The sequence below is a fragment of the Jaculus jaculus genome, chromosome 9 (assembly GCF_020740685.1).
Source record: "Jaculus jaculus isolate mJacJac1 chromosome 9, mJacJac1.mat.Y.cur, whole genome shotgun sequence".
NCBI lineage: Eukaryota > Metazoa > Chordata > Mammalia > Rodentia > Dipodidae > Jaculus > Jaculus jaculus.
In genome coordinates, this window is record NC_059110.1 from 33,241,546 (window position 1) to 33,385,724 (window position 144,179).

Genomic DNA, 144,179 nt, shown 5'->3' on the forward strand with positions numbered 1-144,179 from the left:
TCATTACAATATTTTTGGGCAATTAGGTGATATTTTTTTAAACTTTTATAATTATCAACCCCCTTGAGCACTAAAATGTTTCCTACTTTAGTAGACAGCCTGCTGATTTCACTTGCCTTTGATTCCTCAGCTGCAACACTCCATCACCCTAACAGCTGAATTAACCTCAAAAACAATGAACATTTTCTGTGTAATTGGTTTGGCTCATTTGCCATGTGGAGATCTGAAACTACTCAGCCAAATGACAGATTCACAGCACACTTTCAACATCCATATGCTCAAGAAACAAGAAATAACTTCCCCTCCATACTTGTGCAGGTAAATATTTTCTAGCAGTGTTTCTAACAGCAATGTTGCTTAAATTAAAGCAATTACTTTTTGTATCCTATTAATACATCAAATGGCCATGCTTTGATCAGTATTCTGCTGGCATGGCAAAACTCTGTAAGGGGAGAGCAAGGAATAAGCCTAATTAAGATTCATTCTTGTTGTTTGAAAACCAGCATTCTTCCCTGCCCACTTTAATATTTGTAACAACAAACAAAACTGTTTCCTATTTTCTTTATTTTTATGAATAGCTAAGCATACATTTGTGGCATTTGAAATGAACTAAAGTAAATAGATCATTTTGGCTAGCTGTTCAAGAAAGAACAAAATTCTGAAAATCATTTATGTTCATTCTACTTTTTGAGGTTTTCCAATGTTACTTTGTAGAGATTCCTGATTGTTAATGTTGTCTGTTATGAACACTGGAATTCATATTGTATATGTTTAAAATTAGGCAAGGTTATAAAAGAAAGGCTGAACCTAGATAAATGATATAGCTATGGAATTTATTTCTCTTTTAGTTTCAGAGATCTGAAAATGATTGGCTCCAACATGGAATGATTATTACATGTAAATAAGATTTCAAAAGCAGAGATGATGTTATTAAACTTGAGTGGGAAACTCAGGTAATGTGTGTAGCCCAAAGTGTCCAGTGATTAAGAGCCCGGTGATTATTTTGACATTCAGAGGAGCAGAAATGAATATGGGAGAGATCATTTATACTCAACTCCATCTTGCATCTGAAGAACTGGGCTTCACAGGATACCATGGGAAGTTTTGGGAATTGAAGCAGTGTCACCAGTGAATGCTAACAAAATATCATGAATGAGACTCATGTTAGAATTTCACCTATTCCCTTACTTTGTGCACATTTATTGGCTAGATACCATATTCTGGACTCTATTATATCATCCAACATAGCTCTGGACTAACAAGACCAAAACCTTTGCCCTTGGAATTAATGTATATGGGCTTGTTGGAATATAAATAATTTAAAAATAAAGTTTTTTTATGTTCAATAGTGATAAGTAGTGTGAGAAGAATCCGGGAAAGAAGGTAAGAGCACAAAAGAAATGAAAAGCTTAGATAGGGTAGCCAAGAAAGCTAGGAGACAAACTAGGATTAGATACCCTCACTAGGCACAGCCCTAAACAGAGATAGCCCTACAACAAGGCTAACTGCCAGAGAACTATTTGCTACCATTAAAACACAAAGGATTGGTAAGTACTTCATATCTACCTAGATGATCCTATTCTGTAATTGATAAACCCTGCTAAACCTTATGACCTCTTGAAACACTGTAACATGATCTAACATTGGAAGTCAGTCTCTCATCTCCACATTATCCAAATGTCTACATGGGTCAACTATTCATTGTGAAGGGAATGACAATGAGGTTTGAATAGCTACAGAAAGAGAATATTGAAAGCTGTTGTGGCGGGTTGAATATAAGCTGTATCCCATATATTCTTGTGTTCCAATACTTTTGGTGGAGCTGTTTAGGAAAGTTGTGGAATTTTGTGGAGGTGGAGAAAGTGTGTGACTGGAGGCGGGTTTTGAGGCATTACAGCCCAGCCTTGCTTGTTTACTTCCTACTTCCTCCTTGATGATTTGACACTGGTTGTCTGCTCCTGCCATACTTTCCCCACTGTGATGAAAAACTTCCCCTTCAAACTTCAAGCTAAAATATATCTGCTCCTTCCATAAGCTGCTTCTGATCAGGTATCTTATTCCAGCAATGAATAAAGTTGAATAATACAGTTGTCTTTGAGGTTACATATTACACTGCTACATAAACACAGTTGTTGAAAAAATAAGGAAAGAATTATAGAAGCTAAAATCCACTGTGCAAAATGATAACCCTGAAGGGGTACTCTGTCTTCCTAAGTCTAACACGTAGACTTCAAATCCCAGAACTTAGCAATAAATTCACTTATTCCTAACCCTGGGAAGATAGGATGTGGAAGAAGAATCAACAGTGTAATGGACCCCTCAACATGCCGCAACCAAAGCCAAATGAGCATAAGAAAGCGGTGAACTATGTCCTGCAAGAAAGAGGAACAACCTGAAGTCTCATCTGTTTTGTATTGGATTGAGTTCCTTGAGAATTTGTGACCATTTCATGACCTATGCAAACACTCACTCCCACATAAATACAAATTAGAAGCTAAGATCCACAAATGACAGAGAATGTGCAGATTTTATCTTTCTGATCCTGGTGACCACAAAAAAGGAAATCAAAGAGGTTTGAAAGAAGTGGGATGGGGATGATAATAGAACACATGTGCCATAAGAGTGGAAAGGGTTGTGCTTGGGGTTGAGAGTGGAAGAGGAGAGAAGGGGCAGGGAGATTGGGGAGGAGTATGATGAAGGATAAACAAAAACAAAGTATATATGAAAATGCCATAGAAATCTTTGGCTTTGTATGTTAATTTTCTAACAAAAACAGCACAAGAATTTGTAGCCATAGTCAAATTTTCATGTGATTGGATTTGGATTTATACTTCCTGAGGAATCCAAGAACATCATACGAGAAAATTCACCAAAAATAATAGGTAACCTTGAGATACTTGGAATCAACTGCATGTCATCTCTGAAGGAGCAAGCCTTGCAGCCATGGCTTCCATGATTCTATGTAGTATCCACTTTGCAAACATGAGAGCACACCACAAAAGTATAAAGCACACCAGAAAGGAAGGCAATATGAATGAGAGTCAAAAGAATAATAATCATGAGAACTGAGCAGTTTAAATTTAGGATAAAAGAATTATTAAAATTAAGACTCTAGAGGGTTAAGGAGATGGCCCAGTGGTTAATAGCCCTTGCATCTTAAGCATGAGGGTTTCTCAGGCAGGAAACTCTGAAGAATGGTACTCCATAGCCACACACATCTATAACCCCAGTGTGAGGGAGGGTCACGGAATTGCTGGGACTCACTGAAGGACAGTAGAGGGAGACACTGTCTCAAGGACATATGTGCATGGATGACAAGAGAAGGACAACTGCCATTCCCCTCTGGCCTCTCACATATGCACAAGGGACACTCATCTGTACACACAGGCATATACCACACATCCCGCACACTACCATCACCAATGACACACAAAAAGAATTGAATATAGCTATGTGTAAAACAGTAAAAGAAATAAATATGAAACAAACACATGCCAACAATGATCAGGCACATTTGAAAAGAAATAAGAACAAAATGAACCCAACACTAGTTGCAAATAATATCAGCAAAACTATCATCTAATAGGATGTCTTACTTACAGCATGTCAATGTGAGGAAAGAAATCCTTTCCCTGGGGAGCCCAACAAAATATCATTGGTTGTTTCAGTGCAAAAAAGCATTGGACAAGACTGGTAGTCACTTATGATAAAAGTATCTCAGACATAGGCAGAAACGCCTTCAATTTAATAAAGGGAAACTTTGAAAAACCAGAAGGAGCAACATAACAAAGAAAGGCTAAATGTTTCTTCCTGAAAATTGGGAACCAGGCAAGGCTGGTATGCATCATGTTATTAGCTATATTCAATATTTTTTGGAGGTTCTAGAAAGAAACAAATGATAATTTGTTTTCTTTTTAAACAGCTTTGCTATTTTTGGTTTTGGTGTCTGAGTTTTCATTGTAGGGCAGTAGAGGATTTCCTCAAATACTCTGATTCTTCACAGTTCTCATACTGAAAGTTAGGGAGGGAAATGGAGATCTCTAGGCACTGATGAGACTGGTACACAGTGGCATGTATTCTAGGCAGTGGGCAAAGGATCTCACTTGGCAGTTTTTCTGAGGAGACCCAAATTCACTATCCTTTGGCTGTGTAGATTCTCTGGTGAATAATCTATTTCCCATTTTGGAGTTCCAGGCAGCTCAATTATTCCTCCTCTTCCCTCACAAAGCTCTGTCTTCAGAACTGTTTGGCCCCCTCTCCTTCCAGTTAGAATTGTTCTGTTACTCTTTCTGTAGAATACCTTCGCATTTGGGGCTGGAATAGACAAGGGTCTATGGGGGCAGCTGAGTGGTATGTGTTAGGTGGGATTTGGTTGTTTAATTCCTTCCTAAGCATTCTTGGCTTTCCTATTTTGAGCATCCTCCCCACCCCATTATCTTCTGTGGAAGTGCCCAGAGTCCTATCATTTAACATCCTGTGATTTATATCATCTTTCTTCTGGTTAGGAAATAATTTTCTTAGATCTGCATGTGTTATTGCCCAACATTTGCCTCTCATTCTTGGTTTCTATTTCTTTTCTTTTCTCTTCTCTTTCCTCCCTCCATCCCTCCCTCCATCTGTTCCTTCCCTCCTTCGTTCCTTCCTTCGTTACTTCCTTCATTCCTTCCTTCGTTCCTTCCTTCCTTTGTGTCTGTCTTTCTGTGTGTTCTGTGTATGTGTATACATAAATTTTAAGCCAATGCCTGGAACTGCTGTAGGAAAAAGGGCATATAGTGTGTTCTTGCTCTATTGTTTTTTTTTTTTTGTTTGTTTGTTTTGTTTTGTTTTGTTTTGTTTTTTTCTTGGTTGACCTGGAGCTCTGCAAAGTTGTATTTGCTGGGGTTTGGGAGAGATTCCAGGTACATCAGGTTCACAGGTGGCTAAATCAGTCAACTCCCTTCAAAAATGTGCAAGCATATCCTTTTGTACCTGTTTGCTTGGCTGAAACATATATAATTTAAATTAATTTATTGGAAAATCTCATGCTTAGAAATAGGAACAGTTGAAGCAAGGCCAGGGGTTGTCTTTTGGTAAAGGAAATTACATACACTAAGAATGACACCTGAATAGCCCTATAGACCATCTTCTGCCTCAGAGAGATTACGTTTCTTCTGATATTAAAATAAATTACTGATAACATTAAATAAACTTGCTCTATATTTTCACATTTTGCTACTCATTTAGTTTATCTATTTTTGAGAGTAAGATGTTGGATAGTGATTTAACAAATTTAGCAATCATGATTAAAAATTCACACTTTTAAATTCCCAGAATTACTGACCAGTTCTAAATTCCCTAGGCCCCTGGTCTCGTGCTTGTTTCCTCTTCCTCATAAATGAATAGCAATTTCAGAATTCTCTCAGAAATTGGATCTTTCCATTTGGTCAGAGGTCACTTTGATACAGCTCCTAGAAGGCGAGTGCTTTGCAAATGATGTCAAAGCCCTCAGGGGAGTCTGCAAGTCTGAGGGGGCCTTATTCAAGTGTCCCACACAGCAGTTACTGTGCCAGAGACAGCTGTCTACTTCTGACTTTCTTGGTCCCCAGAGCTTACTGTTATACAGGATTATGCCTCAAAGCTGGTGAAACATCCACACTTAGTATAAGCTTCTGGGAAGCCCAGCTAGTCCAGGGGGATGAGTCCACTGGCCCATCACACTTTCCCCTTATTTTACCTGGAGCTCTTCACCTCTGTATTTCTGGCTAATGACATGGGAGAGGGGACTGGTTTTCTTGAAACCATGTGATAGGAATCAGCCAAGGTTCAGGACTCTGCAACTTTTAGTCACAGGATTTGTAAATACTTTCTCTTGCTTTCCTACATTTCACTTTTAGTCATTTCTGTTGTGTTCATCTCTCCACTTTCTCCACTGTGGTCTAATTTAAGAAGTCTTGCCTTTCATTAAGGACCTTTGTGATGGAAGCAATAACAACCTTCTGTGGCTTGTATGTACAAAAGTGAATTCAATGGACAGAATGAACATGCTCAACTTCTTGAATAGGATATGCTTGCCTGCAGTGTGGGTGGTAAACAAGAAATCATGGTCTTCATTAGCTTTCCATGGTTCTCTGTTCTAGGCACATTGTTTCTAGAAGTGAAGAAGGCTTTTGCCTTTAGGTTTAGTCATCACATTTACCAATGACAGGCTTTAGACACTTTTCAAATAGGAGTTCACTTATACCTAACAGTCCTATGAGATACTCACTTCAACATCTGCCTCATAAATGGTAAAAAATGAAGCACAGAAAGACTCATTAACTTAACATCGCAGAGCCTATGAGAGGAAGGGCTGAGGCTCACTTCTCTTGTTCTGATCTCCATGTTCTTCCTGCAATATCCATTGGAGCTGAGGCATATTGTGTTCTCTGTAGGTGCTCTCTGCCTATGGAAATGAAACAGGGAAGGAAGACTGGGAGGGAAAGGACATGGAGACAGAATAAGAGAGGGAGGGAGAGGAAACAGGTGGGAGGAAGATGAGTCAAAGGAAAAGTAAGAGGGGCAGAGAGACAGTTCAGTGGTTACATGTGCTTGCTTGCAAAGCCTGAGGGCCTCAGGTTCAATTCTCTAGTATTCGCATAAAGCAAGGTGCATAAAGTGGTGCATGCACCCAGAGTTCATTTGCAGTGGGAAGAGGTTCTGGCATGCCCATTCTCTTTCTCTCATTCTTTCCCTCTCTTCTTACAAACAAATAAAACAATGGGGCTGGAGAGATGGCTTAGACCCAGGTTCAACTCCTGAGCACCCACGTTAAGCCAGATGCACAAGGTGGTGTGTGCATCTGGAGTTTGTTTGCAGTGAACTAGTGTATCTGTCTTCTGTCTTCTCTCTCTCTCTAATAAATAAATAAACATAAACTATTCTTTTAGAAAAGTAAAAGCAAGGGGGTGGGGAATCATAATAGGCAGCAATCAGTCATGTTCATTGCCATGACAATAGCTGGCTCTATTTATTTCAATAGCATACATTTAAAGTATGCATTATTTGGAAAGCTTTCCAATATCATATTTCCTGAAAATAAAGTTGTGCCTATACTTGAAAACAGTGAAATAATTCATAAAATCCAAGTCAGCTTCAAATCAAACATTTTAATTTGTTGAGAAGACTATGGTTGTTAGAGAAAACACAAATATCTCCATAGGTAAGGGAAACATATATTCAAAGAAAAAGTTTGTTTCCACATTGTTCCTAGAAATTAGGTTCTATTTTAAACTGCAGACTTAGTGACTGAATTAAAAAAAAAAATATGTGAGAGAGTGAGAGAGCAAGAGGAAGAAAGAGAGAGAGAGAGAGAGAGAGAGAGAGAGAGAGAGAGAGAGAGAGAGAGAGAGAGAGGAAGAGGCTGATAGAGAATGAGTTTGCCAGGGTCTCCAGTCATTGCGAACGAATTCCAAACACATAGGCCACCTGTACATCTGGCTTATGTGGGTACTGGGGAATCAAACCTGAGTCCTTAGCCTTCTCAGACTAGTGCCTTAACTGCTCAGCCATCTCTCCAGTCCTCAGTGACTGGAATTTATTTATTTAAGAGCGACAGAGAGAATGGGCGCGCCAGGGCTTCCAGTCACTGCAAAAGAACTCCAGACGCGTGCGCTCCCTTGTGCATCTGGCTAGTTTGGGTCCTGGGGAATCAAGCCCCGAACCGAGCCCTGAACCTGGGTCCTTAGGCTTCACAGGCTGAATTTAACCTTGGAAAAACTGAGTTAAATCAATCATAACAAGATGCTGTGGCCCTGTGGATGCCGTGTTTCTCGGGAAATGCGGTTTAACTTTGCGTTTGCGCATTGGCCCACCGTCTTCAGCGGGATGTAGCTGCTCTGGAAATACGACGACGGAGCGTGAAACTGGAGGAGTGAGACTCAAAGAAAGGTGACCAGTCTGGACACACGTTTGAGCAAACCTAAGAGTGAAGCTGAGCCTGTTTCCCCACAGAGGTAATGATTCAGTGTCCCGCATGTGCCCAGACAATAATTTGGTCTGAATTTACTTCCTAAAATAAGGTGATAGAGAAGATAAATACTGAGGCTTTGGGGTAGCGCCTAACAAACACATGCTTGCGTCAGACCTTGGTCAACTTAGGCCTTGCTCACAATGGTACTATTCATTTCTTTCCCTCCTTCATAGGTGCAGGGTTTCTGTAGGCAGGTTTAAACTTTGTGTCTTGATGCAGTTCTTGCTTATGTAAATACTCTTCCACAGACCTTTAATCCCAGCACACAGGAGGCAGAGGTAGGAGGATCACCATGAGTTCAAGGCCACCCTGAGACTACAGAGTGAACTCTAGGTCAGCCTGGACTAGAGCAAGACCCTAACTCAAAAAACAAAACAACAACAACAACAAAAAACCTACCAAAATAAATGGGTAATTGTGTACATACGTATGTATGTATATGCATATCATGTACATGTCTGTCAGAGGTGAGATTTTATGCCTGTCCACAAACTTTCTGTTTAGTTGAGGCTGGCTTTGAACACAGATCCTTCTGTCTCTATCTTCCAAGTGCAGGAATTGCAGGAGTACATCACATGTAGAACAGACGTGGATAATATTTAGAAAATAATTTCATATTAAAGAAAAATTAAACCACATCCAATTCAAAATGGGAGATGCCTTGTCATGTTTGCCACTGTCTATATTTTACTTTTTCCTCAAATGCTTCCGGAATCACTGGAAGCACTGGAATACAAGATCCATGAGGGGATAAAATGAGTTTTGTTAAGTGCTGTATCTCCTATAAATTTACAGGTGTACAACAGATTCTCAAAAGTATTTGTGTATGTGAGTAAAGTAACTTATGAAAAAAAAATCATGATTTTTTAAAAAATTTTTATTTATTTATTTATTTATTTGAGAGTGACAGACACAGAGAGAAGGACAGATAGAGGGAGAGAGAGAGAATGGGCGCGCCAGGGCCTCCAGCCTCTGCAAACGAACTCCAGACTTGTGCGCCCCCTTGTGCATCTGGCTAACGTGGGACCTGGGGAACCGAGCCTCGAACCGGGGTCCTTAGGCTTCATAGGCAAGTGCTTAACCACTAAGCCATCTCTCCAGCCCATGGGTTCAGTTTTTTGGTGAAGGTGTTTTTGCCTGGCTTGCCTCATGTTGTCTTCCTCTGCCTGCTCATAAAGCCAAGAGGAAATGAGCACTAGTGTCTGCTCTTTGTTCCTGGCATTTTTTTCAGGTGGTGTCTTCATATTGAAGGGCTCTGCTCCATTAGCTACTGCATCATGGAGAACAAGTACACTTCAAGAATTATTTCCACAGGATCAACCCGTTTGTGTGACTTTGCCATCTTAAGTCATTTGCAACTGGTCACCTGCCATTTTCTCTTGTCATCAGGAGTTAATGTTTGCATGTTTCCTTGTTTTTCCAGTTTGGTAGTTTGAAGCTAAAATATCCCAGTAGATTCATGTGTTTGAATACTGAATCCTTAGTTGGTGGAGCTGTTTGGGAAGGTTGTGGAACTTGTTGGAGGAAGTGTGTTGCAGGGGGCCGAACTTATGGTGGTATAGCCCAGCTCGGCTTGCTTCCTCTCTCTGACTTTCTCTCTTCCTCTTCCCTCCCTTTTTCTTTCCCTCCTTCCCTTCCTGCTGATATGATGATATGATGCCAGCTTCCTGCTCTTGCCATTCTTGCTCCACCATAATGGAGTCTACTCTTTGAAATGTAAGCTGAAATACACTCTTTCCTTCCTTAACTTGAAATCAGGTATTGTGATGCTATCAGAGGTGTTCCTTTTGCTGAGTACATTTTTGACTATTGAAGGTCTTTTAATATATCCATATGGATTTTGAGCCTGTTTTTTTTTTTTTTCTAACTCTGTAAAGAATGTTTCTGGGGTTTTGATTGAATTGCATTTAATCTATATATTACTTTTAGAAATATGGCCATTTTCTTCTTCTAATCCATGAGTGTGGCAGGTTGGTCTATCTTCTCATGTCTTCCTCCAGTTGTTTCTTCAGTGTTTTTGTGTTTTCATTGTACAGGTCTTTTATTTCCTTGATTAAGGAGATTTCAAGGTATTTTATATTTTGTGTGACTATTATAAAAGTGACAGCTTCCCTTATTTCTTTTTCCATATTATTGTCATTGATATATATGAAGGCTAGTGATTTTTCTGACTTTGTTGAAAGCACTTATCACTTTTAGGAGTTTTTTGGTTCTCTTAGGTATAGAATCATGTCATCTGAGAACGAGGCTAATTTGACTTCTTTCTTTCTACTTTGTATCACTTTTATTTCCTATTGCTTGAGCAGAGACTTCAAGTATTATGTTGAAAAGCAGTGGTGAATGTGGGCACTCCTGCCTAGTTCCTGACCTTAATCAGAATGCATTGAGTTTTTTAAGCTGCTTCTGATTGCATGTTTTATCCTATCAGTGAGAAAATAACTGATAACATCCATTATGATCTTTCCACATTAAAATTTGTATGTCACGGTGTCATAGAACTAGTTTTGGTATACAGCCATTTCTTCAAGAATTTATTAACTACACATAATCTAGGGAAGTGTATGAAGAAAAGCTCCAAAATATCTGTAGCAAATTGACCCCCTGTTATTTGCTCAGTTGTGTCTAAAGAAAATACTACCAATAGAATTATTTGATATTTTAAAACTTTCTTTTTTAAAATAATTATCTTATTAATTAATTAATTAATGTATTAATTAATTAATTAATTAATTAGAGATAGAGCAGAGCAAGGGAGACAGGTAGAGTGAGAATGGGCATGCCAGGGCCTGTAGCCACTGCCAACAAACTCCAGACGCATGCACCACCATGTGCATCTGGCTTACATGGGACCTGGTACATCAAACTGGTGTCCTTAGGCTTCCCAGGCATGCATCTTAACTGCTAAGCAATCTCTCCAGCCCCAAAACTTTCTTCTTTTTATTGTGTTTTTTCAAGGTAGGATCTCACTCTAGCCCAGGTTGACTTGGAATTCACTATGTAGTCTCAGGGTGGCCTCAAATTCACAGTGATCCTCCTATCTCTGCTTCCCAAGTGCTGGGATTCAAGGTGTGTGCCATCATGCCCAGCTAAACTTTCTGGAAAAAAAAAAAGTGATAGTTCACAGTACTAATAAATATAAGAAAATTCTTCCTTCACAACCCAGAGATGATTCTGTTTTCTTTGGTCTTACAGAATTTGGAAACCAGCTTCCTAATTTCCTTCAAATGGGTTGAACAATACTGGCCTCATAAAGTGCCTGTGAAGTTTAAGAGGATCATTCATGTTTCACACCTGCAACATTCTGCACTCTTATTGCTTTCATTGTTCTTTGACTTCTAACACTAACAGTGTCTGGTTCCTTATAACAGTTGTTCTTTATGGTTCTGGTATCCCAGGTTCACACTGGGATTGGCTTTTACAATGTATTAATTCCGTAAAGCATGGAAGAGAAAGAGTAGAGAGGAAGAGGGCATTGTAGGTAGAGTGAAGTTCTTCCAGAGCCTAGACTCCATAGAGTATGCTCTGTCAGTGAGGTTTCTGTGCTGCCACTATTCTTGTGGTTTTGCTAGCCAAGCTGATCTTATGATGGTCTGTGGCATGGATAGACCAGCATATCTATGGCAATACCACCCTGAGCATACCCTCATATCATCTGGATAATCCTGACTAGGCAAACACTGCTTTAAAGGAAGGTAAAGTGATTAACTGGCCCATCACAACAGTGATATCAATCCGATTATTTGGTTTAAGAGGTACAGTCTTTAATTATCTACGTAATAGAAAAGATTGTTTTTGAAAACCCAATTATGTTTATATAAAACCAGTTATCTAATTTTAAATTGGATCTGTAAAAGTGGAAATTTCCAAAAAACAACGAGACTAGATCTTTCTTTTAGTACTATTTATTGAGAACTTTACTACATTAACATATTGGTCATATTCCTAGAGGTTTATAGTCTTATATTCCCTCTCCTCTGGCCCCATCACACTGAAGGGGTTGTCAGCATTTACTGTGGAGTCATGAATGCACCAGTCTCTGTGGGGAGGGCAATGCCTCAGGATACTCCTGTCCACCCTTTGGCTCTTACAATCTTTCTGCCCTCTCTTTTGCAATGTTCTCTGAGCCTTGGAGGGCATTTTGTAAGTTTCCTTTAGTGTTCAGCTCTTATATTCTGTTTTGATGAGTTTTGAATCCCCTCCCTAAGACTGGATATTAAAGGGATAGATGAGAAGAAATAAAATTTTCAAGATGGGAAGTAAACACACACATTTTTCTTCTTATTTTAAAAATAAATTTACTTATTAATGTATTTGAGAGGAAGAGAGAATGGGCACACCAGGACCTCTTGCCACTGCAAACGAACTCCAAGATGTATGTGCCACATTGTGTGTCTGGCTTTACTGGGAATCAAAATGGAGCTGGCAGGCTTTGCAAAGAGGTACCTTTAACCATTGAACTATCTCCCTAGCTCCACATTTTTCTTCTTTATTCCTGTACTGATTTGGAATGCTTCAATGTCAAAACAATAATTCTCAAAATATGCCTGTTTTCATATGTAAATAATTGCTTATTATCCCAGTGTTTCTCTTTAGAGTAAACTTTATTCATTATTCATCACTCCTAGTAATGGCTTCAGTTCTGTTTTGGGAAAACTGAAATTTTATATTTATATTTCTTATCCTTATGTTCTTTTATTATAATATCAATTACAGTATATTATCTTACTATAGTACAGAATTCATTAAATTTTCCAAAACCACATGTGAAATTTTAGAACTGAGGGAATTGCGCTGAGTCATCTCATCAATCCCGTTGTGGTATAAAAGTTTTATTGAATTTTGATTTGATGCTTATTGCTCTTTGTGGTTAAACCTATGATTTTCTTTAAATTGATGGCTACATACAAGGTCAAGTGATTAGGAATTAAGTCAGCTGCATATTAGAAATAGAGGTTTTCTAGGGAGTCTTGGGCTTGGGGAGAAAAAGCTATTTACACCTGTCCTTTTTTTGCCTAGCTCTTCCTCCTAATATGTCTACTGACTTTGTAAAGCCAACACCAGTGTAGAATAGGAGTGATTCAAGGGTTTCAGGGGAGGGTGCAGAGGAGGCAGTTGCTGGTGACAATTGTGTCAGGCAACCAAACTTCCTGCTGGTATTTCAAAAAGTGTAGTCTTCCATAATCCTCTTTAATCTGATACTCATTTCCTTTATCTACAGGCTAAGAGTGTGCAAAAAAGGAGTTTCTAAGGTTATTTGCAAGGCTAACATCACTGGAAGTACCTCAGAAGTGAGATTTGCCTGCACAGGTGCATATACTCTGGTTATGAGAACGCTACAGTTCCAAGGCACACTGCTCTCACCAAGCCCCCAGACAACCTTTGAGGTATGGCCTTGCCTTTTTACAGGTTGAACACTTGGCATAAATCTATTCTTTTCTAACACTTTATTGATATACATCATGCATTCTATATCATTACTGGTAAGAGTTTTGCTGTCTTCCCCCCCCCCCCCCGCCTTTCATGGCCTTTTAACATTCAAGTTCAAAACATTGAACTTCAGAGTGTGAGTTTATAGCTCAAACTAACACGTAAGTTTTAGGTAAGTGGTTTGCTTGCTGAGATTTTCTAAAGAACTCGGGAGTGATTTTCAGTGTTATAATTTCACAGTAAAGCTCAAAACTTAGAAAAAACGCATCTCAGTTTCCTGAGAGTGGAAGCAAATGTGCTACCTCCCCTAACTTCCCTCCACATCACTGTCATCAGCAAAGGCTGCCACGATTAAATGCAGAGGAAGACATTAATGTATGTCACTGTATTGTATGAGCAGTATCAGCCCTGCTGAATCTTTGCTGGTGAGGACCTGGTAGCTTTAAAAATTACTTTTATTGGGGCTGGAGGAATGGCTTATTGGTTAAGGCATTTGCCTGCAAAGCCAAAAGACCCAGGTTTGATTTCCCTAGACCCACATTAGCCGGATGCACAAGAGGGCACATGCATCTGGAGTTCATTTGCAGTGGCTGGAGGCCCTAGCACACCCTTTCTCTGTGTCTGTCTCTCTCTCACTCTCCCTCTTTCTCTGTCAAAATAAATAAATACATAAAACTAAAATATTAAAAATTATTTTTATTGAATATGAGGCAAGAACAAGAGAAGGTAGATTGTTAAAAACAAAAGGAGAAACCAAAGTTCTATTTTTATCTTTTCTGCCACTGACTCATAGTATGAACTTGAACCAGTCACCTATCCACAAAAGTGGTCAAGCTTACAGACAACAGCAAGAAAATACTTGAGATTTCACATGTGAATGTGGGGAGGAGTGCTGAGAACACTTGCATAAATATTTTTCTTTGCACTCCCTGGAAGACAGGAACTATATAAATATTTAGTATTGTTGTACCTTAGGTACAAGCAGACAGGAAAATGATGATCCTCCTTTCAAGGAACCTATTTTAGGCGGTCCTTGTTCATACCAAGACACTTGGCATGGGCTTGCTCCCATCTATCTGTCTGTTGGCTTTTCTTTTTGCCTCACCCCTCCAATAGGCTCTTGCAGTTGACTAATGTAGAAACATAAATACTTTAGCCAGAGAGGGTTTGGGGTGGATAAGCTCAATATGGTACTGTCTCACTGGCTCATCGCAAGGTGTGATTCAGAACATTAGAAGGGGAAGCAAGTAAAAAATAAATACATTTTCTATTTCTGAATGAAAATTTTTTAAAAAATTATTTCTTTTAACAAGGAGAAACCTGGTTGAGTGTCCTGAACTTAAGTAGATCTTACCCAATTTCTAGTTTTACTTATTCTGTTTTTCTCTTTTTCTCTCTCTCTTTTATAAGGTGTCAGGGGCAATGCATATGCCCCAAAGATACTTGGGGAGGAAATAAACCGTCTTGCTTGCAGGTTTCCAGTCACTCTGTTTATTTCAAGTTGAGTCTTACAAAATTAATTGCTTGTTTCTTTGCAAATTCTTGTCCAACAGGCTGTTGCTCCTCCTATGTCTAATGGAACTGGGTTCTGAAAGGCCCAGAAATGCATACCATAATTATTTTTGGATGGTGAATTTTTTTATATTTTTTTGTTTTAGTTTAGTTTGTCACTCATACTTTTTTGCAGTTACTGACTTTTATTTGTATAAAAGCACATTCAATGTTCTCAAAAACAATAGTTCAAAAACTCAGTAGCAAAGGTCAGTAAGCTAGAAAGGAGCTATAAGGGGAATAGAAAGGGCGGGGGGCTTAATAGAATGGTATTGTATACATGTAAGTAGAAGAACAGATTAATGGGAGTGAAAAGGCCTAAGTGAGGTCAGGGGAAAAGACTGAATAAAGGAAAGGAGGAGGGAGGGCTAATCAAAATCTAAGAGGATATAAGTAAGTTATATGGAGACCTACTTTTTTGGACAATGGAACACTCGGGAGCCATAGATTGCTACTAGAAAATTTTCAGTGTCAGTGTTGGGATACCTTCTAATGAATTGTTGGCCAGGGAGGTCCCTGATACCCCAAAACATTATAGGCCATTGCTGAGGCCTGTGGTTTCCCACCAGGAATAGATGGTAAGACCCTATTGTTGAAGACTCCACATACTTGGGCTGCAAGGTCACTGAGAAATCTTGCTAGAACTGAGCTGATAACCTCCTCCATGTAGACCAGCTGACAGAAAACTGGAAGAAGCCATTCTGCATGCAGTTCAATGGGAGAGAGAGAAATCACCAGTGAAGATACTCAACAGTGGACACTGCAGTCCTTAAATGTGGCTAGCCAGGCCAAATGAACCAATGGGTACAATAGTGGAATTCCTGTTATGGGGCAAACCAACTGCCCTTTAGTTTGACTGAGGCCTGCTCCACGGGAGGGAATATATCTCTGGTACTGAAAACTTAAAACAGAGGTAGTCATGAGACTTAGGGGTGTAAGGTCTGATATTGTCTGGTTAAATGTATATACTATGCTCACCAAACTGCCCAGTAAGCACTTCACTTCTCTTAATGTTAATACCCATATATTAATGCTACTCTCACTTTTGATTAGAGAAGCTTCACATTTCAGATGGCAGTGACCTTGGGATGACTCAGAAGGCATCATGGTGCTGGGAAGAAGTGACAGAGGAGTGCTCAGCACTGCAATATCTCTATCACACCTTCCAAGGCTCAGGGTCCATTGCGGAAGAGGTGGTGACTAAAAGAATGTAAGAGCCAAAGGAAGGGTGGAACTCCTTACAACATGCTCCTCCAGACACAAAATGGCCTGGGTATCCATGGCCTCACAGTGCCTGGCACTACCTACCCAAGACCATCATAATAGGAAGAAAAGATCATGACATCAAAATAAAAGAGAGACCAATTGAGAGTGGGAGGGGATATGATGGAGAGGGGTGTTTTAAAGTGGAAAGTGGGGGGAGGGAGGAAATTACCCTGGGATATTGTTTACAATTATGGAAGTTGTCAATAATAAAAAAAAAAAAACTAAAAAGAAATAAACTCAAAAGCCCTTTTCTTTGGATTTCATTCTCTTCTCTGCCCTATACTGACTTTTGAGTTGATTCATACTTTGTTCTGCTCCTCCCATTGCCCTACTGTTGGCAGTGCTAGTAATGGAACCCAAGGCCTTCTGCATATTAACCAGTCACTGTTCCACTGAGCCACACCCCTAGTAATTCCCCTGCGTTCTTCATGGGTTTAAGACAAGTAGAAATACCTTAACTGATTTCCAGTTGGGGAATCTGCAAAGATAGAGCTGGTTTTGATCTAGCAAACACAAGAGCTTATAAAGGGAACAGGACACAATTTTCTATTCTATCTTAAGCTCCTGGGTTATTTCAAGCCAAACTAAAGTGGGTCTCTTGAGTATGAATTGTGCTAATCTTATTCTGCTTGATGATCTAATCTCAAGATGAATTCATTAGTTTTAATGTTTCTTGAGTACTCAGAGCAATTAGATTGTCAGTCACAAGAAGAGATAATAACTTAACACACAATGATCTGAATGAAACAGTTAAAAATACTTACACCTTTCTCTTTTGTGTAGCCATATGTAATAGTCTCTATTTTCTCATTACCAATGCAATCTGAGGCCCAAACTTTCCTTCCAACTTTGTTACTAAGATGATATAATAAAGACTTGAAGATGCATCTACTCACTCTTTTTATAAATGTTTACTATTGTGTGTCTTTCTGTAGTTTAGGAAATGAAGTTACATCAGGGGACCAATATTGTCCTTGATCTAAAGAGTCAACTGTGAGGAAGCATGTCTGTACACCCTTAGTGCACTGGCATGTCCAAATGATACCTGCGCAGAACATTTGTTCTTTGCAAGAGCATGTTCACTACCACGGAGGGGATGGTGCCCTCTGACTGTGAAGTGCCGGAGGATAAGAAAATGTCTCCAAGGGTGCAGACAGAAAAGACAAACCTGGTACAGGAAGCAATGTGAACCAATATGGCTCTCCACCCAGAGTGTAGGGGGAGTTAGCATGTGTTTCCAGAGGCCAGTGGGCAACCAAGAGCAGAGGGATGACTCCATGCGGGAACAGTGAAGGAGGGTAAAATCCCAGAAGGTGTGACAGCGTTTCATTTCTATTAAGAGACAAAAACTATCCAGCTAGATGTGGATTTGGGATTTGCCTAGGGAACCCCAGCACAAAGGGGAGAGTGATGTTTTGGTTTCCAAGTTCCTCTAAGCTAAGAACAATGGAAGGGTGACACAGGGCACTTGCCCTTGGCCACTCTTTGGTAGCTGAACTGCCCGGGACTGGGACTCTCCAGCCAGCAGAGCAAGGGGCTCAGAACAGTGGGCTTGCCCCAGGTGGTACGACACTGCACACATCTTGTCCTGTGTCCCCTTGTTCATTCTCTCCACACCCCCTTTCCTTGCAGCCAGCACCAGCAGCAACCTCCAAGACCCTGCTAGAAACCCAGTTCTAATTCTTCCCTCCTTAGATTGCTGCTTTCTGTATCTTCCCAGTGGGTCTTCTTAGAGCACAGGTACCTGGTGGCTGCTACTTTAGGCTCTTCTGTCACAGGCTGGCTCTGTGGACCTTGTTCCCTTCTCTCCTGGAGAAAACAATGCTCGGAAGCTCCCAGGTGGCAGGTCCATGTTAGGGTTACCTTCTGGCTGGACATGATCAAGTGTACTTAAAGCTTCAGAATAAAATTGAGAGATGTGCTGGTAACTTGCTAGAAGTTAGAGGGGAAACGTGGAAGAGAAAACATACACGAGGGTAAAAACAAAAGAGGATGAGATGGAAGACAAGTACAAAGAATAAGAAGTGTGTGTGTGTGGGGGGGATCTGGTGTGGAGCCTCTGACCCCAGAGCACACAGGACATGCCTGTACTATTGTTTCACCCAGTTTTCATTCACCACTTTTTAATAGTTTAGTAGTTTTGTAAGCCGCCTTGGAACTTTCTTTAAAAAAAATGGGTCACAGGAAACTATTTCCCTGGGGTGACACAAACGCATGTGTATTCAACCCCAGCTAAGACTCTATCTAAAGTACTATGACATCCAAAGCATTTTTTGTGAACCACCGAGTTTATTGCGGTTACTTATGGAGCAGGGTGAAGGGTTGCTTACAGGAGCAGGGGAGGACTCAAAGGCAAGTGCATCTCAGCAAAGCCCGGCCCAGCACAGGGGACCACTCAGGAAGCTGCACCTCTGGAGCTCACCGCACAACCAGCAGGCAGCTGCTATGGCAGGGGAGCGGAGTCTCTTTCCAAGCAGTTGTTCTCCCATTACAGAGCCTTAGGGTGGGGTCTGGCAACCTTTTCCCCAGAGTTACTGACTTCCCGAGTTTCCAGAGCTTCTTTCCCCCAGGAGGGAACGTTTCAATACTCAACAGTGGTCAAAGTTTGATCTCAACAGTTATTGACCACATCTATAACCTTGGGGAGTGGTTGTGTGACCTTTTAAGTTTCAGTTTTCTCAGACTTGATGTCCTGAGTTTCCAGAGCCTCCCACTTTCCTTCGGGCGGGGATATTTCAGTTAGGAGGTATTTCCTCTACAACGACATGGCAAGGTAAACTTAAATTAATGAAGGTAATATGTACTGGTCATACTGAGCATTCTAGAGGCTGGAGTGTGGAGTTCAGAGGGAATGAAAAAAAAAAAAAAACTGGAAAAACAAAAGAGGTTAGGTACATTGGCACACGTCTTTTATCCCAGCACTCGGGAGGCTGAGGTAGGAGGATCAACACAAGTTGGAGGCCTCCCTGTGAATCCAGGTCATACTTACACAGCAGCCATGTCCTCAACTCCTAAGTCCATAAACATCTACTTGGCTAGATCTTCAAACTGCAGGTAAAGAGGCGTTCAAGTGGGTCCCCTCACAACTTCACAACCAAACCAAACCAAACTGGTGGAAAGCTAGGGCCCTTGACTCCTGTTGTGAGGGGTAAGGTTTGGGGTTTCCAGGGGTGAATCATGAAGGAAGGGCACTTGCGGGGGGGCAGCTGAACCCCGCTCTCCATGTGGAATCTGCAGCAGTGGGTCCAGTGGCTCTGGCACGTTCACAGCAAGCGACACAAAGCCCTCAAAGTAGACTTTCACTTCCTCTCCATCACCTCCCAGGGCTGCCCTCCTTCTCTGTCCCATTCTTTCCTCAGGGTCCAACCTACACCAAAACTCCCTTTGTTTTCGCCCCCACCTAACCAAGGCCGGGCTGGGGGCGGCAGGTGGATGCCCAGGGGAGGGTCGCGTGGTCTGGGAGCTCCAGCAGCGATCGGTGGGTGGGTCGGGGCGGGGACAGGGGCTCCTGCCCCTCCCGGGCGGGCGGGCCCCAGGGGCGGTGCCAGGCTCGGCTCGTGCGGGTGCTGGCGGCCCTTGCTGGAGCCCAGGTGCCGGCGGCGGGCAGGAGGCGCCCAGGATGTCCCTCTGGCCTCTGCTCTTGCTGTGGGCGCTGGTCCCCGCGACGACATGCGGTCCCAGCCGGTCCTACCCGCACCACACGGTGCTGGACCCCGAGGGCGGGTACCGGCTGCGCTGGGGCCGGCAGGGCAGCCAGCTCGCTTTCCGCCTCGAGGTGCGCACCGCCGGCTACGTGGGCTTCGGCTTCTCGCCCGCGGGGACCATGGCCGCGGCCGACATCGTCGTGGCCGGGGTGGACCGCGGGCGCCCCTACCTCCAGGTAAGCGCGGTCGGGTCGGAAAAGTCCCGTCTCCACCTCAGGATGGCGCGGGTGCAGGGCGCCCGGGCTCCTCACCGTCTGTGTCCCCCCCCTGTCCATCTTGGGGACGAGTGGACACCTCGCTGCCCGCAGCCCCGCCAGTCCTGTCTTCTTCGCCACCAGCTCTATAGCTGTCTGGCGTCGCAGGCGCCTGAGTTCGGCTCCCCTGGCCTCCGAGGCCCTGGGAATCCAACCCGGGAACTTTTTCCTCTGTGAACCCTGCCCTGTCCCACTGCTGCACTTCACACGCCCGCGAATACCCGCCGCTCATCCGCGGTCATCCCTAAGAGCACAAGCGGCCCTCAGCTCTGGGACCCTAAGGGGCATCACTAGCGGAGGGGAAGGGCTGTGGTCTTGCCCGCCAGCGTTGGGAAGACCGCGTCCCTTCCCATCCGCTACCTCTGAATCCATAGGATCTCCGGGCTGAGGATGCCTGCTACATCCCTGCGTGGTGAGGGGGGCTTTAGGAAACGCGTGTTTTGTGGTTCTATGAGGTGTTGAGAGAGCCTGTTTTGGCGAGACCGTCATACCTTAAAGCCTCCAGACAAAACCTCCTCTTCAAAGGGGAAAAAAATATTCCACTAAGTTTAAAAGGCAACAAAGTTAATTTGATTTGCTTGTCGCTTATTTGCTGTAAGGGAGTTGGAGTAGATGTCGCCTGTTCCTAGGTGCCTTTATGCAGAGGGAGGAGAGGCAGGTACGAACAACCAAAATGAATAGACACCTTTGATCCTGACCACCGCTTACATCACAATGATGGTGTCCTCTTTTGTTTCTTGCCAGCGTTCATGCAAGAACTCTGCCCTTAGCGAATGAAAGTGCTGCTGAAAACTCCTCTTGTCCAGGGATTGCCCCAAGCCTTGGGTACTATGAAAAGGTCCTGCGTGGATTTCAAAGTGTATGTCTCAATAATCTTCTCCCTAACCAGGACTTCTAAGTTGAATTTGCACAGCGTTCTGAGATGACACCACATTTGTACTTATATTTTGGCTTGAAACAAAGTGACAGCAATATTCTAGCGTTTGCTCCCCCAACACAGATTAATCGTTTCCTCCCCATATAACTCTGCAACTAATAAAACAAAGCTGTATAAGGGTGTATATGTAGCTGACCTCACAGCTATATGAGTTTTCTCTTGCTCGTTTGTTACTTACAGATTTGACTCCAATCACAGGCTTCATTGTCTAAATTATTTATTCTCCTGTGATATGAAATAGACAACACCTGATTGAAATACCACTGCAGCCCAGTTGGTAAAACTCTGTGCAATGCAAGGAGAGTAGCATTCCCCTCACTTCTCTTTGCATGTCTTGTAAAAAGGGACATGAGGCATCTTACTGCGGTAATATACAGTATTATACACCTTAAAAGTTAGTTTCACATTGCTTTTGCCAAAAAAGTAGCATTTCTAGAAAGCCCACACAATTTGATATCAAATGAAAGACCAAGAGCAGAATCCTGATTCAACGTGTCATAACCAGCCCACCACAAACAGATTTTGTTAAACCACAGAATATTTTCATCTTGTTGGTGGTTATTCATAGAAATTTCATAAGACTTAATTAGGTGCTCATTAGATTGATTTTGAAACAGGGAACTTCCCTCCAAGTAGGCAATATACACCACTGTGAGATAAATTAGGAATGGACACTTTCCCAGTATATTTAATAGGGAAGAGATGGGATTTTCCCACTGGCTTTTCATATATGAAGGCTAATCATTCTCTCATTAGGCTAATATCCTTTAATGATTCCATTTTCTTAGGTATCCTATTGATTTCAGGGCATATAAAAGTATCTTAGTCAGTGAAATGGAAAGAGAGTCTATTTTACACTTCTTTAATGAGTTGTGAGATAATAATATTAATAATGTTTCAAGTCCAGCTGGTTCATCAGGGGTAGGCAATTTGACTTTCCAATACTTTAAATTAAATTTCCTTCCTAGAAACTATTTATGTGAGATTTTTTTTTTTCATATAGTAGCCTGATTAAGTGTGATATCCCAAAACCAGAACAGGGTTCTTGAATGTGGTACACATGGTCTTATCAGTAGACTTGAGACTTTGTATCACTTTGCTCCCAGTGAGAACAGACATTCCATTAAACAATGACACAAAAAAAATCACTGGTTCCTGGGGCACTGGCATAAGCGTGGCCTCTGTGGATAGTTTGACAATGGCATCAGACTGCCTGATGTAACCTAAGTTGACATTCAAGTCACATCATCTTGTGGCTTTCCCTATACATTTTGTCCATTCTTATTTAATTTTATACTTGAACCCGAGATTTCATATTACCTTGACTTTTATATTTTTAATTATTTTCTAGACTCTTCTTTGCAAAAAGGTGTCATCTCCTACATGATTCTGTAAGAGTCAGTCCTAATGAACCTGGTAGAGAACTGTTGGATAAATAGATGCCACAAACCCAAATGCTTATAGAAATCTGGATGGCAGTCTTAAGAGTGGCGAGGGCTTGAGTGGGGTATACAGTATAGAGCTCATGTGAGTGAGTTACTGTTGCCGGAGGATACAGATCCAGTATTGTGTGTGTGTGTGTGTGTGTGTGTGTGTGTGTGTGTGTGTGTAAAAGCTTTTGATTAGTAAATACTGGTACAATTCAAGACTGTACAAAGCACCATCTACAAAATGTACACACACCTGCCCTCTCAATTGGGATGTGTCCCATAGATGAAATAGTGTGGGACCAAGAGAGGAAAAAAATAAAAGCTATGTGTAACAAAGGCTGGAGCCAAGGTATGAACATCCGTGGGAGGCAGAGAGGCAAGTTCCATTTTCTTTTAGATTATATTTTTCTGTGTTAGGGAATGGCTTCAGTATCTGGGGGTCTTGCCTATTGTTTTGGCTACTGATTCTTACCTAGCAAAAGATCCCAGAACATAGTACTTTAACACACTCTCCATTATTTTGCTTTTTTTTTTTTTTTTTTTTTTTTTTTTAATTTTTATTAACATTTTCCATGATTATAAAATATATCCCATGGTAATTCCCTCCCTCCCCACCCCCACACTTTCCCGTTTGAAATTCCATTCTCAATCATATTACCTCCCCATTACAATCATTGTAATTACATATATACAATATCAACCTATTAAGTATCCTCCTCCCTTCCTTTCTCCACCCTTTATGTCTCCTTTTCAACTTACTGGCCTCTGCTACTAAGTATTTTCATTCTCACACAGAAGCCCAGTCATCTGTAGCTAGGATCCCCATATGAGGGAGAACATGTGGCGCTTGGCTTTCTGGGCCTGGGTTACCTGACTTAGTATACTACTTTCCAGGTCCATCCATTTTTCTGCAAATTTCATAACTTGATTTTTCTTTACCGCTGAGTAGAACTCCATTGTATAAATGTACCACATCTTCATTATCCACTCATCTGTTGAGGGACATCTAGGCTGGTTCCATTTCCCAGCTATTATAAATTGAGCAGCAATAAACATGGTTGAGCATGTACTTCTAAGGAAATGAGATGAGTCCTTTGGATATATGCCTAGGAGTGCTATAGCTGGGTCATATGGTAGATCAATCTCTAGCTGCTTTAGGAACCTCCACACTGTTTTCCACAATGGCTGGACCAGATTGCATTCCCACCAGCAGTGCAGAAGGGTTCCTTTTTTTCCACATCCCCGCCAACATTTATGATCATTTGTTTTCATGATGGTGGCCAATCTGACAGGAGTGAGATGGAATCTCAGTGTAGTTTTAATCTGCATTTCCCTGATGACTAGTGACGTAGAACATTTTTTTAGGTGCTTATATGCCATTCGTATTTCTTCCTTTGAGAACTCTCTATTTAGCTCCTTAGCCCATTTTTTGATTGGCCTGTTTGATTCCTTATTAGTTAACTTTTTGAGTTCTTTGTATATCCTAGATATTAATCCTTTATCAGATATATAGCTGGCGAAGATTTTTTCCCATTCTGTAGGTTGCCTCTTTGCTTTTTTCACTGTGTCCTTTGCGGTGCAAAATCTTTGTAATTTCATTAGGTCCCAGTGGTTAATCTGTGGTTTTATTGCCTGAGCAATTGGGGTTGTATTTAGAAAGTCTTTGCCAAGACCAATATGTTGGAGGGTTTCCCCTACTTTTTCCTCTAGCAGTTTCAAAGTTTCCGGTCTGATGTTAAGGTCTTTAATCCATTTGGACTTAATTCTTGTGCATGGCGAGATAGAAGAATCTATTTTCATCCTTCTGCAGATATTTATCCAGTTTTCAAAACACCATTTGCTGAAGAGGCTGTCTCTTCTCCAATGAGTATTTTTGGCATTTTTATCGAATATCAGGTGGCTATAGCTACTTGGGCTTACATCTGGGTCCTCTATTCTGTTCCACTGATCTACATGTCTGTTTTTGTGCCAGTACCATGCTGTTTTTGTTACTATGGCTCTGTAGTATAGGTTAAAATCAGGTATGGTGATACCACCAGCCTCTTTTTTGTTGCTCAGTATTATTTTAGATATTCGAGGTTTTTTATGATTCCAAATGAATTTTTGGATTGTTTTTTCTATTTCCATGAAGAAAGCCTTTGGAATTTTGATAGGGATTGCATTAAATGTGTAGATTGCTTTAGGTAAGATTGCCATTTTCACGATATTGATTCTTCCAAGCCAGGAACAAGGGATGTTTCTCCACTTTCTAGTGTCTTCTGCAATTTCTCGCTTGAGTGTCTTAAAGTTCTCATTGTATAGATTCTTTACTTCCTTAGTTAGGTTTATTCCAAGGTATTTTATTTTTTTTGATGCAATTGTGAATGGGAGTGATTCTCTGATTTCATCCTCTGTGTGTTTGTTGTTAGCATATATGAAGGCTACTGATTTCTGTGTATTTATTTTGTATCCTGCTACATTGCTGTAGGTTTTGATTAGCTCTAACAGCTTGCTAGTAGAGTCTTTAGGGTCCTTTATGTATAGAATCATGTCATCTGCAAATAGTGATAACTTGATTTCTTCCTTTCCAATTTGTATCCCTTTTATGTGTGTCTCTTGCCTTATTGCTATGGCTAAGACTTCCAAAACTATATTAAATAGAAGTGGAGACAGTGGACACCCTTGTCTTGTTCCTGATTTTAGTGGAAAAGCTTCCAGTTTTTCCCCATTTAGTAATATGTTGGCTGTAGGCTTGTCATAAATAGCCTTTATTATATTGAGATATGTTCCTTCTATTCCCAGTCTCTGTAGGACTTTTATCATGAAGGGATGTTGGATTTTGTCAAATGCTTTCTCTGCATCTAATGAGATGATCATGTGGTTTTTGTCCTTCAACCCATTTATGTGATGTATTACATTTATAGATTTGCGTATGTTGAACCATCCCTGCATCTCTGGGATAAAGCCTACTTGGTCAGGGTGAATGATCTTTTTGATATACTCTTGTATTCTGTTTGCCAATATTTTGTTGAGAATTTTTGCATCTATGTTCATGAGGGAGATTGTTCTGTAATTTTCTTTTTTTGTTCTATCTTTGCCTGGTTTTGTTATCAGGGTGATGCTGGCCTCATAGAAGGAGTTTGGTAGGATTCCTTCTTTTTCTATTTCCTGGAAAAGCTTAAGAAGCAATGGTGTTAGCTCTTCCTTAAAAGTCTGGTAAAATTCAGCAGTGAATCCATCCGGGCCTGGGTTTTTTTTAGTTGGGAGATTATTGATAACTGCTCGGATCTCCATGTTTGTTATAGGTCTATTTAAGTGATTAATCTCATTTTGATTTAATTTAGGTAGGTCATATAGATCAAGGAAATCATCCATTTCTTTCAGATTTTCATACTTTGTGGAGTATATGCTTTTATAGTATGTCCCTATAATTTTTTGAATTTCTCTGGAATCTGTTGTGATGTTACCTTGTTCATCTCTGATTTTATTAATTTGTGTCTCTTCTCTCTTTCTTTTGGTCAGATTTGCTAAGGGTTTATCAATCTTGTTTATCCTTTCAAAGAACCAACTCTTTGTTTCATTAATTCTTTGGATTGATCTTTTTGTTTCTATTTCATTAATTTCTGCCCTAATCTTTATTATTTCTTCCCGTCTACTACTTTTTGGTTTGCCTTGTTCTTCTTTTTCCAAGGCTTTAAGGCGAAGCATTAGGTCGTTTACTTGCGACCTTTCTAATTTCTTAATATAGGCACTTAAGGCTATAAATTTACCTCTTAGAACTGCCTTCATTGTGTCCCAGAGATTTTGGTATGTTGTGTTCTCATTATCATTTGACTCTATAAATTTTTTGATTTCCTTTTTGATTTCTTCATTGACCCACTCATCATTTAGTAGTGTATTGTTTAGCTTCCATGATTTTGTGTATGCCCTGTAGCCTTTCTTGCTACTGATTTGTAGTTTAATTCCATTGTGGTCAGATAGAATGCAAGGAATTATTTCAATTTTCCTGAATTTGTTAAGATTTGCTTTGTGTCCTAATATATGGTCTATTTTAGAGAATGTTCCATGTGCTGCTGAAAAGAATGTATATTCTGCAGCCTTTGGATGAAATGTCCTGTATATATCTGTTAGGTCCATATCTTCTATGACCTCATTTAGTCCAGATGCCTCTCTGTTTATTCTTTCCCTGGATGACCTGTCAATTGATGAGAGTGGGGTGTTAAAGTCACCCACCACCACCGTGTTTGGTGTTATCTGTGACCTTAGTTCTAATAGTGTTTGTTTGACGAATTTGGGAGCCCCCATGTTAGGTGCATATATGTTTAGGATTGTAATGTCCTCCTGTTGGAGTGTGCCCTTAATCAATATAAAGTGACCTTCCTTATCTTTTTTGACTAACTTCGGGCTAAAGTCCACCCTGTCTGATATTAGGATAGCAACCCCTGCTTGTTTTCTAGGCCCATTTGCTTGAAACACCGTCTTCCAACCTTTCACCCTAAGATAATGTCTATCCTTTGTAGAAAGGTGAGTTTCTTGAAGACAACAAATTGTAGGATCCTGCTTTTTAACCCAGTCTGCAAATCTATGTCTTTTCGTTGGGGCATTGAGACCGTTGATATTAAGAGATATTATTGAAAGGTGTGTATTTATGTTTGCCATTTGTGTGTGTGTGTGTGTGTTACTTGTTCTACCTGTGCTCTCTTCTGTTAACTGGTATTTGAGTATGGCTGGTTTTTTCTAGGTTCCTTATATGTGTGCTTTTCCTTTTGTTCAGCATGGAGGATTCTATCAAGTATTTTCTGTAGAGCTGGTTTTGTCTTCAGATATTCCTTTAACCTGTTTTTGTCATGGAATGTCTTTATTTCTCCATCTATTTGGATGGATAACTTTGCAGGATAAAGTAACCTTGGTTGACAGTTGTTATCTTTCAGAACTTGGAATATATCACTCCAGGCCCTTCTGGCTTTAAAAGTTTGTGTTGAATAATCTGCTGTGATCCTGATGGGCTTGCTTTTGTAGGTAACTTGATTTTTCTCTCTAACTGCTTTCAATATTTTTTCTTTGGTTTGTGTGTTTGGAAGTTTGAGTATAATGTGGCGAGGAGAGTTTCTTTCTGGGTTTTGTCTGGCTGGGGTTCTAAAGGCTTCCTGTATCTGTATTGGCCCCTCTTTCCCAATTTGGGGAAAATTTTCCTCTATGATTTTGTTGAAGATGCCTACTATGCCTCTGGAGTGGAATTCTTCTCCTTCTACTATGCCCTGAATTCTTATATTGGATCTTTTCATAGTGTCCCGAATATCTTGAAATTCCCACTCATACTTTTCTATAAGTTTGTCTTTCTCTTTGTTGGACTGCATTAGGTCTGCCACCTGATCTTCTAGCTTAGATATTCTGTCTTCTCCCTCATCCATCCTACTGGTGAGATTTTCTACAGAGTTTTTTATTTCATTAACTGTGTTCTTCATTGCTAGTAATTCTGACTGGTTTTTCTTTATTATTTCTATTTCTCTATTTATGTCTTGTATTGCCTTCTTTATTTCATTAAATTGGTGTCCTGACTCTTCTTTGATTCCTTTGATTTCCTCTTTGATTTCCTCTTTGATTTCTTCTTTGATTGTTTTCATGTGTTCTTTGACCTCTTTGAACATATTTATAATTATTCTTTTGAACTCTTTCTCAGGCATTTCCTCTAACTCTTTCTCACTGGAGGACATTTCTGATGCATTAATACTATTAGGTGGATTTATATCGTCTTGCTTTTTAGTGTTTCTTGTGTTATAATGTATATATTTTTGCATCTTGGATTAAGTGAATGCTTGGATTTTCTAGCTAGCTGTGTATTCTTAGCTGTATCAATTGATTTGGTGTAATATATTTTCAGGGTAGGACCTTAAGGTAGTGGAATGATATACTGGTAGATTCTAAAATTTAGCTAAACACTGTACCCATTCCATCAAAAACAGCCCCGAGTATGTATGCAAGAGTAGTTATTATAATGACCAGATCCTCTATCAACAAAGAGGTTTAGATTTCTGGTCTGTTGAGGTATCCAAGTCAGCTTGTGACCAAGTGAGACCCTTCCCTGGTGCAATCCCAGTTACCTTGGGTGATTGTGGTCTCAGTCAAGTTGCTGCCTGGGTCGTCGGGCTGCTGTTCTGATTTCTGGAGCTGGGCACTTGCTTTTCCTACGGGGCAAACCGAGCCGCTGCCGCCGTCTCTGCAGCTGTTGTAGGCGCCACCCCCGGAGCCCCCACCGCTGCTGAAGCTGCCGTTGCCGTGTCCACCGGTGCTGCTCCCCCGAAGTCGCTGCTGTGGGATCTGTCACCGCTGCCGCTCCTGGGTCCGCTGCTGCTGGGGCCACTGGTACTGGTGCTGGAGCCGCTGAAGTTGCTGCCGAATTCTGCTCCTGCTTGGGTCCCGCCGTCAGCCCAAGTTGGCGTGGCCGGGTCCCGGGCCGCTGCTGTGTTCGCTGGAGCTGGGTTCAGGCGGCAGGGGAGGGGAGGGAGCCGCGCTGTTCTGGTTGTATCGTTTCTCCACGTGTGCTTTTACTTCGCGGTCTGCTTCTCCCTCCGTTGCTCGCTGCCGCTCTCCCCTCACGTTTCCCGAGTTGCGGAGAGCGCGGTGTGAGGGGAAAATCCCGCACCTGGCTTGTCCTGCGGCTCGAGCCAAGAGTCCGGCGGTTTTCTGCCGTTCCGCGGTTGCGGCGGGTAGTCGAGCGGCCCGGAGCCGCTGTTCCCGCCTGTGCAGGCTCTGGATGCTCTGGAACTCTTCTACTTCTCCGCTGCCGCCTCAACTTCCTATACACCTCACTTTTTAGTAAAAGTGTGTATTTTGCTGAGTTTTTTTTGGTCTTCCCCCCCCAGGCTGTTTTTGCGTGGTACCTACGCCGCCATCTTAACCCCATTATTTTGCTTTTTAAAAAGTCTATAATTTGAACAGGGTTTGTGGGACCAGCTCTGCTGTGATCTACTCTCTGGCTGGCAGTGTCTGAGCACTTACTCACCTGCATGTCTTTCTGAGGTTGAGGTTGGTTATTGACTGGGCCCTTAGCCAGTTCTGTGGTGCGACTGTGGCCTTCCTACATGGCTGTTTATCTTCCTCACAGAATAGCAGCTGATCTCAAGAGTGACCCTCTTAGGAGACCCTGGAGGAAAATGTATGCTCTTTTATGTTTGGCCTTTGAGTCACTCATTTGTGAGTATTTACTGTCACCACAGGCTCATGGGTTCAAGACTGAACAGATTCCACCTTAACATCATGATACTAGAATATATTAGTGGGGCCATCTTTGAACAATCAATTCTTCCACACCTATCTTCACTGGCATTCCATTGCTCTCAGTAGCACCACTTTATTTTTTTTTAATTTGATTTATTAGTTTTCTTTTCATCAAATACAGGCAGTTTGGTACCATTGTTTAGGCTCATCTATGATCTACCCCCTCCCATTAGACCTTCCTTGTTGATGTAAATGGGTCGTGCATTGTGGAGTTAGTCCCCAGTTATTGGTATGTTAAATGTCTCTGCAAATCATGACCCAACATGTGACTCTGACATTCTTTCTGCCCCCCTCTTCCGCAAAATTTCCCTGAGCCATGTTGGGTTCATTTTTGGTCTGCTTCAGTGCTGAGGTGTTGGGGGCCTCTGAGGCTCTGGCTCTCTGATTTGGTAGGAGTTGATTTTTCTCTGCGTTGGTCTCCTTCCCCTTTGTGCTGGTATCCGGTTCACAGGAAAATATCACCCTTGCTTGTTTCACCAATTGTCCTTAGTTTCAGTTGGGCCCCTTTTGAGGTATGTTGGGGCAGCTGTCTCCATAGGATCTGCATCTATCTGAAAAAGAGAAGCAGATTCTCCAACGGAGAGTAAGTTAGCACCCAGAAAATTGAAATAACACTTACTTTTTTGATAGACAGTTTGATAGGTGTAGGCCCTCTTGTACCCCATGATTGATGATAGCTTGATATTGTAGAGTGGGCTTGTGTTTGGGTATGGTTCTGACTTATTTCCCAGCTCCAGCTATGGGTCTAGTACCACTGAATGGATCAGTTAGCCAAATCAAGAGTAGTTGGTTCCTCACCATGGCTGTGTGCCACTATTGGACTTGTGTGGGCATCACGTCAGGTTATTTGTTGCTAATTAGATTAGACAATGAGTTGCTTGGACAGATATTGGTCATTTCCCCCAGTCGCCCATGTAGCGCCTTCCGGCACTAGACACGCTGACTGTCTGGGGACTGACTCTCTCCTGGCTTCCAGCCATGCCATTCGATTTTGCGTATTAGCTGCATATGGAGTCTTCAGCAATAGGGTCTTACCACTGGTCTTTGGTGGGTCATCAAGCACTCTGACAGAAAGTAGCACCACTTTAAACTAACAATCTTCATGTATGCACTATCTTGACATTCCTTGAATCAGGAGGCAATGTTTACTTATCCACCATTCTTTCTTCCCACCCTCTCTCTCTCTTTCCCTCCCTTCCCTTTTCTCTCCCTCCTCTTTTTCCTCTCCCTCCCTTGCCCCCTCTCCTTTCTCCAATCACTGTGATTTAACAATTGGGAATGTTTCCACGGCTCCATTGCACACTCCCTCAGTCTCTCTCTGTCTGCCTCCTCCTGCTATTAAGAGAGTTCTGAACTTTGGTCATCCCATCTTTTTTTTTTTTTTTTTTTCAAGGTGGGGTCTCACGCTTCCCTAGGCTGACCTGGAACTTACTCTGTAATCCTAGGCTGTCTTTGAACTCACAGCAGTCCTCTTATTTCTGCCTGCTGAGTGCTGAGATTAAAGGCATGTGCCACCATGGCCAGCCATCCCATCTTTTCTCAGTGATTGCCAATCGCTTACTCACTCAGAGTTAGACCCAAGGAGACGACCTGCAGAGGGCAATGTGGTATTGGTCCGTAACCCCAGCATTGGGGTTGCTCAGGCCTGTGGATCCCAAGTTTGAGACCACTCTGGATTGTATAGACTATTTCATAACAGTGAACAAAAATCTGCACCTAGAAACCTGTCAAGATTATGAAAATTTTCCCCATTCATATTGTCCTCTTCTTGACAAAGCCTGGAGATATGTCACCCACGGTGTATGATAGGCCACAACAAAATGGGTAAGAAAAAGGCAAGAGAATGTGGTTGTGAAGTGAAGCGAAGCCTATCTCCAGGAGAGCTACAGCATATGCGGCTCCCGAGTGGCTCACACATCTCCACGTGGCCCAGGCTGGGGTGCTGTGCAGGTCACTCTGTGTGCTGTCTTTCACAGCAGCACAAGGGCGGGGTGGGAAACAGTTGGTCCTTTGCATCTGCTTTTCAGAAACTCACTATTTTGCGATCCAGCTCAACTCTTATTTCCCTGATGGATTCGTGTCCTTTCCTTGTTCTTTGCCCCTTTTTGACACAGAGCAACTCCACCCCCATCCGAACCACTTAGCAACTGTGAGTGCTCACTGGAGGCCAGCAATCTGGTTGATGAATGCCCAGTTTGTGTGAGTGAGAGAAGAGAGCAGCATTGTCGGATGTACTTGTTGAATTTGCACAAAAATGGATTCACCCTTCCTATGGGGGGAGACATCCCCAGTGAATGGAGGCCAGCATATGTCATCATTTGTTGTTGCCCCACCGCTTGGACCTCTCAGGAACTGAAGCCTTTCTGTGCCTCATGAGCAGCGTCTCCAGCAGCCGAGTAATTGCAGCCGGGCCACTCACGGAGGAAGTGCTTGGAACAGCAATCACAGTGAGTGTTCTTTGTGGTTAACGATGTGCGCACCCCCAGCCAACTGCAAGGAAGAAACGACGTTTGGAAAGCAAATTGAAAGCTGTAAGGGAAAGACGAAGTAAGCAAGCAAGCCTGACCAAGCTCAGCTGGAGCCTTGTTAAGAGATATTTATTAAAGTTTTTGAATGATGCCTCGAATTTCAGATGAGGAAGGGACCTTTCCAAGCGTCATGCTTGATGCATTACTAATGAGGACACGTGCTCTGATATTAGAGTAATGCAGATGCTCTTCAGCCATTCGCTTCCCCCAGCAGAGGGTTTTGTAATTAGTCAGAGGAAACAAGCTGACCTCACAGCCAAGCGAACAATGCACCTGAATTGACAAAAGTTCAAGGCTTCAGGCAACCAGTGGCAGCCTCTGGAGACTTGGAAGGAGAAGTAACAGTCCACTTCAAAGAAAATGAATGGCGTTTATTGATTAATCATCTGTAGTAGGGCCCGATTAAAATTACTGGCCAAAGGGATGAATTCATTATACACCATCATGTTTTAGGAAATATTTGATCTATGTAATAATAATAACTTGTAATAAAACAACCACTCTGCACATTTGCCTCATAAATGCTTTTCATTATTATTTAAAATAAAAAACTAGTAAAGAACTTTTTTTTGAGGCAAGCCCAACAGACTAGACTTTTTGTATGAGAGATTGAGAGCAAGCATGAGAGAGAGTTGATGTACCAGGGCCTCTAGCCACTGTAATTGAACTCCAGAGTGTGCGCTGCCTCGTGTGCATGTGCAGCCTTGCATCACTTTGTGCATCTGGCTTATGTGGGATCTGCCTAGTCAAACATGAGTCCTTAGGCTTTGCAGGCAAGCATCTTAATTGCTATGCCCTTTCCAACCCCAACTAGAAAGAACTCTTTTTTTTTTTTTGAGAGAGAGACAGAGAGAAAGAGGTGAGGGTGGGGGGAAGGGCGAAGGAGAGGGAGGGGGGGATGGGCATGCCAGGGCCTTCAGCCACTGCAAATGAACTCCGGATGCATGTATCCCTTGTGTGCATATGCGACATTACCTGCTTGTGTCACTGTGTGTCTGGCTCATGTGGGACCTGGAGATTCAACCATGAGTTCTTAGGTTTCACAGTCAACCACCTTAACTACTAAGCCATCTTTCTAGCCCTAGACAAGAACTTTTAAGCATATAAATATTTCTTTAGGGAGCTGCTTTAGAAAGTATCTTTTTTTAAACCCAAACACTAGGGTACACAAAATGGACTATTTTAAGGATCGCATTCAGCAAATGAGCAAAGATTTCTGCAAACCTACTTTAAAACAGATAATTTTATTAACTGCAGTACTGGGATTATGAATCTGAGTATTATATAAATACATAATTTATCAGAAAGGTATTTTCTGTTCATCTAATATAGCCCAAATGATGAGAAATTGCTTGAATGTTGTTCTATGCATTTACTCACTGTATTTTAAGAGCTCAGAGTTTTCTGTCTTCCTTTGAAACCTCCTAATCTCAATCCCTGTCTCCCAATTTTGCAGGTAAGGAAACTAGTTTTCATGATATGCTTCTATATATTCAGCATTGTGGTCTTTGCAATGTGTGATCTCATGTGAGATTCACTGTAACCTTAGAGGTCAGTGTCTTATCTCCCAGATTGAATAGATGTACCCACACTAGGCCCCAGGTTGCTCAGCATGGACATCACCCATGGATGCTTCAGTGACGTGTTCATCCTGGGGAACAACGTCAGGATGTGCATTCATTCACTCACACAGTATTCCTGGCAGTTCTAGACGCTGGGTGCCCAGCGCTGAATGAGAGGACAACAGGAATCTCTGGAGTTCACAATTTTGTAAAGGGGTAGCAGCGAACAAATAAATTGACATGATCCGTACAGGAAAAAACAAACAAACACTGAGCAGAGAAATAAAATGGAGTGATGTGAGAATGAGAGCCTGTTTGGCTGTCTCCTGCTATGATGCTGATAAACCGCAATACAGAGGAAAACAAGTGTGCTGTATTATGAAGGCTGTCCTTGGAACAAAGAAGATGATCTTGCCTATGCACTGAAGAAGTCAGAAAATCTTGAATATAGAACATTATCTACCTGTTGAGAATAAAATTATTGCCTTCTCAAATATTTTGGACCACATGACTTCTTTTCTATTGCTGTGGTAATTGGTAAACTCAACTAGAACTCTTCAAGCTATAGCGGAGGTGATTTTATAAAAACTCTTTCTCCTAAGAAATTAGGTACTAATGTTTTGGCTTTTTAGGTACTAATGTTTTGGCTTTATATTCTTTATTTGATTTCCAATAATATTAAGAGATAAAAGCCTTTGTGAAGCTATAGTAAAAAAGCAGCATGTTTCTGGGGAAGATTTCTATCTTTCATACTGGTTTCATTTTTTTTTTTGTGTGTGTATGTATATGTGCACATGTATGTGCATTTTTATGGGTGTGAACACATGTGTATATGTGTGTTCATGTATGTGTGGGCACAATTGTGTGTGGGATGTGCATGTATGTGCCAGGGCCAGAAGTCAGTGTCAAGGGTGTTCCTTTGTCTCTCCACCTTATATTTATTTATAGAGACAGGGCCTCTCATTGTCCCCAGAGCTCACTGATTAGACTCCACTAGCTGGACAGGAAATTCCAGTGCTCCTGTTACCTCCACCTCCCTATATGCCACCATGCCCAGCTTTTATGTGGGTGCTGGGGCTCTGAATTCAGGTCCTCACGTTTGCATGACAAGAACTTTACTAGCTGAGTCATCTCATCCCTCATGCAGTTTCTAAATGAAAACTTTGAAATCTCAGTTTCTTATTTAAAAAAAAAAAAAGGCAGAATAGGGCTGGCAAGATTGCTCAGTAGTTAAGGCCCTTGCCTGTAAAATGTAAGGGTCAGAGTTGGATTCTGCAGTTCCCATGTAAAGCAAGATGTACAAAGTGGCACATGTGTCTGAAGTTCACTTGCAGCAGCTAGAGTAGCTGGCATGCCCATTCTCTGTACCTCTGTCTCTCTTTGCTTGCAAATAATAAATAAATAAATATTTTAAAAAGTTTTTTAAAAAGTAGAATAGCTGCTTGAAAAAATGCTCTGCAATTTTCAAGCATGGAAACCTCATTTAACTAAGGAGATTCATGGCAGATGCAACTGTATAGACACTGGGTCTCTGGGTACCTTGTTAGGCCCGATCCTTCTGGACCAAGGGCCAGACCTGAAATGGATTGACACTAAGGCCAGTGGTAGTCCTGGGTTAAGCAGAGAATTGAGAACCTGAAAAGATATTCCTAGTCCCATATTGGAAGTTCCCAAAGTGATTGCCAAGGAGAATGATTTGAAGGTCTTAAAAAATTCCCAGTGCACAGGTAATCTCCCCACCCACTGTAATCCAATTATAGGGGCAATGTCTTTAAAGATATAAGCGCAGCCCTATTTCAGGCTCCTCAGGTAATTCCCATTGGGAAATGACTAATTTTATGTAACTAGGGTCTGTAATAGGAACCCTGTGACTCAGCCTGCAACAGTTTGGAAGATTTCAGGCACAGGCACTCACACAGAGCCATTCAGAGTCACCTCTTGATGTGTGAAGTGAAGGCTAATGTGGTCTCAGACATTTAGCATTATGTTTTAAACAGAAAACAAGGTTTCTTTTTCCCATAGCATAAAATCACTTTTGAGATGAATTGAATGAATGTGTTGACAGTTCTAAGTGTTTTTCTAAATTTATACGCTGACATAAGAGCATCAATTTTACCCTGAGACTGTAACTGTGTTTCAAGTATACCAAACAAGAAAAGGTTCTCTCTTCCCCATAGCCCTCTTTCACATCTGTATAACTTCCACTGGCCAGTGCCACTTGTGTAGTTTTAAGCAACAGGAGTATCTACCCACACAAACGCAATAATTCAATAGTTGTGTGTTGCCACAGGCGAACCTGGCAATTTTACTTCATTAACAAATGAAGGTCTCAGGTAATCCTCAACCTTTATTGAAGCCAACAGAAAAATTCTGGTTGAACATATACGATTAGATTTAATAGTAACACAATAGACTTACTTTGAAATTTGGTAACAGTCTCCTGTGTCTTTTTTGTTATGTAAGGCGATATGCTTTGGCTGCCCTCCCCGTCCTGCAAAGTTGCTAATAAGCAATGAAAGTACCCTCAAGCTATCTTTGCAGGAGGGAAGGAAGAGTAAGGGTGCTGGGTAATTAGTGTCATATTAGGGCATGGATGGACCATTTGCAACTTGATGACTGTGTCGATGTTGCCAAATCTTCTTGAGGTACCAGGAGCAACTCCATGAGCTTGGCAGATCCCCAAGAAAGACATGCTGAATAACTGTGGTGCTGCTAAGAGCAGGAAATCTTCTAGACTGGGTGTGAAGCCTTGTACTACTTTTTACTTATTTCTGAGTGCCCCTCGGCAAAATCTTAGCTCTCTCTCAGTGAGTTTTCTTTTGTGCAGAAGGGAGATCATATTCTTTGGCTCATGGGTTTCATGAGGATTAAGCAAAAGAGGCATGTAAAGCTCTTAGCAGAGTTCATGACATGTAAAGCTTAAAGAGATATTTCTATAATGAGGTAACAATGAATTAGGAGAATGGTCAGAAGACCACAAAAAGATGAATATTCAAGCTTTTCACCTCAGAAAAAGAGGTATGCACTAAGTATACAGATAAAGGAATTAGTTGTGAACACAGGAATCATTAATGAGCTTGATCTAATGAACAGTCTGTAAGGTATTACAACTGCATTTGATTTGCTGCATCGGTGCGTTAGGGTGTTAAAACAAACTGTCCATGTGAGTGATAGTAAGTATGTTGCAGGGGTTCTCATGATAGCCTTGAAGTTATCATCACAAATATTTAACAGCCATACTTCATACATAGGAGCACAGTCACTGCATTTGAGCATAGCATCAGGACTTAAAGGATATTGATAAACTAAAATGAAAGGAAATAAAAAGTTAAAAATTTGTTGAGAATACAAATAAAGATCAACAAACTTGGTTGAAAAAAAATTAAAATTGGCTGGAGACATGGCATAGCTGTTAAGGTGTTTGCCTGTAAAGCCAAAGGACCTTGGTTCAATTCCCCAGGACCCACGGAAGCCCGATGCACAAGGTGGCACATGCATCTGGAGTTCATTTGCAGTGGCTAGAGGTTCTGGCATACCCATTGTCTCTGCCACTTTCTCTCTTGCTTTCTTAAATAAATTCAAAAAATTAAAAAATAAATTGTACTAAATTAGAATTCATATGAAAATTTATTATTTTTTAGTTACTTTTAAGTTCACTACAATGTGACTGGTAAATATACAAATGTAACAGTTGTCAGTAATCACTAATGTTCACATGAAGGGATGTAATATACAGCCCTGTGTCCTGGCCTAATGGCCGCAGAAAGTCCCTTTTAGGAATGATATTTTTAAAGGATATGTGATATGTGATATATAAAGCATTCTCATGGTGGTTAAAACTTTGGGAAATCTGGTTACTCAAGAACTGAAAAGTAGCTGCCAATGTTTTGCCTGGGGAAAGAACAATTCAAAGATATGGTCATAGTCTCTGAAATGGTGGATGCACATCCCCAAGAAATAAAGATTAGATACCACTTATTAGTAGGTTCTAGAAAAGAAAAACATTCAGTTGTTATCCATTAAAGGTTAGAGTTTAGGTTAGTTCAAGAAGCACATTTCTGTACCCCAGAGGTGTTAACAAGGAGTGTGTGGCTTTGTAAGATGGTAAGGCCCTATGTCACTTCAGATGTGAGATGGTGAGGTCCTGAGTTATGTCACTGTAGGTGTTACATACTGTATGGTCATCTCTTAAAAAATATTGCTGAGAAAAAAATTCTCCTTGGTGAGAGCCAGGATTGGGTGCCCTTCAGAATTAACCTCTAATTGTAGTGGGATGCTGAAATTTACTCCACATTCCTGCTTTTAGGTGACTCAAACATGAACAGAAAGAGCAATGTTGATGGATGTATTTTAATCACTGATCCATCTCTCCAGTCCTAGAAATGGGCATTTAAAGCACAAACCCATTCCTCAGGTGGCCCCTTTCTTATTGCAGCACAAGTTATAGGTTCCTATTTTGGAGTCCTGGTAGGTATTTAACAACCCTCATTAGACCCAGAGAGTTTCCATTTTACTTGAAGAGGTGGTTTAGGCACAGTCACCTTCGGTTTTGATATTCCACTGTGATTTATAAGGTTAGGAAATGACATTTTTTAAAAGATGTTATTTAATTTATTTGAGGGAGAAAAATGGAGAGATACAGAGTGAGTATGGTGTGCCAGGGCATCCTGCCCCTGTAAATGAACACCAGGTACTTGCTCTTCTTCAGGCATCTGGCTTTATGTGGGCACTGGGGATTTGAACCCAAGCCATCAGGCTTTACAGTCAAGGGCCTTTAACCACTGGGCAATCTCGGCAGCCCAAGAAATGACATTTTGAAGTTTCTGAACTCTTAAGATTTTGTTTGTATGATTTACTTACACAGCTTCCTGATTGTATAAGATCAAAGGTTCTTCTTAATGCAAAAATATTTATTATTATACTGTCAATATTTTTTAATTACCTTAACATTATTACAATAGTTGATGTTACAAACAGAAATGTTTGGTGTAATAGGCTTTGCAAATTAGAAATGGGAGGAAAAAAAAAAAACAAAAAACTACAGACACCCGTTGAAGAAAATGACAGATGGGAGCATTTTCTCCAGGGTCTCACGGCAGCTGTGCTTCCCCAGTGCTCCAAGCTGAACCAAGGCTATTCACGTGTTTTATTACCCACACAAGAGTTTTCACTTCATTCCCACTTAACACAGCATGTATCAAAGCGCTATTCGCTAGCAGTGGTTCTGCCTCGGAGAGAAAAGATTGACAATGAGTGAGAACCAATTTAACCTCTGTGTAATCACTGTTTTGAACGAGGGATCATAGCGATCTTGTCGAGTACCAAAGCAAGATCCTGGCATACGGTCTTAGTGCGAAATTGACAGGCAGCACTCCAGTAGCCTTGCAGCATGACTGATGCCAACTCCCGGCCGACCTGCTGATGGGCACCTCCTTTATTTTTGCTGTATGGCATTAGGAAACCTCAATTATGTATTTTATCATTTTTAAAACATAACTATTATTTCAAGAACAATATCTTGTGAGAACAAGCTTCAGGAGAAAATTTTTTATGACACAAAGAATGTCTTTATTTGGGCATTTATTAATGCAATTTTAAGGGCAGTGGGTAATATTTTATCTTGAAAAAATATTTAAACAAGCTAAATATGTGATCAATAATAAATAATCCACAATCAGAACAACAAACAACACTGCAGTGACAAGCCATATTGAAGCTGTTAGGTGTTTGCATGGAGTTGAGGGAGATCCTTACAAAGCACTCATCTAGGGCACGGAGACTTCACGTTCTACTTTGCAGAACATCAAAATCATTAAGTACAAATAAGCACGACTCTGGATGTTGGCTTTTATAGTTCCATTACTTTAAAAATCCCCATTATTATTATTATTATTTTTAATTTTTGTTTATTTATTTGAGAGCTACAGACACAGAGAGAAAGGCAGATAGAGGGAGAGAGAGAGAATGGGCGCGCCAGGGCTTCCAGCCTCTGCAAACGAACTCCAGACGCGTGCGCCCCCTTGTGCATCTGGCTAACGTGGGACCTGGGGAACTGAGCCTCGACCCCGGGTCCTTAGGCTTCACAGGCAAGCGCTTAACCGCTACGCCATCTCTCCAGCCCCCCCCATTATTTATTTTTAAACTCAGTTTCTGTGAAGTCACAGTTCTTAGTCCTCTGTAACCCTCTTTTCCTGCTAGAGTCCACTTTTAATGGACTTTAATGAAAACTTACATCAATATTTTATTATAACTATGGTATATGTAATATATGATGCAAGGGCCTTTTATAGTGGCTGTCATATTAGACAATAACAATTCGTGGGCACTGTGATCAATATTTCTAATTTTATTTTAAAGGTCCTAGACTATTGAGCATGGAGGAAGATGATGAGGAACAGTACAGATGGGAGTGGTTCCATTTGCTAGGTAGGACAGGGAGTGGTGGGTGAGAGCATCTTTTTGGCTCAATTTTTATAAATTTATTTATTTATTTATTTGAGAAAGGTGTGTGTGTGTGTGTGTGTGTGAGAGAGAGAGAGAGAGAGAGAGAGAGAGAGAGAGAGAGAGAGAGAGGATGGCCACGACCTCTTGCCTTTGCATAGGAACTGCAGATGAATGAACCACTTTGTAAAGCACATGGGTACTGGAGAACCAAACCTGAGGCAGCAGGCTTTTCAAGGAAGTGTCTTTAACCCCTGAGCCACCTCCCCAGACCATATTGGCTTAATTTTACAGATGGAACTCAGATGTAGTAAAAATGAGCTGGGAAATTGAATACCATCAGTATTAGCTAGTATCATTTTATGAATATCAACTTCTAATTGAGTTTATCAGTATTTGAACTTTTAACTGGTTAATATTGTATTATATCAATTTAATTTCATTTCATTTCCTAGAGAATAATAAAACAAGGCTACCACCTTGATTTTCCACTTAAGTAATAACTTGCCCTTTGTAAAACTATCAGGAAACTCATAAATTCATTGAACAATGTCTATTTAAATGTAGCCAGTCTAAATCCCAGAACTGATGCCTCAGGTGTGAATTTTCTTTAAGTGCTTTGCTTTATTTTTCTCCTTCCTCACTTCTTTGCAGCAAGAATATTTGAATGATATGAAATTTAGTACCCAAAATAATTTTTGTTTCTTTCCCCCTTTTACCTTCCTTACTTGTACTTTTATGAATTGCCAATGTGCCATTTTTGCTATATAATACTAGCACCCTCAAGGCTGTGTTTGATGGCTATCCACATATTTTCGTACGGAAAAAATAGGATCCCTGAGGCATACCTGGGTCCCACAAAGCGCAAACACAAATACCTGCTGACGGTTCTTATATTCTGTTATCTTCAAAGTTATCTCTTTCAGGAAAAACAGCTTGCCCCTCCTCCAGTACTCATATGTAAGGGACACATTCAACATGTAAGTTAGCCTATTAGATCTCCAGGATATAAATTGACATTAGAGTGCTTTCTGGAGCATGGCTTCTCTTTATGAGTTTGTTTTTTCTTTCTCTTCCCTTCCTTCTTCTCTCCCTCCCTCCATTCCTCCTTTCTATTTAAAATGTCCTCTTGTATAAGTACTTACATTCATAAACTCTTTTTTCCCCCCAACTTGTGGCATCAGTTTCCGAAAGTTCTCATTCTTATGGGGCCAGAAGTTCATCACAGAATGTCCCTGTTTCAGTGTGGATATATCTTTATGGTAGGTCATGTAGACCCCAACTTTCTTCTTCCAGCATCTGGGCAAACATACTCCACACCAGGTCTAAATAATATATGCCTATAATTGAGAGTACACATTAAAATAATCTGTTACCTCATTTTTGTGGCATGTGTGTTGTAGGATGTGTGTGGTGTGTGGTGTAAGCATGTGTGGGGGGGATGTGCATGTCATCTGCACATGCATGTGGAGGCCAGAGGAGAATGCCAATTGCCCTGTTTTCTCTTAGCCACCTGTTTCCTTGAGACAAAGTTTCTCACTCAACTCAGAGCTACAGTGGTCATCTTTTTTGTCCCCAGTCATTGAGTTCTAGTGAAGCTCCAGTCTCTACTCCCCACCTAGGACTGGAGTTACAGATGTGTGTGACCATGTTCAGCTGTTTATGTAGGTGTTAGTGAATTGAACGGCAGTGGTTGCAGGCTTGTGTGCTCTTTAGCGAGCACTCTTAACCATTGAGCCATCTCCCCAGCCCCCAACTGTCCCACTTATTTACAATGTGAATAAATGAAGAAATAATTGGATTAACAGGATTAATTGTCTTTCAGGCAGTTGTCACAGGCTTGAGAAGATAATTCAATGTGTAGAATATGTCATATACTACATGGGAATTCAGAGGAATAAAAATTCAAAGACATCACTTCTAGCTGGAATGATCACATCAGTCCTTGTAGAGGAAATATAATCATGAGCCCTGAAGGGAAGAGAATCAATTGATGCAGTTAATGGCAAGAATATCTTAGGTACATTAGAAGAGGAGAGATGGGGAGGGAGAATAAGAATAAAAGCACAGAGCTGGAAGGCAAAGATTTGAAGGAAATAATGTGGGTCATTGGCAAGATAATCATAGGTAATGTCTAAAATCAGGTTAGGCTAAATTTTAGGAAATTAGGAACCTGGGATCTAGATTTTAGCACATTGTATATAATGTTGAATAAATGCTAATAGCAATTTTTCAAAGAAAACTTAGAGCTGTGTAAATGATAGTGTGATAGTGAGACGTTAAAATAGAAGTACACAGCGAGTGTTTTTTTACCCCCCACTGGCAGACTTGATAGAAGCAGGGGCTGCCTATAGTAATGGGAATGACAAGGATGAACTAATGAAAATGATAGTTTTGAATCTGGATGGCTTAGAGAGTAGTAATAGTGTTATAAAATAAAGTATGGAAAACTAATCTGAGCAGGTAAGGGATGGATACTGTGGTGGTTTGATTCAGGTGTCCCCCATAAACTTAGCTGTTCTGAATGCTAGGTTCTCAGCTAGTGGAGATTTGGGAATTAATGCCTCCTGGAGGGAGGTGTTGGGGGCGGGCTTATGGATGTTATAGCCAGTGTCCCCTTGCCAGTGTTTGGCACACTCTCCTGTTGCTATGGTCCACCTTATGTTGGCCAGGGGGTGATGTCCACCCTCTGCTCATGCCATTATTTTCCCTGCCATCAAGGAGCTTCCCCCTCGAGCCTGTAAGTCATTATAAACCTCTTTTTCCCACAAGCTGCTCTTCGTTGGGTGATTTCTACCAGCAATGCGAACCTGACTGCAACAGATACAGTGTTGGATTTATTGCATTTGAACTTCCAAATGAAATGGACTTTTGTGATTCTTAAATATTATAGTGTCAAGGACATAACTTTGACACCCACAGTTCTGCAACAGGAGGACAAAATATGGCCGAGAAAAACTGTCATAGGAGGACAGTCACCAGCAGCTATTGACGTCCTATAGGACAGAGTGTGGATATCCTTACCTTATTCCAACATTTGTTACCACTGTTAGGGTAGAAGAATTCAGACTCATCTCTGAGTATAATGATATCTGAAGGCTCTTTATACTGTCCTTTATTACTTTGAGGAATTAATCTCTTGTTAGATCATTCAGAGTCTTTGGTGGGAATATTTCTAAGCACTTTTAATGCACTTATTTGATTATCATCTGATATTTCTGTTTAACACATTTTATACACATATCCTGGTTGCTTTCAAATGTTGACATAACAACAGAATCATGTTTTATACTGATGTGTTATATTTGCTAAGAAATAGAAAATCTACACTTAGCTCCACAAGAGAGATTTGTCTAACTTCTTTTTGTAATATCTTTGACTCCAGTGTCAGGGTAACACTAGAATCAAAGCAATGTCTTCATCCTCATTTTCTAGAAAAGTTTGGAAAGGATCGGTATTACCCTTTCCTTGAAAATCTGGTAAAGTTCCAAGTGTAAACAATGTGGACTAGAATTTTCTTGGTAGGAAGGTATGTGACTGTGGTTACCCGACAGGGCCATTCAGAGTGTCTGTGTTGTCTTGAGTGACTTCTACCAGTGTGTGTCATTTAAGGATTCTATTTCTTATATAAATAATCCCATCTTTGTCACCAAGGAGTGCATAATACTGATTTATTTTTTAATGACCTTACAATCTAAAGTGATGTTTTTCCTTCATTCACATTTATTTTCCTTTTATCCAATCTGGTTTGTTTGTTTTTCCTGCTTTCTTTTAGTTTCACTGTATTTTGTGATCCCACAGACTGGGTGTTTTCTAGGGTAGGAAAAAAGACAAAAAAGGAGTGCTTATTGGTCATAGCCAAAATTCTCTCCATAAAGTAAGATGTGACATCATAAGGTGGGTGTGGGGAAATGGCATCTTTTACAGAAAGGGCATAGGACATTTGTTCTGGGAGGCCTTAAGACTACAAAACTGAGAGGTTAATGCATAGATGTTCAATGGCTGACAAGGCCTATCTGAAGTGAGTGTGTAAATAATGTAAATACATCTCCAAAATAGGCTATGAAAATGGGGAAATTATAATGGTGATAAGGTTATTTTAATTTAGTTTTAATAATCTCCATAAAGTTGGGAATGTGAGTTTTTTTTTAATACAATTGCATTTTCATAGGCATCTAGAACTTTTAAGCAATTGCCGGCTGTCTAATCTTAAAGGGGGAAAAATTGAAACTGTCTTTCCCTATTGCTTAGGTCCTGAACTCCTGGACTCACGAGATCCTCCTACTTGATCCTCGAGTGCTGCCCCACAGAGGCATGTCACCATGTCTAGTTCCAACTTTTCTGTTCCAGGGCTGGTGCATGCCTGTAATCTCAGCTTCATGGGAGGCTGAGGCAGGAGCATTGCAGATTCCAGACCAGCCTGGGAAATTTGATGAAACCCTGTCTGAAAAAATAATAAGAGGGCTGGGGATATATGTCTGTCATAGAGCTCTTGCCTAGCATGCCTGAAACTCTGGATTTAATCCACAGCACCACAAAATAAATAATAATAAAGCAAGTAATTATTATTTTACACAAGGCAGATGATTGCAAGATATCTACTACTGAGTGAAGCTTCTCTCATTTCCTCATAGCTAAGCTACTTGAAAAGACAGAAAAAAAGTGTGTGGGGCAAATTGCTGGTAGGAACTTGTATTGGTGAGTGGAAATAGGATGAATTTAAAGTAGGCAAGTAAGCTGGATATTTTGTAGAACTAATCACTTTGGAAAACATATTTGCAAAAGTAGGATAATTGTCATTTTACTCCTTGAACTGATTGTAATTTCTATAATATTCTTACTTCTTGCAAATATGGATTGCATGAATGATGTAATGAAATATGAGCTTAGTGTAAAGGCACAGTTGATCTGAATACTTCCTTGTTGAATGCATTTATGTATTCAAAATCTGATGAAATATAGGAAACCCACAGAATCATGCAAGAATGTCATTTAAATTGCTTTCACAACTACAACCTGGTTCTCAGAATGAAATTTTCGAGCCCTAAATTAGCTGTACATAAATAAAATTTTTGTGTTTACAGACCGGGAAAATAAAAAAAAAATAAATAAACAGAACCATCACATTCCAGCAGTGGCCCCTGCAGTGTAGAGTAACCAAGAAAAAGGATGTGGACTGTGGAGTCAGATGGCAATGCTTCAGTACTGCCTCTGTGATTTCTCAGCTCTGTACTCCTGGTCATGCTACTCTGTGCTGTCATTTGCAAAGGGAAGATGGTTTAATGCCATCTATTTGATACGAAGATTAAATGGGTTAATATATGTTACATGCTTTAGCACTTCTCAGGGCATAATGTACTTACAAGTTGCAGTTACTATCAGAATGAAGAAAGGTTAGACTGTGGGCATTATCAGTAATTTAAGGTTTTAGTACATTTAAAATATCTAGGCCTTGGATGTGACATTTCTACAAACTAGATACTTTTATTAAACATGTACTAAGAGTGCTGGGGAGATGCCTTAGTGCATAAAGCGCTTGCTGTACAAGAATGAGGACCCAAGTCTGCATCCCTAACACCCATGTAAAAGCTGGGCATGGCAACACACACCTGTACTCCCAGCTACCATCTCCCACCAGTGAGGAGGCAGAGACAGAAGCATCCCTGGGGCTTGCTGGCTAGCTAGTGTAGATTGATTGGTGAGCTCTGGGTTTAGTGACAGACTCTGTCTCAAAAAATTAAGATAGAAAACCATTGAGGAAGCTACCCGACATCAACCTCTGGCCTCCACACAGTGTGCACCCATGTCCAGTGAACCACTCCACAGACATATGAACCCATATGAATAGGAGCATGTATTACACACCACACACAAAAAATGTACTAAGAGGGCTGGAGGAACAGTTTAGCAGTGAAGGTGCTTGCTTGCAAAGCCAAGTGACCCAGGTTCAATTCCCCAGGACCCATGTAAACCAGGTGCACAAAGTGGCACATGTGTCTGGAGTTTGTTTGCAGTAGCTAGAGGCCCTGGCGTGCCCATTCTCTCTCTGTCTGTCCTTCCCCCATCTCAAGTAAATAAATAAATACTGAAATATTTTAAAATATACTAAGAATAGATATGACAAATGTTATTTATCTGAGTGTTGCTTCTCTGTTTGTGGTTTGTGCATTGTATTTTCTGAACTCAGCATCTCATTCTTCTCAAGTATTTTAATGTTTTAGATTATGTATTCTAAAACAACTATTTTTTTTCAAAAATAAAATTCAATTTGATACTAAAAACAGCATAACTATGGTATATGTTATGTCTTTCATAAGCAATGTAAATGAATGTTTTTATTTTATTGTATTTATTTATTTATTGTTTTTTTTTGAGGTAGGGTTTCACTGTAGCCCAGGCTGACATGGAATTCACTATGTCAGTCTGTAATCTTAGGCTGACCTTGAACTTGTAATGATCCTCCTACCTCTGCCTCCCAAGTGCTGGGGTTAAAGGTGTGCACTACCATGTCCAGCTTATACTTAGTTTTTATTTTTCACTTTTTCTATGTATATCCATTTGGGTGCATATAAGAGTGTGTGTGTGTGTGTGTGTGTGTGTGTGTGTTCCAGAGGTTTGACATTGGATGTCTTTTTCAATTGCTTTCCTCTTTCTTCTTCTTCTTTTCTTTTCTTTTTTTTAATTTTTTTTTTTTTTTTTTTGAGGCAGGATCTCACTGTAGATTAAGTTGAGCTAGAACTCTGTAGTCCAGGCTAGCCTTGAATTTACAGAAATTCTTCTAGCTCAGCCTCTTGGGGGCCGGGACTGTAGGCACATGCTGAAGCAGAATTTCTCACTTGAGACAGGAGCATGCCGATTCAAGCAGTTTAACGAGTTTGCCTTGGGAATTCTTTCTCTACCATCGGGGATTGCAGGTGGCTGCCACACCTACCCAGCATCTGGCCATGTACATGGATGCTGGGAGTCCAGACTCATATTCAGACTCGTGTGGCAAGTGTTTTGCCTAATGAACCATATTCTCCACCCTGAGAAAGTGGTTTTTTTTTATTACCTAAATTATATTGCAAAAGAAGGGAGAACATTAGCCTTAAGCGGGCATTAACCATGATAGATATCTAAACTATCTCATTTTCAAAAACTGCAAAAACTAGGTATATGTTATTTCTTTTACTAATATTAAAAGGTTTCAGAGGTTGACTTCAACTATCCTGCAAGGTCAGTTGGGGGGACAGCCAGGGCTCAGTCCAGTCATTATATTGAAGAGCCCATTATCTCTCTATTGCACTAGTGAGCCTCCCAGAAATCCTATGTGCAACATCAAGCAACTTTGGTCCAAAGATTATGGCTGGCCCACAAAACCAAAATTTAACCCAGTTTTTCAGTATCTTGAAATTGAACTAGTTTCATTTCCTCACATATTTTTATTGCATTTCATTATAATTAGCATAAGTAAGGCATTTCATAATGATGTCGCCTCCTTTTCTTTTGTACACCAAAGGCAATACACACAAAACTTCAAATACTCGTTCATTTTTGATGCTGCATGAACATTATGAGTCTGTCCATGAATGGCCAATTGTTCAAATGTAGAGCTGATTCTGTTTGTAAGCATCCAGCCCACTGAAACTTCCCACAATTTATAAAATGGACCTAGGTAAAGAATTTTATAGTAAGCAAACCAAGAATCGGGCTTTTAAGGTCCTATAAATTCTTCTAAATTCCTTCTGTGTTTAGAATACGCTGATATTTTTTTTCATGTTTTCCACAGGACTATTTTACAAATGCAAATAAAGTGTTGGAAAAAGATACCCAGCAAGATTACCATTTAGAATATGCCATGGAAAATAGCACACACACAATAATTGAATTTACCAGAGAACTGCACACATGTGACATCAATGATAAGAGTATCACGGTAAGAATTGGGTGTGTGTTCATATGCATGGATGAATTGTGTGCTTATACTTGTGAAATGCTTTATAGAATAAGAGGAATACATTTTTCTAAAAAATTTTCTTTAACAACAAAGTCACATAAGCTTTAGAATTTTTTTGGACTCTTTGGAAGCACCCCCACCACCAGTCCAAGAGTATAAATGTCATTAAAAAGGTTTTTTGCACATTAAAAAATTTGCAGAACTCTAAGTTTGTGTGATTTTGTGTATGAATACATTTTATCTTCTCTATAAAATGAAAAAGATAAATGTTTAAGGAAATGTATTACACAGGAGAGAATTATGATAGTGACTATTATGATATAATTAATCTGTTTTGTAATTGATTCATTTTTGCAAAATTCAAAAATCAAGATGAATAGTCAGTTGATTATAATCATGAATATTGGCACATTATATGAGATTTCTTATTTTCAGTTTTCACGCAGCATGATCCTCATACATATGCAAATTAAATATTTGGAGGGTACATGATTCTACTGCCACTTTATACAGATTGCTTGCATCAATTTCACTGTATATAGACCAAATAAAATGTTCTTTATTCAGTCCGTTAAAGCTTCAAAAACGAGAATATAAAAATTCTGAAGTACTCTGATTAACATTCAGCATAAGAGTCAAGGAGGAAAAAAAATACAGAACCACTTTTTGTTTAATATGCATGTAATTATACCTTATTTGGAATAATAATTACAGTCATCTTACTTAAATAAGGAGGAATATAGCAAAGAGAACATTTAAAATGTATACTTTTTCCCCTTATTATTTATTTTCAAAGTTCTTAGAACAAACTGGCAAGATACCTTTATTTGTGGGAAAGCTGAGCAATTTGCCTCCACTCCAGCAAACATTTACTGCCCCAGAGCCCCTTGGGCAATCTCTTTCCACAGCTCAGTAGAAATCAGTTTCAACTGACATTAATCTCTTTGGTTGGAGGACCCAAGGCTCTTGGAAACTCCCAGAATTCATAAAGTGACCACAGAGATTCATATAATAAACCAAGAGCAGAAATTCCCTCTACGTTTGTACTTTCTGTAAATTCATACACGTCACTGAGTTTATGCCTTGGGAGGATCTATTATCCAAGGAAAAGCCATGGTATTTTAAATATATTTTGTTTTTAGCTAAAAAAATTATGTTAGCATACACTAAAATGGGGTTTACTGTGACATTACCATACATATGTTCTCTCATTCATTCTCCTTTCCTACCATCTTCCTCTGAGCTCCCATACCTCTGTGCCTGGTTCCCTTCTGAGGCAGGCAGCTTCACATTTCTAGGATGAACTTCCAAACCAGACACAGTTTATGGGAGGTAGGGATTTATTTAAAGCTTACAGATCCAGAGAAGTTCCACCCCACCAATAGCAGAAGAATCTGGTCCCCTTTCACATACCCAAGCAGGGAGACTTGACCACGGAGTCAGCACCACAATGAAGCAAGTGCAAAACTAGCAGAAAGACAGCTGGGGACCCTTCACAAGCAGCGGGGACCCAGGCCGAGCTCAGATGGATCTGTTTACCTTTTGGCTAGAAATCAGACACCCCCAAATACACCTCTGCCAGCCAAGTGGCTAGAAATCCAAGTTTTAATAAAACACCTGAGTCTATTGGGGTACATACATTCAAACTACCACACCTTCCTTCTCCTTGACAATCCCTCTTCTACCTTATCACATATATTCCACTACCCTTTCTAATTCCCTGTTTAGCTCATTTCTTTCCCTCTCATGATCCTCATTCTAGTTTCATGACCTACACACACACACACACACACACACACACACACACACACACACACTTTTAAATCTAGGTTAAAGTAAAAACACTTTTAAATGTAGGTTAAAGTAAAAACATGGAGTGTTTGTATTTCTCAGTATGACTTATTTAATTTAGCATATGATTTCTACTTTGATCCATTTTCTTCCAAATGTCAGATTTCATTTCCCAATTTGGAAACTATTCTGCTGTAATTTTGTTGAGCACATTCCCTATGCCTTTAGCATTTAGGTCTGCTGTATGCTAAAGTTTTTAGACATTGTGTTAAGGTCTTTTCTGTTGTTTTATTGTATTTTTCCCTTATTGATGTTTCAATGAAATATTTCAGCAACCCTGTCCTCCATTCCTGGTCTTTCCTTTTTTTAGATGGAATAAAATGCTGATGTTGCTCACTGTGTTTGTATTTGATTTATTGAGCTTTTCATTCTCAACATTTCTATTTGTTCTTTTCTTTTTTTAAGGTAAGGTCTTATTCTAGCCCAGGCTGACCTGACACTCACTCTGTAGTCCCAGACTAGCCTTGAACTCCCAGAGACTCTCCTACTTCTGCCTCCCTGAGTGGGAGGCAGGAGGATGGTATTAAAGGCATACACCACCATGCCTGGCTCTTTTCTTTTTTTTTTTTTTGAAATTTCTATTTTCTTGCTGATTTTTTTTGTCCATGCTACTGATTTTCTCATCACTGTGCTGGCTTTCCTCTGGATTGAGTTCATCTGCCTGCTTGTACCCTTTTGGGTCTTGATCATTTTGACCAGGAAACTTGGAAATCTGACATTTCGCCTATTTCAGAGGAGTTATGAATTTTCAGAAGCATATGTCCCTTGCTCTCTAATATTTGTTGTCTCTGTTAAAATTTGCTCATCTGTTGGTTTGAATATCTCCTCTGCTTTTTGAGTAGGATTTCCTTAATGAGTAGGCTACTCTTGAAGGATCAGTTACTTCCCAGTGCCACTCACAGAGGAGAAAACAAGCTATTTTGGTGAAGTGGATTCTGCACCCCCTCCCATGAGCTGCAGGACAGAAAGTTGTGCTCATCTTCCTTCTTCGTGTTGCTTTTTGTTTTCTCTGCTCTTCTCGGCACCCTTTCACTTCTGTTGTGGGTTTATAGAGTTTTCCTTCCTTTCCCTGTTTTGCTTTCATCTCTATTAACTGGCTCATACAGAGATAGCCTAAAGTCTACCATCTTAAGTGGACATCCAGTATTTTTCATTTTCATTCTTCTTATTATTTTTTTTTTAGTATCCTAACATGTTAAAACAGGTTTTAATTCCTAGAAGTCATTGCTGCTTAACAATAATAATACTTTTGTGGCAACTACTGGTTCTTAGTTTGAAGTTTTGGCCTGGCAGTGACTGTTTTTTTTATTATTATTATTTTTAAATTCATGAAACTACAATTTCTGAGTGAAATATCTTTTACTCTATTTTAGAGTACATACCTTGCATCTGAATGTGTGTGTGTGTGTGTGTATGTGTGTGTTGGCGGGGTCCAAAATGTAACCATCTACTTGGATCCTTAATGAATTAATCATACTTGTGAAGGTAAATGTTAGAAACCACGCAGAGAACTCCAGACATTGCCATCCTGTTTTATTCATTTTATACGTGTTTTAAAATGTTCTTTAAACCCAACTCAGAGGTGAGGAAAGGGCACTCATGAGACACATGTCATGTTTTATCACCAGGATAGCACGGTGAGAGTGATTTGGGCCTACCACCATGAAGATGTGGGGGAAGCTGGTCCCAAGTACCATGAGTCCAATCGGGGCACAAGGAGTCTGCGGTTATTGAACCCTGAGAAAGCCAAAGTGTTATCTTCAGCCTTACCATACTTCGACCTGGTAAATCAAGACGTAAGTTTCTTTAGGTTTTATGATGGGTTTACTTCAAGCATGGAAGACTTTTTGCTTATATTACTCGATTCACTATGTCAACAAAATGTGACATTTTATCCTTCTCCCCTTTTCTTTAAGACAGGTCCTCATCCCAAACAAAGGTACAACGTACTGGTGCCAAATGTTTAAGATTCCTGTGTTCCAAGAGAAGCATCATGTAATAAAGGTATGTGACCCTCTCGTGGCATGAACTTCATGGGTATGAATGAAGAAAGACATTGCTGTTCTTAAAGTGAAAATAGTGGAGGTATGGAGAATAATTTTGTAAAAGAACATTTTATTTATGAATTTGAAAGCAGAGTGAGAAAAAGAGAGAGAATGAATAAATATGGGTGTGCCAGGGCCTCTTGCCTCTGCATGCGAACTCCAGATGCATGCACCACTTTGTGCATCTGGCTTTACATGGGTACTTGTGAATCAAATCCAAGTCATCAGACTTTTAAGCAAGCACTTTTAACTGCTGAGTCCTCTCCAGTTCTCAAATAACTTTTAGTTATATGAAATAGACTTAGAGAAGAAAGAACTGTTGTAGCTGACTCGCACACCGTTTTATGAGACTGAAATCTTAGATTATAGCTAAAACTTTTTTGTTATCTACTAATTCTACACAAGAAAAGGAAGTAGTCTTCGCCTCCCTTCCAAGCTGGGCGTGGTGGTGCACGCCTTTAATCCCAGCACTCGGGAGGCAGAGGTAGGAGGATCGCCATGAGTTCGAGGCCACCCTGAGACTACAGAGTTAATTCCAGTTCAGCCTGGACCAGAGTGAGACCCTACCTTGAAAAACCAAAAAAAAAAAAAAAAAAAAAAAAATCAGCTTTCTAAAAGGGAGGTAGCAAACCTCTCAAAATAGCAGGTGGATTCTGCAATTTCATGGCCAATATGGGCTTGAATTCCTTCATGTCATTTACTAGTCATGAGGACATGGGAAAGTTTTTAGCCATTTAATAGCTCAGTCTTCATTTAAGGGAAACATTACCTACTTTCTTATGGAACTGTTTAAAATAAGGATTAAATTGAACAATTTCTTTTTCATGTAGTACAGCATGCAACATACAAAACTCAGTAAATCCAACTGCTATTGGTAGGCAATCTATCTTGAATGTTGCTCTGAGAATAATTTTCCCTGAAAACAGCCATTTTAGAGGAGGCCCAGAAAAGTTTAACAACTGCTTTAATTGTTAATGCAGAGATGCCTGCTTGGAAAAATTGACAAGAATAAGTGACTACTGAGTCCACAGCCTCAAACAGGATGTCTAAACCACCCCTTTCAAGGCTCAGGGAATCTTACACAAGAGAGGGCAGAAAGAATGTAAGAGCAGGAGGATTGGGAGTATGGCTACGAAAAGCTGTCATCTGGATACGACAGGCCTGTTATACTCATGAACTCACAGCAGCTGTGGCTTCCTGCACAAGATCGAGCCTGCTAGTATTTCATCATTGATGAGGGAAGGATACATGAGACCCCAGACCTCCAGAGTAGTTTCCAACAGCTAAAGGTTGTTTGGAGAGGGAAAGTCAGGTTCATTAGTGGTGTCAGCGCTGGTAAGATGTGCATTCCACAGTAGATGGCCTTCCACTCATGATCATACAAGCAACCCTAATTTAATCAATGGGCAAAGAAAAAAAAAATTAAAAAGGCATGATACTGGGCTGGAGAGATGGCTTAACAGTTAAGGTGCTTGCCTGCAAAGCCTAAGGACCCATTTTTGACTCTCCAGATCCCACATTAGCCAGATGCACAAAGGTGAGGCAAGTGCAAGGTTGTACATGCCTTCTAGGTGGCATAATTATCTGGCGTTTGGTTGCAGTGGCTGAGGCCCTTGATCACCAGTTCTCTTTCTCTCTCCCTCTGTCTCTCTCTCTAAAACATAAAAATGAAAAATAAATTAATTTTTTTGAAGGCATGATACTAAAATGAGGATTAATGAGGAAGAAGAAAGGTGTTAGGGGGAGGGGAAGGGGATAAGTGAGGGCAATTGGGGGAAATAAGATTAAAGCACATTTTGTACACATGTGAAAATGTCAAAAAACTAAATAAAGGAAGGAAAACGAATTAACCACTGGTGAGGTCTTAAGGCAGGATTGCTTTAACTAGTTAAAAGTGATCTTTCCCCGGGCTGGAGAGATGGCTTAGCAGTTAAGCGCTTGCCTGTGAAGCCTAAGGACCCCGGTTCGAGGCTCGGTTCCCCAGGTCCCACGTTAGCCAGATGCACAAGGGGGCGCACGCGTCTGGAGTTCGTTTGCAGAGGCTGGAAGCCCTGGCGTGCCCATTCTCTCTCTCTCCCTCTCTCTGTCCTTCTCTCTGTGTCTGTCGCTCTCAAATAAATAAATAAAATTAAAAAAAAAAAAAAAAGTGATCTTTCCCCTCTGCTAGTTTCCCTATCTGGAAATTGAGGAAAGGTTCTTATGTAACAATGTCATTGTACAACTATGTGAATCTAGTGAGTTTAATATTTAGAAATATGCCTGTCACATCACAATAAATGAAATATATCAGTCATTTGCATATACATTTTGAAATATGTTTATCATATTGTAAGGTTTCTGGGTTGTGGAAGGGTTTCATACCAGCCTTATCTAGACAGTCAGGGATTTAAATAAAATCTAGATTGCCAGTCACTTCATTTCAAGGGATAGCCTTGAACAAAATCTGTGCTTCAGAGAATGTAAAGTTGAGGCAAAACAAATCCTTCTTGTCCCACTAGGTGTAGGAAGGGAAGTTCTGGAGTGCTGTGTGGTGTTACCTGTCACTAAACAAAGCATCGATCTTCTCTTGAGGCCATACACAATGCCGCGCTGCTCACTAGGTGGTATTAGTAAATCCCAGTGGTTCACTTTGGAGAATGTTTAGTAGGACAAGAAAATTGAAGAATAATTACCATGAAATAGCCATGAAATATCCTTGAAGACTGAATACTTAGCCACTGGAAAACTGATCTGCTATCCCAGACCCCAACATTTGACTTTACATCTGGTGTTAAATACACACTCTGTCCACTTTCCTTATTGTGGTCACTGTTTTCTCAAAATACAAAGAGAGGTGTTGGTGAATGAGAACTTTATCTTGTAAAGTATAGTAACACAGGTTTCTAAATCTGAAAATAGATGTGCCTTCTGAGTTGATTTTAGTAAACTAGAAATCTGAACATTTCTTGTTGCTCGTTAAGCTACCTGATGTTACAACCATCAGAATCAACTCTTTTTTCATCATGCATATTCTTCCTGGATATTCTCTGAAAAGACATGTCTTAATTCTTGTAGGTTTTTCCTCTTATGGAAATGTTTGTTTGAATCTTCTTATCAAGATGAGCTTTCATGGATTCCATCCTTTAGCTCTCATTATTATTATTTTTGTTTCATTTTATCATGTGCAAAAATAGTGTTTGCTATTGACTGCTGACTCAGTGGTTGTTCGTGGTTTCCACTCATCTATTCCAAACTAGGAGATTTTGTTTTGCTCACTGATGTTTCCTTCTTATCCTTTACTTACTTAACCATGTTCCCTGCAGGCAATTATTTGGAAGCTCAGATGGATAGATGTAGCAAGTCCTGACAAGTTAAACTTTCACAATATGCCCCATGTGAAAATCCTTTTCACTCCTTTTTAACACTGTATTTGGTTATTAAATTCTTAATACCAACAGATAGCCATCAAACCCTAAGGGATTATTTCATTAGTTGAAAAAAGGGATGATAGTTGATCTGGAATTTTTTTTTTAAGATTTATGCTATGAAATTCAAAAAATTCACATTTTGGGAATTTGGATCACAAATTTTACTAGTGCCAAATAGTTATATCTCTTATATTTGAGTATACCTAAAGTTTTTAAAATATTTTATTTATTTGTAAGGAGGGAGAATGAAAGAGAAAGAGAGAGAGAGAGAATATGGATGTGCCAGGGCCTCCAGTTACTGCAAAAGAATTCCAGATACATGTGCCACTTTATATGTCTGGCTTTACTTGGGTACTGGGGAATTGAACCTAGATTGTTAGGCTTTGCAGGCAATTGCCTTAAGTGCTGAGCCATCTCTCCAGCCCAATATCTGCAATTTTATATATATTTCATATGCCAATGAAGAAACAAAAATACTTGAGCATTTATTGTGTCTGAAACTGTGACTTTAGGTGGGAAAAGAATTGATAGAAATACCAACCCCCATAACCCTAATACTAATGATTTGACTCAAAGAATGCATTTTAAAAACTGCTGCCTTAGGGTGCTCAGTGTTGAAAAGTTCATTCTAGAATCCATACCCTTGGGTTATATCTCCTCCACAGAAGCATTAGAGTTTGTCTAACTACCTGGGTGTTCTTAATAGACCCTGTGGTACAAGTAATTGTATTCACTTTGAAAGCCTGTCTGTTCATGGCAGTGATTTATTGCTAACTGTCACTAATTAGCTTTCTGACCCTAGATAAAACATTTAACCTTGTCTGATCCTCAAATTCCTTTCCTGTCAGATAAAAGGTTTCAGCCAGATGATCTCAATCGGCTCTTTCTCCTTCTAAATATATATGACTTGGTGAGAACAAAAAGTGAAGTCTGTACTGGGAATTAGATGCCCTGTGGTCCAAATTCCCCATGTACTGTGTTTCACAGCCCCATAGCAGGCTTGGGTGAAAATGCTTCCCTTGAAGTTAAAAGGCCCTCCTCTTCAACCCACAAGTAGGAGCGCCTGTGGCTTGTATTTTGATGCATCCTAGTCCTTTCTAGAGCATGCCACCAGAAGCCAGAATGTCTAGGGACAACTTGTGCCTATCTGCTCTGCTAACATAAATAACCTGATGGATTAAAAAGAGGCCTCAAAACTTCCTTGTTTTTCTTCTAAACTTTCATTTGTTGTCTGTCCAGACATGCATGAGTGTAATATGGGTGGTATGTGGGTATGTATAGTATATGTACAAGCATGTGCATATGATGCATATTTGCACACCCCATGCACATGTATGTGGCTGCCAGAGGAGAACATTGTGTTTTCTCTTCTCTCTTCCATGCATCTCTTTGAGATAGAATGTCTCAATGAATCTGGAGCTGCTGTTTCTTTCAGTCAGACTCGCTGACCAGCGGGTCCCAGCTATTCTTCGTGCTGTGCCCTCCACAAGACTGGGATTACATGCATATGTGGCTATACCCAACTTTTTAAAACCTTTTTATTGACAACCTCAATATATATAATATACACAATACCATGATCATAATCCCCTCCCACCCTCTTTTGTGCATTCTCCCTTATCTCCTCTCCACTGAATCCCTTTCTCTTTCCAACAAGTCTCTATTTTATTTTGATGTCATCCTTTTTCCTGTCCTGTTATTCTGGTCTTGTAGTGGTAGCATTGGACACTGTGAGGTCATGAATGTTATAGCCACTTGTCTGGAAGACAGTGTTGCAAATGACTTCTTTCCTTCCTTAGACCCTTGCATTCTTTCCAGCACCTCTTCCTCAAGGGTCCCGGAGCCTTGGATGGTATCAAAGTTCTGAACACACTACTGTCTCTTCTTCTCAGAACTTTGATGAATGTTTAGACATGCCCAACTTTTTACATGGGTGCTAGGACTTGAATTCAGGCCCTAATGTTTGTGGGGCAAATAATCTGACCTATCATTGAGCTATCTCCCCAGCCCCACTACTCACTGTTAAATCTTTAAGTACACGTTAACTGAATTTGGCACTGATATTATTTAATGGCTATTGTGTTTCTGTAACAATTGCTTAGAAACAAATAAAGCTAACTCAATGTAGAGAATTCACATTAGATGAAACAATGAAACCACAGGTCTTTGCAGGGTCTATGTGATCTAGTTTTGAGACATACATGCATAGTCTGTGGAGTCAGAACCCATCGTTCAGATCTTGGCTTCTTGGTCTATGGGCCAATCATCCCAGGCAAACAAACAACTTCCTGTATGTTTCAGGTTTCCATTTGTACATGATGCTACTAAAACTGCTTGTTCCATATGCCAGCAAGCATTATCGGATGAAATCTTGCAAAGGACTTAGGTGTTAGCTCAGTAACTATTAGTCAAGTTGCCAATTTACCTTAATTTTCAAACCTCTTAAATCTTGCAGATCCTGTCGTTTTTAAAGAGGATGAGTGCCAGGGACACAAGGCTTTCCTGAAATGGGTTGGAACACAGCAAGCCCAATGACACATCCTAACTGCTTTTCATTAGTGCAGCGCCCGAGGGCGGGCTAAGCTCGTAGAACTTGAGATCTTTCTTGCAAGGCAGGAAAAACAGTTTTCAGTGAATATGAAATGAACACAAGTGAAAACACCTGTTGCATAACAGGCTCATAACTGCTTGTTTTCTTCCCTTGAAAGGGGATTATCGAGATGAAGGCAGAAGCTTCTTCTAGCATGTTCTCGTACCTAGAGTCAGGGCTGGACTGAAGCCATGCTAGGCAGTAAGTCTGTTGTATTTTGAAGAAAAGGTTCCTCGGGAATTAGATTTAGTATTTCGTTTCCATTACTCTGAACCAAATGAAATTTAAGCTAATTTCCTCCCGTTCTTGTCTAAGGAAGGATAAAAACCAACTAGTGACCTCTGGGAAATATTCTCCCTCATTCTTAGGTCACCCATTAGTCTTCTATTTTGTGACCTTAAATAATATTTTCAACAGATATAAGAAGATATTGCTTTTCTTTAGCTATCTTTTTTAACTACCCGATTTGATTCCCCACAATCTAGGATGTCATTTCAAGTAGTTCAAAAGGTCGGGCTACCTCAAAATGGAAGTAGAAGATATACATTGCACTTCTAAAGCATCCTCACTTTCCTTAATTCTTATTATGATAAGAACACTTGACATAGATGAGATGTGTTCTCCTTACAACAATTTAAAGTGCATGATACCACACCCAAGGATGCTTTTAGAATAGAATGTGATCATATTTCCTGGGATACATAAACAGATTCCCCTGGACTCTCCAGAGATTTCAATTTAAAGATCCTGGGAACTGAAAGATTTAGGATGGCATCTGACTACACAGAGCTGGGGTTTTACCCTCTGGGTTGAAAGCCACTCTTTAATGATGGATGACATGTATACAGTTTCAATTTTGATGTAGGAAGTCATTTGAATTAAGATTAGAGTTATAATGATTAGGCTAAAGATTAGGCACATGGCTGCAAAAAACGGCAAAATGTTAAATTTTAGAAATGATGTTAGGGAGAAAAGAATTAGAAATAATATCAGTAGAAAAGACAATGAGCCCATTAATCTTACTGGGTACATCTTGTAGCCTAAGGACTCTTGAAAAAGGCCATCTGCCTTTTGGTTAAAAGAATCCTTCTTGGAAAAGAAGTTAATGGAAATGGACTTTCTTATTCCCTATTCTGATAATGGTCTTAAAACACAATTCAAGAGATGAAATGCTAATGCTTTCATTTCGTACTGAAATTTGTGGCAAATATGAAATATGAAGAGACACATTGGGAAAGAAAGCTAAACATGTTAATATCTTAGAATTGTCTAAGAACCACTGAGAGTCCATGTTCTAATCCTACTTAAACTACTGGTCACTTGACAGCCAGTGTAATTGTGCCATGGTGCCTGTAGGAGGCTAAAATCTTGTCGTCAACACCATTGGAAGACTCTAAGTTTGAATAATTGAGAAATTGGTCTGAGTGTGTGCTAATTCTTACAGTCTTGTGACTTAATTCACTAAATCTTCAATAGAAAAAGCTGGATATTTATAAAATAAATGTTTTCATATTTGATAAATTTATTCTTCTATAAATTAAGCTGTAATATAAATCATCTTAAAATTATAGAAAGAATGCAGATAATTTTGTGTGTTAATATGGGGCATAATTTTACAGTATCTGTTTTCACAGCAAAAATTATATTTTTATTTTTATTATTATTACAGAAGCAAGCCCAACAGAATAGCCTTTTTTGTAAAGTAAAGTGTGCATATGAGACAGAGAGAGAGAACTGGTGTGCCAGGGCCTCCAGCCACTGCAGTCACACTCCAGATGCCTGTGCCACCTTGTGCACTTGCATCACCTTGTGCATCTGGCTTATGTGGGACCTGGAGAGTTGAACATGAGTTCTTATGCTTTGCAGGCAAGCACCTTAACTACTAAGCCATCTCTCCAACCCTAAAAATTATATTATTATCAAAATGTGATAGCATTTACTATGCAGTTGATACAACAGTAAGTATTTATAGTTTCATGGATGGAATTTTTAACAATTAGAAAATATAGTTGCAATGGAGACTGACTTAATAAGTGAAATGTTTAAAATTCAAGTTTAAAGCTGGGTATGGTGGCACACGCCTTTAATCACAACACTCGGGAGGCAGAGGTAGGAGGATTAACTGTGAGTTCAAGGCCACCCTAAGACTTCATATTGAATTCCAGGTCACCCTGGGCTATAGTGAGACCTTACCTCAAAAAATCAGTAAATAAATAAATGAATTCAAGTTTATAAAATTCGTAAATCAGAAGATACTACTCTACAACTTTTGGCTTTAGAGTAGCTAGGCTGTCTTGATACATTTACTATGAAAATATTTCTACATCAAAAATTCAGTGTGGCATCGTGGCACACACCTTTAATCCCAGCATTTGGGAGGCAGAAGTAGGAGGATGGCTGTGAGCTCAAGGCCACCCTGAGACTACATAGTGAATTCCAGGTCAGCCTGGGCTAGAGTGAACCCCTACCTCTAAAAGCCAAAAAGAAAATTCAGACGAGGATTGGAGTGATGGCTTAGTGGTTACAGTGCTTGCCTGTGAAGGAAGCCTAAGGACCCAGGTTCAATTCCCCAGTACCCATGTAAGCAGGATCCATAAGGTGGCACGTGCATCTGGAGTTTGTTGGTAGTGGCTGGAGGCCCTGGCACACCCATTCTCTGTCTCTCTTTCTCTCTGTGTCTTTCTTTCTCTCCAATAAATATGTAAATAAATAAAATATTTTTAAAAATCCAGATGACACATAAAAGGTTAATAATTTATTTTATGACAAAAATATTATATTCAGTAAATTCAAAAGTATTGTGTATGTATATTTTGTTTCACTGTATCACTGTTATCCTGGTTCACATTCCTAAGATCCACATCACAATCTCCTGGATCAGATATTTAGGGTAGTTGGTAATGGGGAGAATGTGGAGACCAGAGGTCGATGTCAGATGCTTTCCTCAATTGATTTCCACCTTACTTTTTGTGTGCACGTGTGTATTTCTTAGGTGTGGTGTGTGCATGTACGTGTGTGTGCAGCTATATACACCTGTGGGCATGCCTGTGGAGGTCAGAGTAGAACACTGGCTTTCTCCATCTGTTACTCTTTCCTAGAAATGGACTCTCTCACTGAACCTGGAGTGCTTTGATTTTTTTTTTTTTTCACTCAGTCTCACTCAGAATCCTTCTGTCTGCACTCCCTTCAGGGCTAGGGTTATGGACATGCACGCCAACACCCAGATTTTTATGCAGGTGCTCGGTATTGAGCCCAGGACTTTGTGCCTGTGTAGGAAGCATTCTTACCTGCTAAGACACTTCTCTTGTCCCTCCACCTTATTTTTTTGAGACAAGCTTTCTGATCTCAGAGTTTGCCAATTTCGCTAGACTGGCTTGTCAGTAAGCCCCTGTCTCTGCCCTCTCAGTGGGGTTATAGGAATGTGCTACTTTTCCCAGCTCTTCTTTCTTTCTTTCTTTCTTTTTTTTTTTTTTAAATACTTATTTGAGAGAAAGGGTGAGGGAGAGAGAGAAGGAAAGGGAGAGAGAGTGGGCACACCAGGGCCTCCAGCCACTGCAAATGAATTCCAGACACATGTACCACCTTGTGCATCTGGATTAATGTAGGTAATGGGTAATTGAACCTAGGTCCTTTGGCTTTCCTGGCAACCACTTTAACTGCTAATCTCTAGCCCAGCATTTTTTTTTTTTTAATGAGGGTTCTGGGAATTAAACTCAGCTACTCATACTTGAGGAGCAAGCATTTTATTGACTGAGCCATCTCCCATGCCTCAAAACCTGAGTTAGAGCTGTAGAAAACAACACCCTTTGACTGTAAGTTAGGATCTATGCTATCTTCATCTTTAGCATTCCAAAACATTCCACATCAATCTGGGAGGAGGTTTCATTTGGTTCCACTTGTGACAAAGAATAATTGGTATTATGACCAACAACATCTGCTTGTACTCAAGCCAATGTAGCAGCTGCTGGCTCAACTTTAAATCCGTATTCTAACATGTCAAATTAGAATGCACAGTGACTTCTTCTCAAAGCAACTTCACTTTTTTTATTAGAGAATGTGTTAGCTATACCAAGACTTCTGGTGTGAACTATTGAAAGGGATTATAGGCTGTAGCCTTTCGTACTTAAGTGGGTTCACTGATTTTTGTCTTGAATGATATTATTGTGTGGCTTTAACAAGTTTTGTTTAGTGTTAAAACTCTGGAAAGTTGCACCATGGTCCTCCAAAACAGAAATCAGAGCTACCTGTTAATTGCTTACACATACATATAACCATTGCTCTCACATGCACATAAGCATTTAGTTCTTTGAAAGTGAAGTTGTAAGCAGCTCCTAAGATTCTAAGATGCCAGTTCAGTTCTTGGGATAATGAATTTGTCTTCTCTAGAGCTGGTGACTTGAATTTATTAGAATAATGGCCATTCCCATTATCAATGTTAATCATACTTTCTTTGTGGTTTAAATGTTTGTAATGCATAGCAAAAGGTGTTAGTATCATTTAACTTTTCATTTTATTGAAACAGAGGCCTAAAATAAGCTTAAAGTAATTTATTGCTCAACATTAAAGAAAAGAACATTGTTTTATCCAGGTATGGTAGTGTGTCCCTTTAATCCCAGTACTCTGGAGGCTGTGGCAAGGTCAAGAGTTTGAAGCAATCTGGGCTACAGTAGCAATTCCTTGTCTTAAAAAAAATGGAGGGAGAAATGGGGAGATATCCTTATAAGCATGAGGACCTGAGCTTGAGTCTCCAAAACCTATGTAAAAATGCTGGGCCATAGTGGTGCACACTTACACTCCCAGACTTGAAGAGGCAATCTCAGAGTTTGGAAAGCAGAGACAGCTATGCTGGGGGTTCCTTGGCCAGCCAGTGTAGTCTAATCAACAGGCTCCAGCCAGGCCAGTGAAAGATCATGTCTCCAAAATCATAATTAATAAGAATAATAATAACCAGTGTTTCAGAGAAATGACACTATGAGGTTATCCTCTAACCTCCACATGCACAAATACACACACACATAAAAAAGGAAGAAAAAGGGCCCGGCATGGTGGTACACACCTTTAATCCCAGCACTCAGGAGGCAGAGATAGGAGGATCACCATGAGTTCAAGGCTACCCTGAGACTACAGAGTGAATTCCAGGTCTGCTTGGGCTAGAGTGAGACCCTGCCTCAAAAACAAAAAATTAAAAAAGGAAAAACAGAATACCTGCCTTAAAGCTATTCTTTTAATATGCAATTTGGGATTTAAATGTAAGGTACACATTGCTATTACTTGTCTCTTTCTCTCTTTCAACATATGAAGTATGAGCTAATTTCCAGGTGAAAGAACGCTTAATTACACCTAACATTCACATCACTCTCTATGGCATTGTCTTTTAATGCTCTCTAGTTAAAGAATTTTTCAGCTTTTGAAAAAGCTCTAAATTTCTTAGGTGTAGTTATCCAATACATTAAAGAAGATGAAAAGTCATTTTTATTTCATTGACCATTCCAAGACATTTAAGAGATAGCAAATGGAACTATGCTTATTTTAATTGGGCTTTATATGGTATATCAGTTTCTCTATATCTTGGAATTTACTACTTAAAAAGTATCTTTGCTTTTTCTTTTTTCTTTTTCAACTAAAGATTAGCTGTCGTAATTATACTGCCAAATATGCTTTGTGATGCAAGACTTCAGTGTACAGATTTGTAAGATTTTTACAATGAAATTAAATTAACAAGGTTAGAGTACTATGCTATTTTTTGTAAGGGTAAACAGGAAATATCTGTTTTTTGACCTAATATTTTCCACTCACATAGCAATTAAAATTTTCCAATACTTTGTTGGTTCAGTCACTTTATTTCAAATAATCCTTATTGAAGTGTTATAATTTACCTTATGGAATACTTTATTTCTTCTGCTTGAATTAGTAATTATGCAATTCACATATGATGTGCTCTTGGACTGGCCATTCACAATCTTCAAAAGCGACCACAAATGTTACATTTTACTTTCTTGCCTTTGGGAAGATTAAAGAGTTTGTTCTGAACTCTGTTTCTTAAGAGGATACTTTATTTTCTAGCATGAGAATATTTTCTGTGAGAACATGTTTCATTTTCCATGCTACACTTGTTAAAAAGAGTAAGAGTAAAAAACATTTTAAAAATTAAGTGATGTCCCTCTTCCCCCAAGTTCCACTTTCCCGAAGTTGATGAATGCAAACAGTTTTATTGGTATCATTTTATAATTTTATACTCAAGAGAACATTTATAATAGCTCATAGGTTTTCATTTAGTTAATCTCTGTTCTCTTTTTTTGCATGTGGTATCTGTGGTGTGTGTGTATGTGTATGTGTGTGAATGTTCATGTGTGTATGCACAGGTGTGTGTGTGTGTATGTGCACACAAGTGTGTGATGCACATGCATGTGGAGACCAGGGGCCAATAGAGAACTTCTTCCTCAGTTGCCCTCTCTCTGAGAGTTGGTCTCTCACTGAACCTGGGAGGTTACCGGTTTCAGTGAGACTACATAGCCAGCAAGCCTCAGGGATCCCCGTCTCTACCTTTGTAGGGCTGAGATAGGCGTGTGCCATTGCACCTGGCTTTGATATGGGTGCTGGGGATCTGAACATAGGTCCTTATGCTTGCGCAGCCAGCACTTTACCAGCTGAGTATCTTCTCAGCTCCTCCCTTCTCTCTTAAATTACTCCGAAATTTGTTTTTTTTTTCTTCTTCTTCAAATTATCACTCCTATCAATCATTATAGGTCAAAATGTACTAAATCATTGATTTTAATAGTTCTATAACTTAATCTGGAATGTATAAGCCATATTTCCACAACCATCCACTACAGGGCTGCATTCAGATTGACGGGCTTTTCTTTTTCTACTTGTAAATACATTCTTTTTTTTTAAAAATTTTTTAAATTATTTAAACAAGTTGATTCTCAACTAGAAAGGCTTGTAGTTCATCACTCTTTTTTATTTAGTTATTTACTTATTTATTTGAGAGCAACAGACACAGAGAGAAAGACAGACAGAGAGAGAGAGAGAGAATGAGCGCGCCAGGGCTTCCAGCCTCTGCAAACGAACTCCAGACGCATGCGCCCCCTTGTGCATCTGGTTAACGTGGGACCTGGGGAACCGAGCCTTGAACCGGGGTCCTTAGGCTTCACAGGCAAGCGCTTAACCGCTAAGCCATCTCTCCAGCCCAGTACATTCTTATATATTAGTGGTTTCATTCCTATAGAATAGATTACAAAATGCACAGAGTCAAGGATATATGCATTATAAATTTTAATATACTTATCACATTACTTTCTAATACAATTATATTGCTAGTAATGTGTGAATATATTTTCCTCGGCCTTTCCAATGTTAAATACTTCAGTCATTTAAGTTTCTTGCCGACTAATGGATGAAAACATTTACCATTGTGAATTCATTATCCTTCTACTAGAAACTCAAGTTCTGAGGAATGCAGCTTTATTTTGGCAGATTCATTATTCAAAAGACTGGAATGCCATGACCAAAGGCACAGAGAAAACCTAGTCCTGGTGGTTCCTGAGAGCATGCACAAAACGAGTGTTCATGAGCAAATGCGCTTTATTATTTTTTTCTTTTTTTAAGAAAAAGATCATTTAATTATTTTTTTTTAAATTTTTTTTTGTTCATTTTTATCTATTTATATGAGAGTGACAGAGAGAGAAAGAGACAGATAGAGAGAGATTGAGAATGGGAGCGCCAGGGCCTCCAACCACTGCAAACGAACTCCAGACGCGTGCGCCCCCTTGTGCATCTGGCTATCGTGGGTCCTGGGGAATCGAGCCTTGAACCGGGGTCCTCAGGCTTCACAGGCAAGCGCTTAACCGCTAAGCCATCTCTCCAGCCCTAATTATTTATTTTTTAACTTATTTAATTTATTTGCAAGTAGAGAGACACAGAGAGGATAGGCATACCAGGGACTCCTGCCATTGCAAATGAACTCCACACGCATGTGCCACTTGATGCATCTGGCTTTGCTTGGGTATTGGGAAATTGATTCTTGGCTGCAGATTTTGCAAGCAAGTGTCTTTGACCAATGAGCAAGCTCTTCAGCCAGCAAATAAGATGTCTTTAGCAAAGGTAAAGCAAAACTGCAGGGCTGTGGGAATGGAATGATATGCTGTACAGACTTTAGAATTCAGATCACTAGAGCTCAGAGTTGAGTCTTACATATTAAGATGGGGTAGCTTAAAGAGAAAGCTTCCATAGCTGGGAAAATAAGGAGAGAGGCCCATGAGGATTGGTGTGGTGGGAGAAGCTAAAGGACTTCTCAGTTTATCTGATATTAAGGGTTAGGACTGTAATCATCCAGCAAGAATTGATGGTTCATAGGGGAGAGATACTGTTTTTATTGTTTTTTGGGGGTGGAGGGGAGCCAGGATCACGACTGAGCTTATCAGATCTCCTTTAGATCTCTGCCGGACACAGTTCTGGAATTGTAAACTTCTTTGAGCACATCAGCAGATTGTGAATTACAGTGGAGTCTGGATTTTATCTGATTGGAAAAATATGGGATAATTTACCCAAACGTAGGATAAATCACCATGGTTTTTATGTATCTTTCATAAGTGGATTCATTTTCTTAAAGCAGTTTTTATGGTTGAAAAACTGAAACTGACTAAATGCTGACAAAAATATTGCATATAGATTTCACTTAGATGGCTGACAAGTTGCAGGACAAAGCAGACCAAACCCAAGACCAACAACCCATGCTTGTCCCTAGTACCCACCTTGAGGATGAGTTTGCCTATTCATTCTACCATTTTAGTCTTTGGTGAAAGGTATGTGCTGGATTAAGTGGGGTAAAGATGAGGAGACAAGCAAGCGTGACAGATGGTGAACTGACTCTGGATGGTTTCTGTATGAAGAATGCACAACGGTTTCCTCTTTATTAACTTCTTAAATCAAACTGCAAGCATACAGCTTCAGACTGATAAGATACTTCCTTTAAATGTGCTGTCAAAAAGAAAAAATCCCCAGTATCTATGGAGGAATACTTATTTATTCAAATAACTAGAAGATAGTAGGAGTCATGAGTGTTTTGAAAAGTTCAATGTGGACCTGTTCTTGAAGAAAAACAGCCACATTGGAGTAGAAGGAATTCATCCAGAGGGGAGATACATGCAGAGACACAAAACCAATGTCTAACTCAGTCGTGGCCCATGATGGTTCTGTTTGTTATTTTCTCATTTTATGTGATTGTCCTATGAATACAGACTTTCTTAAAAAAGCATTATGCCTACTATTTAAACACATAGAGAAAAAGCATGAAACAGAACAACAGCATCCTGCAGTCAAAGGATTATTTCTTAACTGCAGTAATGGTTTATCACAAATTCACAAAATATGTCAATCCCAGTGTTTCTCATTAAGAAATCTCATCCCTTTTCTAAACATACAGAAATAATTCATAAAACAAAAGACTTTTTGTAACAGTATTACAATATGAATATGCAAAATTATTTTAACTACAGTTTCTTCCTTCTTACTTTTCCTACTTATAAATCAAATCCCCAGAGCCCACATAAGACAAATGCACGAGATGGCACAGGCATCTGGAGTTCATGTGTAGTAGCTGGATGCCCTGGTGCGCCCATTCTGTTTCTCTCTCAAATAAATGAAAAATAAAATGAAATCTTAATAAAAAGAAAAAAAAGAGAATTCGACAAGCAGAGCCACCTTGAGAATGGGACTTAAGCAAGTAAGCTCTGAGTGCAAATTCAAGTCTGGTTCTCAGAAACTGTGTGAATTAGTTCAAGTTATTTAGTAAGGGCTCAGTTTCTTTGTATATGAAATGAAGACAGTAAATATCAGTCCTAGTGATATATGAAGATTAAAATGAAATTGAATGTGATAATGCATGTAATATTTTGGTGGTAGTGAATTTTAGAGGGTGTGCATGTATGTATGTATTATCCCTGGGCAGGTAATTGTGAGAAAGAGAGAGATGGGAGAGAGAGAGAGAGAGAGAGAGAGAGAGAGAGAGAGAGAGAGAGAGAGAGAGAGAATGGGTGCACCAGGGCCTTCAGCCACTGCGAAGAACTCCACACATGTGCCCCATTGTGCAAATGTGACAATGTGCACTTGTATCACTATGCATCTGGCTTACATGGGACTTGGGGATTTGAACATGAGTTCTTAGGCTTTGCTGGCAGGCACCTTAATGACTAAGCCATCTCTCCAGCCTTCCATTCTTGTTTATTAACACTTGGCAGCATTACTGAGAGTGATGAAGCAATCTCTGTGAATCAACGGCTCAAATCTAGCCTCGAGTCAGGGATGATGGGTTGTAATAACGTTCCAAAATTTTTTATTATATTTCTATGGCAGATGAACTTTGAGCAGGTGAAACTGTGAGGGATCTAATTTAAGGATAGTATAGATCAGTTCTGCTATGCTATTTAGAATAATTTCATAGATGAGGCCAAAATTCAGTGAAGTAAAGTACAATTGGAAGACCAGGATTATTGTCAATTCTAAAGCAACTTTATTTTGTGTGTTAGATAAAATATCAGCAGCATCCCTTACATCTATTACTGAATAAAACAGGATTCATTTTGAAGACCTTTATATGGGCAGTGAATTCTGGGCCTTTGAATGAAACCCAACATAGAATTTTGCTTGAAGCCATGTTACTCATTTTTGCTGCCTGTAGTTAGATCTAATCTTTAGACTACATCTGCAGGCACGCCAACTGTCCTCGTGTTGTTTCCTGCTCCTAGAAGAAAAAATGATGCTCATTTATTAAATTTCTCCAGGAAGTACTCTTAAATTATTATGAATAAGTGCTAAAATAACATACTTTGTTTAAATCTGCCCAGTTATTTTGACAAATTATACATAAACATAGATATTAGGAGTTGCAGGATAAAGAAAGCAGTTTTGTTCCCAAATGGAAACTATTTTTTAACACGTTCAGGATTAAGTCAGTATGTTTAGCTTGCTTGTGCATTGAACTAAAGGAAAAATTATTGTTTTCTTCTAATTTGGGGTCTGTGACATTTTATCACGAGAGTCACCTGTTGTTAATTAAGTCTGTCTTTTCATGGGTCAAATTAAGGCTTTGAAGTCCATAAAAAATAAAGAATACATGCTCCCCAACAACAATATAAGAAGATACAACCTGACAAGTACATCTTCATCTTCAAAAGGTTTCTCAAGTGGAAAACAAGCCTGAGAATGGAATGATCTGGAAAAGAGATGTGGCTGGTCATGGGCAAGCCACACATTTGGGATGTAGATGATAAAACTATTATTTTAAGAGCTGAAAACTTCAGAGAATGTAATTGGGTTTTCATATTCTTTGATTAAACCTATCCAAAAATAATATGCTTATTAGTATAAGCATAAATTTTAAATCAAAACGTTATAAAAGGAGGACTGGAGAGATGGCTCGGCTGTTAAGTTTAATTCCCCAGACCCCACGCAAAGCCAGATACACAAATAGGCACATGCATCTGGAGTTTGTTTGGCGTGCCTAGAGGCCCTTGCATGCCCGTTCTCTTTCACTGTCTTTGCTGGGGGTGATGGTGCATGCCTTTAATCCCAGCACTCAGGAGGTGAGTTAGGGGAATCACTGTGAGTTCGCGGCCAGCCTGACAGTACATTGTGAATTCCAGCAGAGCCTGGGCTAGAGTGAGCCCTATCTCAACCACACAAGTGTTATAAAAGGAGATAAATTATGGTCCATTGACTCAATATTTTAGAAATACTTTCATATTTGAATTAGAAATTTTAGCTGAAATATGAAAACAAAAATTGTACGTATTAATGGATGCCATGTAAGGACCCAATACATATCTGTCTCCATCTCTATCTCTTCATCTCTTCAAATACTTCTCATTTCTGTTTATTTGGCTCACATGTGTATGTGGTTTGTCTTGTGTGGCATATGTATATGTGCGCATGTCCTCCTTGTGTGTAGAGACCAGAGAATGTCTGGTCTCCTCTGCCGCTAATCACGTGTGTCCTTGAGATAGAGTCTCACTGAATCTGGAGCTGCTGTTGCCCTAACCGACCAGTAAGTCCTAGCAATTCTTCCCTGTTGGCTGACAGCAGGACTGGGGCTTCAGGCACATGCAGTCATGCTCGCATTTTCACATGAGTGACTCTGACAGTCTCATACCTGCTCAGGTCCTACCTGTGCGCGTGCTCTTTTACCCACTGACCCATCTTCCCGGCCCCCTTGTCATTTCACTATGATGAAAGCGCTCAGTCTCCTTTCTCCCAGGCTGTTGAAGTGTTCGGTACAATGTGCCCAACAGTCTCTCTACCAGGCAATGACACCCAAAAACCTCTTGCTCCAATCTAACTCCAAGCTCACATGGGGAGAAAGAGTTTGGTCAATGGGGACTTTATAATTTGAAGGTTTTTTTTTGAGACCCTCACATAGTTATGCTAGCCCATGATAATAAAACACAAATATAATTTTCAAGGAAGTAGCAAAAATACTTTATATTGAAAGGGAAATATGAGAACTGACATTTGATTAATGCTTTGCATGCACCAATGTGTAGTGATCACCTTATGCGGTAGGAAATGAAGGCTCATACATTAATTAATTCATCATTGGCATTTAGCTAGTAAGTGGTGAAACCAAACTTTTAAAAATGTACTGTGAAATGAATGTTTTTTCAGTATGAAAATTCAAATGTATGATCCCAGCATTCAGGAGACAGAGATAGGAGGATCGCCATGAGTTCAAGGCCACCCTGAGACTACATAGCGAATTCCAGGTCAGCCTGATCTAGAGTAAAACCCTACCTTGAAAAACAAACAAACAAAATAATCCAAATGTAGAAAGTTGTAAATTTAAAACTAAAATGTAGTGATTTCTACCATTCAAATTCTTCCCAAAAACATCAGTAATGCAGTTTCATATGTTCTGTACATAGGAATTTTGTTTGTGCTCATATTCTCACTTTTTTGCCTTACATACATACGTATATTTTATGCAAGAGAGTGAGAAAGGCACACCAGGGCCTTAACCACTGCAAACAAACTCTAGACGTGTGTGCCACCTTGTACATGAATCACCTTGTGCATCTGGCTTATGTGGGTTCTGGAGAGTTGAGCCTGGGTCCTTAGGCTTCATCAGCAAGCCATCTCCCCAGCACCAGATTTCTTGTTTTTGGTTTTAGACTATAGCTAATCTTGATTGTCAGTTTGATTGGGTTGAGAGATGCATGACGAGATTACTAAAGCCTGTCTTTGGCTCTGTCTCAGTGGATGGCTCCAAAGATGATCAGATCATGAGGACTTTGACCTAATAAATGGTCGGGTTCATTGACAAATTAAGAATTTGAATAGACTGCTGTGATGTGATGGAAGTGTTCATGGGGGGACTGGCTGGAGTGAGTAGGTTTGGGGGTGTGTCTTTGAAGGTCACATCCTGGCCCCTTCCTTTGTTGATCTTCCTGGCTGTTATAAGTTGAGCCACTGCACCATGCCCTTCTGCCATGTCTTACTGACTTACTGTAGGCCCAGAAACACAGAGGGAGCTTACCAGGGCAGAAACCTCTGAACCTAGAAGCTAAATGAAATCCTTACTCCTTTAACTACTCTCCTCAGGTGTTGCATCAGAGCAAGGAATAGTTAGAGTAACACAGACATTGTTGAAGTAATTTCACATTTGTTTCATACATTTGCAGGTACCTCATTAAGGGATGCAGAGAGGGTTCAGTGCTTGAAGGCTCTTGCTTGCAAGCCTACTGGCTTGGGTCTGATTCCCTAATACCCACAAAAGCCAGATGTAAAAAGTGACACATGTGTCTGGATATTGTATGTAGTGACAGGAAGCCCTGGCAATCTCATTCTCTCCCCTCATCCCTTGCTCAATAGAAAATATTAAAAGTAATAAAATAAAGGTACCTCTTTAAAATGATATTTTATGTATGTATAGTAGTCCTTTATCAGAATTACTACAATTTACTTAGCAATGATCAACTATTTTCAGGTTTGTTCTTTTAAATTTTTATTATTTTATTTGTTTATTCATTTATTTATTGGAGAATGTGAAAAAGACAAAGAGATAGAGAAAGAGAGAGATAAGAGGCACACCAGGGCCTCCAGCCACTAAAATCAAACTCCAGACGCATGCTTCCCTTTGCGCATCTGGCCCATGTAGGTCCTGGGGAATTGAACCTGGGTCCTTTGGCTTTGCAGGCAAGCACCTTAACCACTAAGCAATCTTGTCAGCCCTATTATTTTATTATATGCATCCATGTATATGTGTGTGTGCGCATATTTGTGTGTGTGTGTGTGTGTGTGTGTGTGTGTGTGTGTGAATGGGCACATGCTTGTTAGGATGCACATGTGATGTTTCTTTTTTTTCCACCACTTGAGAATAGGGACTCTTTTGCTGGTGCTGCTTATGGGCTTCTGGATGCTCCACACTCTGCCTCCCACTGCAGAGGCACCTCTGAGACTATAGATGTACTCACCACTTTGCATCTGGTGCGGAGGAGGATTAAACATGGATCATTATGCTTGCAGGCAAGCATCTTTAACTGCTGTACCATCTCCCTAGCCTTATTCTTTTGATGCAACATTACCTATTAATAGGACCAAAGTATTGCCAATCTAATATATTAATTAATACACCATTTTGTTTTCATGTCAATATGACTTTGAATAAGTTTTAACCTGTTTCTCTATAACCAAGGAGCTCTATCATTTTGCGAGCTTCAGCTTATGTACTCTTCCCATTTTCGCTATTGTGTTTTTGATTTGCCATTTTTATATTAAGAGAAGTCATACTCTGTTATGAATTTACAAGAAATTTTCCCCTTATTTTAGTTATTTAATATCTTTGTTCTGTTGCGTGTTGCTTCCTATTCTTCCTGTTACCTTTAGTTCACTTCTCTGGGATTGATAGATACATCACCTAAAATAAAGTTGATATACATACATGTATGGCATTCTTCTCTGTCCCCTGCCATTCTGTGATAGGGAACTATGTTCCTGTAAGCAATCCCCCATCGCTGCAGGCTTCATGTTCCAGAAAACGTGTTGGGCCCTGTCTGACTATCTGCAGTAGGACTGGCAGAAAGCCAGCAATATTCATCAGGTTGACATGTCATTGTGCTCAAGACCAGGAACTGATTAAACAAACTGTTAGAAATGTTTTCTGATCCATTTTACCACATCATGAAACAACAAAACCATATATATCTAATTTATATGAACTGTGTGAGATTTTTTACTCTGAATCCCGGAATTTGAAATGCAGATTAACCTCCAGCACAATTCAATTTATCATTTAAAATAGCCCATATTTATGAAACTGTAAGGAACATCATGTTACCACATACCTAACAAAAATCTTATCTTTAAGAAGTCTGCTCTTGGTAATGGACTGGAAGGCAAGTGGTAAAACAATCATCTATGAAATATTACATCCACAAAAGCCTTCTATATCTACTAAATAGCACAGAACCCAGTACCGATTTCACTACTAACATTTATTACAATTTATGAAGTAACTTGTATATTTTCTCTTTAATTTCTGTAATGGACTAAACATTGATTTGGATTTCCACCTTGTAAATGGGGAAGGTGCCGCAGATCTCAGAGCTGGTGGTAGCAGACTTAGGGTTCCAGACCAAGAGCTTGGGGCCAGGCTGCCTTACAGTACTGCCTGGTGAGAGAACATCAGAAAAACAAAGCTAATGAGAGCCAGAATAATCAGACAAAGCACCCAGGGGGAAAAAAAAAAAAAAACAGCTTTCAAAAATGACGGGCTGGGGATATGGCTTTGCAGTTAAGGTGTTTGCCTGCAAAGCCTAATGACTCACGATCAAATCCCTAGTGCCCACATAGATCCAGATGCACAAAGTGGCACATGTGTTTGGAGTCTGTTTGCAGCAGCTGGAGGCCCTAGTATACCCATTCTTTCTGTCTCTCTTCTCTCTCTTTCCTTGCAAATACAAAATAAATAAACAAACAAACAAACAAACAAACAAATAAATAAATAATTTTTTTAGATTAGCAGTATTTTAATAGACAAGTCGGAATAAAGGAGATGTGCAGAAGGGGGCAAATATGAATGAGATCATGGTGGCAAGAATGAGCATGTGTATAAGCGGAGGCTGGACCACTTTGGGAATTCATGTTAACAGTGCTATGGGCAGTGGGCAGCTAGCTAGGAAGAGAAGGCCCCTAATGTCAGCACAGCATTGCTCATGATCAGCTGTCACATGTGGTGTGGAGCTGCATGTGTGGTGTGGAGCTGCAGCGTGTGTGGTGTGGAGCTGCGTGTGTGGTGCGGAGTTGCGTGTTATTGTTCAGACTTACAAGATGAAAAGTGCTGACTTGAGGGATTGGCTGGAACCAACCTGCTTTAGTTGGTGCTGCTATAACCCAATACTGTAGAGCACAAAATAAAAGGAAATTTGGGGAGTTCACAACAAAGGCACTAACATTTTAGAAAACTGGAAGATCTGTTCTTGAAATTTCCAGACCTAAATGAATGGTAGAGGGGAATTCTCGTCACCCTGACTTGATTAGTGATGCTGTGTGATTGTGTTGAACTATCACACAAATGCCCACAGTATGTACATTATATCTTAAAATAAAATGAGGCAGCATTTTATTTAAAAAAAAAAAAAAAGATTGCGCTGGGGAGATGGCTTAGTGGTGAAAGGTGCTTGCTAGCAAAGCACGCTTGTCTAGGTGTGATTCTCCAGACACCCCATAAAGCTAGGTGGACATTTATTTGCAGCAACAAATATGGTATGCATGTGTTCGTATGCATGTGTATGCACACACAAAATGTAAACAATTAAAGTGCTTCTCTCTGCTTCCAATATTGAACCTTGTTGCTGTGTCCTTTTAGCATAAGACAGAAGGACAAAAGGATGAACTCATACCCTTATGAGGTTCTCTGTCATAATGGCTCAGTTGCTTCTCATCTCTTAGTATTATCACTGACAGTGAAGGTTCAGCATTTATGAGTTGGGAGGGATTTTTCATGCCAGAGCAACGTTTAAGAAGGTCAGTATAGCTGTTGCTTTGGTTCCTATAGGATGGATGCAAGATGTGGTCTAGTATAGTTATTATACCTGGAAGTTAATTTGAAGGATATTTTTGACTTGAAAATGGGAAAAGAGATGTATCATGTTCTTTTAGCATATTTCAGGCATTCAGAGTTCTCTTGAAACCATACTCAACTGTTTGGTATTTTGCCACCTCGTGTGTGTGTTTGTGTGTGTGTGTGCGCGTGCACTTCACCCCCCCCCACAAATATAATGAATACATTTTTTTTCAATTAGTCCAGATGTGGGTAGTTGCCTGGGCTTTTGTTGGCTTGACTAAAGAAAGGAAGCAACAAATGAAGGGAGATAGTAAAAAATAATTCTTCCTGATAATTACTGCCAGCCTAAAATTTATCCTTTATTCCTTGGTTTGAATATAGGGTCAATTGCAGGCCTGGTAAGCACTCTACCAGTAAGCCCTTCGTCATTTCCATTTACTTCATTTTGAAATATTTTTTATTTATTTGCAAGCAGAGAGAGTGTGGGATGGATAATGGGCACTACAGGGCCTCTTTCCACTACAAATAAGCTCTAGACACAGGCAACACTTTATGCACCTGGCTTTATGTGAGTCCAGGGGAATCAAACCCGGGCCATCAGGCTTTGCAAGCAGGCAGGCACCTTAACTACTGAGAAATCTCTTTAGTTCATTTTCAGTTTTTATGACAGGGTATCACTTTGCAGTTCATAGGGGTCTTGAACTTGAAGTCCCCCTGACTTAGCCCCATAAGTGTTGGGATCAATGAGTATACCACTTTGCCTGGCTTTCAAATCCAATTTGACTCAACTGAGAGGTAGTTTTTGTTGTTGTTGTTTTGTCTTTCTTTCTTCTTTTTTTTTTTTCTTAAGGCAAAGCCTGTAGTTCAGGGAATTCTGATATTTCAGAAACTCTGTGGCTTCATTCTCAGCCTGCTCTTGAAGAGTGGTTTTCATCCTACACAGGCTTCCCTCATGACAGAGCATGTTGGTGACACAGACTAAAGGCAGCACACTTCCTTTTCCATCAAACACAAAGAACAGGCAGCTGCTGGACCATGTAAAAGCCCAGGAATTCCCTGTGAGTGGACCCTTTCACTCAGAGTTGGGATCTCATAAATGGCATAGGTCACCTCAGAGATGTGGGGAGGGAAGAGAAATGGGATTTGTTAGTTGAGTGAACTCATGAATAATGAATGAATGAGTTAGGCACATTTCCTAAGAAAACTTATTATTTTTTTTTTTTTTTTTGCTGGGAGAGGTGGCACATGCCTTTAATACCAGCACTGGGGAGGCAGAGGTAGGAGGCTACATAGTGAATTCCAGGTCAACCTGAGCTAGAGTGAGACCCTACATCAAAAAACAAGAAACAAAAGAACAAAAAACAAAAGAAAAAGTAAACTTATTTTTATATCTCATGAACATGTTAAAGTAAGCAATATGCATAAACTCATGTAGGGGCTGGAGAGATGGCTTAGCAGTTAAGGTGTTTGCCTAGAAAGCCAAAGGATCTTGGTTCTATTCCCAAGGATCCACATAAGCCAGATGCACAAAGTGGCACATGTGTCTGGAGTTCGTTTGCAGTGGCTGGAGATCCTAGCATGCCTATTTTCTCCCTCTCTTTCTCTCTCTTCATCTCACTCTCCCTATTTCTCCCTCTCTCAAATAAATAAATAAAAATAAAATTTAAAAGAAACAGCAGGGCTGGAGAAGATGGCTTAGCGGTTAAGGCACTTGCCTGCAAAGCCAAAGGACCCTGGTTCAATTCCCCAGGAACCATGTGAGCCAGATGCCCAAGGAGGCACATGTACCTGGAGTTTGTTTGCAATGGATATAGGACCTGGCATGCCCATTCTCTTTCTCTCTCACTCTCTCTTAAATAAATAAATAAATGAATAAATAAATAAATAAGTAAAGAAATAAAACAGAAAAATACTCATGTGAAAAGTGTCAATACAAATAAGATTCTTTTGAAGAGATGAGTCTTACAAAAAAGAGCACTGTGGTGAAAATATTGCTAAATATTTATATATACAAATAAGAAAATCAAACTTGATACTCTGAGATGATATGCAAAAATATAAATGACATGTCATTAGATATGTGCAATAAGACATTTGCCTATGGTAATGTATTTTGCCTGTTTGTGCTATAGAAGCATTGAAACTGACTTGTGTAGATTTGCCTGATGATTATGAGAGCACAGTGTTAGAAATTAACCTAAAGCCCAAGACTCAACTTATGAAGTAATACCAAAATACTGTTTGAGCAACTGCAAGCTTCCTATTGATTTATATGCCCAGCCATTAAATTATCAAGGACTCTTCTAAGTCAGCCTTCATATCACTGGTTCATTGATAAGGAAGCGGGAATGGGGAGATGATGGGTGACTAGAAACACAAGTATAAAGCAGTAAATCAGGGCTCAGAGCCAAGAAAATATGATCAGAGACTGACTGCTTAAGAACAAGTTGCTAAGGCAACTTATACTATTGCCCTATTTTGGGGGTTATAGCCCTGAATTTAGAGAAGACTGAGTTCTGGAACTTTCCTATACAGAAGTGGGCAAACTGCTTCTGGATAATCTGAGAGGTGAGAGAGCTAACTCCTGATACCCCCATCCCAAGAGTGGGCTAGCTGCCTCTAGCAGCAGCATGAAGAAAATCCAGTGTGGCTGTGGCTTCTTCTGCATCAAAGTACTCATTGGCACTTTTATTGAGCAGCAGAAAACAAATGAACAAACAAACAAACAAAAACAGTAATAAACAAGTAGAACATTGCATGAGCCAAGGGTAAGGAACTTTTGGCCTTGGATAACCCTTAAATATTTATTAAAGGAAAGGATTCTGGGGTGTGACGTGCTGGGCTCTGTTGATCCAGAACACACAAACACTGTGATCACGAGAGCAATCATGCTAAGCCCACCTGCTGCCTTGAACAGATCTGTGGGCCCATAGTTACTGACCTTGTCTTCTGTGCTACAATCAGCACTTCTTATGGGTGTATATTTGTTGTGAGTCGAGAACCCAACCAGGCCTCTGAGGAAAAAGAGCATAGACTATAGCCTAAGATGAGCCAGCATCTTCAAACCTTGCTTGTCGATATTGGTCATCTGTGATGCTAAAGTGAAAGGTACACCAAGGCAGAGGAAACCTAGTCACATTGTTTTAAGCAGATGGATTACATAGTTGCAAGATTAACTTTACAACGAGTTACATGTGGGAAATTTAGCATCTCACAGCAATATTCTTAGAAAAGTTATTTTTAATGTCCATAAGAAATGTTCCCAGTTCTTTCCATAATTTGTTCCTGCAGTTTGTTCTTATATTTCATCCCCACACAGAGGTGCTTCCCAATATGCTATTTCTCCGAGGTTGGCTTCTAGCTATGACCACTTAGACATAGATTAATGTACAAGCGATTTATCAAGAAAATGCAGGATAAGACCAGCATTGCTGGGGGAGAGTCGGGCTCAGACAGAAGGAGCTGACCAAGGGAGGGATTCAGCTGCAGCTCCGCGTTGTCTTATGGAGAACCTAAAAGATGTTCATCCCATCTGCGGCAAGGCTAGGGACGTCATCTTCTGTACTTTTCACTGCCGTGCAGACCTGTGGATTGTGTGGCACTCCTTGTTCTCCGTAAAGTGGGTCTCGTGAGTCATGCTGTGAGGAAAGCGACTTGTGTAAGAAGAGAGAGCATGAGTGGTTCGTGCACAGAAACGGTTGTGGGAAACCTGAAATTATCTTGGTAAATCATGGTTACTGTCCCTTCTACTAACCAGGCAATAAAGACACAAGTATATCAGTTCAGCCCAGACTCACAGAACCCAGTCTAAGCTCCAACAAGCTGGTTAACATATGTGCTTTACTTTTGATATCTTTGAAATGGGCAAAAATGCTGTGTTTTAAGATTACATTAATATACATATTCACACAAACCTGTGTGATGTATATGTATGTATGTATGTATGTCTGAGCTAGGTGGAACATGAAAGCTGGTGTGATGCCACTTTCTTACAATAATGTCAAACACCTAGTTGGTGGCTCAGGCAAGAAGTGGTATATATGTTAATTTAAATATCTTTGAATTATAGGTAATTTTGTTTATATATTTATTTTTTGTTCACTTTCGTTTATTTGAGAGTGACACAGAAAGAGAGAAAGAGGCAGATAGACAAAGAGAGAGAATGGGTGCACCAGGGCTTCCAGCCACTGCAAACGAACTCTGGACGCGTGCGCCCCCTTGTGCATCTGGCTGACGTGGGTCCTGGGGAACCGAGCCTCAAACCAGGGTCCTTAGGCTTCAAAGGCAATAGCTTAACCACTAAGCCATATCTCCAGGTCGAATTGTAGGTAAATTTTGATTTGTTGAATATTTTAGTTGGCTGAAAATGAATACACATTTCAGTGTGTGGGGAGGAACTTTCTTAGTGATATTGAATAACCTATTAAACCACAAACTCTCTCTCTCTCACATGTACATATGTGTGTGTGTCCATACATACATACATACATATATATATATATATATATATATATATATATATATATGACATTATGCTATATTGTATTGTATTGTATTAGTTATCTTTCTTGTTGCCATGACAAAATATCATATTAAAGCAACTTGAGTGGGAAGGGATTATTTCTGCTTATAGTTTGGGACAATGTAGTCTATCCGGCGTGGTGGCAGGAGTGTCAGGCAGCTGGTCACATCTGATCTTTAGTCAGGAGTCAGAGTGGTATGCTTAGCTCACTCTCTCCTTTTTGTTCAGTCACAGCTGAGCCAAAGGAATGATGCTGCCCACATTAGGGTGGGTCTTCCCACCTCAATTAACCTAATTTATAAACTTCATCACAGACGTTCTTAGAGATTTGTTTTCATGGTGATTCTAAGCCCCATCAGTTTCATGACCAAGATTAACTATTTCCATCTCCATCTCCCACTCTCATTTTCTCTCGCCCACACAGACACAATGACATGTGTTAGAAGCTTCATCAAAGCAATTTTCTGTTTTGTTTTTCTATTCCTGAGGTGTTAGGTTAGAAGTCCTAATAAATTCACATTGAGGTATAAATGAGTATAAATCATAGTGTGTCTACCTCTCTCAAGTGCCTCACGTATTGAGAGGAAAGGTTGAGTAATTAAGCCACAGGAGGGGAGAAATGCAGCTGGTGCTGGAAGCAAGTTAGATACTAAAACTCTTGCTGTGACTGTCTTATCTCTGCTACTTCTCCATGTGCTGGCTTTACAGTACCACACTGCACTTCCTCCTTCTTCCCATGTCACTCCTAGGACATGTTGACCTCACAATTTCTACCTTTCAGAGAGGGACTGATTATTTCATTGAGTCTGACCAATCTGAAAACATACTAATGGTTTGGGTGTCCATCCCTGAACTGTTCAACTGTGATATGTTTAAAGATGATAAATTCGCTTTTCTTCTTCTTTTAATGTTTTCATTGAGAATTTTCATATGTGAGCATACTATATTTTAGTCAATATCTCTTCCTAGTATCTCTTCCTAATCTTCTTTTGTCCCTCCCTTTCCAGATACTGATTCACTGAACCCTCTCTTTTTTTCTTACAATTCCTTTTATTTTGTTATCTCTTTTCTTTTTGTCCTCCTTCATCATCCATGTCAAAATGTTTATAGGCTCAAGATTGTGCATGTCTGATGGAGACAATGACAGCCAGCAGCTGCTAAGAGGTTGTGAATGCGCCAGTCAGCTCACTTCTGGAGGACAGTGTCTTGCTGTCTCACCACCCTCTGACTTTTGAGTTTTTTCTACCCCCTCTTCTGTGATGTTCCCTGAGCCTTGGAGGGTGATAAAGAGATATCTCACACATTGAAGTGATGTGCTCCCAACAGCCTCCTATGCTCAGCACTTGGATGAGTTCTTAGTCTCCCCAGCCAAAGACAGCTATTCCCATGAGAATTAAGGACTGAAGTCAGGGGTGAATTTATTTCCCGAACTCTCCTCTCCCTCATTCTATTGCTTCATTCCTTTTCTTCATATCTACCTCAGTTTGACCTTCTTATTGTCACCTCCTGGGCTATAGCTGCCAAGTCTAGAAACCACATCAGTAAGTCAGGCTTTGCTTTGATCCGTGACTCTTTCTTTGTGTCTGAGTGTAATGCCCGTGGGAGGAAGATTCCATTCCCTTACTCAATTTGCTTGCCTTCATAACTTGGGCAGAGTATTGTGCCAAAAGGTCCCTCTCATTCAGGAATGAGGACAAGGCTGGGCAGAGGAGGCAGATGCCTCTCTTTCCGTCGTCACTGAACAGGTTGATAGGATCACAGAGGTCACCCCTACACTGTTGGCTGTGGCAGAGATCTTCTCATAGGCAGCCCCTCTTTATGAGCCAGCAAAGTCTGTGGGCTTTTCTGTGGACAGCAGCCTGGGAGGATGTAAAGAAGGGTGCTGGGAACAAGAGGAGGCAAGAAGAAAAGCGATAGTGATTTGCAGAATTTCCACTTCATTACCAATCCCTCCCATTACCTATTCCCTTTGCGTGAAGTGTTAATTTGTTAAGTTGAAAGTTGTTTTTGGAGAGCCTTGTTCCACTTCTCCACTCATGGTTCAACAAGCAAGGAACCACTTCTTAGAAGCATGTTTAGGGAACTGATGTCCTGTGGTTATCACATAGAACCTAGCATACTTGGATAAGACAAGATAGATGCTTCTCCCCTTTTACTTCCAAATTATAGAAAAAAAAAAATCTAGACCAAGATCCACATATGTCTAGCTACAGGTAAAGCTAATATGAGTCATTAACGGACACATGCATACTGGCAATAAGTGTTACCAAACTCACAGGAGCAGTCAAAACCTAGATATAAATGTACAGAACTGAAAATTGTTAATTTATGACACAAAATTAAAGATAGGGGATATAATAAATATCATAAATGGCTACAAGCTAGACATCTTAAAACTTGTATCTCATATATGACTTTGTCCCTACCACTGTGTTCCTGGAGGTTGAGCCAGTGATTCACAGGGGCCACGAGAGCCTGGTCCACCACATCCTGCTCTACCAGTGCAGCAGCTCCTTCAACGACAGCGTTTTGGATTATGGCCATGAGTGCTACCACCCAAACATGCCAGATGCCTTCCTCACCTGTGAGACCGTGATTTTTGCCTGGGCCATCGGTGGAGAGGTAAGCCTAATGATGACTGTGATGTGACACCGTCCATCCATCACATTCCCCCCAACAAACATCAAATACGGTTTTAATAGAAATATGCTGCTCATATAAAAAAATCACACGCAGACCTCTCTACTTGTAGTTCGTTTTTCACTGGAAAGGGTTCTTTCTCTAGGCTGTATTTGATCAATGATTGCTGAATGGAATTCTAAAAGACAACATATCTTAGAGAACGGTTAGGTTCTGAATATGCTGAATAGAACTGAAGAGTTCTCCTGGGCACCTTTGACAGGCACTAACTTGTGGAATTTCTTATTTAGGGTTTTTCCTACCCACCTCATGTTGGGTTATCCCTCGGCACTCCGTTGGATCCTCACTATGTGCTTCTAGAACTCCATTATGACAATCCCACACATAAGAAAGGTGAGTTAAAAAGATGTGTCACTTTTGTCTGTAACAGAGTTGAAGCAAGTTAACCTGTCCGTTCACCATCTAAACTATAATGTACTATTCAGAGTTATACAACACATGAAGCCTTAATCAGCACCAGTCTGGCAAATGGGTACAGGTGGTCACTAATCTTCAAAAGAAAACTCTGCATCCCACCAGGAAGTAGAATAATGTACATTTTTCCTGTGTGGCAGAAAGCAGTTCCAAATACATAGTGCATATACGTAGTAAGAGCTATTTTATTTCTTACTACAACTATGAAAAAGCTATCGCTCTACATGCCATCAAGCATTTTGTTGTGCAATAGGCTGTCCATAACTAAGCTCAAGAAATATTTCCACAGTGAAACTATAATTATAATATTGAAGTGAAGTGGTAGGTGTATAATATGCATTCAATTTCTGAATTTCCTTGTGCATTTTCCAAAACAAAAAAAATCAATAGGTTCAATATGAAATGCTCAACAGAAGCCATTCTAAGTGATGATTTTACTTGGATTTGTGTATTTTTTTAAGCATATAGCACTAATTGCACACTAGATCTGAATTTCAGTAATTAATGAGTGAAAGCACACTGTCTCCCCATGGGAGTTATTGTTCTAATTGGGCATAGAGGTGCACTCTTGAAACCCTGCCATGTGGGAGAGAAGAATTACAAGTTTGAAGTCAGCTTGGTCTACATAGTGAGACCCTGGCTCAAAATTAAAAATAATAATAATAATAAATAATAAAAATTATAGTCCAGCGGGAAAGAGAAACAATTAAGATAAGGATCCATATGTACAAATTGATGCACAGGGAGGTAGCTGATAGCATGAGAGTGTTTAATTGGTGACCAAATGTAGTCAGGGGAGTGGGTGAGTGGTCTACAACCTCTTTCTTGAAGAAGGAAATCAATCACAGCTATATGTAGAGACTCAGGCCCATTACCTTTGAGAAGGCAATGGATTCAACTTATTGAGATGTTGGAAGATTAGATTTCTAAACTATTTGGGTCATATATTTTGTCCCTTTATAATAAGTAACTATTTTGTATCACAGCAAGAACTATGTCCATGCATTTTTTATCTCCTAATATAGTACTCAACACATGATGAATTATATATATTTGGTTTTTTGAGGTAGGGTCTCACAGTAGCTCAGGCTAACCTGGGATTCACTATGTAGTCTCAGGGGGGCCTCCATTTCTCAGTGATCCTCCTACCACTGCCTCCCAAGTGCTGGGATTAAAGGTGTACGCCACCATGCCCGGCCATGAAAAATATTTTTAAAAGACACCCATATGTTCCGTAGCTGCTATGTGAGCATGGTTATAGACAGGTTGGTGACTGGTGCTTTGATTTCTTTCATGAAGCTGAAGTCGTCCACTTGTATTCCTTTCCCTTGTGAGGTTTGAAATAAATGAGTCAACTTGAAATGAGCATGGGAACCCTCTTAAGCATTTAAACTCAGTCTTTGCTTTGTGTTTTGGCTCTAGGTTTGATAGATAGTTCTGGGCTGAGGTTTTACCATACAACGGATATAAGGAAATATGATGCTGGAGTGATTGAGGCTGGCCTCTGGGTGAGCCTCTTCCACACCATCCCCCCGGGGATGTCTGAGTTCCGCTCTGAGGGCCACTGCACACTGGAGTGCCTAGAAGAGGTAAATGCTGTCTTGGTCAACATCCACAGGTCGCCTCACGCTGCTGGAAACAGTGGGGTGACAATCCCCTACATGTTTATTTATTATGTGTTCTTTTCCCACTGCCACCTTGTAAACCGCTATTGAACATAGCTTTGGAGGAGGGCATAATTTGCAAGGCGTTTTTTTTTCTACATCTACATACTTTCATACTGAATTATTTTATCATTTCTAGTTCATATCTGATTATGTAATCCCTTCTCCTTTCTCTGTTTTACCTTTTTAAATAATTTTATTTACCTACAAGAGGTGTGTGTATGTCGGGGGGGGGTGCATCTAACCACAGCAAACTAACTCCAGATGTATGTACTGGCTTACATGGGGTCTGAGGAATTGAATCTGGGTCTTTAGGCATTTTAGGCATCTGCCTTAACTGCTAAGCCATCTCTCCAGCCCCTATTTTACATTTTACATGCTTGCCTGTGAAGCCTAAGGATCCAGGTTTGATTCTCCAGGACCCACATAAATTTGAGGCACATGGTGGCACATGCATCTAGGGTTTGTTTGCAATGGCTACAGGCCCTGGCACACCCATTTTAAAAAGACAAAATAAACTATGAATTATTAAGTTTATTTAGAGGGAAATCGCAAGTTGTGGGTTTTATTTAAAGGAGAAATCACAAATTGTGGGATTTAAGAAACATGCTCTCATATGTAAACCCTGCATTTTTTGGGGGGAAAAATACTGGAGTAGAGCCACAGAACTTAGATGTATATGCAGGAAGTTTCAGAAAGGACACACATGGCATCTGCCATGTGTTTTCCTGAAGTGCTTTGCAGTTTTATTTCTGTTTTTTTTTTTTTTTCACCAAAGAGCAACAGTAAGTACTGTACAACGCACACTGCATAAGAGAAAACTATGTACAAAAGATGAACGATAATGACCCTTGCCGTTGACGGATTTTCTCTTCGATCAAAGTATTCCAGTATGGATCACATTCTGAGTGAATTACAAGACTGTGATTATGGGCTGGTGAAATGGAAAAATTATGTTTTGTAGAGTTACTTAGAGTGTGATTCAGGTCGCCATGGCAACATTTACTTGCTGTAGAACCATGAGCCATTCATTTAATTCCACCAATGGCCCTGGCTTTCTGATCTGGAGAAGTGGGAACAAGTTTCTCTTTCTTGAATTTGCATTTTCCGGGTTTTGACATGCCAGAATCTTCTCCAGGAGTGTTGAGTGCATCTTCACCTCCTCAAAGAAAGGAAAAGAAACATAAATTTAGCATGATCTGGCGAGGCTTCTCCTGTCTTCCTGGCAAAGATTGCTTCACAAAGAGAACATTGAGCAGATGCAAATTTGGCAGCTCTGCTGCCATTCACTGCAATTGCTTCGTCTTTTCTTGTCAGTTGTCCCTCCAAGTATGCTCGAGGTGTTTGAACATGCTTTTGTTCAGGCTAATCGGGCCCTTCTCGCTGTCCCCGCAGGCTCTGGAAGCTGAGAAGCCAAGCGGCATCCACGTGTTTGCTGTCCTGCTCCACGCTCACCTGGCTGGCAGAGGCATCCGGCTGCGACATTTTCGCAAGGGGGAGGAGATGAAGCTGTTGGCTTATGATGATGACTTTGATTTCAATTTCCAGGAGTTTCAGTATCTGAGGGAAGAGCAAACCATTTTACCAGTATGTGTTTGTGTATGTGTGTGTGTGTTCTGTTTCGCTGAACGTCATGAGAGTCACGAGCTGATCTGTTGAGATGGAGCAACGATGATGCTTCCTTGCCAAACAGATTGCTCATCACCACATACTCTTAAAGCCAAGCACTGTGGGCATTGCATAAAGCACGGGGAATGCCTTTGATCTGTGTTCCAAAACTGAAGCTCACCTTCTTACCATCCATGCCCCAGGGCAATGCAAGTTCTTGATTAAAGGAAAAAAATTAAAAAAAGAAAAGAAAAAAAGAAAGAGCTCAGACTCTGATCACTAGACATTAATTTGTTACCATTTTTCTTGGTTTGTCAATTAGTGATCTGGGTTGCGATTCTGGCAATGGTAAAATTTGACATTATTTATGTTGTCTTGGAAAAAGAACATATATTTTAGTAGTATTGTTTCACCAAAAAATGCACATTAAGGATCATTATTCTATTAGAAAAGGTATTCATACAGTTAACTACACACTGTTTTTTGATCCAGTTTGCAACAGTCCTTGGGACTATGATAAAAGAAAAGAACTGTGGTCTTGCCATAGCGATGCCTTTTATTTTTTAGAATTTTTCTGATGCTTCCCTTTTCCAATTATTTTATTCGCTGTCCACCAAGCTCACAAGTCACAGAATTTCCTACCCTTACTCCACTCTTTTTGCTTATTTATTTATTTATTTTTATTTTGGCATGTGTGGGGGTATGAGTACTTGGTGCATGTACATGTGTGTGTTCACATTAACACATATATGGAGGCCAGAGGAAGATGTTGGATGTCCTCCTCTTCTGCTCTTCTGCCTTATTTCCCTGAGACAGAGTTTCTTAGTGAAACTAGAATCTAACCCTCTCTGGTTAGGCTAGCTGACTAGGGATCCCAGTGAGCAGCCTGTCTCTACCTCCACTGCGGATGGGGTTAGAGGTGTGTGCAGCCAGCCCCGTCTGGCTTTTTACGTGGGTACTGGGGCATTTACTTGGGTCCTCATGCTTGCAAAGCAAGTGCTCTTACCCTCTGAATTATCTTTCCAGCCCCGCCCACTCTTAAAAGGTAAATTCTTGGCCTGGTGAGATTGCTTAGTGGTTAAGGCACTTGCCTGCAAAGCCAAAGGACTCAGGTTCCATTCCTTAGGATCCTCATAAGACAGATGCAGAAGGTGGTGCATGCGTCTGAGGCTGGAGGCCCTATCATGCCTCTCTCTCCCTCTCTTAATCTGCCTCTTTATCAGATAAATAAATAAATAAATAAATAAATAAATAAATAAAATATTTTAAAAGCTAAGTTCTTATAAAATTTGTGAAATGACAGTTACAAAACATGTCTTCTCTTTGTAATACTTGGAGTAGAATTTTTAAATGGAATAGATTGTCAGGGAGAAGGCATAGAGAAAATAGGAAAATAGAAGAAATTTATGAAGAGGAGAGAGCCCTACTTTTTTTGAACAGTCACCCTTTATGTTCATAGACTTGAATCTTTATTCCTTTTAAAAATTCTTTGATACACCTTGGGAAGAAAACGTTTGTGAAATTAATTTGTCGAGATTCCTAAGGACTCTTTCTGTTGGTCTCAGTGCTTGCTGTACTGTCTCAGCACTTCCTAACCAGTGTGTCCTTGAGTGAGACTCACGTATGTTAGGATGCTGCTCATCATAGCCTCTGAGAGGTGGTGCAGGGAGTGAAAGCCCAGCAGCAGGTATACAAAGGAAGCGGCCTCAGTGAGGTTCATGGACAGTTGTTCCATCAGCTTTCCTGATGTGGTGCCACAATAAGATCACCATTTGCCATGCATGTTTTAACGTTTGAAGAGTTGGAAAACTCTAGCACATAAATTACTATTAATTGGCCTCATAATTCTGTTCGAAGGGAATAAAGGCATGACTAAGCCTTATGGAAAATAATGTAAATGGATAAGTCATCACAGTAACTAGTATTGTGATGAACATTTTGCTAAGTACTCTTTACTAAGGATTAAATATGCATTCTGTGATTTAATCTCCTCATACCTGTTGTGAAAGTATGTGATATCTTGTTATCATTTTTAGTTAAAAGTCTGTTCCCTCACTGTTTTTACCATTGTAGATAGAGACATCTACAATGCTGCATACTCACCAGGGCTTAAGGACCATCTTTGTTTGCTGGTTACATATGTAACCCTAGAATAAAGCACAGCATAGGTCTTTTGAATCAAATTACTTGATACAGAAATTATTTATAGTTGGTCTATCAATATCTATATGTTAGATTAAAAAAAGAAGGCAGTGTGAAACTTCAACCTGAATACTCTTGCTTTTATATTTTAGGGGGACAACCTAATTACGGAGTGTCGCTACAACACAAAGGATAGAGTTGGGATGACTTGGGTAAGGACATTTTATTATTTATTGAGGTTTATTTATAATGAGGAAGAAAGTACCTTTGATTTTAAAGGGAAACAAACAAAAACATTTCTCTTTGGAAACAATTCTTTTTTAAATCTTTTGTTTTTATTTGAGAGAGAGAGAAAAAGATAGAGAGGGCAGGGGGGAGGAGGAAGGGAGAGAATGAGCATGCCAGGGCCTCCAGCTGTTGCAAATGAACTCCAGATGCATGTGCCACCATGTGCATCTGGTTTACGTGGGTCCTGGAAAATCAAATCTGGGTCCTTTGGCTTTGCAAGCAAGCACCTTAACTGCTAAGCCATCTCTCCAGCCTGGAAACAGAGTTCTTGACATTTTCACCACGAAGCATCATAAAGGTGAAATCAGGGCTGTTTTTAGTTTCTTATCATACTTCAAAACCTTAACAACACTATGAAAATAATTATCGTGTAATTTATTGGCTCTTAGATGGAAAGATACCCTTCCTTATCTTTTCTTTTTTCCTTATCAAATATTATATGTGGTCATTAATTGTCTGTTTACTTAGGTCTTTATTTAGATAAAATCCAGACTTCAAAACGAAAATGAACCCCATGAACTCAGAGCCTCTGACTCTCAGAGAAGTCTGGCCCAACAGATTAATTGGGAACTTCTGCAAAACACTGAAGAAATAGATATATCATCCTTGCTCAGAGTCTTCTAGGAGTACAAGCAGAGAACATCTCCTGCCAACTCATTTTCTGAAGCTAACACAGTCTTAAGAGTAAAACTACAAGGATGAAAGAGGGAAATACCAAACAAAACATTAACAAACTAGATCCTGTTTTATGTATAGATCTAATGTTATAATTGATTTGGTTGTAGAAAAAGAATATAAACTTAGCTTAGTCATAAAATATGTCATTTCATGTTAATAGATTGAAAGGAAAAGGTATGAACATCCCAAAAAGGATAGAAAAAATAAATAAAAGAACATCAAAGGGGGAAGAAAAGGACATGAAGCAAAGAACAGGAGAAATTTCTTTGATTATATAATAGTTAGCTAAAATAAAATAGGTACCTCATATTAATTAAATACTATAAATATATATTATTTTTTTATTTATTTGAGAGAGCGATAGAGAGGGAGGGAGAAAATGGGCACACCAGGGCCTCTTACCACTATAAATGAACTCCAGACACATGTCCCACCATGTGCACCTGGCTTACATGGGTACTAGGGAATTGAACCTGGGTCCTTAGGCTTCATATGCAAGTGCTTTAACCACTAAGCCATCCCTCTAGCCCCTAGAAATATATATTTATAATACAAAGACTACAAAAATATTTATTACTGTTTCTTCTCAGCATTGTACAGGATTGCATTGCAGTGCACTGGAAAGGAAAGGAAATGTAAGTTTCAGGAAGTAAGAAGGAAAACAATAAATGACACAAAAATTTCTTCCAAGATTTATATTAAAAGGTACATTGAGGGGGTTACTGAAGAGATGGTCATGAGGTTAAGGTGCTTTCGTATGAAGCCTAAGGACCCAAGTTGGATTCCCCAGATACCACATAAACTAGATGTACAAGGTGGCACATTTATCTGGAGTTCATTTTCAGTGGCTAAAGGCCCTGGTGGGCCCATTCTCTCTAATAAGTAAATAAGAATAATAAAAAATATTAAAAATGTACATTGGGAATGGAGAGATGGCCTAGCAGTTGCCCATGAAGCTAAGGACCCATGTTGAACTTCCCAGATCCCACATAAGCCAGACATAGAAGATGACACATGCACAAGGCAGAGTTTCATTGCAGAGGCTGGAGGCCCTGGGGTGCCAATTCTCTCTCCCTCTCTCCCTCTCTCTGTCTCATAAGAAAGTACATTGTATTTTAATGTTGAGGCCACTATCTTGAGTCCATGTACTATAAAGATATAAGTTATGGAGAAACAAAGTTCTGTATTAGATGTATATAGTCTCTACACTGAAAATATAAATCTTTGTTGTAAGACAGTAAAGAACACCTGAAAAAATTAAGAGATGCTATTTTCATGGATTCTAGCCTAAAGAACATTATGTTCTTTGTGAAAACTTTCTTATGAAACCAGTGCCATGTACAGTGATTATACGCTCATAAACTAATAAAAATCAAACACAAAAGAGCTAAGTAAAATAAAGACTACTCTTCTACTCAAGCTGGCCTATAAATTTTGTGTGATTCCAGTAACAGAAATTTAGCGAAATTTTATGACTCGGGTTTTTGTGTCTTCAGATGTCTTTGCTGAGCCATGACTGCAAAAGTTTTCTAATTTTTTCATTTTTGTAAAAATGCCTACATTTTTAGCTTTTAATGCAGCAAGTTCTAGTGTATACATAGGAGATTGAAGGGCTAAGACCAGGTAAGACTGCTAAAAATATCAAGCTGAGAAATAAGCTAAAATATATGAAACTGCATTTCAAAGCTGTGGTGACTAATACAATGTGGTACAGGTTTACAGTTAGAGCAGTGTAACAGAATTGGAATTCTGGAAACATGCCACAAGTCCAACATGTAGAAATTTGATTTGAGGTTGACAAAGTATTAAGATAAGTAGGAATGTGTAGGTTATATTATAAAAATGCTGTCACAAGTGATAGTCATTGTGAGAAAAAGAAAACTTTTTCATTTTTTAGTACTTTCTTTCTCTCTTATTTGGATAATTTCTATTAGCCAGTCTTTAAATTAATTGACTCCTAGGTTATCTCAAATCTCTGTTGAGCTCATCATGTGAGTTTTCACTCAGTCTTGGCACCTCCAGAACTAGATATTCTGTTTGTTTGGGTCTTTTTTTATTACTTTATTTTATTTTTTGTTATTTTCTGTCTCTGCTGTCATTTGCCATCTGCTTACTTGTTAAGAACATAATTGCCTTTAATTGCTTGTTCACGTTTTTCTCTTAATTCCTTGAACATATTCATATTGTCTTTTCATGCTTTGTTCAACCTAACTCATTTATAGTCTCACGGTAATTACTACTGAATTATTTACCTTGGCATGCAGATTGCAGTTTACTGTTTCTTTTCATGTCATTAAGTTTTTGTTGAAAACAGGACATAGCAAAATATATCTTAGAAACTCTGGACTCTGTTCCCCTGATGGTCTTTGAAAGTTTAATATATGGTAGCTAACTACTTAGATCCAAGGTGTGTATCTGTCTTCTCTGTGGTATGTAGCAGTTACTTACAGACATAAAAATATGGCCCCAGGCAATTTATTTCAGTTAGGCAGGTAGATGAAGAGTTCAAAGCCATTCTTAGCTACAAAGGTCAAGACCAGCATGGGCTGCACATTTCTCCTTCAAAACAAAACAAAAATTCCATCAAATGAATTTGTTGTTATCATGCACACCAAACATCTAGAGCCTCTAAAGTGTCTACTGAGGTAAATGTTCCGTTAAATCAGCAGAAAGAGATTATTAGGTTATTTAAGAAAAATGACTTTTAAAGAGTTAAAGATAATTCCAGTATTTTTTAATATATCAGTATATTTTTCAAACTTAAGTCATTTAAATTAATATTTGTCATCTTAGCCGCTTGCAGGCTTGAAATAGGAAAGTTGTGAGTTCAAAGTCTGTCTGAGTAAATTCAAGACCAGCCTGAATAACTTATTGAGACCCTGTTTGTAATTTTTTTTTTTAAGTGTTAAGACTGTAGCTCAGTGGTGGAGTGTTTGCCCAGCATGGATAAGGTCTTGTATCTAGTTCTCCAGCACTACAAAAATAGTGATTACCAACTGTTACTATTCAGTTTTAAGACCATACCTCTCAGAATTGGAAGGAACTCTATAACCTTGTTGGCTTTTGTGCCTTGTGCCTCAGAACCGGTGGAACTTACACTTTTCTCAATGAAACATCTCCATTTTCAGGGAGGACTAAGCACCAGGAATGAAATGTGTCTCTCCTACCTTCTTTATTACCCAAGAATCAACCTCACCCGCTGTGCCAGCATCCCGGATATCATGGAGCAGCTGCAGTTCATTGGCGTGAAGGAGATCTACAGGCCTGTCACGTAAGTATACATGGATTGTGTGGTAGAGGTTATTGGCCTCGAGGTGTGGGCCTCACTGTCATATTGCAATAATTATCATCTTACGGGGTTATTTTATGTGCTGTTCTCTTTAATCGCTTGGGAAACCAAAGAAGCTTCTTGATTGTTGTGTCCAGGTACCCAAACCTCTGTCAGGATCAGTGGTTTGCTTAGAGGACCTGAAGGACCAGCTCCTAGCTGTATTCAGGGATAATCTTCATACAGGATAAAAACACTAAGCAAAATGGATAGGGGAAAGGGATGTGAGTCCTTCCACATATGTGGAGTGCCTTTGGCAGGAACACAGTGAAGTGGAGTAGAAGATATGTGAGGAGGTGGGTCAAAGCACGTGGGAGAGGAACTTATGGACAGTGACAAGAAAAACTAAGTTATATAAGCAAAACCCATTTGGCTACTGTATTGAGTATGAGGGTAAGATCAAAAACTAGAGCTGGGCAAGGTGAGAAGCCACTCATTGTTCACGGTGCAGTCTCTCATAGGGGCCTGACACCAGATGCCATGATCTGTTTGGTCAGGTATCTTTGAGGGAGTTTGCCCTTCTTTTAATTACATTTTCTTTGAGAATTGGTTCTCTTTACTTGCTTTCAGCAGTTTGTTTGTTCATTCCCTTCAAGGCCCTTTTACTTCAATCTTTTCTTTTGTAAAATTTGAATATTTGTCAGCTTATTCTTTTCCAGCTTTTCCTACTCACAGGAAAGCTCAGCCTGAAGCTGGTGTCTGTCCCAATGCTAAGAGAACGCACGCTCCGTAACATCTTGTCTTTCCCTGAGTTTCATTCATGGGTTGATTTGCTTCTATCCACTTTTCTGTAGCCTGAGGGCAAAGGGATGAGTTAGGAAATGGCTTGTACATTAAGACTGGACTTTTAAAAAAATCAATTAAAATTTTTTCAATCAAAAAATTTTAAAATGTTTTTCATCTTATCAAAATGATTTTAAATGCGGCTGGCAGTTCCCAGTCATGAGCCTGTCCTACTCCCTCGTCTCATGGTCCTCACTTTCTCCTCTTTAAGCTTCTGCCGAGTTTCTGTTTGGGTACTTTGGAGCTTGTGTTCTTTTTTTTTTTTTAAGTATTTTTTGTTCATTATTTATTTATTTATTTGAGAGTGACAGACACAGAAAGACAGATAGAGGGAGAGAGAGAGAATGGGCGCGCCAGGGCTTCCAGCCACTGCAAACGAACTCCAGACTTGTGCGCCCCCTTGTGCATCTGGCTAACGTGGGACCTGGGGAACCGAGCCTCGAACCGAGGTCCTTAGACTTCACAGGCAAGCGCTTAACCGCTAAGCTATCTCTCCAGCCTGGAGCTTGTGTTCTTGAAAGTAGTCAAGTATCCTTTCTAGTTTTAAAGGGCCTTCAATCTCTACTTACTCTGTATTTATATATAGACTCTGTGCGTACAGTTAGTGCCTAAGAAATATTTGTAGATGTCATGAACGTAGAAGCAAAACTGTCAAGAGGAACAAGGGCTAATGGGAGGGAGAGGGCCAGTTTTCCTATATATTTATGAGCAATCTTTTATATAATTTTCTTCTCATCTTATGTTTCTATGGTAGCTGTCTCATTGCTTACTTATGCTGAAGTATTCTTATCCCAAACTTCCAAACACATTTGAATCTAGGTATTTTTTTGTTTTTCCACACCACAGTATAAGGATTGGGTGACTCATTTTTGCACACACATTTGTGTATTTTGAAAGTAAGGGGATTATGAGAGTGGTGTGGGACTGTACTCCACATTAGAATAAGAGCATTATTCATTCCTCTGATTTATTAAAACTGTTCAAAGGCGGTTTTCTGTCTGGTGGGTGAATCACTTTCCTGGAAGAGTGTGGCAGCTTAATCAGGCTGTCCAGTCTGTTGCCACCCTCAAGCCGGCCCTCTGTTGGGGAGACTCCATTTGGCTGGGTGCTTTTCAATGTTCATTTGTTCGAGAGTGGGAGCAGGGTTAGGAGATGGGCCATGTTGCGTGAATTTCCCGGCTTCTTTCTGTCACAAATACCTTGTAAAGTTTATATATGTTTATAGTATCATTATGCTGTGTCTTTTTTGTGTCTACTTTGATGATCTGTTTTTAATAGTTATAGTCAAATTGGTTAAAGTGCAATTTACAATCAAGTGTACTTATTTTAAGTAGATGCTAAAAATATTTTATCATATATGTGAAGGCATGGCAATACTACCTCCCATATACAAAGCCTCAAGAAGCGGAAAATCTGCCTTATGTTGCTATACATTAATTTGTTAATCTGTAGTTTTTATGTAAATTGGAATGGACTGCAGGGCGCTCTTTTGTGTCTTTCACTGAGAATGTTTCCGATTTTATCTATGCTTGTGAATAGCTAAGCAGTAGGTATCTTTTTTTTTTTTCTTGCCTAGTAATATTGCCTGTGAGGATACGCATAGCAATTTATTAGACTGATGTGCCCATTGTAAGGCACTGGTATTGCTTCCAATTTCCAGCTGTTATGAGGAAAGCCCATATGAACACTAGTATATGACTTAAGGTGTGGATCTGTGTTTTTACTTGTCTAAGTTACTATCTAGTTCATGAGATTCTAAATATGTTCTCCAACATTATCCTGTCTTTTTGAATTCTTATCAGTAATGTACCAGGACCTTTTTTAAAAAACTTAGTATTATTACTGATTTTTTTAAACAGTCTTTAAATTTTATCCATAGATAGATACGGCTAGCCTCAGCTGACCTTGAACTCACAATTCCCCTGCCCCAGCTTCCATGATAATGGGGCTACAGGCATGTGCTACCACAGCTGGCTTAATTTTACCCACTTTAGTATATTTTTCGTCACAGCTTCCCTTTTTGGCTAATGGTGTGGGTCGTGTTTCACATGCTTACTGGTCACTGTGAGGCAGGTAAACTGTGCACCATGAGCAACTTGTGGTAGTCTATGAAGTTTCGTCACATTCCTCACATTCTGGGCAGTGAGCATATTGCTGACAGGTAAGTGATCACAAAGGAGACCTGGGGTTGCGAGGTTTGGGAAAACTCTGCTTGATGGACAGACCCTGACTGCACATACCTCACTACACTGCAGCTCCTGCACCCTGGCAAGCAGCTGGTCCTGGGTCTTACAACCCACATCAACGGGACTGGCTGCGCTGCAATGTGGAGGACATCTGTGACCAGGAGGTTGCTGTCATCCACATGGACTGCTATAGCAGAATGCCTTAGATTTTGCATGCAAAAAACCATAGAGATATATTGCTCGCCATAAGGAGGTTCAAAAGTCCAAAATCACAAAATCTCATTCAGGATCTGGTGAGGACTGGTTCTCTGGTTCTGCAATGGTGCCTTCTTTTGTAGTCCTCATAAAGATCAAACATCTTTTTTATTGGATGTATACTTTGTGGTCTCTGTGTGTGTGTGTGTGTGTGTGTGTGTGTAAGTGTGTACTAGTAGTAGGTGCACATGCAGGTGTTTGTATGTGGGTATGGAGGTCAGAGGTTGATACTGGGTGTCCTCAGTTTCTCTCCATCTTATTTTTTAACACAGGATCTCTCACAGAACCCAGAGCTCACAAATTTGTTTAGGCTAGCTAGCAAGTGAGCCCTGTGTGCCTGCCTGTCACCCTTTCCCCAGTTTTGGTATTAAAGGTGGATGTTGGGGATCAAACTCAGGTCCTCATGGAACTACTGAACCATCTTCTCAGCCCCTCGGCAAGAAGTGTGGAGAGATGCAAACATTCATGCCATAATATGAGCTAGCTAGGATCAGTCTTTCACTTTTCCAGCTATTTCTTCTCTAGTACAGGCTGTTACATTCCTAGCACAGTCTATAAATAATTTTATTAGAGCTAGAGCTAGAAAGATAATATTATTGGTCTAAGACTAGCTAGAGACTTTCCTGCAGTCATGTGTGGAGAATGCATGCATGTGTGTAAATGCGTGCATGTATGTGTGTTGTGTTTCTTTTTGCTTAGAAATTTTTCTAAATATTTTTATTTATTTATTTGCAAGCAGAGAGAGGTAGGGAGAAATGAAAGAATAGATGTGTCAGAGCCTCTTGACATTGCAAGTGAACTCTAGACTCATGCACCACTCTGCATCTAGCTTCACGTGGGTACTGGGGAATCAAATTTTGGCCGCCAAGCTTTGCAAGCCAGTGCCTTTAACCACAACCATCTCTCTAGCCTGCTTCTTAGTTTTGTTTTGTTTGTTTTTTTTTTTACTCAAGTTTTTGTGTGCTGTTTAATTGGATCACTTGATTTCTTATTGAATATTATAATTCTTTATATTTTGAACATTGGTCTTTTGCCAGATAATTTCTCCCCAATTCAGTTTCATTTCTAACTGTATTTATTATAACTTCATGCTATAATTTTGTGGATTGTTTTGTGCTTTTGATCTTCTTTCTAAGAAATTCTTTCCTACCAGTCATTGTGAATGTTTTTTTCTGTGTTTTTCTTCCTTCTAAAATGTTTAGTTTTAACTTTGACATTAATATTGATGATTCATTTTGAGTAATTTTTTTCATGTAGCTTGTAGATTATTGTTTTAGTGGAAATCTTCAAATAAGAACAAGTAATCTCTAAAAGGACAATTGTTTTATTTTTCCAAGATTAATTTAATACTCTAGATTAATTTCATTTTACATACATAATTCAAAAACTTGTACAGTAAGAAGTTTAAAACTTCTTTTTTTTAAAAAAATGAACATTCTGGGAGACTTTACTAAGCTCAGGGCATGAAGAAGGACACCAAGAGCCACTGGTCCTGCTCACGGGCTGAGAGGATACCCTAGCATTAAGAGCAAGAATTGGAAATTTCAAAAAAAATTGAAAAATTGCTTCATCCATGGGCAAAGAGTTTAAAATACAAACCAAACCTGCTAGTATCTAAAGGGGATTATATTAGTCCTATAGAACAATATGGAAGCACAAATACCTCAGCAATCATGCAACCTTCTCCTCCATGAACATGGTATGCTTCTCCCCACATTGAAGAGGCCCTTCATTTTTCTCAGCACGGTTTTGTAATTTTCAGTGTAGGCATTTTCACATGCTTTGTTAATATTTACCTTTATGTTTTATCTTTATATTCTAATGTTTTAATCTTTGTTATTTCTAAGCTTTATCCACTGACTTTTTTGTGTTTTGTTCATCTTTACATCATCATATGTTTAATAATTTATTTATTTTGAGAGAGAGAGAGAGGGAGAGAGAGAGAGAGGCAGATACAGGGAGATTGGGCACGCCAGGACTTGTAGCCACTGCAAACAAAATCCAAACACATGTGTCACCTTGTGCATCTAGCTTAACGTGGGTGCTGGTGAATCAAACCTGGATCCTTAGGCTTCTCAGGCAAATACCTTAACCACTATGCCATCTCTACAGCCCCTAATTTTTGACTGGACATAAATTTTATGTTGATTAGCACTATAGTTTCTTGATGTCTTAAAGAGCTTTGTCAGTGTGGCTTTAGAATGACATTTAAGGCTTATATGACTGTAGCTCTGACCCATCCTCAGGTCTCTACGAAGCGCCTGCGTCATCAGTACAAAACCTTCCACTGGGGAGCTTGAATGGCTGCCAGGTTTCTGTGAGCTCTGGGGATCACTTGGTTTACATTTTCTACCTATTCTTTGCCCAGTCTTGTGGAATGTTATGCTAAATATAGCTGGCTCATCACTTAGTTGCATGCTTACTTGAAGCTTACACTGATTTTTAAAGAGCTGGGTACACTTTTAAAATTCCAGGGCTTCCAGCTCCCTTAACCTACTGAGACTGTCATTTTATTACTTAGAAACACCCCTTTCTGTCTTGTTGTCCAGAAAATGCTTCCAGGCAGAAAGCTGGATGAACATGCCTTTCAAATGCTGCATTATTTCTTCCCTTTGCTTCATCGCTTTCTGCTGCCTGTTCTCCAGTCTCCAGAAATAGCTGTTTTGTCTACTTTCATTTGTAAGTATTGGAGTGTTGTGTTTTTTAGCAACGTGGTATTAGTTCCTCTAATGTGGCCAGAAGTGAAGAGCCATTAATGGGTTTGTGTTTGTTTTACCAATATTTGATCATACGTTTATTTGCTAAATGGCGGATCATCTATAAGGTTCTTCATTCTGCCATATGTGTATAGCACAGTTCCTTGGCTAAGACTTTCCATCTATTTTTCTTCCTCCTCCCCTCTCACTCTCAATAAAGACTATAGCAATAAAAGTTTAAAAACAGCAGCAGGGCTCCCAGGGAGGCTCAGGTAAGAAATGAAACAACCATTGGTTATTTTATTCCGTCTGCTTTTTAATTTATTCAGAACAGAAGAGCAAACGCTAAACACCATTGCAGTATTAAATACTTCATCAGTCACTACAAATTTATGAATTCAAATTACCTTGTTTTAGGAAGAAAATTAAGACTTACTCTACTGTGTATTGGAGTAAATTCTTCCATCTTCGGAGAAAAACACATCTCTGAGTTTAAATTGGAGTTACAAAAGAAAGTTAATGAGTGCTAGCATCAATACTATTTATTAACTTACTGGTGTGCACTTGTGCACGGCATGTGTTTTGTGCCTGAGTGTGGGTGTGTATGTGTGTGCCTTGGTGTGCGTGTAGAGGTCAGAGAACCCCTTTCAGGTGCTAGCCCCTCCTTCCATCCCCTCTTGAGGAAGGTTCTTTTACTTACTTCTCCATTTGCCAGGCTAGTTTGTCCAGGAGCTTCCAAGAAATCCTTCTGTCTCTGCCTGCCACATAACCATGGGTATGCTGGGGTTAAAGAAATCTCTCAGAGCTTCTGGCTTTTACATATGTCTTGGGAATCTGAAGTCAGGTACTGAGAATTATACAGCAAGTTGTTTATCCAGTGAATTGCCCTCCTACTCTGACACAATTTATTTTTTGATTAAGTATCGTGTTATATTGTAAAAAGTTTATATGTGTACCTGGATAAACATTTACACAGTACAGAGATGTACAGAAATGCATTGCCCATTATTCTCTACAATAGTCCTTTATTTTTCTGTGTGTGTGTGTGTGTGTGTGTGTGTGTGTGTTTCTGGAAATTGAACCTACCACCCAATACATACTAAGCAAATTCTCTCCCACTGACCTATATTCCAAGCCCAACATTCTTCATAATTCTAACTATCTTAATCCCAGCAATAGTGGAGATATCTGTCACTTTAGGATAACCTTTTTTCTGGTCTTTTTTGAGGTAAATAATTAGTATATTCTCTTTCCTAAGCCTTTTTATCTTTTTTCATCTGTATGTCTCCTCTTTTCTCCAAGATTTTGAGAATTTTTTCAGTTCTCATTGTTCGTGTGCATGTGGCGGGGGTAGGTGTGTGCTGCATGGGCATGGGCATGTGCTCAGGGGGCTTCTCTTCTTCTTCCTTCCATTCTTTTTAGACAGTGTATCTCTTGCCAATGTGGTTTGCCAGCTTCTGAATTCTCCCAGCCCCGCCACCCATTTGTCCAGGTGTGTTGGAATGACAGACGTGTTTAATCAGGCTCTACATTCGCAGTGAGGGAGATTGACTAGGGCCCTCAGGTTTGCAGCAAGTGCCTTCAACCACTTAGCCATCTTCCCAGACCCTCTTTAATCCCAGTACTCAGGAGGCAGAGGTAGAAGGATTGTCGTTAGTTTGAGGCCACCCTGAGACTCCATAGTGAATTCCAGGTCAGCCTGGGCTAGAGTGAGACCCTACCTCGAAAAACCAAAAAAATAAAAAAAAAAAAATTGAGAATTTGAAACTGGACAAAATAAGAGACAATGATGCTGTTTTAGAGAAGTTGTTGACTGCATTGTCAGATTTTCCATCCTTAGACATTGTCTCTAATATATGAACCACTGACTCGGCCTTTTCCACATGAGTATCCTGCAGGTTAACACATCTGGCTATTTCTGTCACCTCATGCTGTAAAATCTCAGCAAATATCAATTGATTGACTTCTCATAGCACAAATGCTTTTAGATTTCATTTATGCATGTTGGATTCAAAATCACCTGACCAGCAAGGCTGCGGAGTGCTCACAGTTAACCACCTACACAGTTTAGAAAAAATAATAAATAAAACAAACCAGGTGCCCTCTTGTGGTACTTTTTGGGGTTGCCCTATCTGGCCTTCAGCATTCTCTGGTTCTAAAGTTGATGTTCTTGTTTCAAAATTGTTGTCTTTTTTCTTTTTCTTTTTTTAAAATTTTGTTTATTTTTATTTATTTATTTGAGAGCGACAGACAGAGAAAGAGGCAGAGAGAAAAAGAGAGAGAGAGAGGGAGAGAGAGAGAGAGAGAGCAAGAGACAGAGAGAGAATGGGCACGCCAGGGCCTCCAGCCACTGCAAGCGAACTCCAGATGCATGGGCCCCCTTGTGCATGTGGCTAATGTGGGTCCTGGGGAATTAAGCCTCGAACCAGGGTCCTTAGGCTTCATAAGCAAGCGCTTAACCGCTAAGCTATCTCTCCAGCCCTTGTTGTCTTTTTTCAAAAGTAAACTTTAGGCACTGGAGAGATGTCTCAAAGGGGACGAGTGCTTCCTGCTCAAACACAAGGGACTGAAACACCTGAATTTGAGTCACCAGGAGCCACATAACCAGCTGGGCGTGGTTACATATATCTGCCCTGCAGAACTTTGAAATCAGTGAGGTTTTCAAGGCAATATGCAGATGAACATTAAAGAGGGAGCTCCCTAGCTTCTTCTCTGGTCTCCACGCAGGGCCTATGCATCTGTACACACATATACATGCGTCACACACAGGGCCTATGCATCTGCACACACATATACATGCGTCACACACATGCCACACCACACCTACGATACACTGCCCATCCCCCCCAAAGTAATTTTTAAATTTATTTGATATTTAAATGATTTAAAGAAACGATGTGCAAATTTAATAAGCTTTTACAAGTCAAGTGTTGGGTCTATACATTTTGGATTATATAATATGCCACGACAATTTGATTAGAAAATGTTACAGGTTTTAGGAAATTGCTTTATATGTTTAATGTCATGTACTGCTGATTAAATGTGATAACTTAATAATTGTCCTCAGTTTTTAAGATCTCTGTAAAATAATGCATTAAAACACAATAGAGATATGTTGGCTTTAATTAAAGGAAAAGAGGAATTTGAGCTGAAGAATGTAAGGATCTTTATATATTATCCAATGTTTCATTTTTCTCATCTAATGCTAAAATAAAGAAAAGTAATTTTCAATTTTGACACTAAAATTTTATCTTTAGCCCTGACCACCCCCCCCAAATTAATAAAGTTTATCTAGCTTACTTACGAAGATACATCCAGTATATCAAGTGAGTTATGCATATCAGAGAGACAGTAATGAAAAGAGTTCTTGAAGAGATTATGAAAATCAGATTTTAATGTTTGGATTGCTTAGCAGGCACAAGAGAAGTTGGTCATTATTGCCAATTAATGAAAGATCACAGTTTTAGGCTATCCGTCCAATGTCTACTGGTCACCCATGGTAACAACCTATAACAGACATGGTTTATTTCCTGAGAATATTTTAGAGGGGCTAGTTCAAAGTTCTAGCCCAGTCTCATCTAGGACTCACTTTGTAGTTCCAAGCCGCCCTCAAACTCATCATGATCCTTCTATCTCAGCCTCCCAAGTGCTGACAACAGAAGCATGTACTACCATGCCTGGCTTCTTTTTTTCTAGAAATCAATATTATAAAACGTTCAGTGAAATCTATCGTTCGAATATCTTTTCAAGCTGGTTGAATCATTTCTTTAAGATTTCTTCTCTAGTTCTTAGAAATGTGTCTCCTGTCGTGGCAAGTGGAAAAAGAGAATATGAAGACAGGGTACTTTTTTCTCTTTAACTTTTTGTTGTTGTTGTTGTTTGTTGTTTTCTTGAAACAGTCTCATGTAACCCAGGCTGGTCTTCAACTCACTATATAGCTAAGGCTGGTTTGACCTCATTATCCACTGGCCTCTGCCTCCCTAGCACTGGAATTACAGATGTGCGCCATCATGCTTGGCTTCAATAAAAATGTTAAACCACTGACTTAGATTCAGGTCTTTGCGCTTCTTCTCTCATTCAGGAAAGCCTGAGCCTGCAGGATAGTGGCATGGGAGGGGCTTTGGCTCTTAACAACTGTTCTAGTACTTTCAAGAACCTGCAGGTTTCTTTATTGTACCATTGGCATTACATTCTTCAGAAATGAAGCTGAAATAAGTAAATCAGTTATACTATATTACTGACATAGATAGATAGATAGATAGATAGATAGATAGATAGATAGATAGATAGATACATAGATACATAGATAGATAGATACATAGATACATAGATACATAGATACATAGATAGATACATAGATAGATAGATAGATGACTAGGTGAGACTCTACAGGGAAGCTTTCTTGGGCAAAATTAGCAAGTTCTGTCTTTATTTGGTACTTAGTCCTAGCAAATGCTAGTGAGATCATAAGTGCTTTATATACATCGTATTGCCTTTCTGTGTAAAAATGAACAAGTAGCAGTCTCTTAGTGAATGCTGAAAATGAAAGAAATATGAAATGTTTCTGAATATGATTGTGATTATTTCATTTTAGGACATGGCCTTTCATTATCAAAAGCCCAAAACAGTACAGAAATCTTTCTTTCATGGATGCGATGAACAAGTTTAAGTGGACTAAAAAGGAAGGGCTGTCTTTCAATAAGCTTGTCCTTGGCCTGCCGGTGAACGTGAGATGTTCCAAGACTGACAATGCAGAGTGGTCGGTAAGCCCAGCTTTGTTTTATCCCCCGGGAACCCCAGCAGGAACATCTAAGGTCCCCGACCACACCTGTATATCCAGTGGTCCACTCATTCTTTGATACGTCCGATAATTTATTTGCTGCAGTTATTATTTTGACCGCCTGAAAACGGAAAGCTTCCTTGAAGAAAGAACTCTGTTCTAAACTAAAGTCAAGATGACGTGGCCATGGGCTGCATGGGACCAGAGCTTTATAAAGCATGGGAATGTGGCCTTCTCCTCTACCTCTTTCCCAAGCCCTAAACACCTGCTTCTCCGGATGCTGGGCTTTTCCAACAAGCACCATCCACAGGCTTATCCCTTGCAGAAGTGGACATGTCCAGGCAGGCTGGGCCACAGTCCTGTTCTTGAAGTTGTATGTTCATGGGCTCTGTCTGCTCTCTCCTTTTCAGATTCAAGGGATGACGGCATTACCACCAGAGATCAAACGACCCTACAAAGCAGAACCTGTGGTGTGTGGCACATCAGCGTCCTCTCTCCTGCAGGGAACAATTTCTCTGGTGTTGCTCACGTGTGCCCTCTGCTTGCCAGCGTGCTGAACACCCAGTGCTTGTGATCAGCAGTACTTGGTGACCCAAGCTTCTGGGATCTGAGCCTATCATTGAGAGCCCGTGTGAAAGACTGCGTCCACTTTGGGCTTGAAGAGATGGCTGTGAAGAGTATGGAGGCCTTCGTCATATACTCCTTTCCTCCCTGCCCTCTCCTTCCAGACACCTCAAAGATGGCACCAGGCTTCTCAATTTTTCCTCAGAATTATTTGATGGTCTGTGGAGATGGATAATAAAATTTGTCCTTACTTAATAATGGTTAAAAATTGGATAAGGTTGACAGGAAACAATTTTAATTCTTTTTACATTACGTGTTATTTAAATGCTCATTGTTCAACTTGGTGTATCTCTTGGTCAGAATGCTTTTATTTTTACCATATTAAAGAAACTATTATTCAGTTTTCGGTTCGTCTTCCTCCTCTGCTTCCTCCTTCTCCTCCTCCTTCTTTCTTCAGGTGTAATTTTCCAAGTGTAACCCCAGTCCTGTCTTTAACTGTCTGTTTCTGACCTTCCCGTGACTTACTCATGAAAGCCCCACCTCAGCGACGTCTCATGCTCCTTAGTCTCCTCGCTCCCCTAAGTCTGTTGGAACCCAAACCCATCTCAGGGTTTCCCCTCTTCTTTGCTCAGTACTTCCCAGTTGAACTTTGCCTGAAGCTTGATCACTAACAAAAGAGAAAATGATTTTGATAAGTGTAGACATGATTGTGGTGACTGGGGGCTAGGGAGAAAATGGAACTGGCTGGCAACCTGGTGAGGGCCCCTGGGGGACCCCAGGTCCAAGCGGGCCCGTGAGCTGGCCCAGGAGAGGGCGAGTCAGTGTCGCCCCATTTGGTGTTTCCCACTGGCTCAGTTTGAGTCATGGTTGTTGTTACAGATTTATTTTTATATCAGTTAATAAACTAACTTTCAATATAAAGTTGCCACCAAGTGAAAAATCTCATTCTTCTGTCTCTTTTTGTTATAGTACAGCCAGATTTTGTTTATGTCCAGTTTTCATTTTTAAGCTAAACCTGTTTGGCTCATATCAATAAACTAAATGAAATTAAACTTTTGTGTACTATCTTACATACTCCTTAAGAAAAGTGATTCCATACTGGTGTTGAAAATTTCAATTAAGAGCATTACATTTTTTTTTTGTTTCACTTTTAAGCCTTTTGTTCCCTCAAATAATGTGTTCACCATAAACAATTTTGTCTTTTAAATAAATATGTCTTGGGGTGTTGACTTTTTGATTCATAAAACCTGCCCATTTGATGAAATATTTGAAATGTATTTAGTAGTTAACTTTGCTTCCTTTTGTTGGATGAATGTTACATATAAGATTCTGTGATTTTCAATCTGAATGTTTGTATGAGGAATATGATCATCTCAGTTGTTCCCTATTTGAAAGAGAAAGAGGGAGAGAGAGAGAGAGAGAGGGAGAGAGGGAGAGAGAGAATGGGCGCATCAGGGCCTGCAGTAACTGCAAACGAACTCCAGACTCGTGCGCACCCTTGTGCATCGTGGGTTCTGGGAAATCAAGCCTCAAACCGGGGGTCCTTAGGCTTCATAGGTAAGCGCTTAACCACTAAGCCATCTCTCAAGCCCTGTTTTGAGAATTCTATGGAATGCTGATTATATTCGAAGTTGTTTGATCTTATGTAGACTTCCTTAGCAGCTTGAGATGCTTTTCTTTCCAGCAAGCCCAACAGACTGCTTTATTTTATGAGAGAGAGAGAGAGAGAGAGAGAGAGAGAGAGAGAGAGAGAGAGAGAATTGGCTCACGAGGGCTTCTAGCCACTGCAGTCAAGCTCTCCAGATGTGTGCACCCTCTTGTGCACATGTGTGAGCTTGCACACTTACGTCACTGTGCATTTGGTTTACGTCGGAGTCGGACCTGGAGAGTCAAACATGAGTCCTTAGGCTTTACAGGCAGGCGCCTTAACTGCTCAGCCCTCTCGCCCGTCCTTGGGATTCTTATACATCCTCTTTCATAGAGATCTGTGCTGCCGCCTTGGATTAAGTCAACATGACCTGCTTTCTGAGTTTATCATGCAGGGATGCTCGAGACATTGGTCATGGGTTTGATCCTGAGATGCAGTCAGTATGGGGAAGATCTTTCTGGTGAATTCAGTATTTACCATGACTGAGTGTACCTTGGGTGATCTTTTTTTTTTTTTTTTTTTTTAAGGGAGCTCATGCAGGATCCTAGCAGTGATAAGGTTGATGTAGTAAACAGAGGAGATAAAGTGAGAGCTTTGACCTTTATTCTAATGATCACAGAGGCAAACAAGGGGACACGCAAGCAGTAGTTACACATACAGCTGACTCAATCAAAACACATTACTCAGCATGAAGGCCATTTCTAATTTTATATATGACATACATCACATATAAGTATTCTTACAATGAAATGCCTTTATATCTTTAAGCATCTACTTACAACTGATTTAGAATTAAAGAAATAATCATGTATATTTTCTCTTTTTTAAGACAGAGAGGGGAAATTGGTATACCAAGTCCTCTAGCCACTGAAATCAAACTCAAGATGCATGCACCACCTTGCACACATGCGTGATGTTGTGCATATGCATCTCCTTGTGTGCCTGGCTTATGTGGGTTCTGAGGAGTGAACCCTGTGTCCTTATGCATCACAGGCAAGTGACTTAACCACTAAGCCATCTCTCCAGCCCTATATGTTCTTTTTTTAAAATTTTATTCGTGTGTGTGTGTGTGTGTGTGTGTGTGTGTGTTTGTCTGTCTGTATGTCTTGCCACTACAAATGAATGCTCATCTTGCTTGACATGGGTGGCTGAGGAACTGAACCTGGGCCAGCAGGCTTTACAAGCCAGCACCTTTAACTGCTGAGCCATGTACCCAGCCTCATGTACATTTTCCAGAATTTTTATGAATGTTGATAGCTGTTCTCATCCTCCAGTGGTTCCAACAGTGACTTATTGCCTCTCCACAGAAAGAATAAATTTTCTAAGCATGATAAAATGGTAATGATTGGGGAGTTCAGATGAAGGGTATAGAGATTCATTGCATTATTTTTGCAATTATTTGGAATGATATCAGGATGAGAAGTTAACAGATGGAAGTTGTATAAGGGATCCAGACACCACAGTGAAGTGCTGCAGGTAAGTCTTCTCAATGCGATGTCCCTCTGGTTGGGGATGGCAACAGAACACTGGATTGATGATCATCCTCAGGTGCACTTCAGAAAGGAGGGTGACTTCCAGCTTACCAGCTGTGCTTAAATAGGTATGTTATCAGTTTTAAAGGTCAAAACAAAGGACCTGAAGAATACAGAGTGGAGAAGAATCCAAATTTAGAGAATCAGATAGTTTAATATATATTTTTTAAATCCACCAACTTTATTGCTCAGAAAAAATCACTTTTAATTTTGTTGGAATACATGACTCTGGTATATATGGGTATGTAGAGGTGTGTGAATCCGTCCACATGTAGATATAAATAGAGATGTTATGGTACACTACCTTCTGAAACAAATTCAAAATATTGGGGGCTTAATTGCAGGAAGTTTATTTTGCATTCAGTAAGGAGTTTGATGTGTGTGATTGGTGAATTCCTCCCATTCTTGTCAAAGATGCAGAATCCTATGGCTCCATCACTCTCAGTAAACTAAGGATGCTCTACCATAGAGGGAAGGCCAGACCAGGAAGGGACATAACTGGCTCCCATCTTCATAGTTCTTTAAAATTCCTCACATGGCCTCACTAGAGTGCAAGGTGGCTGGGGAAAGAACATGTTGCTACCGAAACGATGGCAGCACTGCAGGTGGAAAGCCATGTCTGCTGCAATATGTATTTTTTTTTTTTTTTAGCAAAATCAACGTTCATCTAGTCCAGTGATTCCAAATTTTTGAGTTCTGAAAATCACTACTGGACTATGTATGCCCACTGGATAGTTCACAAAATAGGACATAACCAGAATAACTGCTGTTTGAATTCATTCAGCAATCGGTTTTAGTGAGAGTCTCTGGATGAGAGCACAAACAGCTATTGTCTCTGTCATGTTGGAGAGCCAGAGTCTCATGAAGCTCGATGGAGTCAGCTACAACCTGTCACCAACATTTCATTCAGATGCTTGCAAAAGTTCTCACCAAGTCCTCAGCAATGAAGACTTTCTGAGTCATACTTTCATTTGTCAGGACATTTCCAGTTATATAATCTCTCTCTAGAGAAAAAGAAATGACATGGTGAATTAAATGTGTCAGATAAATGGGGAAAGAAAGCATTTCATTTTAGAAAAAATGGATAGATTTAGAACAAATATCAGTTCTTTACACTGAACAAATTTAGCTTTATGAATAGCCGACTTCATCATTGGAGACCATTGCTTTTCCATTGGTGATTTGGACCATAAACCTGGGTAGCACTGTTTTGATCAATTTAGCCCTAAAGACCTTGATCTACAGCCCAAACCAAGTGTCAAATGAGTACTTCACGTACTATACTGGAGTCATCTCTTACTGCTCAGGTGAGGGTTATGTTCCCTGGAAATGCAGTCTTAAACATTGTTCCCAAGTTCTAAATGTAGAACTTCTGAATATATAATACATGCCTTTGAAGTCCAGGAAGTGCTGCATAGTAGGAAACATCTCTCAAACTGTTGCTCATTATATCTCCATATGTGGTGGGACAACATGGGTCAAGGAATATACTTTGGAATAACTTGGGAATACCACTTAAGAATAGCAGATAACTTTATTTCTGTGACAAATGTTTGGATGCTTTCAAATGTTACCAGGCAACTACAAATTGTAAAAATGCAATTGAACATAAACCTTCCACTTGGGTTCACTGATCTATTCTCTATTTGCAGTTCTATTTTGCTACTAATTGTTCATTAATCTAGAGTGGTGTAATTTAGACAGAAACAAAGTACTGTTCTTCAGAAAAGAATATATTAACTTCAATTACAAATTACATGGCAAGGATAAGGTACTAGGAATTGGTCTAGGAAGATGGTTTGCTGGGTAAGGTTCTGGCTACAGAACTAAGACCTGAGTGCACATCACCAGCATCCACATAAAAACTGTGTGGTGGTCCGTGTCTGTTATTCCAGTACTGAGGAAGTGAGGGCAGGAAAATCCCCCAGGGATTGCTGGCTTGTCTACCTGACAAGGTAGATCCAGGTTCAGTGAGAAACCCTGTCTGAAAAATAAGGTAAAGAGCAACTGAGGAGACTGTCTGACATTGTTCTCTGGCAGTGGTGTGCACAGACATACACACACACACACACACACAAATAAACATTGACAAATGTGGCTAAATGTATTTGGAAAGTTTTTGTTCTTTTTTAATTTTTTAAATTTTTATTTATTTATTTGAGAGAGAGAGAGAAAAGGAGGGAGAGAGAGACAGATAGAGCGAGAATGGGAAAACTAGGGCCTCCAGCCACTTCAAACAAATTCCAGGCGCGTGTGCCACCTTGTGCATCTGGCTTATGTGGGCCCTCGGGAATTGAACCTACTTCCTTTGGCTTTGCAGGCAAGCACCTTTACCACCAACCCAGCCCAAGTTTTTGTTCTTTATATACAGACTATGTTGATTCGTTGAGTAAACTTAATTCCCAAGAGAAAGTAGCATTTCACAATCCTTCCTTAATTCCCAAAAATGGAAGGAGGAACAAAATATAGAAAACAGTTTCATCAGCTATATTGTGAGACTTTCACCAGACACAACTTTAAAATCTGCTAAACATTTTGTCGATTAAAGATATTTTTACTTTATTACTGTAATTATTTAACGCTTTTGTGTGATCTTTGATGAAAATATGCTACCATCATCTTCATTCTTCTGTGTCTGATGAATCTTTTTTCTACAACTAGTTTCTACTTGCATTATTTAAAGAAATTTGATTAGATGTGTTCTGGTATGATTTTAGTTATGATATCTGTGTTTAGAGTTTGTTCTTGGTCTTGGATCTTGGATTTGTAGTTGTTACCATGCTTGGAAAAATTTTGTCTTATCCTTTCTGAAAGTATTTGTTCTGACTCCATCCTCCTCTTTCAGACACTCTAGTATATTTGATCTCAGGTAGATGTTCCACAGTACATTGGGGGTGAGGGACTCTATCTGTGTACCTATATATCTATTACAATGCAGTCTTATTTTTTCCTCACTGCCTTTCATTTTATAGAATTTATCTCAAGTCTTCCAAATCAATCTTTTTTTCAGTATGTCTTACAGACTATGCCACCATTCAGTGTATTTATTTTCCTTAAAGATATTATAATTTCATATTCATAAATGTGAGTTAAGCCTTACTTATATTTTCCAAATCTCAATTTAACATGTTCAAGCTTCTGCTAACGTCTTGAACATAAGGAATGCAGTTATAATAACTATTGCATGATCTTCTCTGAAACTTCTGTCATCTGGATATTCTCAGGTTAGTTTTGTTTTAAGATTTATTTTTATTTATTTATTTATTAGACACATGGGAGGGGAGAGAGAGAGAGAGAGAGAGAGAGAGAGAGAGAGAGAGAGAGAGGGAGGGAGGGAGAGAGGGAGAGAATGGGCACGCCAGGGCTTCTAGCCACTATAAACGAACTCCAGACGCATGCACCACCATGTGCATCTGGCTTACGTGGGAACTGGAGCATCGAACCTGGGTCCTTAGGCTTTGCAGGCAAAAGCCTTAATGGCTAAGCCATCTCTCTAGCCCCAACAATGTCTTTTAATGTATTGTGTGTACAGGTGCATGTGCGTATTCCAGAGGACAACTACTGGGATCAGGACCGTATCCACCCTCCTTTGAACAGAGTTTCTCACTGGCCTGTAGTCCAGTTAGGCTAGTCTGGCTGGCCAGCAGGCTACAAGGAGCCTCAGTTTCAACCTCTCCGGCTCTAGCACCACACCCAGCATTTTTTCCTTCTGTTTTGTTTTTTGAAGTAGGGTTTCACTGTAGCTCAGGCTGACATAGAATTTACGATGTATTTTCAGGGTGGTCTCGAACTCATGGTGATCTCCTTCCTCTGCCTCACCAGTGCTGGGATTAAAGACATGCATTACTATGTCTGACTTCACTCAGTATTTTGTGGTTGTTGTTATTCACTTTTATTTATTTATTTATTTATTTATTTATTTACTTGAGAGCAATAGACACAGACACAGAGAGAAAGAGCCAGATAGAAAGAGAGGCTTGCCAGGGCCTCCAACCACTGCAAACGAACTCCAGAAGCACGCACCACCTTGTGCATCTGGCTTACGTGGGTCCTGGGGAATCAATCTTCGAAACGAGGTCCTCAGGCTTCACAGGCAAGTGCTTAGCCACTAAGCCATCTCTCCAGCCCTCAAGTTAGTTTTAATTCATTGACTTCCCCCAAGTTTGGACTCTTCTTTGTTGATTGTGCAATAACTTTGGCAGAATGCCAAACATTTTGAGATATGCTTTAGTGGGAAATGATTTTTTTGTTGTTGTTGAGCCAGAGTGTGACCCTTCTCTGTATTCCATGTCTCTGCTTGGAAAGGACCTTGTAGCTCCCTAGCAAATAAGGTAGTTTCAGGATTGGTTGCTAAGAAGTACAGGTCTGGTGCTTCCAATCTGCATCCTGCTTTTTTGAGTGTGATGGCTTCCATCTTTACCCCTGTCCTTTCATGATCACCAGAAAGTGGTTGAATATTGCCCCTAGCATCACCCCTCATCACCTGTCTTCACTGAGAAGCTGAAAGGGGAAGGGAAAACTCCTTTCTTAACTCTATCCATTCAGTTAGATGGTTGTTTGTTAAATTTTTCTGGTGTTAGGGATTGATCCCAGGATTCCATGCATGATATGGCAGTATTCTATGGCAGCATCTCCAGCCCAAATACCCATTTTTCTTTTTGTTTTTGGTTGAGACATGGTTTTCATTGTATAAGCTAGGCTGGCCTACAACTTGTGATTTCCTCTGCTTCAGGCTCCTACGTGTCACCATGCCTTTGTAACCATATATATATATTTTTTTTTTTTTTCTAGAGATACAGTCAAGCTTTGTAACCCACGCTGTCCTTCAACATACTATGTAGCCAAAATTGCCTTTAATATTTTATACTACCATAAATAATCTTAAATCTTGTAGTGGAACATCTTTGTTACCAGGAAAGAGTTTAATTTTATGATCTTGCTTTTAAGCTTTGTGGGTAGAAACTGAAGAGAATTCGATCAAGTGTTATTGTTGCCCTACCAAAGCAAGATCTTTTTAAGGTATAGTTGTTTTTTTTTAAGTATTTTTAGTATTGCCCCATTAATAGTGACTATTCAGCTCTGGCTCTTGGGGAAAGGCAGTAGCATTATTGCAGCTACATGTCACCTCCAGATGCTTTTTTTTCTATTCCAGTGGTGGTTCCTCCTCTGACTGCAGCATGACTCATTAGAAGTTAGCTTCAGGGCTGGAGGGATGGCTTAGTGGTTAAAGCGCTAGCCTGCAAAGCCAAAGAACCCGGGTTTGATTCCCCAGTACTCACATAAGCCAGATGCACAAGGTGGCACATGGTTCAGGAGTTCATTTGCAGTGCCTGAAGGCCCTGGCATGCCCATCCTCTCTCTATCTGCCTCTCTCTCTCTCTTTCTTTCTTTCTCTTTCCTTCTTTCTCAAATATAAATAAAAATATAATATAAAAAAGTTTAAACAGAAATCAGCTTCGTACTTAAAGGATAGCCAGAGGGTTTTCCCCCTGCTCTGAATGCTCTCCTTCCTCTTCATCTAGCAGCCTTGGCTTTCCTGTCATCCTAGTTTTGCCTCCTCAGTTCAGGGAGGAGATGATGGCTTCTTTCTATACCAATTGCAGCAGCCTAGAATTCCACTCCAGATGCACACACTGCCTGTGCATCTCATTTTGTGTAGGTGCTGAGACTTGAACCTGGGCCAGAGGGCTTTGTAAGCAAGTGCCTTTAACCACTGAGCCATTTTTCCAGCCCTTATTCAGGTTCTTTTCCCCCCAAATATTTATTTATTTATTTATTTAAGAGAGAGAGAGAAACAGAGAGGGAGAGAGAGTGGGTGCACCGGGCCCTCCAGCCACTGCAAACAAATTCCAAACACATATTCACTGGCTCATGTGGGCACTGAGGAATCAAACCTGGGTCCTTTGGATTTATATGCAAGTTCCTTAACAGCTAAGCCATCTCTCCAGACCATATTCAGGTTCTTAATATCTCCCATGTATTTATTGAAAACTGAACTCTCCACCTGGGACGTGTTATAAAAAAAAAGCCTTGTAGTCTCCATCTCAATCTCCCTGAATGATATTCTCAAGATGCAGACCTAGAGCAGCAGCAGTGGATTAGCAAAGCAACATGACACGTTTCTAGAAACAAGAATACATCGACATTCTTATTGCTGTATGGGGTTGCTCAGTATTCCTTGACTCTAACATCTGTCCATACTCTCTTCTTCAAAACAAAGGGCACCTCCCTCCTGCGACTGACAAAGGACAGCCACAGCTCAAAGTCCTTCAACACAACCCAGAGACACCCCCAGCTCAGGAATCATAACAATGGACTGTGCACGTAGAAAATGCAAAGTAAGAGCCGGTATATTATGAGTGGGTAAATTTCCCAATTATTTCAATGGAATTTATAGCCTAATTTTAGTACTTTACGTTATGAAAACACATTGTTCAAAAGTAACCAATATTTTCCATGGATGAGTGAGTTGTTATTGAGATGCATTATTTAAAATAATAAAACTGTCACTTTTGTTAAGACAGTTTTTTTTTTAAATTTATTTATTTGTTTGAGAGCGACAGACACAGAGAGAAAGACAGAGGGAGAGAGAGAGAATGGGCGCGCCAGGGTTTCCAGCCTCTGCTAAGGAACTCCAGACGCTTGCGCCCCCTTGTGCATCTGGCTAACGTGGGACCTGGGGAAGCGAGCCTCGAAACCGGGCCCTTAGGCTTCACAGGCAAGCGCTTAACCGCTAAGCCATCTCTCCAGCCCTGTTAAGACAGTTTTAAAATAGTACTGGAATTTAGGTGACAATGCAAACATCCATGTTTACATGGGGTGAGGATCCCAAAGATACAGTGAAAGAGTCTTTCATTTCTTTGTATTAACCTCTGCTCGTCTCTTACAGGAAGACAGTCTCTAAATATATCGCATTTTGCAATAAAAGAAGAAAAGAAAACCGAATCAACAGTTGCAATGTGTCTTAGCAAGGCATCTTCTTATAAAAATATTCTATGATCAGAGGCAGAGGGATGGCTTAGCGGTTAAGGCACTTGCCTGCAAAGCCTAAGGACCCAGGTTCTACTCTCCAGCACCCACGTAAGCCAGACTCACAAGGGGATGCATGTGTACATGCATCTGGTGGCTAGAGGCCCTGATGTGCCAATTCTCTCTCTCTCTCCCTCTCCTTTTCTCATAAAAATATTCTGTTATCAAAATGATGGCTCTGGCTGGTAACCCCAAGTTCTAAAGAGAAATTTGGCAGCTGGCTCTCTTGGTTGGAGAGGAAGAGGCGCCATCGTGTGGCATGAATGAAAAATGACTTTTAAGTGTTGTCTAATTTTCACGTTTGTGACTTTGGAATGGCTCTGTTCATCTCCACACAAGTACAAGAGATACAAGAGATAGGCGCGAAAATCACTTTGGCTGCAGCTGGAACTTTCTGGGCTGACCCAGACAGAGTTCTGTTTTTGCCAAGAAGTGTGAGTTTGGGTTCTTTTTCAGGGAACTGTGAGCACAGTGCCCTCTTGTGATAGTTTTGTCGCTTTGCACAGAGAATAGGAATTTACTGAATTAATCCATAAACTTTAAGAAGGAACTACTTGAAGAGTTCTAAGTGACATTCAAGAAAGAGCAAGACGTTCTGGCGTGCTGTTGCCAAGCAGTGTCCTGAGATGACGACCGTGCTTCTTCATAAAGTACAAGAAAGGACTTTGGAAATTTTCACCCTAAAAGAATAAAATTAGGGCTGGGGAGATAGCTTAGAGGTTAAGGCACGTACCTGCAAAGTCTAAGGATCTAGGTTCAAATCTCAGGACCCAAGTAAACCAGATTTAAAGGTGGCACATATGTCTGGAATTCATTTTCAGTGGCTGGAGGCTCTGGCCTACCCATTCTCTTTCATTATCTGCCTCTTTATCTCTCTCTCTCTTTCTTTCCAATAAATAAATATAAAAAGAGTAAAATTAAAGGAATAAATATATTTAACATACTTATCCAATAAATATGTTAGTACATATGTTAAATGTATTTAAACTTCACTTGATACCACACTCATATGTATAATTTATGTGTTTTTAATCTGTCAATTAAAATATATGCAGTGGGCTGGAGAGATGGCTTAGTGGTTAAATGCTTGCCTGTGAAGCCTAAGGACACCGATTCGAGGCTCGGTTCCCCAGGTCCCACGTTAGCCAGATGCACAAGGGGGCGCACGCGTCTGGAGTTCGTTTGCAGAGGCTGGAAGCCCTGGAGCGCCCATTCTCTCTCTCTCTCTCTATCTGTCCTCTCTGTGTCTGTCGCTCTCAAATAAATAAATAAATAATTTAAATATATATATAAATATATATGCAGTAAAAAAGGAAGGGTTTAAATATTGTATAATTGAGTGGGTCTTTAAGGATCTGTAGAATCCCAAATGCAAACATCATTTTAATCTAATATTTATTTATTTGATTACTTCCATATTTGTTTTGAGACAGCTGACCTTGATCTGGCTCTGAAGCTAAGGCTTGAACTCCTAACACTCTGATCTCTAGCTCTCCAATGCCAGGGCTACAATATTCAAATAGCTGCCTCGTTCTTATTTAGTTTAAGACCCCAGCCCATTCAGTGGTGCTACCCACAGTTAAGGTGGGTCTTCCCACCTCAATTTATCTAGGTAACCCCTCACAAGCATGAGCCAAGACTTTCCTACATGATTTTAGGTTGTCAAGCTCACAAACAATAGAAACCATCACACCTGGCTTAATAAAATTTCATCTTATCTGTTAATATTCAATGAGATGAATAAGAAAGTTCATCTTACTGCTGAATTTTAAAAGAAGGTTGATGTAAGCTAGTGCCTTTGAACTTTGTTGTGCATCTTGAAAGTGGTCTTTTGTACATCCGTGGAACAGCCACTTGTTTCCAAGGTGCTTCTACTGGAGAAGCAATAAAACTTCCCAGAATATATCACTGATGTGATAAATGCTGATAAGTGTAATTTCCCATCTCAGTAACAAGAATGTTTAGCAGATAGTTAGCCTAATGAAAGCTCTCTGATTTCATCCGATGTAAGCTAATGAGTTGAAACATCACATTATGTTATCTGTGTGCTATGGTTCAGAGTCCGCCCTTCTCATGAAATTGATTAGTTGGGTAATACAAACCCTATAAATCGATTTTTATACTTTAAATGCATTTGGAAGAATCTCATTATATCGAAAGATAAAGCCCTTGCTTTCCAGGAGCAAAAATTAATGAAGCAAGTGACGACCAAGTAGATATGTACTTCAGAATCTGATTTTTATAAAGTAGATTTGTCTAAGAATAAGTACATTTAATTTAGCTTTATTTGTAAAGAATTTATAATTTTATGCTATTTTGCACCTTTGTAAAAGAAAGCATAAATAAAACTTTAGCTTGCTATAAAGTTGCTTGCATAGTATGTCTTCTGAACACTATTCCTGCTGTGTGAGTAGTGAGAGAGGGGAGGAATTTGAGTTCTTAGACTCCGGGGATGCACAGTTCCTTTTTTCATATCATTGTCTCAGCACAGAGCCCTCATCATGAAACAGGTGATATCCACTGCCTTCAGCTCGAGGGCTGTAGCTGGCCATGCTTCCGTTTGCTGCTCGCTGCTGCTGAGAGTCTGGAAACGAGCACTACTCATTCTGGAATGACTCGATGCTTCGGGAGTTAATTCCCCTCAATCTGGGTCTTAAAGACTGAACTTAGAGTTACAGATACTGTCTCCCTATGGGGAATTTCACATCTGCTTTTCCGCCTTACTTTCCACGATCACTGCCACATAGCAAGTCCCTGCTACTGTCATCTAGGCTTAGCACGCTCTAGATAGTTAGGGAAAAAAAAATATGAGTGTGGGAAAGACATTCATAATTTGCTTTTCAAGATTTACAATCTACTCCAATAATGTGTCACTAAGAAAAAAATGAGAAGAAGTAGAAAAGGAAAACATGACCCATGGCTCTAATGGAGACCAGTCAGGGGAATGGAGCACTTCCCCTTTAACCCAGAATCAGCTATGTGAAATTTTCCAGAGGGCCGGTGGTCTGGTCCTGAGCCCATCAACATGATGAGATGGAGGAGGACAAAAGGAATGGGAAGTAACAGGACAGAGAAGGAACTACCTCGAAAGATGAGGGCCCTCAGGGAGTGGGAGGCAGTGGACAGGGGACCAAAAAGACAAAAAAGGATGGAAACACAAATCAGTACATGTTTGTATGTTAAAGTTCTCAATCAAAAATGGAAAATGGAAACAAAAGTTCCAGACATGAAAGTATTTCATGGCAGAGGTCACAAGTTACACGGAGGATTTGAGTTTACTCACAGAGATAATTGAAAGGGAAAGCTAGCATTAGCCCAATTCATGGATGACGAAATGGTGGCCAAAGATAGATGCATTTTATGCAGGGGAAGAACATCCCATGGACATTATAACTCTCCATGCAGCCTTGGGTTTGCAGTTCACTGTGCTGGGAGAATAGTGTAGATTCAAGTAACAGAGCAGAGGACTGGAGGCATGGTTCAGAGGCTAAAGGCAAACGCTTGAACACATCATAGCTGTAATAACAAGGTGACATAATTTCTTGATGCTCATCTGCATGCCACCACTACAGTAGATATCCGTAAGGTGAGGTGTGTGCAGTTATTCTTATGCTGCCAATGAGCAACAGATGATTAAGAAAATTAAATGTACATTGCATCTCTTTTTTGATAACATGTTCTGGGAAATTTGCCACTAGTTCCCCCTATCCTTGTGTGAGCATCAAAGTATATCTTCACAAGCCTGAGTAGTCTAGGCAAGTCACTAGGTGTGGACTGCTGATGCAATCCAGTTGTAATGGGGTTCTGGGGGGTCCAAGAAAGTCCTTGAACCCAAAGCCCTAGGTCATTTCTAATTTTAATCAAATAAATGAATAGGACTTCCGGTTAAGATGGCGGCGTAGGTACCACGCCAAAGCAGCCTGGGGGGAAAAAAGACCAAAAAAACCCAGCAAAATACACACTTTTACTAAAAAGTAAGGTGTATAGGAAATTGAAGCAGCAGCAGAGAAGTAGGAGAGATCCAGAGCATCCAGAGCCTGCACAGGCCGGCAACCACACAGCGCACCAGAAAGTGGCCAGACTCGGCTCCAGCCGCAGGAAAAGCCAGGTGCGGGATTTTCCCCTCACACCGCGCTCTCCGCAACTCGGGAAATGTGAGGGGAGAGCTGCAGCGAGCAACGGAGGAGCAGACCGCGAGGTAGAAGAACACGTGGAGCAGCGAGAGAACCAGAGCAGCTGCAGCTCCCTCCCCTCCCCCACCGCCTGAGCCCAGCTCCAGCGAACAGAGCAGTGGTCCCGGGACCCAGCCACGCCTACCTGGGGTGACAGCGGGACCCAGCAGCTCCGGCACCGGTAACAGAGGCCCCAACAGCAGCAGACCCAGGAGCGGCAGCAGTGGCAGACCCAGCAGCATTAGCTTCAGCAGAAGCAGTGGCTCCAAAAGTGGCAGCTACAGCAGCAGCAACAACAGAGGCAGCAGCAGCGGTGGGCCCAGCAGCAGCAGCTTCAGCAGCTGACAGACCCATCAGAGGCAGCTTTAGCAGCAGCAGTTCCAGCAGCGGGGGTGCTGATCTGCAGGGCCACAGTTGTCAGGCTCGGTTTGCCCCGCAGGAAAAGCCAGTGCCCAGCTCCAGAAATCAGAACAGCAGCCCGACGACCAGGCAGCAACTTGACTGAGACCAAAATCATCCAAAGTAACTGGGATTGCACCAGGGAAGGGTCTCACTTGGTCACAAGCTGACTTGGATCCCTCAACAGACCAGAAATCTTAGCCTCTATGTTGATAGAGGATCTGGTTGTAATAATAACAACTCTGGCATACATAATTGGGGCTGTTTTTGATTGAATGGGTACAGTGTTTAGTTAACTTTTAGAATCTACCTGTATTTTATTCCACTCAGCCTACTTGAATACTCCCATAGCAAGGAAATTCAACCCCTAGGAGCACCTTTGTAGATACTCTGAGAGTCTTAAGAGCCACACCTAACACCTTAAGCTTCTACCCTGAAAATATATAACATCAAGTCAACTGATACAGCTAAGAATACCCAGCTAGCTAGAAAATCCAAGCATTAACTTAATCCAAGATGCAAAAATATATACATTATAACACAAGGAACACTAAAAGGAAAGACGATATAAATACACCTAAAAGTATTAATGCATCAGAAATGACCTCCAGTGAGAATGAGTTAGAGGAAATGCCTGAGAAAGATTTCAAAAGAATGATTGTAAATATGTTCAAAGAGGTCAGAGAACAAATCAAAGGAGTCAAAGAGGAACTTAAAGAGGAAATCAAAGGAATCAAAGAAGATGCAGGACACCAATTGCATGAAATAAAGAAGGCAATACAAGACATAAATAAGGAAATAGAAATAATAAAGAAAAACCAGTCAGAATTACTAGCAATGAAGAACACAGTTAATGAATTAAAAAACTCTGTAGAAAACCTCACCAGTAGAATAGATGAAGGAGAGGACAGAATATCTAAGCTAGAAGACCAGGTGGCAGATCTAATACAGCCCAACAAAGAGAAAGACAAACTTATAGAAAAGTATGATTGGGAATTTCAAGATATTCGGGACACTATGAAAAGATCCAATATAAGAATTCAGGGCATAGTAGAAGGAGAAGAATTCCACTCCAAAGGCATAGTAGGTGTCTTCATCAAATAAATGAATAAAAAAAGAGGACTGTGAGGGATAATTATTAATTATATTTATTGAGGGAAGTACAGAGCCAAGGAAAGATACCCATGTGGCTAGAGATCCCACATGGAGGGCTTAGGAAAACTGAGGAAAGAAAAGACAGAAAAGAAGTTTCAAGGAGTTCCTGCCGTGTGTGGGTGGGTAAAGGAGCCCATGTGGGCAGTAAGGGCTAGGGGCCTGCCATCTGGGCCAAGCCAGCCCAGGCCCAGCCAAGGGAAAACCTCATCCACAGCTGGAAGTTCCCAAGTGGTCCAAGAGCCTGCTTTTCCCTTGAGAAAGTACTTATGACCTTAGAGTGGTGGGCTGTCCTCCAGCTCAGATGAACCAGAGGGATGGCTGGGTGGTCAGGGCTACAGGCTGTCTCAGGAAGAGGCTAGCCCTGACACCAAATTCCAGAGGCTGAACTTGACCAACCACGGTATTTAAATCCTATGAAAGATTTCCCTCCCAGGAGGGGTCCAGGTTGTTTGTGGAAAAACAGGTCTAGGGAGCTAGGCAAGAGATAAGAAGTCAGATCATCTTTGATTTCTAGCAAAGGCAAACTTGCCTGCACTTTTTTTTTTTTTTCCTTTCAGGGATCCAGTCACCTTAACTCCACACACACCCCCCCCCCCCCCCCCGCCAACAGAGACTTGATAGACCACAGGGATGCTTCTCCTATTGGCATCACAGGGAGTCTGCTTCACAGCGATGGGGGACACTGGCGCATAGGAGCTGGTTGTGGTGAGGTGCTAGTGAACTACACTGTGCTTCATTGTTCGTAACACTCGTTTCTGTGAAGGACAGCGTGGTAGGTTTGCATATAGAAGACTCCACATGCATGAGCGGGCGTGCTGATGGCAGCTTTAGAGCAGCTGGGGTGTTAGTAGGTGACAGGGCTTTCCAAGCTCTTAAAGCTGCAGGGGACACTGTCAGGTATGTAGGCCTTGCTGTGCAGAGTGACTGTGATATCTCTTTATACTCTCCGAAGTATAAACGCTGCACAGTGAGGATTTGGTTTCAGCTCCTGTTGAGTTTCTGGTCTGCACTCTGGGCTCTCAGCTAGGGTCTCCTCGGCCTGGGCTCTGAGAGCCCATCCCTTGCTGCCAAGCCTGGCCTCTCTAGTGTGTTGTCTCCCACAGCACGACCCATCGTGCCTGGGAGAGATCAGAGGGGAGGCCCAGAGCTTGAACATTCCTTTGGGTTGAGGTTCCATGTCTCAAGGAGATTCCTGCTGAAAACCTTACATTCGATGAAAACCATACAATGAACAAGTATTTATTTGTGTGTGTGTGTGTGTGTGTGTGTGTGTGTGTGTGTGTATAGGTGTGCTAGGATATCTTGCCATTAAGAATGAAGGCCCAGCCAGCTTTAGGTGAGTGGCTGAGAAATCAAACCAAGGTTGGCAGGCTTTGTAAACAAGTGCATTTAACTACTGAGCCCTGGCCCCAACCCCTAAAGAGTTTAATTCTTTATCTTTTTATCTCACATTTCCACTGCCCCCCAGAAAGCATGTCCATGGTCAAATAAATTTGGGAAGTATTTGACTCTGAAACATTAGAAAAGATTTTTTTGTTTTGTTTTGTGTTTTAATTATAGGAAGTTGTCATAGTCAGCTTCACGTTACTGGGATGAACTTCCAAACCAGGTACAGTTCACAGTAAGAAGCGATTCATTGGTGTTAATAGATCCAGGGGAAGTTCCATAATGGCAAAAAAATAGAAACCCATATTAAGAGCAAAAACAGCTGGGAACCCAGGCAGGGCTCAAGTACCCTGCATTCCTTAGGCTGAAATTCTGATCCATCCCCAGAAACACCTTAGGGCTGGACCTCAGGATCCACATACAGTGACACATCGTCCAACCAGGCAGCTGGAGATCTTACTGGGGGACATCCATTCAAACTACCACAGTCGTCTAAATGCAGTTATGAATTGAAAGTAGTAGAAATTGTAATTTGATTTTTATCATTTATCGAACACCTATGACATACGAGGTTTTGCCATGTGTTTCACTTAGTGTTCCTAAGTGAGTACTCATAGAAATAACTAGAAGGGGTCCACCACTATGGAGATAAAATGGAAGCAGAACAGATAAACATCTTGAGTGAATCTGTGTGCAACCTTTGATATCCAGTTCAGTGCATTTCCAGATCGCGTCTCAACTTTTTTTTTCTCTTTTTGGTTTTTATGAGGTAGGGTCTCACTCTAGCCCAGGAATTCACTATGTATTCTCAGGATGATATCAAACTCACATGGGTCCCCCTACTCCTGCCTCCAGAGTGCTGGGATTAAAGGCATGCACCACCACACCGGGCCATTGTCACACTCTTTTCCTTCCACAACACATACCACTAGGGACCTTATTTTCTGCCCTGACCCACCTTCTGCTTTTAAGGAAGCAGAATTTGGATGTGAAGTTTCCAGAAAGTTAATGAAGCCTGGGAGAACAATCAGCAAGCACAAGTACAGCTGCTCCACAGGAAGGCAGGACTGAAGGTCTGGGGAGGCAGGGAGAGGCGGCAATGGCAGGGTGAGGCAGGATGGGGCCAGTGTCTGGAGAAAGGAGGACAGTCCCCTCAGACCAAAGCAGGCCCTGGAGGTGGGGCACGGGTGATGAGAGTAGCTGCAATGATAAAGGTTTGTATGAGGTCAGTCTGTGGTGGCTAAGAGGGACATCCCAGTGATCTAGCATGGCCTTGACAACCTATCTGATAAGACCGAGTGGCATTGTTGAGGGCACACCTGTTGTCCCATGGACTGTGTTCTTCCTGCCCATAGGCTTCAGCTGCACACCAGGCTGGGTGTGATGGGAACTGCTTTCCCACTGGTTGCGGAGCATCAGCCCACTCCCCACATATGGCTTAGTACAAAGGAAAGCATCCTAACCCCAACGTCCACTGTTGTTAGACTGGGGGCCCAGTAAGGAACAGACATGAGCCTGGGAAGTTTGATTTTCACATTAGGAAAGCACCTGATGAGTTTGCAGAAGAAAAATCTACAGAAACAATCTGTATGAGGCTCAGCACTTGGAACTAATATAGTATCATGTGCTCTGTTCACGATTTGTATTTCCTACAGGGCAAAATGTTTATGCTGTATTATACAGGGATAAGTCCTTTGAAATGCCACACATAGCTTGTTCCAGGTAGCAAGGAAAGTACCAGGCTGAGGAGGGCATAGTGAGTTCTGTGAACTGTGTGTCTACCTAGCCAGGCCTTTAGGAAGTGCCAGGTCATTTTAGCCCATTTCCCAGGAGGAAGTCCACTGTGCCAGTGCCCTCTCCCCCACCACAGTCCATTCTGGAACGCTGCTCTGGGGATGAGGAGGTCCCGCTGCTTTCTGGTCTTGTCTGTCAGGTAACAAATGTATGAAATGGGAACAAAATGTGCTTCTTTCACAGCTGTGGGCCTCTCCTGCCATGGATCAAGGTCATTTCCAGTATATTCATAATTCTGGAAAATTCTCTGACTCAGAAAACTGGAGCAGCTAAATGCTACTTTTTTTTCCCATTACAAAAAAGCCAAGGCTGATTACATTGCTATAGTTGGCATCTGGAATACTCTCAAAAGGATGTGTTCAATAGGGCACTGTTGGAAACTGATGGTAGCCACAAAGAGGTGGGGGCCCAGTGGTAGGCCTTGTCATTAGAAGAATAATACCCTTCTTATTTATTTTTGAATTTTCAAAGTAGGGTTTCACTTTAGCCCAAGCTGACCTGGAAATCACTATGTAGTCTCAGGGTAGCCTCGAACTTGTAGCAATCCTCCTACTTCTGCCACATGAGTGCTGGGATTAAAGGTGTGCACCACCATGCCCTGCTCCTTCTTATTATTTTTTTAATTAGGCGAGTCATTTTACTGTGTTATGCACTCCAACAATATGGTGCCACACCAAAAAGCCATGGGTCTACTCAATCATATACTTGAACCTCTAATATCATCATCTAAAATCAGCAAATACAGTCAGTTTTGTACCATTATTAGGCTCATCCATGACCTATCCCCTCCCCACAGCCTCTCCTTGTTGAGGTATACGGTTCATGCATTGTGGAGTTAGCCCACAGTTATGGGTAAGATAACCTTTATTCCTTGTTAAGTTTATTAACTAAAGTATGTCATCACAGTGTTAGAAAACTGACAAACCACAAAAATTGGCACCAGTAAGTTGGGGTCACTGACTATAGGTATATACTGAAATTGTGGAGGAGCTCATGGTGTTGGCTCATGGAAGAAATTTAGAGCTTGCAGGAGCAGGTCAATAAAAGATCCGAATGCTCTTTCTGGAGTTCAATGGGCGATTCCTGAGGGGAAACAAGACCAAGTTGCTGGGGTTGGGGAGATAGCTCAGTGTGTAAAAGCACTTGCCACTCAACCATGAGTTCCTGACCTGTTAGACCCTGAGTTCAATTCTCCATCAGCCACTTTACATCTTAGCTAGGCCATTTATTCCTGCATTCCAAATCCTGTGGGAAAGAGACTGGAGAATTTTTTTTGCACTCTCTGATCAGTGTGTACCTCCCCCGCCCCACAATTAGCAACTCCAGGGTTCAGTGAGGCATTCTGTCTAAAGGAAGCATGTGGATGAGCCATGGAAGAGGCACCCAACATTCCCTCTGGCCTCTGCATGAATGTGAGGGATATGTGCATCTGCATACACATGCATATGCATCACACACACACACACACACACACACACACACACACACACACACACACCACTATGCATGCTAAATACACACCCATTCAACACTAAGCATTCTAAAAATACACACACTACACATGCTAAACACACATAAACATGCCCCCCCCAAAAGATCCTAATAGACATGTTGGAAGTAAAGGCTCTGCTGATGACATTTTTTAAGGGACTGAGGGATCCATGAGCAACTGGCCTAAAGACCACTGCAGCGAAGAATCTGGCTGCGTGTTGTCTGAGGCCGCTGGAGGCTGAGCTCAGAGGGCAGAGTTTGCGTGTGGAGGCAGCAGAGCACTCACCGCAGTTCGTAGGCATCACCACTGCTTCAGCCGGGGCTACAGTGAAACTGGAAAGCCAAAAGGAAGCAGAGCCAACAATTTTCCACGTGACCCTGAAGGGACTCCCTGCAAAGGTGCCCCTGTATAAAGACATGCTCAAGGCACTTGAAGTTGCTTGTGCCATACAATGAAACGAGAGCTTTGCAAAGGGGATGTTGGAGGGACACCTGAGCACAACTCAGGAATTTGAAAGGCCATTCCTGCCATCAAAGGCTCCAAGATAAAGTCAGAGTCACTTCAGGATGAGTTGCTTTGCAGAGACAGCTCCTTGATGCCCACTTGCCTGGGACGTCGAGGGACTCATTTTCATATGTTCAGCTGGTAGCATATCCAAACATGGACCACTGCAGTTGGACTTCAAGAGAGCAAGGCACAGCTTACGCTGGCATCAGAGTGTGGCTTCTACCAAGTCAGGGTGGGAGTTTTTGTTTTTATTTGTAAGGCATGTAGAATGCAAGAAGGATAGGATCATCAAGGCTTCCGTCAAGATTTCAAGGACAGTCTGTGAGGGCAGACAGTTTACTGCATGGTCCAAGGTCCTGCAAGTGGCCCTCAATGGAATTATGAATGGAGCTGTAAGAGTGAAATCCAAAAGTACAGCGTAGGCCAGGGACAGTAGAGATGTCGTCAATATTCCATGTCTGCAAAGAAAAGGTGTAGCCAGTGAGCAAAACCTACTTGAGAGAGGGCCCACCTAGTGGTCCCTGTTGAGGATGGGGCTGCATAAAACTCTGGGAGTTCACATTCTCCCCCACTGTGCCTCAGATACCACATGTGTAGATTTAGCAGTTAATGGATTTGCTGCTTGGTTTTCAGTCTTGCCATGGTTTGATCCCTCCTTTCCTTTCAAATAGGAATGTTTAGCCTGTACCTTTCTACTACTGTGTCTTAGAAGTTTGTAGCTTCCTTTTAATTTTTATGGGTTTGCCTTAAGTCCCAGAGGAAACTTTGTACTAAGACTACTAAATAATATTAGGACAATGAAAACTCCAGTGAACCTTTAAAATGGACCAAATATACTTGGCACTGAGAAATGGACATGAACCTTTGTGGACCTGGGACAACAATGGTATAAATTGGATTTTGAATACTTTCTGAAGGACAGGAAGTTTAAGGCTTGTTCCCCATCATGGTTGTAGCAGTCACCTTCTTGTTTCTGGGACAAAACACCCTACAAGAAGCGTTTTGTGGGAGAAAAGGGTTTATTTCAGGCTTATAGCAGGAAGCAGCAAGAGAGTGAGCTAGCTGGCACTGGCAAGCTAGGCTAAAAATCCCCACAGTCTGCCCCGAACAACACACCTCACCTGGAAAGGCTCCCCCTCTCAAATTTTCACCAGCTGGAGACCAAGCATTTAAAACAAAGGAGTCTATGGGGTGTATTTAATTCAAACCTTCACAGTGGTGGTATTGGAAAGTGGTAAAGCCTTGAAAAAGTAGGGTCTAGTGGGAAACCTGCTGATTATTGGGGAAATGACCTTGCAGGGGATTCTTGGAGACTCAGCCCTTCCTATTTCTTTCACTGCATTCTAGCTATGAGGCTGTGAGTTGAGCAGCTATACCATACTGTGTTGTTTGTCTGTAGGCCTAAAAGCAAAGGATATTCCTTTAACCTGTAAGTGAAAATAACCTTTTTCTCTTCATACATTAATTATTTCAGGGATGTTGTTTCAATGATATAAGGCTAAAATGCATTGTTTCTGTGTTATGTAACAAACCTTGCTTTAAACTGATTGAAAACAAACCTTTTCCATCAAATCAACTCAAGCAGGTTTTGAGACTAATGGACATGAATCCTTAAATACTTTTGGTCCTGAAAATGCATTCACAGCAAATTTGTAATAATAATAAGTTTGCATTAGTCTGTCTTCCAATGCTATAACAATTTTCTGAAGATAGGCACATTACAAGTAAGTTCATTTAGTTCCGTTGTTGTGGTTGAAGATCCACAACTGAGAATTCTGTCAGCCTCTGAGGGTTCCATTGTCTGTGCCACACTATGGTGAATAGGATTATGGTGGCAGTGAGTGAGAAAGAAAGATCACATGGTGACATAGAAGACCAAATTGGAGCAGTAAGTCTTTCTCTTGCATAATAATCTTCTCTGGAATAAACAATTCTGAGAGATTATCAGTATCTTCTGAGAGCAATGCACAACTAATACTACTGCCTTGTATGAAGCCTCTTTAAAGTCCCACCACCTCCCAACATATCCATGAAGATCAAACATTCAACACGAGTTATTGGAGAACACATGTGCAAACCATAGAAATTTTAACAGGAAGTACAGATTTTTTTTTTTAAAGTTATTTATTTATTTATTTGAGAGTGACAGACACAGAGAGAAAGACAGATAGAGGGAGAGAGAGAGAATGGGCGCGCCAGGGCTTCTAGCCTCTGCAAACGAACTCCAGATGCGTGCGCCCCTTGTGCATCTGGCTAACGTGGGACCTGGGGAGCCGAGCCTCGAACCAGGGTCCTTAGGCTTCACAGGCAAGCGCTTAACCGCTAAGCCATCTCTCCAGCCCAGCACAGATGTTTTTCAAGATACTTTTAATATACTTTTACCATATCACAATATGATATGAGAAAAAAATAATGCCAGTACAAGTTTTAGAAAATTATACTGTATGAATTCTATTGAAATATATTTGCATAAATACATTTTGTAGCTGTATGTATAGTGACTTTTATTTGTATTATAGTTAACAAATTTGTACAGAAAGGAAAAATATTTTGATAAGTAGTGCTTCATCTAAAAGTTAATTCATGACTAAGTATAACGTTCTTCAGAAAACCAATGGCAATCTATTTCATATGTGCGTGTCCTCAAAGTTGACTCTTCTGTTCAGACATTGTTGAGAGTTGAAGTAAAAATGGCTCTTTAAGGAAAAAAAAAATACTTATATCCAATGTGCTGATGCAGTATGATTTTTGAAAACCAATACACTGCTTTGTTAAATTTAAATTTAATTAATTAAATTTTTACACAGGTTGCAATTTTATATCCCCTCTTTCCCCCACTCCCAATATCCCTCAGTGCCCTCCTCAGTGGGGTCATTGATATTCACTGTGGAGTATTTAAAGCCTCAGTGTGTGTTGGGATGGGGGGCACAGCTGGGCCTCAGGATATTTCTACCCATTCTGGGGCTCTTAGAATCTTTATTTTCAGTCTTCCCCAGTGATCTCTGAGCCTTTCTAGACCTGTTGGCAGTCTAAATTAGTGTTTTGTTCTTTGTACCATCTGGGTTTCAGCTTGTGGGGATTTGATTAATCACAGTATCTGTTGTCTTTTGCCCTGGAGCTGGTTGTCAGACTAGCAGTAATGAGCAGTGTGTCTCTGCTCCCTCTGCAGTTTCTCCCGGGCTTCCCAGCAGATGTGGTAGAGGTGGTACATCTCATAGTGGGCAGTCAGCTATCTTCTCTTGCCTTATTGGTGGATCATGGATCTCCCCAGCACACAACAACTTTTTTTTTTTTTTTAACCTACACACCGGTATTAAGAAGAAGCAACTTCTCCCTAACCCTTCCTTTTTCACAAAAACCAATCATGTTTTTGTAGGAAGATGTGTGTCTATATTAGAATAGCAACTGTCCATTTTTATTTATAGAACAACTTCATATTTTATTTGTAGTTGCATTAAGAAATATGAAAGGACTAGTATTGTAGAAATCATATTTTCTATCTAGTTTTAAAGGTCTACACATGTTCTATATCCACTATCTAACACCCTATGCTACAGGTTTTCTCAAAATTAGACACAAGAGGTAGACATTGGGATCCCCATCTTGGAATCAGGGAAAAATAAAAAGGCTGAGTAAGGACAGAAGACTTGAGGCCACTGATCAGCTGTGTTTACACAAAGAGAGCCAAGAAATACAAACAAGGCAGATCTCCGGACTTCCGTGTGTTGCCAGCTGCGCTTGCATAAAGGCATAACTCAGGGACGCAGGAAGGAGACAGGCCAGAGTTTGCTCTTGATAGCTGGCTGTCAAAACAATTTACGCAAGTCACACGGGGCTGACTAAGGAGAGGCCAACAGACTGAGCAGCGGCATGGGAGGGAGAGTCTCTTAAGACTTGGAGGGAGTTTTCATATCCTGTTAAACTTCAGGGTGGTGATATTTTCTGCAGTAAAGCTATGGAAAATACTGGAAGGTTTGGGCAGGCAGTTTGCACTTGTCTGCCTGTTCCTTGCCAGCATACATATAAGAAGAGAAACAGCCCCGCTGAGGATCGTTTGTCCTGCTTGAATGCCCATTTGCAATGATGGATTCTCAAAGGTCACTGATGGCTTTCCAGCACATTTTTACACGAGGAGTCCAGCTTTCTGTTTTGACATGAGTCAGATGCATACGTGGCATGGCCCTGAAGATCACATCCTCCTTGGGCTCAATCATGGTCAACATGTAAGGAGACACATGTCTGAGAGAGCCTGATCTGACCTAGATACTCCCAGCCCCACCAAAAATATCCCCCAAAATTTTAGTAGTAGTTTTACTCATAATTTACATTTTTACTCTTTGATTTTTTTGAACCACTTTTCTATTCCATTCCTATGTCTTATTCCTTTCTCAAACTTTCTAGACCCTATTTATGTATGGTAGGCACTAGGCACTTTCTGTATATGAGAATAGGAATGCCAAATCCTTAGCGTACATTAATTGTTTATGTACAATCTTTCAGAGACATGAAACCACTTAATATGAACACAAAGATACAAATGACATTAAAAGACTCATGTACAAAGTGTCCATGTGTACTTGGTATTGAGCCACAAAGCATTAAATGTCTACATTGACTGTTACTATAAAATTTATTTTCCTATCTATCTGTTCATCTACCTATCTGATAAGTAAGTTGAGTATTGTTTTTTAGTTTTATTTTGTTCCTAACCGACTTGTTCTTATAATACTAACTTGATTGACTTACTTCAACCAATGTGTGTTGGATGTTTATTGGCTACAAGACCCAGTGCTGGGATTTAGGGATCACCAAATTGAAAAAACAAAAAAGAACCCTGAGTAAAAAGACCTCATGGTCTTACAAGTGAGACAGATATTTGAAGCAGCACTATTCTTCATATGGTAAGTTCTATAAGTTGCATAGTATATACTTCAAAAAAACAGCACAAGAGAAGAATTTTTTCATTATTGTACTAAGTTTGTGGAACACTTAGGAGATGAAACCTTGCTGGAGGAAGTATGTAACTCGGTGAGAGCCTTGAGGTTTTATAGTCCAGGATTTCTTATTCTCTCTCCCTTCTTCCTCTCTCCCTCCTTCTCTGTCTGTCTCTCTGTCTGTCTCTACTTCCACCATGATGATGCGATGATATGACACAAGTTTCCTCTTTTTTTTTTTAATTTTTATTTATTTATTTGAGAGCAACAGACACAGAGAGAAAGACAGATAGAGGGAGAGAGAGGGAATGGGCGCGCCAGGGCTTCCAGCCTCTGCAAACGAACTCCAGACGCATGCGCCCCCTTGTGCATCTGGCTAATGTGGGACCTGGGGAACCGAGCCTCGAACCGGGGTCCTTAGGCTTCACAGGCAAGAGCTTAACCGCCAAGCCATCTCTCCAGCCCCCAAGTTTCCTCTTTTTGCAATACTTTCCCCCAGCATGATGGGCTTTCCCTTGAACCTATAAACTGAAATAAACTCTTTCCTACCCTAAGCTCCTTCTGATCAGATATTTTGTTTCAGCAATGAGAAAGTAACTAATACAAGGATCCTGGCATAGACCAAGACATTGCCATTTCAGCCAGAATCTTCATACAACAGAATATTTATTTTCCCACTACTAATTACTCAAATACTTATAGAAGTCATCAATCACTTTTCAGTTTGCTCACAATTATAATTCCCTGTGAATCACACTTGTCTTCTGGCCTCATGCTTTTGTAGTTGTATGTGTGTGATGTGCACGCATAAGTTTTCATATGTCTGTGGGCACTCACATGTTCCGATGTGCATGTACACACTGGGTATTTATTTTCTCAGTATCCCTGGAAGCTTTCTTTTGAGACAGTGTGTCTCACTGGCCTGAAGCTGACCAATTGTGCTAGGTTTTCTGGCCAGCGAGCTCCAGGGAGCCTTCTTTCCCCACCTCCTCAGCACAAGGGTGATAGGACTGGGCCACAATACCTAGCATTGTTATGTGATCACTGAGGATCAAACTCGGGTCCCCATGCTTTTGAGGTCCCACTGAACTATCTCTTTGGTCCCCCCTTTCTAGCTACTTTATATTAGATTCACTTCTTGTTTGATTGACTTTTAGAGCATCTCCATTACAGAGCATTGATGCAATTACCACATTCCCTGCCAAGCCCGCCACCCAGGAGACATTCTGCACAGCGAAGGTCCTTCTGCTGAACTCCCAATTTCCTTAAAGAGGAAAATCCTCCAGTTAATAAGCAAGCTTTTGGGGCTTTTAGACTATAAATATCAGTCTTAACTGTGAGATCTTATAGCTGGGCATGGTGGCACATATCTCAAGTCCCTGGAGAAAGAGAGAGAGAGACAGAGAGAAAACACAAAGGAATAAATGTCAAGTCAATTAGATCAGGGATGCAAGGATATAAACGACTGTGGTTGATGGGCTGTGGTCTATGTTTGATAGTTTATAAGTCTACAGTGGTCAAATGACGTAGTAATAACAATGAATTCTGCCAGTCTTGAAGTTCTTTTGCATCTGAAAATAGACTACTAAAGAAAGCCACTTGCATTTAAATATGGGGAAGAAGCAAGCTAAGTCTATTTTGAGGGTGTCTGCATTTTCTTACCTTTTTCCTAATTTTTCTTTTTAAAGGCAGAGAAAATACTTCTTTCTGAGAAAAGGTATGTTCTTGGAACAACTGGGTAAAGCTAAAAATAGGGGAAATTGAACCTAAGAATGCCTGAGGCAAAAAAGCCAACGTGTAGATTCTGGTCATTCTATTTGACTAAAGGAACAGAACAAAATCCTACTGGGTTACATTAAAAATCCAACGGATGCAAGTTAAAATGCAGCTGTCGTTATGGTGTAAGAGTTACTTCCCTTACAACAATCCATGTCATTAATTTTTCTGAGTTCTCAGCAATTCAATTCAATTGGCTTAGTGTATCGGGCATTATTGATGAATATCTAAATTTAGTTTTATAATCACAAAGCAAAAGTCATAACATTATTTTACAGTGCATGGTTTCACCATTTCATGATCTTTTAAAATCAGAATTTCTACTAGCTTACGAATATCATTCTCATCATAGAGCACTGGGAGATTCAAGTAAAGAAATGACCATTATCACTAAAAAGTGGCTAATGACCCACTTAAATCAAGTGGTATGTCCCTTTGGGATTCAGATTTGGATATTGTGGAAAGAAGAGCATATTTTACTTTCCTTTTGGACAATGACATTTTCATAGCCACTGTTTTAATAATGAACTCAGAGAAATTAAAAAAAATTAAACTCATATCCTTTTAATTTTTTTAAATAAATATATATGTATACACAAAACACATACGTGTGTGTGTGTGTGTGTGTGTGTGTGTGTGTGTGCATGTGTGTCTTGCTGCTGCCAATAAATGCCTGTCATGCTACATGGATAGCTGCGGAATTGAACCTTGGCCAATAGGCTTTGCAAGCAAGCATGTTTAATGGCTGAACTACCTCTCCATCCCCTATACTCATAGCCTTTGATTTCAACTATAGGTGACACTAGGATAACATTCTACTTGTCTCCAGACTAGTCCACAGGATGACATTTATTCTTTCAGGGTAGCAATAGCCTGGAGAGTTCCTTCTTGTTAGAAGCTATGAGCCTACTCAAAGCTGCACTGCCTTTGTTGTGGTAATTAATAGTTCTAAGGATACAAGGAAATGGAACATTATATTTGGTCCAGAATTTCAAATATTTTTGTATATTCTTTTGGTCATAGGCCTTTCATCTCTATGACTAACATAACACTCTTCAATAATTCAAGTCAATGTTCATGCTCTTAATCTTTTCTCACCAATATCTGCCCAGTACTTGAGGGTAACTTTAGCTTTGTAAACATACAATATTTATGCTTTGGATAAGGCACTGAAGTTTGAAGTTGATGCTAAATATAGTATAAGGCAAGATATGCCACAAGTAAAAAGCCAGGTAAGAGATGCTGTTTTTTTAGGAGATGATAATGTACTTATAATCAGAGCTTCTAGCCCAGTGAAGAGAACACTTATACACAGTGATAATCCAGGGAGTTTTGGAAATCTGAAGTATGGCACCATAGCTACAATGAATGCTTTTAGAAAATCTCTAAATGATATGGTCTATTGCGTAAAGGCTACTTTGTTTCCTTGAACAATTTCAGTGACAGTGGTACAACGTAATTTTACATTTTGGATGTTCTTTGCTCCTAGAACACACCTATTAAAATATACCTATTGCAATGGTCCAAGATCAGGGACAATGACTCATCTAAGAAGACCAAAAATATTTGATTATTGTTACATTCCTGTGAAAGAGGTAAATGACATACTCAATCAGTCTATCTTTTACTAAAGGATTAATACAATCATCAGTTTATTGGATATATGCTAATTAGGGGCCTAGAAGGTACCAGAAATATTTCAGACATTAGAGGTATGGGAGCACAAACCCTACTTGAAGTAGAACTAAGAACATGTATAGTGTCTGGCACATGGATTATAAACTGGAAACACAAGAATCAATAGCAACGTTTATTTTTATTCATACAGGTTTTTCTTGAATACTAATATGGTTGAAATAGGCAATTCCTCAACAAACATGGATTTGTAAGACTCCCAAGAAAACTTAGCTTTAGACTACTGCCCATGTAGGACATATGCTCATTAGTTCCTATCTCTTGAAAGCCACTTCATTCACTTTTTACATAATAGTAACACAAATGAGAGAAAATGGGATCCTGCAAGGGCTTGTCAATTCATTGAATATGACGGTCTGTGGCGACTATAGTCAGAAGAATTTTAAGATGGCCTCTATCACCTTGTCCCCTGGTGTTATCGTTCTGTGATTGCTATACTATGTCATGCTCTGTTATGTTGAAATGTTATATTGTCGATATCATGTTTTATGAAACAAAGGGCAGGTTATTCAGTGGCCTAGCATAATCACCTAAACCCTCTCAAAACAGAGTTAGCCCTGGAAGCAGGAGAAGTTACATCTGAAGCATGATAAGTATTCAGCACACCTGTGTGAGGGACTTGATGTCACTGAAGACGAAGAGGCTATGCTGAGGAACACCTCTGGAAGCTGGAAAAGACTCATGGCTAACATCTAGCAAAAAGACCTTAGGTTGTACAACTGCAAGAAATTGCATCCAGCCTCCAATGTCAATGAGGCTGCAGGGTGGTTCTTCCCCTGGAGACAATCTTGCTAACACCTTGCTTTCAGCCTTCCGAAACTGAACTGAGAAACCAATTGTCTCTCCTGACAGTCTGAACTAGAGGACTGAAAATAGATGGTGTCATTTTAAGTCACTAAGTCTGTGGTCACTTTTTACAACTGCAATAGAAAAAGCTAACTAACCAGGAGATCACTAGAATCAATCTGGGTGGCGAGAAACACATGTTTTTAAGAAAAAAAAAAAGTGACATAAGAAATGGGGAGATTTTTCAGCGGTTAAGGCACTTTCTTGCAAAGCCTGATGGTCTGGGTTCAATTCCCCAGTACCAACATGAAGCCAGATGCTCTAAGTGACACCTGTGTCTAGAGTTTGCAGTAGCAGGAAGACCTAGCTGCCTCTTTCTCACTCTCTTTCTCTCTTGCAAATAAATAAATGCAACAAAAATTTTAAAAAGTGGAATTAGCCTCATAAAGAAATAGAAGTGAATTTAGTTTAGACTCAGCTTAAGTGGGCTATCTAACTCTGTTTAGTCAAGTAGCATTTTGGGGGGGTGCATAAACTGCCTGCTAGGCAGTGGGCTGAAAAAATTGACCCATACCCAGTGATTGGCATATAATAAGCATTTGGCATATGTTGAATTGAGTTGAACTGTATTAACATTTTTTTTTTAATTTAATTTATTAGTTTTCTTTTCAGTAAATACAGGCAGTTTGGTACCATTATTTAGGCTCATCTGTGATCTACCCCCTCCCATTAGACCCTCCTTATTATTGAAAATGGGTCGTGCATTGTGGAGTTAGCCCCCAGTTATTGGTATGATAAATGTCTCTGAAAATCATGACCCAACATGTAACTCTGACATTCTTTCCGCCCCCTCTTCCGCAAGATTTCCCTGAGCCATGTTGGGTTCATGTATTAACATTTTTAGGAAATCTCAGTCTTATGATTTATTTTTTTAAATTTTTTTCCCATCACTCTTTTGTTTTTTTTAATTTTTTTATTAATTAGTTTCGTATTCAGCAAATACAGTCAGTTTGGTACCATTATTAGGCTCATCCATGACCTACCTCCTCCCCATTAGCCCCTCTGTGTTGAGGTATATGGGTCGTGCATTGTGGAGTTAGCCCACAGTTATGGGTAAGATAAATGTCTCTGCATATCTTGACCCAACATGTGGCTCTGACATTCTTTCTGCCCCTCTTCTGCAAAGTTTCCCTGAGCCATGTTGGGTTCATTTTTGGTCTGCTCTGGTGATGAGGTGTTGGGGGCCTCTGAGGCTCTGGATCTCTGATTTGGCAGGAGTTGATTTTTCTCCATGTTTATCTCCTTCACCCTTGTGCTGGTATCTGGTTCATCAGGAAAACAGCACCCTTGCTTGTTTTGCCAATTTTTCTTAGTTTCAGCCAGTGCCCTTCTGAGGAATGGTGGGGTGGCTCTCTCCTTAGGATCTGCATCTATCTGAAAAAGAGAAGCAGATTCTCCAATGGAGAGTAAGTTAGCACCAGGACAACTGAGATAACCCTTAAACTTTTTATTATAGAGAATTTAATAGGTGTAGGCCTCTTGTAGCCCATGACTGATGGTAGCTTGATATTGGAGAGTGGGCTTATGTTTGGATATGATTCTGACTTGTTTCCCAGATCCAGCTATGGGTCCCATACCACTGAAGGGATCAGTTAGCCAAATCAAGAGCAGTTGGTTCCCTACCATGACTGTGTGCCACTATTGCACTTATATGAGCATCACAACAGGTTATTTGCTGCTAAGTAGGTTAGATCATGAGTTGCTTGGACAGATATTGGCCATTTTCCCCCAGTCGCCCATGTAGCACCTTCTGGCACTAGATGCTCTGACTATGTGGGGACTGACTCTCTTCCAGCTTCCAGCCAGGCCATTCCATTTTATGTGTCAACTGCTTATGGTGTCTTCCACAGTAGGATCTTACCACTAACCTTTGGTGGGTCATCAAGTCCTCTGACATAAATCGATCTGTCTTTTAAGAAACCTTGTAGGTCTCTCTGATCAAAAGCTCATTGTGGATGATAGCCCCATGTTGGTACTGGGAGTTACAGGTCAGTACCCACTAATAAAATGAGGAAAAAGATAACTAATATACAAAAGTTAGAAGAGAGAGAGAGAGGGAGGGAAGAAAGGTGAAGAAGATTAAGGTTAGCCTTGATCCTACCCTCTCCAGTGTCTTGTGGTTCAGATGTTCCCTGTAAGGGCCTGGTGAAGGTTCAGCCATTTGGTCTGCCTTTCAGGAAGTAGAATTTTATGGTACCATTGCCATTTTGGTCTAGATTTGTGTTTCCCACTCCTTCGATGCCCTCCCCTCCCTTCCCATCCATCCTAGTGTCCAGTCCACAAGATGCTTGCTGTATATGTAAGGTGTAGATTCAGGTTCTTTTTAAACATTTTGTTGACTATTTTCACACAAACACATAATGTACTTTGATTGCAATCCTTTCTTCCCTCTTCCATTGAACTCCTTATTCTTTCCACCTAGTCCCTGGTTTTCTTTTTTTTTTTTCTTTTTAATTCCTCTTCCATCATCCCAGATGAAATGTTAATGGGCCCAACATTGTCCACGCCGTTTGTACAGGTAACAACAGCCACTGTGAAAGCTCAAATGCAACAAGAAGACGGCATTCCAAAACACTCCTCCCCATCCTTAGGTGCTTACTTAAAAAAGGGGGGGGGGAGGGCTGCAGCGATGACTTAACAGTTAAGGAGTTTGCCTGCAAAGCCAAAGGACCCAGAGTTGATTCCCCAGGACCCACGTTAGCCAGATGCACAAGGGGACGCACACGTCTGGAGTTCATTTGCTGTGGCTAGAGGCCATGGAGCATCCATTCTCTCCCTCTCTCTCTCTCTCTGTCTCTCTCTCCTGTCAAATAAATAAAAATAGAATATTTTTAAAAAAATATTTACTTATTTGAGAGCACATGCGAGAGAGAAGCAGATAGAGAGAATGGGTGACCTAGGGCCTTTAGCCACTGCAAACAAACTCCAGAATCAGGTGCTACCTTGTGCATCTGGCTTTATGTGGGCACTGGGAAATCAAACCTGGGTCCTTTGGCTTTGCAGGCATGTGCCTTAACCATTAAGTGACCTCTCTGGTGAGCTGTTACATTCTTTATGCTCCCTCTTCTGCAATGTTCCCTCAGCCTTGGAGGGGTTGATACACATGTCTCACTTAGCACTGAGCACTTAAGTCACTATCAGCACTTTGACAATTTTTGAGTCTCCATAGCAGTCACTGCTATCTGCAGAAAGTGCTTTCTCTGACCACAGGTGAGAAGAGCACTGATATGTGGGTACAAACAGAAATATTCCAAGGGCAATTTGATAAGCACATCATATTCATGAAGCCAAATAACAGTAGCAACTCCACCCTACAATGGCCTATGACCTTTCCAAACATGAGCTTTTGATCATGTTTTCAGCACCAGGCATGAATTTCCTCCCATGGAATAGGCTTCAAATCTAATCAGGTAGCAGGTGTTACTGATTCAGGTGTCCCTCATAAACTTAAGTATTCTGAAAGCTAGTTTCCCCAGATGATGGGGATTAGAAATTAAAGCCTCCTGGAGGCATTGTATTGTTGGGGGTTGGGTTTATGGGTATTGCAGCAGACAGCTTCAGGTTCCCTGAGATGAACTTCCAGACTAGGCATAGTTATGGAGGAAGGGATATTTATTGAAGCTTATAGATCCAGGGGAAGTTCCATAAATGGCAGAATAAGCTGGCCTGCCTTCACAGGACAAAACACACACACAGACAGAGAGAAGCACAAGCCAAAAGCCACAGCACACTTCAGGAACACCAGCTAGGCACAGTTTGCATATCTTTAGATTGAAATCTGAAACCCACTACCATACCTTAGGATCCACCCATTGACACTGCCTCCAGCCAGGTGGCTGCAGATGCAAACTACAAACAATAAAAAACTGAACATATTGAGGGCCATCTATTCAAACCACCACAGGTGTTATAACCAGTGTCCCCTTGCCAGTCTTTGGCATACTCTCCTGTTGCCATGGCCCACCTTATGTTGGCCAGGAAGTGATGTCCAATCTCTGCTCATGTCGTCGTTTTCCCTGCCATCATGGAGCTTCCCCCTCAAGCCTGGAAGCCAAAATAAACCTTTTTTTATACCACAAGCTACTCTTGGTTGGGTGATTTCTACCACCAATGTGAACCTGACGACCAGCAATGCAAACCAGGATACCTGGAATTTACTGGATAGTCTCAGGTGGCCTTGAACTCATGGCAGCCCTCCTCCTACCTCTGCCTCCCTAGTGTGCCACAATGCCTGGCTTGGAATTTCTTAAAAGGAGAAGAGGAAAATTTTGACTTCTAAAGTTTTCTTAGAACAACAGATAGACAGGGATTTAAGAGGACATTAAAATATCTGTATACAATCTCACTGTAAAAAATATAAGCAGGTTGCCAGGCATGGTGGTGCACGCCTTTAATTCCAGCACTCAGGAGGCAGAGGTAGGAGGATTGCCATGAGTTAGAGGCCAGCAAGAAACTACATAGTGAATTTCATGTCAGCCTGGGCTAGACTGAGACCTTACCATATATATATGCAGGTTTAAAAGTACTACAAATTAGCAGCCAATTTAATGCCTGTAATCAATAATAACAATTAAGTACAGAAACTTTATATATTTGTAAATTGATGTATACCATTTAAATGACTAATTTTGAAAATATAAGTATTAGATGGATAAGTCTGATTTTATGTTAATTAAGTTTTCATTATTGTCACAAAACACTGAAAACAATCACCTTAAAAAGAAGAAAATTTTATTTTGAGTTATTCTGTAATAATGAGATGTGATCATTGTACTTGACATAATTGTCCCTAGGAGTGCCTATGTTCATATAAATAAAGGTGAAGAAAATAATATTTTTCATTCTTAGAGTTCTCAGGTGTTAGAGTGGCTCATTGGTCTAGGATTATAATTGTTCCTTTGATGTGTGTGTTCTCAGATGTGCTTAGGAAATGGGGTTGAAGATATTATTTCCATTCACAATTTAAAGTACAAACCTTGCAAGCAACACTCTGTGGCAGATAATCAAAACTGTCTGACACAATTTGCACTTGCTATATCAAGAAAGTCTAACCTGGACTGGAGAGATGGCTTAGCAGTTAAGTGCTTGCCTATGAAGCCTAAGGACCCTGGATCAAGGCTCGATTCCCCAGGATCCATGTTAGGAAGATGCACAAGGGGGTGCATGTGTCTGGAGTTCGTTTGCAGTGGCTGGAGGCCCTGGTGTGCCCACTTTTTCTCTCTCTCTCTGTCTGCCTCTTTCTCTCTGTGTGTCTCTCAATTAAATAAATAAAAAAATAAAAATGAACGAAAAAAGAAAGTCTAACCTATTCCAGTGTTCTCTTCTCCATGAGACAAGCCATTATATAGACTTAAACAATAAAAAATAAATAAAAAAGTACAAACCGTGTATATTTTATAGATAAGATTGCATCATGCATTCATTCATTTTATAAACCTTAAGCATTCTACTAGGCACTTTATGTGAAAAACAAAGTTTAGGGAAAACAACTTAAAGATAAATCTGTGTTTTCACAAATTGAAAGAAATCAAATTATTTCAAATATTTCATTATTATTAATCATTTGAATAAACCCTGGGCTATTGTCTTGTTATCAGTTTCAATCCAGAGTGTTGACATCATACTATGCCAATTACAAGTAAGACTTTTAGAACACTGAAACTGTCAGTAATGAGAAGTACTCTACTTGTATTATGTAATTTTAACAAAAACCCCAAATGATAAATAATTCTATATTATATATATATTATATAAATATTTAAATATAAATTTAATATTTATATTTAAATATAAATTTAATATTTATATTTAAATATAAATTTAATATTTATATTTAAATATAAATTTAATATTTATATTTAAATATAAATATTTAAATATATATTTATATTTAAAAAAATATATATATATTATATAAATATTTAAAAACTAGAGAGCAGGCATGGTAGAATACTCCTTTAATCCCAACACTGGAGAGGCAGAGGTTGCAGGAGCTCTGTGAGTACGAGGCCAGCAAGAAACTACATAGTGAATTTCAAGTCAGCCTGGGCTAGAGTGAGACCCTACCTCAAAAAGATAAAAAATAAAAAACCTAGAGTGATATGACTCTGGGCCCAAATGCTTAGCCATTGCTTCATCCTACCATACCTTTGCTGTCTGAATGCTTTCATGCCCCCATGTTATATAAAGATCAATGTATGTCAGTATGCAGTGAGCCAGAAGAAACTGCTCTCCTGATTAGTCTCAGGACCTTCAATAGGTGATATGGCCCACTTATAGAAACATACAGAAACTAGCATCCTGTAGGTATAAGAATGTTCCTTCTTGTTTCTCCCATGTATTACATTTTTGACTGCATTAAAAAGTGAATCCACTGCATATAAAATATAGTCATGCATCCAAAAATTTGGGGGAAAGCACATCAAGCCACTCCTTCAGCAGACCCTTCTTCAACATTGTGCACTATAGACGTCTTGTCCTGTCAGCCTCTGTGGTGCTCAACAGAAGTTATGTGAACCATGTACTTCCCACGCTGGGAGGCATGTTATGTTAAAGATGCCACTGACCTTTCCGATGATAGACTTTAAAAAATATAGTTTATTTAGTTATTTATGAGAGAGAGAGAGAAAGGCAAATACAGAGAGAGAGAGAGAGATTGAGTGGGCACACCAGGGCCTCCAGCCAGTGCAACCAAACTCCAGACACATGTGCCACCTTGTACATCTGGCTTACATGGATACTGGGGAATTAAACCTGGGTCCTTGGCCTTCACAGGCAAGTGCCTTAACTGTTAAGCCATCTCTCCAACCCCAGAAGGTGTACTCTTTAAGGATAGATTACATCACATGAAAACGGTAAGAACTCAAATGAGAGGAAATTTTTACTTATCCCATGACAAGAATGAAAATCTCCTTAACTTGATGTAATAATGGTCAGATGGGATTTTTTTTCCATTTACATAATTAGATTTTCCACTGATATCCACGACAGAGAGAGCTAGATGTGACCAGGTGATGGTCATAGAGAAGTTTCATTTTTTTGGAGCAGATAAAGATCTGCCCAAAGGAAGATTATTCATCAAGTGTCTCATCCTGAGCCTGTTCCAGAAGTTTCTAGTGCACACTAGAGAAATGTATCTGCAGTTCTACAAGCCCAAGTTTATTGCACAGGCTCAGAAGTGACATAATAAGTGTCTGGCTAACAACTGCCTAAATCTCCTAATGCTGTTGGCAAGAAATCTGAGAAGTCCTATCCACTCTATTCAGAGGGTCACCGGGAAGTGCTAGGGAGCTGCTCGCCTACTGTGATGACCAGAACTCTTGGGGTCATTTATTTTTATCGCTTGGCCTTACATTGAACACTGTACATTCAAGAGGTTCTGAAAAATGTTAAGTCTATATTTGGAAGAGGAGCATTATCTTCATTGTTCTGTTTGGCTTCGCTGGCAAGACTTCAACAAGAGTTTGAAAATTTCCTCCTAAAATTATAAAATTAGGAATTATTTTCTTTAATTTTGATATTTCCATCTGTCCATGGCACTGCCATGCATTTACCGCTTGTTCATACTGCTTCTGTCTGGAAACAAAATTAATAATGAGTTATAAGTCTCAAGTTCTCCATAGAGTCTTTATTCTTCCATAAGGATACACTGTATGGTTTTACTGGGAACCAAGAGGAGTATGGGGGAGAGTAATCATTTGGAGATCACTTCATCATTGGTCATTTGACTTCCCTTGCTGGAAGGGAGAGGAATAACAAGCCAAGGTTGCTGTTGATTTGGTGAGGAGGCCTTGGCATAGAAAAGCAGAAATGTAGCTAAGTTCCTTGTAATTCCTTAGGATGTGTGAGAATGAGGTTCTAGGATTACACGTGCAATTAATGTTTTGGGATCCTAAGCAGCACTCAAACCCAGGACACCTAGCTCCCTGAATCTATGGAGTTATGTTCCATCTAAGACATTCCATGGGGACTGAAGCTAAGAATCATACCAAACCATGAGTATCTATACATTCCATATATGCATATACACATATATACTGTGTTTTTCCTATATATCCATAATTGTGATAAGGTTTACTTTATTCATGAAGGACAATAAGTGACTAGCAACAAAAATTAATAAAATAGAACAATTATAACATACTCTACTAAATTTTGGTGAATGTGGTCTCTTCCTCTGTATATCATTCATTCTCTATGTGAAAATTTTATATTATTATTGTTTGATATTCCTCATATTATTGATGTCTCATTGATAAATAGTTCTAATTTTTTCCAATTGAAGAAGTTTAGATTATAAATGTTCTCTGTATGTATGTTACACAAAACTAAGAATACACAAATATGAATGATGAAAAGATATCCTTAATTGTAAGCCTTATTGCTGACATACAAAACAATATATTAACATATATTATTATATACTAGTTGGTAGTTTGAAATAAATTTTGAGTTTTCTTATATGTTTTTAATTAGAACCTTGTTCAGAATATGTGAAACCCTGGGTTCTATCCCCAGCACCTGAACAAAATGATTAGAAAAAGCTACTTTAATTAAAAAGAAAGAGCTACCCTGGACGGATTTAGGGGATACTTGCCAGTAAAGAAACAAAATCCACCCTTTAAGAAGGTTCTCACACATGGCCACAAGGTGGCGGGAAGAGTCCAGTTTGGCTTGGTTATCTTGCAGCCAGCAAGCTTAAGGAGGTGGAGCCCAGAAGAGCATGAGCAGAGGGCAGGATGGAGGGGTGTTGGGACAGGCTTGTAGTCCTTTCCTCAAAGACTGAGTTCTTCCCTCTCTTCTCTATGCTTCTCCCTATGCCTCTCTCCTTTAATTTATACCAACTCCTCTTTTTCAATTTTCTGAACTGCCCTCAGAGACCCTTCAAAATAATCCCACAGCACCTACACCCTAAAGTGGAATTTAATATTCTGGAACATAATCCCAAGATCTGTTCTCCCTAATCTATCCAGTCTAATTACCACTATTTAACACAGCACATTGAGTCCACATTCCTCCCTTCCTGACTTGAGAGAATTGGAAGAATATAGAAAATGGATGGATATCAAGAGACTATTCCATGGGCTTCAACTTCTTGGAAGAACACCCTTGTGTTTCAACATTTTCCATGTGGGCTGTCAACACATCCTGCCAGAACAGGGCAGTGCTGATGGAAACCAACCTGGAAAATCCCCTGCAGGCTATTGATTTGCCTTTTCCCAGAGAAAGGTCTGGGCATGAAAGGAAAGCCCTGCTGTTCTCACTCAGGATCACATTCTTTGGAGCTGCTTTTTCTACTGCTGTGAAGATCTGATATTCAGCAGTCCAAAAAGGCCTTAGAAAACTTTATTTTCTTGGTAAACATTCCCTTCAAGGACAACTTCTCTGTAGCTGTCATTAATGAGAGATGTTCTTCCAGAAGTAATTCATAGATAACCCAGGGTTTGAAAGAACTGTCGAATACAGGAACACATCTCTCCAAATTTGAAGCTAATTTCTGGTTGGTATTAAGTGTGGGGGCTTTGGGCACTGGGATTGGTACCACAGGTTGTGCCCTCTACAAAACTGCTTTTCTTTGAAAATAGGATCACATAACTACAGTTGTAGATCAACTATATATACACTAAAATTAGATCAACTGATATTTTAGAGGTGAGTTTTGGAAAAGATCTTTAGAGGAATCAGCATTACAGTGTCTCATGGACACTGAACTCATTCAGTGATTCAATTTAACATGGAGCGTCCACAATCCCAGGTATGCTGAATAATAGCACTGGTAGGAGAAGCCAACACTCTTTAGTATGTGTTAGATATGATTCTATAGACTGCATATATTTAATCTTCACAATAGCTCCATGAGTTAAGTAATATTGCCTCTATTTTATAAAAAGAAAGGTTAGAGGCTAGGGAAACAGCTTAGCTGTTAAGGTGTTTGCCTGTGAAGCCTAAGGACCCTGGTTCGATTCCCCAGGACCCAT

At 40.2% G+C, this 144,179-nt stretch overlaps 1 protein-coding gene and 1 pseudogene across 1 annotated transcript; both read left to right on the plus strand.

Moving 5' to 3' along the window:
• Positions 1-19,813: 19,813 nt before the first annotated feature.
• On the plus strand, positions 19,814-104,889 carry Moxd1 (monooxygenase DBH like 1). The gene is made up of 12 exons (XM_004651336.2): positions 19,814-20,111; positions 48,113-48,259; positions 51,760-51,927; positions 52,052-52,135; positions 82,194-82,373; positions 82,682-82,784; positions 84,288-84,454; positions 85,925-86,116; positions 88,432-88,491; positions 92,374-92,516; positions 103,088-103,256; positions 103,684-104,889. The coding sequence occupies exons 1-12, from the start codon at positions 19,851-19,853 to the stop codon at positions 103,828-103,830; spliced, it is 1,821 nt and encodes a 606-aa protein (XP_004651393.2). The 5' UTR covers positions 19,814-19,850; the 3' UTR covers positions 103,831-104,889.
• A 34,293-nt stretch (positions 104,890-139,182) lies between these two features.
• Positions 139,183-139,269, plus strand: LOC123463855 (annotated as a pseudogene).
• The last annotated feature ends 4,910 nt before the right edge of the window (positions 139,270-144,179 follow it).

What these genes read in the sequence shown, in the direction of transcription:
- Moxd1 (XM_004651336.2), top strand. Translation starts at nt 19,851, where the DNA reads ATGTCCCTCTGGCCTCTGCTCTTGCTGTGGGCGCTGGTCCCCGCGACG. An exon ending in TCAATGATAAGAGTATCACG is followed by an intron (nt 48,260 to 51,759) that starts GTAAGAATTGGG and finishes TTTTATCACCAG; the next exon opens with GATAGCACGGTGAGAGTGAT. An exon ending in TCGACCTGGTAAATCAAGAC is followed by an intron (nt 51,928 to 52,051) that starts GTAAGTTTCTTT and finishes TCTTTAAGACAG; the next exon opens with GTCCTCATCCCAAACAAAGG.